Source organism: Hippocampus bargibanti, linkage group LG09 (assembly GCF_051943395.1).
Source record: "Hippocampus bargibanti isolate YZ-2025 linkage group LG09, ASM5194339v1, whole genome shotgun sequence".
NCBI classification, from domain to species: domain Eukaryota; kingdom Metazoa; phylum Chordata; class Actinopteri; order Syngnathiformes; family Syngnathidae; genus Hippocampus; species Hippocampus bargibanti.
In genome coordinates, this window is record NC_142742.1 from 20,384,466 (window position 1) to 20,490,000 (window position 105,535).

Genomic DNA, 105,535 nt, shown 5'->3' on the forward strand with positions numbered 1-105,535 from the left:
GCTTCACCAGCCCCCGTCCTATAGTGTAGCCCAGGTAGTTGGTTTCGCCAAATACCAACCTGCACTTTTTCGGGTTTGCTGTGAGACCTTCTTTTCTGAGTGAGTCAATCACAGCTTGCACTCGGGGTAAGTGACTCTCCCAGTCAGGACTCTGTATGACAACATCATCCAAGTATGCTGCTGCGTACCTCTTGTGTGGGGTGAGAATCCGATCCATTAGGCGCTGAAATGTGGCGGGTGCTCCATGGAGACCAAACGGGAGCCTAGTGTATTGGTAGAGTCCCTCAGGTGTGGCGAAGGCTATCTTCTCTTTTGATGTCGGATTCAGGGGCACCTGCCAATATCCATTTGTGAGGTCGAGAGTGGTGATGAAGCGTGCCTGTCCCAGGGAGTCAATGAGATCGTCAACACGAGGCATTGGATAAGCATCAAATTCGGACACCTCATTCAACTTCCGATAGACATTACAGAATCGTATTGACCCGTCTGGCTTGGGGACCAACACGATCGGACTCGCCCACGCACTTTGGGACTCCTCGATTACTCCAAGTTCCAGCATCTTCCTGATCTCCTCCTGTATAGCTGTACACACGGTATGGACGCTGGTGTACTGTTTTTCCAGGCATGGTGCGTATCTCGTGTTGCACCACGTCTGTGTGTCCAGGTATGGAGGAGAATACGTCTTGGTTACGCTCAACCAATTCGAGGGTCATCTGGCGTTGGTGTGGGGAAAAAATTGGGCCCATCTGGATGTCTTCTCTGGCCGGTTCCTTCGCCTCGCTGGGGGGTAGGCAACTAAACAGCGCCTCTCTGGCATGCCACTTCTTTAGGAGGTTAACGTGATAAATCTGCTCAGGTTTCCTCTTACCAGGTTGCCTCACCTTGTAGTTTACCTCCCCCACGCGTTCGATGACCTCAAAGGGCCCCTGCCAGGATGCCAGGAACTTGCACTCCACGGTTGGCACCAAGACCAGCACTCTGTCCCCTGGCTTGAACTCTCGAGGCTGGGCAGGTCTATTGTAGGAGGCTTGCTGCTGTCGTTGGGCCGCTTCCATGTGTTCTTGCACTATCGGGTAAATGGCCCTCATCCTTTCCCGCATGTCCCCCACATGCTCGATGAGGGTACGTTGTCGGCACGGCTGCTCTTCCCAAGCCTCTTTGGCGATATCCAGCAGTCCCCGGGGTCTGTAAGAGTACAACAACTCAAAGGGTGAGAAACCGGTAGAAGACTGTGGTACCTCCCTCACGGCAAACAGTAAGTACGGGAGCAGTTGATCCCAGTTTCGGCCATCTTCTTTGATAACTTTCCTCATCATGGCCTTGAGTGTCTTGTTGAATCGTTCTACCAATCCATCTGTCTGTGGGTGGTAGATGGAGGTTCTCAGTTGCTTGACCTTGAGCAGGGCACACAGGTCCTTCATGACCTTGGACATAAAGGGGCTTCCCTGGTCGGTCAGTATCTCCTTTGGGATCCTTACCCGGCTGGCGAGAGCAAACAGTTCCTTTGCGATCTGCTTTGTGGTAGCCTTTCTGAGGGGAACAGCTTCTGGGAACCGAGTGGCATAATCCATCATAACCAAAATATACTGGTGTCCCCTAGCACTTTTTGGTAGAGGTCCGACTATGTCCAGCCCAAGCCTCTGAAAATGGGTCTCAATGATGGGTAAGGGAATGAGCGGGTTTCTGTATGTGGGCTTGGGCGCCACCTGTTGGCACTCGGGGCAAGAACGACAATAGTTCTCCACATCCTTGTGCACCCCTGGCCAGAAGAACCATTGCAAGATTCTCTCTTTTGTCTTTTCGACCCCTAGGTGTCCCCCTAGCAGGTGTGTGTGTGCCAAGTCCAGTACTGTAGCTCGGTGTGATTGTGGTACAAGAAGTTCTTCACGTACTTCATCATTTTGCTTCGTCACCTGGTATAATAGCCCCCGATCAACCGCAAAATGGGGGTATGTGGGGCTTGTCCTTTCCCCCAGTACTACACCCTCTAAAACCTGCACATTCTTCATGGCGTTGGCAAGGGTAGGATCCTGTAACTGGGCTGTACCATACCGGCCTGTTAGAGGAGGCAGCTTCTGAGTCCCTGGGTTCTCATCACTACTGGAAGCCGGGAGATTTTCTGGGGCTGGAGTTTCCTCGGCGGTCTCTGGGCCAGACTCCGTCTACGGTGGTGCATCTGCTGTCCCTAGGAGAGCACAGGCTGGGGAGAGTGAATCAGAGGGGTAGGCTTGGGTATTCACTACACGCGTCTTACCTCTCCCCTTCCGAGGTAGTCGGGCCAGTCTTTCCTGTGTTTCTCTCCACAGTGGGTGAAAGGCCAGGGAGTCGCGTCCAATCAGGAGGGGGACAGGGAGAGAGTCAACCACACCGGCTACCGTGCGGATGATTCCCTTGGTTGTGGTCATGGTGAGTTCAGTAGTGTGGTACTCTCTGGTGTCTCCATGGACGCAGGAGACTGGAAGGGTTTTCTCTGGAAACAACCTGGTTGGATCGACCAGCGTTTGGCGCACCAAGGTGACCAGGCTTCCGGAGTCCAGCAGGGCTTCAACATCCTGTTGATTCACTGTCACCCGACAGGTGGGGGGCCTTGTTAGTGAGCTGTCACTCCCCCCCAGGAGGGAGGCATAATGAGCAGGGTGGGCACTGGAAGAGTCAACGGACGGCATGGACTCTTCCGTTGGTTTTCCACACTGCCATGAGATGTGTCCCGTCTCTCCGCATCTGTAGCATCGTCTGGTTTCGGTGCCACTGGGCATCCGCCACTGCCTGGGTGGACCTCTGACACCACCTGGAGCAATCTTGGCTGTGTTGGCGGGCTTGGGCAACTTTGGGCGGGCCATTTCAGTCCGGGGTGGGGATGTGTTGCTGGTTTCCCTCTTGGTCGTTCGCAGCATCTCCGCTGTCGCCTGGTACTGCTCCACCGCTGCCACTGTTTGACACGCAGTAGTCAGCGACTGCTGACTGATTATCCTTTTCGCCTCATAGGGCAGGGCTCGTAAGTAGCGATCCACGACAATGGCCTTGACCACCTCAGCTGCCGTGCTCCTATCCGGTTCCAGCCACTTCCGTGCGATGCGGGCCAATTCGTGCATCTGTGCCCGTGGAGGTTGGTCTGGCTGGAAAGTCCAGGTGTGGAAGCGCTGTACCATCCCGAACTTGGTGAGCCCATGTCTGCTGAGAATTTCAGCTTTTAAATAGTCGTCGTCTTCTGCTCTGTCTGCGGTCAAGCCCAGGACAGCATTCAGCGATTCCCCTGTCAGGAAGGGTGCAAGCAATCCCACCCACTGCTGCTCTGGCAACTTTTCTCGAGTGGCTGTTGCTTCAAAGGAATGCAGGTACGCCTCAATATCATCCGTCACCCCCATATTGGCTAAAAAATCCCCCGCCTTCACCCGGGGCATGTTCTTGGAGGCCATTTGTTTTTGCAAGAGCAATTCCTCTGCCTTCAGTTCATTGGCTCTCCTTTGCTCCTCCAGGAGAGCCAAATTGGCCTGATATTGGGCTTCCTGACTTGCAAGCAGGGTTTTCAAAATGTCCTCCATTTATTTATTTTTTTGTAATTGAGGATATTTTCAATTTAGAAAAAACATAACACAAACCATCAATGTCCATGCACTTACTAACACTTGACCAGTACCCGCATCCTCCACCATATGTGATATCATGAGAGGCTAGCTCTCAGCGGGACAGGACAAGAAGTGTAATGGACGACAGGTTTGGATACAAACAAAGGTTTTAATCAAGGGTTTCAGGGGGAACTCACACGCAACAAAGGTTTGAATAGTGTCTCTTCCAATACTTGAATCAAAATAAAGTCTCTTCCGAGGTAAAACTGAAGACGGAGTTCTTTTCCAAGAGTCTCTAGGTCTCACCCCTCTTGACGTCCTCCTCATGTAGCCTAGCCACCTTAGCAAGGTCCAAATCCAGTGTCCTGTCGTGTGGTCCCGACTGGCAATGAGTTCCACGCAGCAATCAACTTCTTCACAGAGCACAGCAATCGAGCTTGTCTTTCCCCAAACTCCACACTCAGAGGCTTTCTGCCTTAAGAGCCTTGCCTGCCAATCCCGCCCTGATCAGCTGCAGGTGTGTGGTTTTAATTGCTGCCTTCCACCAGATGAGGCCAAGACTCTCTCTGGGTGGAGCCATCTTAGGGGGATGTATTTACCCTCCAGGACACAGCCTCTCGTGACATCACAATATATATATATATATATATATATTATATATATATTATATATATATATATATATATATATATATATATATATATATATACATTGAAAACAGCTACAAGTACCTTGGTATACCACAGGCCAATGGCAACCTCGAACTAGCAACAAGGAAAGCGGCTACAACCTAATACCTCCAGCGGGTGAGGCAAGTCCTCAGAAGCCAGCTCAATGGCAAGAACAAGACCCGGGCAATAAACAGCTATGCCCTGCCAGTGATCAGATACCCTGCAGGAATAATAAGGTGGCCAAAGGAAGAGATTCAGACCACGGATGTTAAGACCCGAAAACTCCTCACCATGCATGGAGGGTTCCATCCCAAGTCCAGCACCCTGAGACTGTACACAAGCCGTAAGGAAGGAGGCCGGGGACTAGTGAGTGTGAGAGCCACTGTCCAGGATGAAACATCCAAGCTCCATGAATACATCAAAGAGAAGGCTCCAACGCATGATGTACTCAAAGAATGTCTCAGACAATGGGGAACAGAGGATGAGGTGCTGGAAGAGGGACAATCATGGGAGGAAAAGCCCCTACACGGGATGTACCACCGAACAATAGCAGAAGTGGCTGATCTCAAGAAGTCCTATCAGTGGCTAGAGAGGGCTTGCCTAAAGGACAGCACAGAGGCACTCATTCTGGCTGCTCAAGAGCAGGCCCTGAACACCAGAGCCATCGAGGCAGGGATATACCACACCAGACAAGACCCAAGGTGTAGGTTGTGCAAAGAGGCACCTGAAACAATCCAACACATAACTGCAGGGTGTAAGATGCTGGCAGGGAAAGCCTACATGGAGCGCCATAACCAGGTGGCTGGCAAAGTCTACCGAAACATCTGTGCGGAGTATGGACTGGAAACCCCAAGGTCAAAATGGGAAACACCTCCCAAGGTAGTAGAGAATGACCGAGCAAAGATCCTGTGGGACTTCCAGATACAGACTGACAAGATGGTAATGGCCAACCAACCAGATATCGTGGTCATAGATAAAGGGGAAAGGAAAGCCGTTGTCGTGGATGTAGCGGTCCCGAGTGATGGAAACATCAGAAAGAAGGAACATGAGAAAATCGAGAAATACCAAGGGCTCAGAAAGGAGCTGGAGAGAGCCTGGAAGGTAAAGGTGACAGTCGTGCCTGTGGTGGTCGGAGCACTCGGGGCAGTGACCCCCAACCTCGACCAGTGGTTGCAACAGATCCCGGGAACAACATCGGATATCTCGGTCCAGAAAAGCGCAGTGTTGGGAACAGCACGGTTACTGCGCAGAACCCTCAAGCTTCCTGGCCTCTGGTAGAGGACCCGAGCTAAAATGGGGGACAGACACCACCCATGAGGGGTGAGACGAGGATTTTTTTATATACATACATACATACATACATACATACAGACACAGATAGATAGATAGATAGATAGATAGATAGATAGATAGATAGATAGATAGATAGATAGATAGATAGATAGACCACCCACATAGTGTGCAAAAAGCAATACGTTCAATTAAAAAAAGGAATATACGAATAAATAAACAATCAGAAATAATTAAAGAAACTCTCAATGAAAAAAATACATGTAGAACTTACAAATCAAGTTCATTTTTAATTAATCATGAAACCAACAACACGCATAACATGAAAATCGCAATGATGCAACCACCCAGTACAAATATATTGACCCGTTGATTCACACAGAATAAAAAATTAAAATCTTCTTTTCCTTTCGACTTTTCCCGTTAGGGGTCACCACAGCGAATCAGTGTCCTCCATCTTCCGAGGTTTGCGATGCATGTTTGTTTTAGACAAGCTTTTACGTTGGATGCCCTTCCTGACACAACCCTCTGTATATATCCAGGCCTGGGACAGGCACAATATGACACTGGTTTGTGGCTCCTTGTGCCGACAGAACAAGCAACTTATGAACTTAATAAAGATGACGATGCTCGATAAAAGGCATTGTCATCAAATGGTGAGTATAGTTTTGCTTTTTTGATTGTTGCTGTGCTGATGACCATTTTGTCTTTGGGAGCCTTTTACTGAGCAAGTTGCTTGTTCTGTAGCCACAAAGAGACATAAGTCTTCTTGTGCCGGTCCCAAGCCCGGATAAATACAGAGGGTTGTGTCAGGAAGGGCATCCGACGTAAAAGCTGGGCCAAAACAAACATGCGTATCATACCTCTGAAGATGGAGGTTACTGATTCGATGTGGCGACCCCTTGAAGGGGAAAGCCGAAAGGAAAAGAAGAAGAAGAAGATGCTCGATAAAAGGCAATGACAGCAAAGATAATAAAATATGTCTATAGGACTGGCGATCGAGGAATGTCTTCCCATGAAATGTGCATCTCTTTCCTTTTGCGCTTCCCATATTCCATACGGACGGGAGGAAGAAGGGTGAGCCTATCTTTCATAGGCTTATGCCCAGGGACAAACTTCTCTTCCTGTGTAATCAAAGTCCGGTTAGGCATTTTTTTCCAAAAAAGGCCGGTCTCATCAGCATAAAATACTTGATGAGGAACGTAGCCTTCTTCTTCCACCATCTTGAGGAATGATTCCCTGTAACCTTTGGCAGCTTTATCGTCAGAACTGGCTGCCTCACCATGACGAATGACACTATGTAGGTCTGTGTAAGCTCTCAGTCGTACAGGAGTGGTCCATCGATGAGAAGGTTTCTTCAGCTGTCATCTGTACAATTTTGAAGGTTTCGGACGTTTCGCCTCCTATCCAAGAGGCTTCGCCAGCGAACTAAAGTGTGACTGGTCGTATCGGCCTTATTTATATATTATATGATATATATTCGATGAGAAGGTTTCTTCAGCCGTCATCTGTACAAAAGTGAAGGTTTTGGACGTTTCGCCTCCTATCCAAGAGGCTTCGTCAGCGAACTAAAGTCTGACTGGTCGTATCGGCCCCATTTATATATCCCTAATGTCCAGACATGGTGGCGCCGGACACCGCTATGATAGGTCCCTACTCTCAGGTTGGAGGGGCAGAGGACCCCTCCCTGTGGCCCCACTGATTGTTCCTACATTCCTGACTAACGACTGGCCTATTACCCCCACTCCCACCGGTATCACCTCATCAGCATAACGACCCTCATCAGCATTACGAAAGTTGCCTAACCTGTTTTGCCTAAGCAGGCTATTGTATGAACGATCCAAATTGAACCTCACCCCACCAGACCGGTTTAATGAAGGATTTTGTTGTTTTATAAGAATCGCTTCTTTTACCCCCCTTTCAAACCATCTATGTTCTTTCGCTAAGATTTTAACCTCATTGTCATCAAATGAGTGGTTGCTAGCTTTTAGGTGCAAATGTACTGCCGATTGAGGTCCACTTATATTATCCCTGCGATGTTGATAAAGTCTTTTTTTGAGAATTTGTTGAGTCTCCCCAATGTACTGCTCTTTACAATTTTCATTCTTACAATGTATGGAATAAACTACATTACTTTGTTTTTCATTTGGTAGCCTATCTTTTGGATGCACTAATTTTTGCCTTAACGTGTTTATCGGTTTGAAATAAGTAGGAATTTTATGTTGCCAAAGGACTCTTTGTAATTTTTCAGAAACTCCTGCAATGTACGGTACTGCTACTCCTCTCCTTTTTGTATCTTGAGAATTATTGGTTTCATTCCCTATTCTTTCTTTCTGACATTTGTTGAATGACCACTGAGGGTACCCACAGTTAGTGAGTGCTCTCCTGATATGTTTAGACTCCTTTTCTCTACCTTCAGTGCTAGTCGGTATTAGTTTAGCCCTATGCTGGAGGGTTCTGATAACTCCTAGTTTATGTTGTAAAGGGTGGTTAGAGTCAAAAAGTAAGTATTGGTCAGTGTGCGTGGCCTTCCTAAAGACTTCTGTTTTTAGCGCTCTGTCCTCTTTTATAATTACTTTACAATCCAAGAAGGCTAGTTGGTTCTCTTGAATGTCCTCACGAGTAAATTTAATGTTGAAGTCTACAGAGTTGAGGTGATCTGTGAAGGATTGAATTTCTTGTTTCTTAATTATGACAAAAGTATCGTCCACATATCTAAACCAGTGTCTAGGTTTTGTCCCTGGGAAGGATGTGAGGGCCTGTTTCTCCATCTCTTCCATGTAAAGATTAGCCACTATGGGTGAAACTGGTGAGCCCATAGCACAACCATGAATTTGTTTATAAATTTTTTCCCGAATTTGAAAATACGTAGTATTAAGGCAGATTTCTAATAATTGGCAGATGTGATCCGGTTTAAGTTTGGTTCTTTCATGCAGAGAAACATCCACCAGTAGTCTCGTCCTCACCACTGAGACTGCTGCTGGGGTTGGGACAGATGTAAAGAGAGAAGTCACATCGTATGATGCCAAAGTTTCCTCAGGTTCCAATATGAGGTCTTTGATCCTCTCTACAAACCCTGTGGTGTTCTCTACGTGATATTCTGTGTTACCAACCAGTTCATTGGCTCTCCTTTGCTCCTCCAGGAGAGCCAAATTGGCCTGATATTGGGCTTCCTGACTTGCAAGCAGGGTTTTCAAAATGTCCTCCATTTATTTATTTTTTTGTAATTGAGGATATTTTCAATTTAGAAAAAACATAACACAAACCATCAATGTCCATGCACTTACTAACACTTGACCAGTACCCGCATCCTCCACCATATGTGATATCATGAGAGGCTAGCTCTCAGCGGGACAGGACAAGAAGTGTAATGGACGACAGGTTTGGATACAAACAAAGGTTTTAATCAAGGGTTTCAGGGGGAACTCACACGCAACAAAGGTTTGAATAGTGTCTCTTCCAATACTTGAATCAAAATAAAGTCTCTTCCGAGGTAAAACTGAAGACGGAGTTCTTTTCCAAGAGTCTCTAGGTCTCACCCCTCTTGACGTCCTCCTCATGTAGCCTAGCCACCTTAGCAAGGTCCAAATCCAGTGTCCTGTCGTGTGGTCCCGACTGGCAATGAGTTCCACGCAGCAATCAACTTCTTCACAGAGCACAGCAATCGAGCTTGTCTTTCCCCAAACTCCACACTCAGAGGCTTTCTGCCTGAAGAGCCTTGCCTGCCAATCCCGCCCTGATCAGCTGCAGGTGTGTGGTTTTAATTGCTGCCTTCCACCAGATGAGGCCAAGACTCTCTCTGGGTGGAGCCATCTTAGGGAGATGTATTTACCCTCCAGGACACAGCCTCTCGTGACATCACAATATATATATATATATATATATATATATATATATATATATATATATATATATATATATATATATATATATATATATATATATACATTGAAAACAGCTACAAGTACCTTGGTATACCACAGGCCAATGGCAACCTCGAACTAGCAACAAGGAAAGCGGCTACAACCTAATACCTCCAGCGGGTGAGGCAAGTCCTCAGAAGCCAGCTCAATGGCAAGAACAAGACCCGGGCAATAAACAGCTATGCCCTGCCAGTGATCAGATACCCTGCAGGAATAATAAGGTGGCCAAAGGAAGAGATTCAGACCACGGATGTTAAGACCCGAAAACTCCTCACCATGCATGGAGGGTTCCATCCCAAGTCCAGCACCCTGAGACTGTACACAAGCCGTAAGGAAGGAGGCCGGGGACTAGTGAGTGTGAGAGCCACTGTCCAGGATGAAACATCCAAGCTCCATGAATACATCAAAGAGAAGGCTCCAACGCATGATGTACTCAAAGAATGTCTCAGACAATGGGGAACAGAGGATGAGGTGCTGGAAGAGGGACAATCATGGGAGGAAAAGCCCCTACACGGGATGTACCACCGAACAATAGCAGAAGTGGCTGATCTCAAGAAGTCCTATCAGTGGCTAGAGAGGGCTTGCCTAAAGGACAGCACAGAGGCACTCATTCTGGCTGCTCAAGAGCAGGCCCTGAACACCAGAGCCATCGAGGCAGGGATATACCACACCAGACAAGACCCAAGGTGTAGGTTGTGCAAAGAGGCACCTGAAACAATCCAACACATAACTGCAGGGTGTAAGATGCTGGCAGGGAAAGCCTACATGGAGCGCCATAACCAGGTGGCTGGCAAAGTCTACCGAAACATCTGTGCGGAGTATGGACTGGAAACCCCAAGGTCAAAATGGGAAACACCTCCCAAGGTAGTAGAGAATGACCGAGCAAAGATCCTGTGGGACTTCCAGATACAGACTGACAAGATGGTAATGGCCAACCAACCAGATATCGTGGTCATAGATAAAGGGGAAAGGAAAGCCGTTGTCGTGGATGTAGCGGTCCCGAGTGATGGAAACATCAGAAAGAAGGAACATGAGAAAATCGAGAAATACCAAGGGCTCAGAAAGGAGCTGGAGAGAGCCTGGAAGGTAAAGGTGACAGTCGTGCCTGTGGTGGTCGGAGCACTCGGGGCAGTGACCCCCAACCTCGACCAGTGGTTGCAACAGATCCCGGGAACAACATCGGATATCTCGGTCCAGAAAAGCGCAGTGTTGGGAACAGCACGGTTACTGCGCAGAACCCTCAAGCTTCCTGGCCTCTGGTAGAGGACCCGAGCTAAAATGGGGGACAGACACCACCCATGAGGGGTGAGACGAGGATTTTTTTATATACATACATACATACATACATACAGACACAGATAGATAGATAGATAGATAGATAGATAGATAGATAGATAGATAGATAGATAGATAGATAGATAGATAGATAGATAGACCACCCACATAGTGTGCAAAAAGCAATACGTTCAATTAAAAAAAGGAATATACGAATAAATAAACAATCAGAAATAATTAAAGAAACTCTCAATGAAAAAAATACATGTAGAACTTACAAATCAAGTTCATTTTTAATTAATCATGAAACCAACAACACGCATAACATGAAAATCGCAATGATGCAACCACCCAGTACAAATATATTGACCCGTTGATTCACACAGAATAAAAAATTAAAATCTTCTTTTCCTTTCGACTTTTCCCGTTAGGGGTCACCACAGCGAATCAGTGTCCTCCATCTTCCGAGGTTTGCGATGCATGTTTGTTTTAGACAAGCTTTTACGTTGGATGCCCTTCCTGACACAACCCTCTGTATATATCCAGGCCTGGGACAGGCACAATATGACACTGGTTTGTGGCTCCTTGTGCCGACAGAACAAGCAACTTATGAACTTAATAAAGATGACGATGCTCGATAAAAGGCATTGTCATCAAATGGTGAGTATAGTTTTGCTTTTTTGATTGTTGCTGTGCTGATGACCATTTTGTCTTTGGGAGCCTTTTACTGAGCAAGTTGCTTGTTCTGTAGCCACAAAGAGACATAAGTCTTCTTGTGCCGGTCCCAAGCCCGGATAAATACAGAGGGTTGTGTCAGGAAGGGCATCCGACGTAAAAGCTGGGCCAAAACAAACATGCGTATCATACCTCTGAAGATGGAGGTTACTGATTCGATGTGGCGACCCCTTGAAGGGGAAAGCCGAAAGGAAAAGAAGAAGAAGAAGATGCTCGATAAAAGGCAATGACAGCAAAGATAATAAAATATGTCTATAGGACTGGCGATCGAGGAATGTCTTCCCATGAAATGTGCATCTCTTTCCTTTTGCGCTTCCCATATTCCATACGGACGGGAGGAAGAAGGGTGAGCCTATCTTTCATAGGCTTATGCCCAGGGACAAACTTCTCTTCCTGTGTAATCAAAGTCCGGTTAGGCATTTTTTTCCAAAAAAGGCCGGTCTCATCAGCATAAAATACTTGATGAGGAACGTAGCCTTCTTCTTCCACCATCTTGAGGAATGATTCCCTGTAACCTTTGGCAGCTTTATCGTCAGAACTGGCTGCCTCACCATGACGAATGACACTATGTAGGTCTGTGTAAGCTCTCAGTCGTACAGGAGTGGTCCATCGATGAGAAGGTTTCTTCAGCCGTCATCTGTACAATTTTGAAGGTTTCGGACGTTTCGCCTCCTATCCAAGAGGCTTCGCCAGCGAACTAAAGTGTGACTGGTCGTATCGGCCTTATTTATATATTATATGATATATATTCGATGAGAAGGTTTCTTCAGCCGTCATCTGTACAAAAGTGAAGGTTTCGGACGTTTCGCCTCCTATCCAAGAGGCTTCGTCAGCGAACTAAAGTCTGACTGGTCGTATCGGCCCCATTTATATATCCCTAATGTCCAGACATGGTGGCGCCGGACACCGCTATGATAGGTCCCTACTCTCAGGTTTTTTTTTTTTTTTTTTTTTTTTTTTTTTTTTTTTTTTTTTTTTTTTTTTCCCCCCCCCCCCCCCCCCCCCCCCCCCCCCCCCCCCCCCCCCCCCCCCAAATGTACTGCCGGGGAAAATTTTTGGGTTGATAAAGTCTTTTTTTGAGAATTTGTTGAGTCTCCCCAATGTACTGCTCTTTACAATTTTCATTCTTACAATGTATGGAATAAACTACATTACTTTGTTTTTCATTTGGTAGCCTATCTTTTGGATGCACTAATTTTTGCCTTAACGTGTTTATCGGTTTGAAATAAGTAGGAATTTTATGTTGCCAAAGGACTCTTTGTAATTTTTCAGAAACTCCTGCAATGTACGGTACTGCTACTCCTCTCCTTTTTGTATCTTGAGAATTATTGGTTTCATTCCCTATTCTTTCTTTCTGACATTTGTTGAATGACCACTGAGGGTACCCACAGTTAGTGAGTGCTCTCCTGATATGTTTAGACTCCTTTTCTCTACCTTCAGTGCTAGTCGGTATTAGTTTAGCCCTATGCTGGAGGGTTCTGATAACTCCTAGTTTATGTTGTAAAGGGTGGTTAGAGTCAAAAAGTAAGTATTGGTCAGTGTGCGTGGCCTTCCTAAAGACTTCTGTTTTTAGCGCTCTGTCCTCTTTTATAATTACTTTACAATCCAAGAAGGCTAGTTGGTTCTCTTGAATGTCCTCACGAGTAAATTTAATGTTGAAGTCTACAGAGTTGAGGTGATCTGTGAAGGATTGAATTTCTTGTTTCTTAATTATGACAAAAGTATCGTCCACATATCTAAACCAGTGTCTAGGTTTTGTCCCTGGGAAGGATGTGAGGGCCTGTTTCTCCATCTCTTCCATGTAAAGATTAGCCACTATGGGTGAAACTGGTGAGCCCATAGCACAACCATGAATTTGTTTATAAATTTTTTCCCGAATTTGAAAATACGTAGTATTAAGGCAGATTTCTAATAATTGGCAGATGTGATCCGGTTTAAGTTTGGTTCTTTCATGCAGAGAAACATCCACCAGTAGTCTCGTCCTCACCACTGAGACTGCTGCTGGGGTTGGGACAGATGTAAAGAGAGAAGTCACATCGTATGATGCCAAAGTTTCCTCAGGTTCCAATATGAGGTCTTTGATCCTCTCTACAAACCCTGTGGTGTTCTCTACGTGATATTCTGTGTTACCAACCAACGGAGCTAAAATAGTTTTTAAATATTTGGCTACATTGTATGTAGAGGAGTCAATGCTACAAACAATGGGTCTGAGGGGGAACCCATCTTTATGTATTTTTGGCAGGCCATAGATACATGGCGTGGCCTCTCCCGGGTATAATCTAAAATACATCTGTTTGTCTATATGTTTTCCTTTCTCTACCTTTTGGAGACAGTCAATCATTTCTTTCTTGTATCTATTGGAAGGGTCCCTTTTTAGTTGCTCATACGTGTTAGAATCACTGATTAACCTATTTATTTTGTCTTCATAATCCAATGTGTTGAGAAGCACTGTGCATCTGCCTTTGTCTGCTGGCAAAAATTTTTTTTGTAGAGTAGTTGTCAGAGATATGACAGTCAGACACCGTGGACAGAGACTCAGAACCAGAAAGATTGTCCCCACTGCCGGCAGGAGACGCAGTCATCAGATGACATACGTCTGAATTCTGCGCCCCTCTGCCGAGCTATTTATTGAGAGTATATGTAAATTAAAGTGATATATTAGTAAACATAGTTTTCTTGATTATAATGCCACGCCTCTGGGCGTTCTGAGCACCGGCTCTGTCTACATCTAAGATTGAATCTGAGGTGGTTCTTTAAGTCAGCTAATTTAATTTTTAGACAGAGCCGGTTAATTCCTAAATGCTTGAAGCAAGCACCCCTGGAACCCGGATACTTAGCCGATAAAATGCAACAAAATGATACTAGGAAAATTCTAAATTTGCGAATTAGGAGACTTAACATAGAGATAAAAAACAAACAGTCAGAAATAGAAACTTATTATCAGCGATTACAAACTAAACTTACCCACAAAATATATCAGGAAGTGTGTGAATTTACTAAATCCGGTTATATGAGGCACCACAGCAAAACCAAAGAGAGACAAAAGGGTAAATTTCAAAAATTACTTTTACTGAAACAATCTCAGCTACTGGTAAACACGCGAAAAATTAGGAATGAACAGTTTGCAAGGGAGAATTGGATCAAAAATTTGTCAGACAGAGATCTCTCAGAGACAGAAAAGGCGGTACTTACCAAAGGTTTAAATTTCTCAGTGACTCCTAAAACTATACCTACAATAGATTACATCACAGCTACTGAATCGGCTATTAAAAATAACAAACTTTCGTATGCAGAGGCAGATGATCTACGCATTAAAATATCAGCTCTTCTCAGTAGTGCCAAACTTCCTCCGTCCAACATAACATTAGAAGAGAGAAAGGTGTTAACTACTCTACAAAAAGACAAAAATATTACTATTTTGCCAGCAGACAAAGGCAGATGCACAGTGCTTCTCAACACATTGGATTATGAAGACAAAATAAATAGGTTAATCAGTGATTCTAACACGTATGAGCAACTAAAAAGGGACCCTTCCAATAGATACAAGAAATAAATGATTGACTGTCTCCAAAAGTTAGAGAAAGGAAAACATATAGACAAACAGATGTATTTTAGATTATACCCGGGAGAGGCCACGCCATGTATCTATGGCCTGCCAAAAATACATAAAGAAGGGTTCCCCCTCAGACCCATTGTTTGTAGCATTGACTCCTCTACATACAATGTAGCCAAATATTTACAAACTATTTTAGCTCCGTTGGTTGGTAACACAGAATATCACGTAGAGAACACCACAGGGTTTGTAGAGAGGATCAAAGACCTCATATTGGAACCTGAGGAAACTTTGGCATCATACGATGTGACTTCTCTCTTTACATCTGTCCCAACCGCAGCAGCAGTCTCAGTGGTGAGGACAAGACTACTGGTGGATGTTTCTCTGCATGAAAGAACCAAACTTAAACCGGATCACATCTGCCAATTATTAGAAATCTGCCTTAATACTACGTATTTTCAATTTCGGGAAAAAATTTATGAACAAATTCATGGTTGTGCTATGGGCTCACCAGTTTCACCCATAGTGGCTAATCTTTACATGGAAGAGATGGAGAAACAGGCCCTCACATCCTTCCCAGGGACAAAACCTAGACACTGGTTTAGATATGTGGACGATACTTTTGTCATAATTAAGAAACAAGAAATTCAATCCTTCACAGATCACCTCAACTCTGTAGACTTCAACATTAAATTTACTCGTGAGGACATTCAAGAGAACCAACTAGCCTTCTTGGATTGTAAAGTAATTATAAAAGAGGACAGAGCGCTAAAAACAGAAATCTTTAGGAAGGCCACGCACACTGACCAATACTTACTTTTTGACTCTAACCACCCTTTACAACATAAACTAGGAGTTATCAGAACCCTCCAGCATAGGGCTGCTAATACCATTAATATATATGATGCACGGTTACTGCGCAGAACCCTCAAGCTTCCTGGCCTCTGGTAGAGGACCCGAGCTAAAATGGGGGACAGACACCACCCATGAGGGGTGAGACGAGGATTTTTTTATATACATACATACATACATACATACAGACACAGATAGATAGATAGATAGATAGATAGATAGATAGATAGATAGATAGATAGATAGATAGATAGATAGATAGATAGATAGACCACCCACATAGTGTGCAAAAAGCAATACGTTCAATTAAAAAAAGGAATATACGAATAAATAAACAATCAGAAATAATTAAAGAAACTCTCAATGAAAAAAATACATGTAGAACTTACAAATCAAGTTCATTTTTAATTAATCATGAAACCAACAACACGCATAACATGAAAATCGCAATGATGCAACCACCCAGTACAAATATATTGACCCGTTGATTCACACAGAATAAAAAATTAAAATCTTCTTTTCCTTTCGACTTTTCCCGTTAGGGGTCACCACAGCGAATCAGTGTCCTCCATCTTCCGAGGTTTGCGATGCATGTTTGTTTTAGACAAGCTTTTACGTTGGATGCCCTTCCTGACACAACCCTCTGTATATATCCAGGCCTGGGACAGGCACAATATGACACTGGTTTGTGGCTCCTTGTGCCGACAGAACAAGCAACTTATGAACTTAATAAAGATGACGATGCTCGATAAAAGGCATTGTCATCAAATGGTGAGTATAGTTTTGCTTTTTTGATTGTTGCTGTGCTGATGACCATTTTGTCTTTGGGAGCCTTTTACTGAGCAAGTTGCTTGTTCTGTAGCCACAAAGAGACATAAGTCTTCTTGTGCCGGTCCCAAGCCCGGATAAATACAGAGGGTTGTGTCAGGAAGGGCATCCGACGTAAAAGCTGGGCCAAAACAAACATGCGTATCATACCTCTGAAGATGGAGGTTACTGATTCGATGTGGCGACCCCTTGAAGGGGAAAGCCGAAAGGAAAAGAAGAAGAAGAAGATGCTCGATAAAAGGCAATGACAGCAAAGATAATAAAATATGTCTATAGGACTGGCGATCGAGGAATGTCTTCCCATGAAATGTGCATCTCTTTCCTTTTGCGCTTCCCATATTCCATACGGACGGGAGGAAGAAGGGTGAGCCTATCTTTCATAGGCTTATGCCCAGGGACAAACTTCTCTTCCTGTGTAATCAAAGTCCGGTTAGGCATTTTTTTCCAAAAAAGGCCGGTCTCATCAGCATAAAATACTTGATGAGGAACGTAGCCTTCTTCTTCCACCATCTTGAGGAATGATTCCCTGTAACCTTTGGCAGCTTTATCGTCAGAACTGGCTGCCTCACCATGACGAATGACACTATGTAGGTCTGTGTAAGCTCTCAGTCGTACAGGAGTGGTCCATCGATGAGAAGGTTTCTTCAGCCGTCATCTGTACAATTTTGAAGGTTTCGGACGTTTCGCCTCCTATCCAAGAGGCTTCGCCAGCGAACTAAAGTGTGACTGGTCGTATCGGCCTTATTTATATATTATATGATATATATTCGATGAGAAATTCATGGTTGTGCTATGGGCTCACCAGTTTCACCCATAGTGGCTAATCTTTACATGGAAGAGATGGAGAAACAGGCCCTCACATCCTTCCCAGGGACAAAACCTAGACACTGGTTTAGATATGTGGACGATACTTTTGTCATAATTAAGAAACAAGAAATTCAATCCTTCACAGATCACCTCAACTCTGTAGACTTCAACATTAAATTTACTCGTGAGGACATTCAAGAGAACCAACTAGCCTTCTTGGATTGTAAAGTAATTATAAAAGAGGACAGAGCGCTAAAAACAGAAATCTTTAGGAAGGCCACGCACACTGACCAATACTTACTTTTTGACTCTAACCACCCTTTACAACATAAACTAGGAGTTATCAGAACCCTCCAGCATAGGGCTAAACTAATACCAACTAGCACTGAAGGTAGAGAAAAGGAGTCTAAACATATCAGGAGAGCACTCACTAACTGTGGGTACCCTCAGTGGTCATTCAACAAATGTCAGAAAGAAAGAATAGGGAATGAAACCAATAATTCTCAAGATACAAAAAGGAGAGGAGTAGCAGTACCGTACATTGCAGGAGTTTCTGAAAAATTACAAAGAGTCCTTTGGCAACATAAAATTCCTACTTATTTCAAACCGATAAACACGTTAAGGCAAAAATTAGTGCATCCAAAAGATAGGCTACCAAATGAAAAACAAAGTAATGTAGTTTATTCCATACATTGTAAGAATGAAAATTGTAAAGAGCAGTACATTGGGGAGACTCAACAAATTCTCAAAAAAAGACTTTATCAACATCTCAGGGATAATATAAGTGGACCTCAATCGGCAGTACATTTGCACCTAAAAGCTAGCAACCACTCATTTGACGACAATGAGGTTAAAATCTTAGCGAAAGAACATAGATGGTTTGAAAGGGGGGTAAAAGAAGCGATTCTTATAAAACAACAAAATCCTTCATTAAACCGGTCTGGTGGGGTGAGGTTCAATTTGGATCGTTCATACAATAGCCTGCTTAGGCAAAACAGGTTAGGCAACTTTCGTAATGCTGATGAGGGTCGTTATGCTGATGAGGTGATACCGGTGGGAGTGGGGGTAATAGGCCAGTCGTTAGTCAGGAATGTAGGAACAATCAGTGGTGCCACAGGGAGGGGTCCTCTGCCCCCCCAACCTGAGAGTAGGGACCTATCATAGCGGTGTCAGGCGCCACCATGTCTGGACATTAGGGATATATAAATGGGGCCGATACGACCAGTCAGACTTTAGTTCGCTGACGAAGCCTCTTGGATAGGAGGCGAAACGTCCGAAACCTTCACTTTTGTACAGATGACGGCTGAAGAAACCTTCTCATCGATGGACCACTCCTGTACGACTGAGAGCTTACACAGACGTATGATATATATTGTATGAACGTTCATACAATAGCGTGCTTAGGCAAAACATGTTAGGCAACATTCGTAATGCTGATGAGGTGATACCGATGGGAGTGGGGGAAATAGGCCAGTCCTTAGTCAGGAATGTAGGAACAATCAGTGGGGCCACAGGGAGGGGTTCTCTGCTCCCCCCCACCTGAGAGTAGGGACCTATCATAGCTGTGTCCGGCGCCGCCATGCCTGGACATTAGGGATATATAAATAGGGCCGATACGACCAGTCAGACTTTAGCTCGCTGACGAAGCTTCTTGGATAGGAGGCGAAACGTCCGAAACCTTCAAAATTGTACAGATGACGGCTGAAGAAACCTTCTCATCGAGAGACACTATGTAGGGAAATTTTTCAATAATAATTCATCACACATTTTCTAATACCATATTAAAGTGCATCTAAATAGCTTTCAAATGATGTATAGTTTATTGTTCTACGACAAATAATAAGGAAATAATGGAATTTTTAATTTTCGAAATATGAGGGGATTTTCTGCTTGTAATTACACAGTTAAAACAATGAAAATCTGTGACCGAGTTCTTTATTACAGTTTAAACTATCATAACTTTCTTAATTTTTAGCAGATCTTAACGAGTAATGTACCATTGGAAAGCTTTTGAAATTCTAAACAAGAACAGTAAACACAAGAAAAGATTCAAAATATAAATTAGGAAACATCAACGATCGAATGCAGGCAGATTTTCGTCAGAAATCAAAAATGACCTCGGTTTACGAACGCCTCGGTTTACGAACGCCTCGGTTTACGAATGCCTCGGTTTACGAACGCCTTGCCTTACAAACCTTGCGGTTTACGAACGTAAAATTTATGAAAATTAAACCTTGGATTACGCACTACTTTTCGCGATACATACCCCCGCCACGGCTGGCGGAGTAATCTTCTGCGGAAGAACACCAAAGCACATGAACGAAAAGCGCCCCAGCCGGCCTGCCTTTCCACACCCCCTTTCTCTGAATGCACACGTCGCGAGCAAGCGAGAGAGAGAGAGAGAGAGAGAGAGAGAGAGAGAGAGAGAGAGAGAGAGAGAGAGAGAGAGAGAGAGAGAGAGAGAGAGAGAGAGAGAGAGAGAGAGAGAGAGGGAGAGAGAGAATGAGACACACACACACACACACGTCGATCGCCTCAAAGGACTTTTTTTACAGATACGTTTGCTTTTTTGGGACCGAAAAAGACACCATAGGCTCGTGTTCAGCCGAAGAAGACACAAAAGAAAATTACAGTGGAGGAGAAGAAGGAGATCATTGAGAAACACGAACGAGGTATGCGTTTGTCTGATTTAGCCGCTTAGCGGATATGCTAAGTCCATTTCAATGTGTATCATTGTGTTCAGCTGATAGAAAAGGCCTGGCATGATGTTACCCTTCGATCCTTGAAAGCAGCATGGAAGAATGTGTGGCCCGCATGCATCCTTGAGAGGGACTTTGAAGGATTTGATCCTCATGACTCTGTTGTTTTGTTCTGTTTCCATTGGACAGAACATGGGACGCAAAGTGGATGCAGATGATATCGAGGAGCTTGTTGCTGACCATAATGAGGTCCTCAGCACACAGGATTCTATTTGCTAAGTGGAATGATGTGCAGGCTTTTATTGAACAGTTCCATCCAGAAAAGACTGTGGCTATGAGAATCATCGACATGATGAATAATGTGATGCCTCAGTTTCGTAAGACCTTACAAGTCTGAAAGCAACAGGTGTCAATTAAGAGCCATCAACAACCATCACAAATGTGAATAAAGTGACTTTATTATACAGTGCAGTGTATTTCTTTTATTACAATACAATAGCACATTTATTATACATCGAATAAGGTATGTTGTGTGCAGTTGTAAGGCTTATTTAGTTGAAAATTATATTTTATGGAGACCTGGGAACGGATTATTCTCGTTTTAATTGTTTCCTATGGGAAAAAAAAATTGGGATACACACTTTTCGCCTTTCACACTGTCTGGGAACCAATTAAGTTCGTAAGCCAAGGTCTCACTGTACTAGGAAAGAAAATTGCGAGGTCTAGAAATACATATGCTAACTCTTCCTTTTGCTTGAAATTTGGCAGTTATGGCGAAAAAAATATAGTGTAACGTTCAGTGCTTTTGCTGTGCATGCTGTTATGCATGTGTAACGGAGTTGTGCACTTAGATTATTAAATTATGAATGAAGTGACGCAACTGCGCACAGTGTGGCACTATGTCCCGCCCATAGTTTCCAGAACAATCTCGAGGAGATTCAGGGTGAGTCGCAATTTTCTGTTGGTCTTGATTAACGCGCATTTTCATGACAATATCTTATTTTGTTTCCCCTTTTGTACTGTCTAGTGTTATCTAATTAGTTCCCTTATTCATTTCGAGTCCAGATTACTTTTTGTGTCATTATTTACTTCACGTTTTGTCAAGTGGAACTTTGGAGCACATGTGCTTTTCTATTGCGCAGTTAATCACAAGACGAAACACATGCGACTTCACCCATCCCTTCTGCCATACTGTGTTGCAGGTAATAATTGTTTCATTTCGTTTTTATTGAACAATATTTAGTTTCTTGTGTCGTGTTTCATTTGCCCGTGAGTGTCAGTGGCGGGTTGAACTGTGCGCCAGCCATTACAAGCGCACCGCGTGTTCTGCCGAGTCTCCGCCCATGATGCGTTCAGGGACATCTTGTAAATAACAGTGAACTTGTGTTGTATTCTCTTTTTCTGTAAATAACCACTATACGATCACGCGTTGTTAATTCTGTTTTGTTATCTACAATGTTTTGCATTTGAGAACAATCTCGAGGAGATTCAGGTTAATCACAAGACGAAACCCATGCGACTTCACCCATCCCTTCTGCCATACTGTGTTGCAGAAATAAAAGAAATAAAAAGACACATCCACGCGTCTCGTCTTCATTAATGCGGCAGCATCGTGGAGATGAAGACAGTCACTGTTGTGACACCCGTCACATTGGTGCCGTGACCCGGATCACAAGTGACTCTCCACTTCGGACCGGGACCGCGATGCTGCACAATGAAGACGCTGGGCAGTCCCATCACTCGGTGGACGGTGTGTCGACCCCCGTTTTGGAAATACATGTAGTGTGTTAATTGTCTACCTGCTGTTTTGCAATTAGTGTTTTTTTTTCATGTACGTGTTTTTGTGTGTTAAGTCTAAGAATGAGCTCCTTACAAGTAACAAGTAGCACACCTTTGAATGAGTGTGTTGGTAGAGGTAGAGGCTTCCCAACCGTGGTACAGTTGTGTAGTGCAATCCAGAGTGGTGTAGTTTGTACAGAGGGGAATGGGCAGGTTCAAGCTGAGGCCACTTATGTTAGTGGGGACAGAGTTCCTTCCCAGACCCAGTGCAGTGCATCTACGACGAGCGCACAGACCACTGATACACCAGCAACAGATACCTTTCTCCAGTCTGTCACAGTTATGTAGTGCTATGCAGGGTGATGTAGTTTGTACAGAGGGGAATGGGCAGGTGCGAGCTGAGGCCACTTATGTTAGTGGGGACAGAGTTCCTTCCCAGACCCAGTGCAGTGCATCTCCGACGAGCGCACAGACCCTGACACACCGGCGACAGATCCCTTACTCCAGTCACCTGACGTAGTTGGTCAGATGACTGACATAATTCGACAGCATTCTTGTACATCCTTGCCCGATAACCTTGTCTATTTTGCCTGTTGGTCTTTCTGTTGTCTTCCGTGTGTATGTTGCCTCACTTCTGCATAATTTAAGGGGGGTGTATGTAACGGAGTTGTGCACTTAGATTATTAAATTATGAAGGAAGTGACGCAACGGCGCACAGTGTGGCACTATGTCCCGCCCATAGTTTCCAGAACAATCTCGAAGAGATTCAGGGTGAGTCGCAATTTTCTGTTGGTCTTGATTAACGCGCATTTTCATGACAATATCTTATTTTGTTTCCCCTTTTGTACTGTCTAGTGTTATCTAATTAGTTCCCTTATTCATTTTGAGTCCAGATTACTTTTTGTGTCATTATTTACTTCACGTTTTGTCGAGTGGAACTTTGGAGCACATGTGCTTTTCTATTGCGCAGTTAATCACAAGACGAAACCCATGCGACTACACCCATCCCTTCTGCCATACTGTGTTGCAGGTAATAATTGTTTCATTTCGTTTTTATTGAACAATATTTAGTTTCTTGTGTCGTGTTTCATTTGCCCGTGAGTGTCCGTGGCGGGTTGAACTGTGCGCCAGCCATTACAAGCGCACAGCGTGTTCTGCCGAGTCTCCGCCCATGATGCGTTCAGGGACATCTTGTAAATAACAGTGAACTTGTGTTGTATTCTCTTTTTCTGTAAATAACCACTATACGATCACACGTTGTTAATTCTGTTTTGTTATCTACAATGTTTTGCATTTGAGAACAATCTCGAGGAGATTCAGGTTAATCACAAGACGAAACCCATGCGACTTCACCCATCCCTTCTGCCATACTGTGTTGCAGAAATAAAAGAAATAAAAAGACACGTCCACGCGTCTCGTCTTCATTAATACGGCAGCATCGTGGAGATGAAGACAGTCACTGTTGTGACACCCGTCACACATGTTTGGGGGCTGGGCTTGTTGGAGTCACGTGACGACACACACGGAGAGAAGGGAGGACCCGAGAACGGGGGTTGGACAGTATGACTGAGGGATTGTCTGCGCGTGAGTTGTGGCGTAACAACAGCTCCTGTTTGTGTGTTAAAACTGCTAAATTTGTTAATAAAAGACCGACTCGCTATACCAGCGACTCTGCGCATCATTTGTCACGCTGAGGGGCATTACATTGGTGTCAGAAGCTCCGGATTTTCCGTCGTACTGCCCAACTGCTAAAAAAAAAAAAAATGTTCGGCAACTTTGCTACGGTAAAGGAGGAGGCCATTCAGCAGGGCGACCCGGCTACTATAAAGGTAAAGAAAGAAGCAGCGCCATGCGTGATAGACATGCCAATCTCAAGTGGCACACAGCGAGGTCATGTTTATGATAATTATGTTGACAATCCGTGCCGAAATGAGCGCGAGCCCGCCATTACGGCGCCACGCCGGGATGTGGCGGCCACGAGGGTTGACGAAAGCATTGATGGCGGCGCCCTGGGGTTGGCTTGGCCCCGGATGAACTGCGCCTGCACGTCAAGCTTGCCCACCCAGCGGCGCTCGGAGAAGCACTCGCTCTTGCTACGGAGAGGGAGATCGCAGCCAGAGGAGGACTACCGACGGCGGCTTGCCCCGTTTTGGCGACCTCGCTGTCAGAAGGTGAGGAGCGCCGGCCAGCGTGGGTGGATGAGCTGGTGTGTGCGAGAAATACCCGCCGAGCACAACGGGAGGAAGGAAGTGGTCGACGTGCTCGCCCTGCTGTCTGCTGGGGGTGTGGCCAGCCAGGTCATCTGCTACGACACTGCCCAAAGATGTTGAACCACCAGGGAAACGGGAAAGGGTCTGCGTAGCCCGGTTAACGCGGACCCCTCCAGTGAGTAGACGGAAATTACAATCTGCACGTGGAGAGAAAGCGATCATGGTGGGGTGGACAGGCGTGGGGGACCCCAGTCATGTTCGCGTGCAATTGGGGACATTTCCTGTACAGCCTTGGTGGACACTGGGTCGTCAGCCACAATTGTGAGGCCTGACGTTGTTCCAGCGGGAACCGTCTTAAAATCGACCCTCACTAAACTGAGGACCGTGACCGGTGAAACGGCCAAGATGCAAGGTGAAGGGAACTTTGTTTTCACTCTGGGGGGTTTGTCGACAACCCACTCAGCTTGGGTAGCTGACGTGAGTGACCCCTGTATCTTGGGACGGGACTTTTTAAAAGCCGCAAAATGTGTGGTGGACTTGGGAGCTGGAGTACTCATCCTGCCGAGCGGTCAGCATGTGGAGCTGATCAGGGCGTCTCGACAGAGTGCACCAGAGGTGGCCATTAACACGGCGGAACCGTCAGCAGAGAGCACGGATGCACCGATGACCCAAACCGGCCTGACCAAGACAGCAGCAGTGCTGACTCCTCAGCTTTCGACGGTAGATTGGGTAGAGTTCGCTCGCCCTGTGATGGTCTGCCCACCGGGGGCGCCAACTGGATCCAACCCAGCCATGCCAGTCAATTTGACCCAGGGTCAATCAGTAGAGAGCCGGACTGGGGCTATCCGGTCCATTTGGGAGAAGAACTGTGATGGCTTAAGTGTCGAGCAGCAGGGGCAGTTATGGCAGGTACTGTGGGAATTTAATGACATTTTTGCTCTCAGTGAGAATGAGGTGGGCCTCACTCACTTGGTCGAGCACCACATCGACACGGGTGACGCGCGACCAGTGAAGGTTCGCCCTCGACGCCTGCCTCTAGACCAGCAGGAAGCCGCAGATCAAGAGATCCGTGCCATGCTCGAGGCAGGGATTATCGAGCCCTCCGACAGTCCGTGGGCGTCTGGCGTGGTCATGGTCCCTAAGAAAAAGAGCACCAAATCACGGTTTTGTGTGGACTACAGACCGCTCAATAAGGTGACAAAGAAAGACTGCTACCCACTACCACACGTAGACGAGACCTTGAATCTGGTCTCGGTTCTGCGTGGTTCTCGTCACTTGCCCTGCGGAGTGGCTACTGGCAAGTCCCTCTCACCACAGAGTCCAAGCCCAAGACGGCATTCTGCACCACACGAGGACACTGGCAGTTTAAGGTCATGAGTTTTGGCCTATGCAATGCACCAGGGACATTTGAGCGTTTGATGGACACAATACTCACAAACATTCCGAGGCAAAAGTGCCTGGTGTATTTGGATGATGTCCTCGTCCATGGTCATTCTTTTCAAGTGGCACTGGAATCTCTGAGACTGGTGCTGGGGAAGATTGCGGCAGCTGGGCTGAAGCTGCACCCAGATAAGTGCGCCTTCATGCAGCAAAAAGTGGAATTCTTGGGCCATCTAGTGGACAGTAAGGGCATCAGCACGCTGGAGATGAAAGTCAGCACAATCAAAGACTGGCCAGTACCAAGGGACCAGAAGCAGTTAAAAAGTTTTTTTGGGACTAGCCTCATACTACAGGCGGTTTGTGAAAGGATTTTCTTCTATTGGAGCACCCTTGTTCCGCCTCCTGAAAGATAATGAACCCTTCGTGTGGCTGCCGGATTGTCAGGAGGCATTCTCCAGCCTAAAAAGAGCCCTCATGAACGCTCCCGTCCTCACCACTCCTGATTCATCCCTGCCTTTTTTGCCGGACACGGACGCGAGCAATTTATAAAATGTAGTGTTAGCAAAAAGAGGGTAACTTCAATCAATTTTTTCCCTGTTTCTTGTTGTCGTATTCGGAAATTTCAAGAACCAACATGTGTAACGGAGTTCATGGAGTTCAATACAGTCACTGTTGTGACACCCGTCACACATGGAGGGAAACGTGTAATATGTCATCATTAACTGCATAGCTTGGAAAAATCCCACGAAAAACTATTACGTACTTCACAAAAATGCAATGATATACAACTGCGAGTACAGAGTGCGCTCGGTTCACTGGGCAGAAACAATCACGGTGGAATATAGGTCACTCTAGCGTACCTACACTATGTCTCCCTGTGTGACGCTTAAAGTTCTCGAACCATCCGTGGCTAGCCTTGAAATCATCAATGGATGACGAACTTCCAGGTTGCCTCTTGATGATATCCGAGTGAAGTTGCCGTGCTTTCTCACCAAAAATACCCTCGCTTTTCTTTAATCCAAATTAACAGAAGTTTTTCAACGAATTCTATTGCCTGAGAATGCTGCTTAGACCAGTGATTTTCAACCACTGTGCCGTGGCCCCCAATGCTCCTTTTTCATTGTAAAATTTTACAAACATTTATTAATCATTTTCAGGCATTATTATGTCATTGTCCTGTGTCCGTGCTGAAAAGACTGGGGGGGTAATTTAATATTCGTCCGTGTGGCAACACGTCACTGATTGCCTCTTTCCTGTGCGATGGTTCTGTCACGTGCGAGTTGACAGCGGGGGGCGGGGCTGCCTCTCCCTGCCGCCATCCACCTGCTGTCAATTCTCTAATCACAGACACGGGGCATTTATAAGGGTCGCGTTCACCTCGCTAGTGCTTGATTATTGACTGACCTCGTATCCTGGACTATTTCTACGGTGCGTGAGTTTGCCGGTCCGAGGTGTTTGCCCGCTCCCGTAAATTATCTTCCGGGATTGCGAACTTTTTGCACCCCCGTGTGCCATTTGCTTTTTTTAGCGCAGTAGGTGGGTCGGATCACCCCCTACCTCCCTACTCGCTGTGTTTTTAGATTTCTTTCATTTGTTATATTCCTGATCCGCGTGTTTATCGGACCAGCACCTTTTGTTCGAGAATAAAACATCCTGCAAGATCGTCCGTCTCTGTCGTCTGCATTCGGATCCCACATTCCCCTACGGTCCATCATCCTCGCTCGGAGCGTGACAGAATAATTCGGCCAATATGGGTAGCGTCGACAGAGACAGGATCTTGTCTGCCTTGGCGCAACAGGCGGAGCGGTTGAGTCAATTGGGTCAGGCCGTCATGTTGGCTCACCGGGTGGAGCAGATTGAGATCAGCAGTGCTTCTGCCCCAGCGGCTCCGCCTTGCCTGGCGATGAGCCGGGAGCCCAATCTCCCGCACCTGTCGCGTTACGGAGGAGAGCCCGGACGCTGCTCCCAGTTTTTGATGCAGTGCTCTATTATTTTTGACTAACAACCCTCCATTTACACAACTGAAGCGGCGAAGGTGGCCTACATCACCAGCTTGCTGTCCGGCGAGGCGGCGTCTCGGGCGTTGTCAATCTGGCAGTCTAAGCCCGAAATGCAATAACCCTTCCCGGTGTTTGTCACCGAGCTGTGCCAGGTATTTTGCCACCCAGTGAGTGGGAGGGAGGCAGAAGGGCAATTATGGGACTGCCGCCAGGGCACCCGATCGGTGGCGGAGCTCTCCGTTGCCTTCCGTATCCTGGCCGCCTCCAGCGGGTACGGCGACCGAGCCCTTCGGAGAATGTTTCGGCGCGGGCTAAACTCGACACTCAAGGATGAGTTAGCCACCCGCGACGAATGCCCCAGCCTGAATGGCCTCAAGCTCACAATGCAGCTCGACAACCGCCTGCGGCAGAGGACCCGGGAGCGTGGAGCCCGGAGGAGCCCCGATCCGCCGGCGGGAGGCCGAGGGGGTGGCTACCGGACCACCCCGCGGGGAAGGCACGCAGCAGCAGAGCCCATGGAGATGGGGAGCGAATGTTTCTCGTTGATCTCCTTCTGCTCAACCATAATTTTATTTTGTGTACTCTCCGGCTGAACACTCGCTTGTGGTGGCGTATTTTTCTGATCCATAATAGCACATGTATCCTTGATTACAAACCAAGTATGCCGCGTCTGCACTCAGAGAAGGGGTAGTCCGGCAGCGACAGTGGCGCTGTTCGGCCGTGTGGTTTGTTCTTCCTCCCAAAACTAGTCCGCCAGACACCGTGGCGCTCCGTGTGTTTCCTGACAACTACTGTCGTTTGTATGCCAAGATTATATTCTTGCAAATTTAATGTTCCCAAAGTGCAATTGTTCGTTAGCTGAAGCATTCGTAAGCCGGGGTATCACTGTACCTTTTTTTGTGCGTGTGTTCCGTTTTTTTAACCACGGATTTTGACCAATCACGTGTGGTTTTAGGCGGGCGGAAGTCAACTCCTCAAGCGGCTCCCTCTCAATGTTCACTTCAAAGACCCGCATCTAACAGCCAGTTCTTTCGCGAACGACACATCACTATCAGCGACACATCATCGAAATATTTATTGCAATATTAGCATCAGTGTTTTTCTAAAAAAACGTTGCCTCCACCGTAAATTTGCGCACTTGGTGGGCATTTACGAATCAAAACTTTCCATGTAGGGAGTTTCGACTCAGAAAAAAAATGATTATAAATTGAAGCACGTTACAGTGATTGACCGTTTTTACCTTGACTAGAAAATATTTCACATCTCACCCAAGTCTTAAATAGATTACGGCAGTGAATGAGTTCAGAACCAACGTAAATTGTGTCCTGCGTCAATTTTTTTCATAAGATTTAAAGCCATCGTCACAAATACGAAAATGACGCCTTTATGGACAAAGTTTTTTTTTTTTTGTATAAAGCCAACGCCGACTACACGACGTCCTTAAACGCTCGCTCGCGTGCCGAGCTGACACGTTTATGAAGAGTTCGTAAAGTTGACGTTGGGGTTATATAGGTTGGAACACACGCATTCTATTGTGTTTTTAAACATTCAGCAGGATAACTCCTTTCTGTCCAGACTTTTTTTTTATATCTCCGAAAACTGAGCAGCAACTGGTTTATTACACCTAGCTGGATCTGTGGGGAGTGAAGACGGAAACATGTCAGACACTGTTGAAAATGTGTAAGTCAGACGCAAGGAAATGTCCACTAATTATTCACTTGTAAAGTGAGATTGTTTGATCGGGACATTGAGTTTATATTAACCTCTTCAACCCTACTCTGTGGTATCTTCGTTTTCATCTTTTTTTCCTTGACTATAAAACATTTCACGTCACCCAGGTTTTAAATAGATTGCTGTTACAACAATTCCTACCAGAGATTAATTACCGAATCAGTGCAGTTGCTCCAGACCAGAACGACAAATATAAAACGTCTCACCCAATAGGGGAGAAATAACAGGATTATGCATTACTGCTTTCAGCTTTTATGTCTTCCCACCCTTAAGACTGTCAGACAGTCAAAATAGTGTGAATTACTGCAATGTTGTTGCAAATTACAACCCGAAACTCATCAAACACAAAACAACGTGTCACATTAAATAGAAAATATGTTGTCAAAGAGGACATGAAGGTAGCTGGTGTGAGAGAACAGGATGCACACCGGGTTAGATGGAGGATACTGATTCGCTGTGGCGAAAGAAAAGACATTAAATAGAAAATAACAGTACATGGGATGAATGTGACGAATTGTCTTTCAATGCATGCGAGCAGTTAAATTGAGCTTAATCCAATTTTATAAACTCAGATCCTGCTCTTGTTTTGTATTTGTCTAGCTCTGATGAAATGGCCAACCTCCAGCTGGGGGAGCTTTCAGTGCAGGACGACTTCCCAAATCTGAGTCAGCACAATAACCACATGTCCAAGTTTTTAACGATGGACATGTACAAAAAAATGAGGGAGAAGTGTACCAGCAGTGGCTTCACCATCGATGATGTTATTCAGACAGGAGTGGATAATCCAGGTACAATTTGATAAATTACAGTGAGCCGTGTGAAACGTTTCCATTGTCATTGACTCTGATTAATGCAGGTCACCCCTTTATCATGACTGTGGGCTGCGTGGCTGGAGATGAGGAGTCGTATGAAGTCTTCAAAGACTTGTTGGACCTTGTAATTCAGGAAAGACATGGAGGTTACAGACCATCAGACATTCACAAGACTGACCTTGACCCCGAAAACCTGAAGGTACAATGAATATTACCTGGTCCTCAACTGAATGTATTTTTTTACATTGGTATATTTTTCTGACTTAGGGGGGTGATGACCTTGACCCCAACTATGTCTTGAGCTCGCGAGTGCGAACAGGACGAAGCATTCGCGGTTATTGCCTTCCGTCACATTGCAGTCGGGGAGAGAGGCGTGCTGTCGAGAGGATCTCAGTTGAAGGTAATGAACAGATGTCACAGTCCTTCGATTCTTGAACATTTGGCCTGTTCATTACTTTGGTCTGAGTACATGTTTATCTCTTAAATAACCTTGTCAATTTATTTTATTGTCATGACTTAAAGGACAACAGACACCTCCTGACAAGTTGCGTCCATAATTTGTAAAATCACTTCAAATGACTTCTACTGGGCGCATTTTACAAAGATCCCACCGCATTTAGCTATATTTTACGTTTTAAGACTTGCGCTGAATATTCAGAAAGTCGTGTTTGGGAGTTGATGACGATGCCTGATGTGACGTCACATTCGGAACGCCCTTGACTGACAAAGCGACACCCAGTACATTTTGGGCACTGAAAACACCATGTTGATCGTGAAATTTTAAGGAAAACGACATAAATAACGCGATGGTGAATTGTTGTATGTCGCACCAAGACTAATAATTGCGGTAAAATGCATAAAGAAGGTGTTAAATTGACACAAATTCCCAGCTGACAAATCAGCTCATTTCCAATGGAGCTTGTGCGCCATCTTGCGCATTTTCTGGGATGCTACATTGGAGTCCAGCCGGCTCGAGTTGATACGGAAGGACTTCTTTAATTGATTGCAAACATTTATGCTTTCCTCTTCAGAACTATTTGAATCATATTCATAACAATGGATGAGAAACAAAAACGCATCTTCTCCGAATCTGAACTCTCCGAAGCCATTGTTTTGATTCTGGAGCAAGGCAGTTTGTGACTGTATCCTGGCGTGACGTCATGAACAAGGGAGCGGGACTTTCCGAATCTCGCAATTTCTGACCACATTTTGTGACAGTTTTGGGACACTAAGTAATTTTTATTGATGTTTTGCATTTGACTAAAAATATCAGCCTGTGTGTTTTGGGTATTTTAGATGCTATAAAACGTTTTTCTAATATCAGGAAACGAAAAAAATGTGTTGGTTGTCCTTCAACTAATACAAATAGATAGGTAAAATTCAAGCACTGTTATTTTTATCAGTTTATGTAATACATAATATCACCCTTTCCAACATTTTCCTCCCATGAAAAATGGGTCCAGGGTGCTATCGTAACATGTATAATACGGTAGCTGTAAATACAATTCCAACTGTTAATCAAATGGACATCACTTCAGTACTTCAGCAAGGCAAGTGTACAGAGCAGATACAGGTGGTGGAATCATAACAGGCTGAGTGTTACCTTTTTTTGTCAGCCCTGGATTCCCTAAGTGGAGAACTGCAAGGGAAATATTATGCCTTAAAGACAATGACTGATGAGGAGCAGCAGCAGCTGATTGATGACCACATGCTGTTTGACAAGCCTGTCTCCCCTCTGCTGCTGGCCTCCGGGATGGCCCGTGACTGGCCTGACGGCAGAGGAATCTGGTGAGTTGGGTAATATATTTCAAGAGCTGTGTTGAACTGTCAAATGGTTATGCTGTCTGGTCCCTCGAAGGCACAATGATGACAAGACATTCCTGGTTTGGGTGAACGAAGAGGACCACCTACGGGTTATTTCCATGCAGAAAGGTGGAAACATGAGGGAAGTATTCACTCGCTTCTGCACCGGACTCAAAGAGGTTGGTTGGGACCAGTTTATCTTTTTTAAATGGATTTAGTGGTTAATAAAAAATGAAAACCACCACTGGATATTCTTGTTACTTAATTGGCTTGTTTTTTTGAAGATTGAGTCCTTGTTCAAAGAAAAAGGAGAGGAATTCATGTGGAATGAACACCTTGGCTACATTTTGACCTGCCCATCCAATCTGGGCACTGGCCTACGTGCTGGCGTGCATGTAAAGCTTCCAAACATGAGCCAACACCCTGAGTTTGGGGAAGTTCTTAAGCGGCTGAGGCTACAGAAACGTGGAACTGGTATATTAAAAGCATTTCATTAAAGTAGGGGAAAAGCTTGATTAATAATGCAGTGAAATAACAGGAAATTTTCATTTGTCAAAACAGGTGGTGTGGACACTGATGCTGTGGATGGAGTCTTTGACATCTCTAATTCTGACAGACTGGGCTTCTCTGAAGTGGAGCTGGTGCAGATGGTGATTGATGGGGTCAAAGTGCTGGTAGAAATGGAGAAGAGACTGGAGATACAAGAGCCCATCGACAGCCTCATGCCAACTGTCCCCATGTAATACGAAATTATGAAATTACCTTTCAAGTCCATTGTTGGCCTCTGTCTCACAACTCCTTCTGTTTAGTGTCAAAAAAGAACCAGAGGAAAAGCCTCAGCCTGAGCGAAAGAGACTGTCTGCTGAGGAGGAGTTCCCAGATTTCAGTCAGCACAACAACTACATGGCCAAGCACCTAACCCTGGAAATGTACCAAAAACTGAGGGAGCGAACTACATCCAATGACTTCACCATAGACAGTGTCATCCAGACAGGGGTGGACAATATTGGTAGCCACCGTACCATCGTCTTGTTCGTCAAATGATTACAATCGTTAATCTGCGTGTAACTTTACATTGTCAATGGTGACATGTGCAGGTGATCCTTTTATCATGACTGTGGGATGTGTGGCTGGAGATGAGGAGTCATACGAGCTCTACAAAGACATGATGGATCTTGTGATTCAGGACAGACATGAGGGTTACAAACCAACCGACAAGCACAAGACTGACCTCAACCCAGAAAAACTAAAGGTAAGGAGCATTGATTAGATGATGTACAGCAGGTGTCCCCAACCACTGGTCTGTGGATATGTACTGGGCCTCGGCCCATTTGTAACTGGGTTGCACAGACTGACTTATGAGCTGTGCACAAATTCACTCCATCAGACATGGCACAAATTTGTGTGACACTCACCAGCTAATCAGCTGTCCCCCTTATCACAGTGATTTGCAAGTGTAAATAGAATACTTCAATAAATGAAAGAAGCCCGAAACAGTAATAATCACAAATATACCACACCTATAGCAAGCTATGATTTCTGAAGACAAAACTACTTTGACTAGAAATGCTCTTCCCCTCAAGGTAACTCCATAGCGGCATAGAGGATGAAGCTGTTGTCAGTGCTAAATTGTGATAAACTAGACACGTGGAAGGCATGAAATTTGCGAGCAGAGTTGGCACAATCCACCAGAACCCACTGAATAAAAGTAATTGTGATGTCTTTTGATTAGTCCAATTTGCATATAGCAATGTTGCAAATGCTAATGTATGCAGGATCATAACTTGAAAATTATTTGTCGTAATTATTCAAAATAGGTCTCTTTCATAGTAGTTCCCTGCTACTACCATTTATGGCATTTGTTTTACAGTAGGATAACCCTACTTGAAATGAAAGAAATTTGTAATTAAAATGTTTAGTTATGGTGTCAGAGCTGTCAAAAGCAAATAAAAAGGTTTCCTGTCCGTAAGTACCAAGTATTTGTCTGAATTGGTCTGTCACAAAAACTGTACTGGCATTGTTCCCCAGTACTGACACTTTGTCATGATTCCAAAGGGGGGTGAGGACCTCGACCCCAACTATGTTCTGAGCTCCCGTGTCCGTACTGGGCGCAGCATACGTGGCTTCTGCCTTCCACCACATTGCAGCCGAGGAGAGAGACGTACAGTGGAGAAGATCTCCGTTCAAGGTAATAATAGCGCATCATAAGATCCCAACTGTTGACTCGCTATTGGAATGAAATGTGAAAATTATCCTCTGGTGATCTTGAAGTGCTTGAGTCACTGACCGGAGACCTACAGGGGAAGTACTATGCTCTCAAGGACATGATGGAAGCTGAACAGCAGCAGATGGTTTATGACCACTTCTTGTTTGAAAAGCCAGTGTCCCCTCTGCTACTGGCATCGGGGATGGCCCGTGACTGGCCTGATGGCAGAGGCATCTGGTGAGAGAATCTAACCTGCAATAGGACATTTGGAAAGTCATTAATTTTTGTGATTAAAAAATAAAATTCAAAGGCGTGCTAGCTAATACTGGTGATATTTTCATTCAAAGGTATAATGAATACAAGACATTCCTGGTGTGGGTAAACGAAAAGGACCATCTCAGGGTGATCTCAATGCAGAAAGGAGGCAACATGAAGGAAGTTTTCACTCGCTTCTGTGATGGACTGGCAGAGGTTTATAGTTCATCTATTAAAATAATCCCATGTGGGTCATTTTAGACACGCTTACTTGATTCTGTTGATAGATGGAGTCCTTGTTCAAGAAGAAAGGATATGTGTTCATGTGGAACGAGCACCTTGGCTACATCCCAACTTGTCCATCCAACCTGGGAACCGGTCTGCGTGCTAGTGTTCATGTGAAATTGCCAAACCTGAGCAAGCATCCAGAGTTCGATGAGGTTCTTCAGAGACTGAGGCTGCAGAAACGTGCAACGAGCACAGGTGAATAGTAAATCTTTGTGCCAAACTGATGCTTAACTTTACTCCAAAACAGAGTTCTCTCATTTGATCATCAGGTGGCGGGGACACTGCTGTGGATGGAGTTTTTGACATTGCCAACATTGACAGACTGGGTTACTCTGAGGTGAAGCTAGTCCAGATGGTAGTTGATGGAATTAGGGTGCTGGTAGAGATGGAAAAGAGGCTGGCAATGGATGAGGCCATTGATGACCTCATGCCCAGCAAAATTAAACTGAAGGGACTGACTGCTAAGGATGAGTTTCCAGATCTTAGTAAGCACAACAACCACATGGCCAAAATACTAACTTTGGACATGTATAGGAAGCTGAAAGATCGTACGACCCCCAATGGGTTCACCATTGATGATGTCATCCAGACGGGCGTGGATAATCCAGGTACAGTATTTGAACACAATGTGAGAACTGGGAAGCATTTAATTTTGATTTTGGGGTTGATTTTTTTCAGGTCATCCTTTCATCATGACGGTTGGCTGTGTGGCTGGAGATGAGGAGTCATATGAGGTTTTCAGAGAATTGCTGGACCTTGTGATTGAAGACAGACATCGAGGTTACAAAGCCAAAGACAATCACAAGACTGATCTCAATCCAGACAATCTTAAGGTCGAGCAATTTTTCACACTGACACCGATGTACCATTTGTACCTGAGAGAATCAATTGACTTGTTTTATGCTTCAGGGGGGTGATGATTTGGACCCAGATTATGTTTTGAGCGCGCGGGTCCGAACAGGTCGTAGCATCCGTGGTTTCTGCTTGCCGCCACTGTGTAGCCGTGGGGAGAGACGTGCTATTGAGAAGCTTTCTGTTGAAGGTAAGGAGCTGAATTGAACGATACCAGCCATGCTGCTGTTTGCAAGAGAGTTCCCAAGTGTTACAGATGGGCATATCCTATCACTGAACATTAATCTTTTTTTTTTACACTCAGCGTTGGACACTCTAAGCGGAGACCTACAGGGAAAATACTACGCCTTGAAGAACATGACTGAGGAGGAGCAGCAGCAGCTGATTGATGATCATTTGCTGTTTGACAAGCCGGTGTCCCCTCTACTCCTAGCATCAGGGATGGCACGTGACTGGCCTGATGGCAGAGGCATGTGGTAAGTAAAATGCAGCGGCTGAACCTCGACGCCGCATTTCGAGTGAGAATATGCTCACATTTGTGCTTTCTTTCAAGGCACAATGAAGATAAGTCATTCTTGGTGTGGGTGAATGAGGAAGATCATTTGCGAGTGATCTCCATGCAGAAAGACAGTAACATGAAGGAAGTCTTCACTCGCTTCTGCAAAGGACTTACAGAGGTTTTTTATTTTATTTTTCAAGCAATCCAGTTTTATTTTATTAAGCAATCCAGGAGTCACAAGTTTCAATATTTTGACTTGTAATGATTTGATGTGTTTTAGATTGAGTCCTCGATTAAGCAGAAAGGTGAAGCCTTCATGTGGAATGAACACCTTGGCTACATCTTGACATGTCCATCCAACCTGGGCACTGGCCTCCGTGCTGGTGTGCATGTAAAGTTGCCACACATGAGCAAGCATCCCGAGTTTGAGGAAGTTCTACGAAGGTTGAGGCTCCAAAAACGTGGAACTGGTACATAGGAACTTTTTCTTCAAAGTCATATGTTTTGAGTATATTTTGAGGTTGAATACCTCCGTTAATCAGGTGGCGTGGATACAGATGCCGTCGACGGGGTCTTTGACATCTCCAATGCAGACAGGCTTGGTTTCTCTGAGGTGCAGCTGGTTCAGATGGTGGTCGATGGAATCAAGCTGCTTGTGGAAATGGAGAAAACGCTCGAGAAGGAAGAGTCCATCGATGCCCTCATGCCAGCCGACCTTCAACTCAATGTGCTTAGTGCCGAGGAAGAGTTTCCAGATTTCAGTCAGCACAACAACCATGTTGCCAAGTTTTTAAACCTAGAAATGTACAAGACGCTGAGGCAGCGTTGCACCCCCAATGGCTTCACCATAGATGATGTTATTCAGACAGGAGTGGACAATCCAGGTACAGAAACTCAATTTTAACCTCTGTCCATGTACACTGGTCTCCCATTTTACTCTTAACATTTGCCTAGGTCACCCCTTTATCATGACTGTGGGCTGTGTGGCTGGAGATGAGGAGTCCTATTGCGTCTTCAAAGACTTGATGGACCGTGTGATTCAGGACAGGCATGGAGGATACAAACCGGGAGATATGCACAAAACTGACCTCAACCCTGAGCACCTGAGGGTAAAACCAGCATTTTACCAGGACCCTCTGCATTGCAGGAAACCTCATCTCTGCTTTTTCAGGGGGGCCATGACCTTGACTCAAAATACGTTCTGAGTTGCCGAGTCCGAACAGGCCGCAGCATCCGTGGCTTCTGCCTGCCGCCGCTCTGCACCCGTGGAGAAAGGCGTGCTTTGGAGAAGCTTTTCATTGGAGGTAAGTAAGGCTCTTATTTCGAAACACTGTAAACATGGCTGCCATTTATTAGTGGCAGAGGACTTAACAAAACCTTGCTGTTTTTTTTCCAGCTCTAGATACACTAACCGGAGACCTTCAAGGGAAATATTATGCCCTAAAGAACATGACTGAGCAAGAGCAGCAGGAGCTAATCAATGACCACTTCCTCTTTGACAAGCCAGTATCCCCTCTGCTGATTGCCTCAGGGATGGCCCGTGACTGGCCCGATGGCAGAGGTATTTGGTAAGTATCATCCTCAAATTCCATATTTCCCCAAATTTGAGGATTCAGAAAGATGCACTGAATGTTTCCTTCAAAAGGCATAATGACAACAAAACCTTCCTGGTGTGGGTGAATGAGGAAGACCATCTGCGAGTAATTTCTATGGAGAAAGGTGGCAACATGAAAGATGTATTCACTCGCTTTTGCAACGGACTCAAAGAGGTTTGTCTACAGATGAACATCAATGATTAATGGAGCCTGGATGGAATGATGCATATCTTCAATGACGTGATCAATCTCGTCCGTTCTAGCTTGAGGCTGTGATTAAGGAGAAAGGTGAGGCATTCATGTGGAACGAACATCTAGGCTATATTCTGACTTGCCCATCCAACCTGGGCACTGGTCTGCGTGCTGGTGTACATGTCAAACTTCCGAACATGAGCAAGCACCCGAAATTTGACGAGGTTCTCAAGAAGCTGAGGCTCCAAAAACGTGGAACAGGTACATAAAGCTTTGGTTGAAAACTTTCTTTGGTTGTTTGCTTCTCCACATTATGCGGTGCAACTTGCTTGCTAGGTGGTGTGGACACAGCTGCTGTGGATGGAATCTTTGACATCTCAAATGCAGACAGACTGGGATTCTCTGAAGTTCAGCTGGTCCAGATTGTAGTGGATGGTGTTAAATTGCTGGTGGACATGGAGAAGAAGTTGGAAAAAGGTGCCTCCATCAATAACCTGATGCCTAGTAAACTTAAGTTGAAGAAGCTTTCACCCGAGAAGGACTTTCCGGATCTCACAATGCACAACAACTACATGGCCAAGTACTTAACACTGGACCTGTACAAAACTCTAAGTGAGCGGAAAACCCCTTATGGCTTTACCATTGATGGTGTCATCCAGTCGGGCGTGGATAATCCAGGTACCATTGTTAATTCTGAGAACGAGAGTTACATTTTGTTCCGACATGGTGGAAGTTCTCATTCGTCTGCGTGTGCAGGTAACCCGTTTTCAATGACTATGGGCTGTGTGGCTGGTGATGAGGAGTCCTATGAGGTCTTCAAAGAACTGCTGGACCTTGTCATTGAGGATAAACACGGAGGTTATAAGCCAACAGATGTGCACAAGAGTGACTTCAACCCCGACAGCCTTGGGGTACACCAGCGTTCTTTCTCACTCATAGACACATTGCACAACAAATTGACCTGTGAGCAATTCACATTTTGCCTCCCAGGGGGGTGATGACCTTGACCCTAATTACGTTCTGATTTCACGTATCCGAGCGGGTCGCAACATTCGGACCTTCTGCTTGCCGCCATATTGCACTCGTGGAGAGAGGCGTTTTCTCGAGCAGCTCGTCATCGAAGGTAATATAAATATTGCAGAAATATCAATCTTGTGCATATGTGTGGATCAAAGTTGTTTTTGTTCTGCAGTTCTAGGGTCACTATCCGGAGAACTGAATGGTAGATACTTACCTTTGAAGAGCCTTTCGGAAGATGAGCAGCAGCAGATGATCAAGGACCACTTGCTTTTTGAGAAGCCAGAGTGTCCTCTACTTCTTTGCACCGGGATGGCTCGTGACTGGCCTGATGGCAGAGGCGTCTGGTGAGAGACAGCCACTCAACTCTGTCCCGTTACAGGAAATTTAAATTCAAATTCACATCTTTTGAAAGGAACAATGATGACAATACATTCTTGGTGTGGGTGAATGAAGAGGAGCATCTAAAAGTGATCTCCATTGAGAAAGGTGGCAACATGAAGGCAGCGTTTACTCGCTTCTGCAGTGGAATTCAAGAGGTTTGATCACTCGATTAGTCACCCTGAATACAGATGATTGATTTTATCCACTCTTCCCTTTTTAGGTTGAGTCTAAACTCAAGGAGAAAGAACTTGAATTCATGTGGAAAGAGCATCTGGGCTACATCCTGACTTGCCCATCCAATCTGGGGACTGGTCTGCGCGCTAGTGTGCATGTGAAGCTGCCCAACCTAAGTAAACTGCCAGAGTTTGAGGAAATTCTTAAAAGGCTGAGGCTTGAGAAACGCGCAACTGGTATAGCGCCTACTTCAGTTGAAACGATGCAGATTGCAGTAAGGACATAATACTCAAAATGTCATTTGTCCGACCAGGTGGGATGGACACCGAGGCAGAGAGTGAAGTCTTGGACATCTCCAACACTGACAGACTCGGCTTCACTGAGGTGCAGCTCGTGCAGGTGGTAGTTGATGGTGTAAAGGTATTGGTGGAGATGGAGAAGAGGCTCGAGATGGAAGAGGGAATTGATGACCTGATGCCTGTCCAAAAGTAGAACCACTGATAACCCTCCTACACTCCTCAATTACTTTTCTCTGCAGCAAAGCGTTGTGTGGCTGTTTTGTGTTCTATTCAGCTGACTGAAATAAATTGATGATGAAAGTTATTCACTCTCGACATCGTTTGTAAAAGCACACTTTTTGTTTCCAAATCATGTTGCAGGGTTTGAATTGCTCTGTCGGCCTATGAAGGTTTTCAGATTGCCCATGTGCATACTTTTCCCCTGATCATTCTTGAGATGTAAAACCTTGACTGGAAAGGCTGTATATATCACTATAGTGCCATGAAACATTTGTTGAGAAAGAATGGAGTTCAACAAGGCAAGGCAGTGAGTCAGCTGAGTTGGCAGTTTATGGTCTCAAAACATGAAGACCATATGACGAATACTTGCTGCCGTATGCGCTGCATTCTGCAAGCTGAGTCGTACAGGAGTGGTCCATCGATGAAAAGGTCAGCCGTCATCGACGTCTTTGAAGGTGTCGGATGTTTTGCTTCTTATCCAAGAAACTTCGTCAGCAAACAAGTCACTGGTAGTTTAGGCCCTATATATATATATATATATATATACCTATATCCATATATGGCAGTATATATGCTATATAGGTCCCTGCTCTCAGGTTGGGGGGAGCAGAGGACTACTCCCTGCAGCTGCTCCACTGATAGTTCCTGTCGTTCTGACTAACGACTGGCCTGATTGCCCCACTCCGACCGGTATCACCTCATCAGTATTACTAATCGTATGTTGCCTAAGCAGGCTATTATACGAACAATCCAAATTGAACCTCACCCCACCAAACCAGTTTAATGAAGGATTTAGTTTTATGAAAAATCGCTTCTTTTACTCCCTTTTCAAACCACCTATTTTCTTTCGCTAAGATTTTAACCTCATTTTCGTCAAATGAGTGTTGCTAGCTTTTAGGTGCATATGTACTGCCGATTAAGGCCCACTAGTTTATCCTTGCGATGTTGATAGTCTTTTTGAGAATTTGTTGTCTCCCCAATGTACCTTTTACAGCGAAACGTCCGACACCTTCAAAGAAGTACAGATGACGGCTGAAGAAACCTTTTCATCGACAGTAACGAAATATGTCATGTCACTTAACTGGTTCTTTTGGCAACGTAAACTGCAATAAACAAGGAATTATGGTAGTTGGGATTATGGAAAAGGTAAAACTGGTAGTAACCTGTTAATGACTGCTTTGTTAAAGGAGCTGAAGACTTAAAATGTCTTCAGAATTTAAAATGTAGAGTACAGTACTGCCACAATGTTATACCAATTTGGACAACCACTAATGTTACATCTACAATTTAGTGTTTTTTGCTGACCTCAAGAACTATTTTGCATGGACCAACAGTAATTTAATGTTCATGTTCATTGTATGTTAGAACAAGAACTATTATTGAGTGCATTTTTTTTAATTCTGAACAAACATGATTGGTCATTTGACAATGCGCAGAATAATGAGTGTTCATTTTTGTTAATTTTTGACAGACCTTAAAAAAACTTTGTTGTTTATTGTCTGACAATTTAAAATCTGTTTTAAACCTTACAGACCATGATACAAACACTTTAAAAATTCTCTTTTAATACTAGTGCAAAGCCACACAAAAATGAAAAAAAGGTTTTCACTCCCATGAAAGAAAAATAATGGCACTGTTAACGGGGAGCACATGAATGTGGATACAGGAATGAATGGCTATATACAGGAAACAAGCCGTAGGAAAGAGAACCGCATGAAAAACAGGCAGGATCCAAGGATATAAAAAAGCATTAAATGGGGTGATTTGACACAAAGACCACAACAGGGACAGAACAATGATTTGGGCTGGATGTTGGGTGAGAGGCACTCTTGAGTTTCCTCTTGTGTCATACTACCTCATTTAACATGTAGCTGGTGACCTAACAGTACTTTAATTTTCTTCTTGTCAAAAACTTTGACAGAAAAAAAACAAGTCAGTGAACAATTTTGGATAGCATTCATCTCAAGGAACTGATTCAAAACCACATCATGTTTCTCAATGCTGGCAAGCATGCTACTAAAATTTTAGAGTGCACGAGCTTGAAAAAAACGGCACGATTTGGCGATTTTACAAAATAATCAAATAAAATCACGATTTCAAAAAGAATTCAAGCAATGATGAAGTTATGAAATGTACTTTTTTGTTTTTGGTCTTTAATTAAGTTTGGTTGACAATATGGGGAAAGAAAAAACAGATTTTTTTTTTTGGGGGGGGATGATGTAATCCATCGCCAATGTCAGCTATCCGTGTTGCTTGATGCCCCCCAAGAATGCCGAAAACTTGTGGGAGAGGGGAGAGCGGGTGCAGGATGGGGGAATTTTTCAATTGAAGCATCGGTACAGCTGCAGTCGCAGCAGTGTAGCACAATTGTGCATGCATGTCCAATGCATAGAACATCCCACTGCACAATGTTAGGAGAGGGATGTAAAAAACAAGGAGATGAACCACTATTGAAACTTATGTTTAAATTTGGGACTGTGATAAGAAAAGGAGAAATCAAACAGACCGGAACGCTCCTTTTTTTAAATTATAGTCGCAGATGCCTGAAACCAGGTAAGCTCAACAGAGTCCAAGCGTCCACTGTGTGTCTTTCGAAGGCATGACGGCCTGCTTCTTCATATCCAGTCGAGAGCTGGCGTGAGTCCACTTGACCATTCTTTGCTTGGGAACCCGTTCCCGTTCCAAAAATTCTTGTCACTGTAAACTGAGACTCGAGAGTAGGGCGCCTCCTGTTACCGCTGAACTTCTTTGACAGCCAAGATACGAGTGAGCATGCTCTGCAGAATTGTATGATGTAACGTGTGACAGGTATACCAGTAGGAACTGTGGGCAAAGAGCAGAAGGCACGGCGAGAGAAATAATTACATGAGAGGTCAGTGGGCATCTCAGAGCTGCAAAGGCACATGAATTTCAAAGTGAATAATGCATCACACTTTGTGGATGGGAGTGTTCGGGGAGAATTTCAGAATTATTCCATCAACATAGAAAATCTGGTGCAAATAAATACTGAAGCTTTTTTTTGTCCAACCTAAAGGACTACCAACACCTACATACAAGTTGCGTCCATAACTTGTAAAATCACTTCAAATGACTTCTACTGAGCGCATTTTACAAAGATTCCACCGCATATAGCTATATTTTACATTTTCAGACTCGTGCTGAACATTCAGGAAGTGTTGTTTTCGAGTCGAAGACGATGCCTGAAGTGACGTCACTTAAGGAACGCCCCTGAACGACAAATAACACACAATGCATTTAGGGTACTTTTTTTCGTCTGAAAACGCTGTGTTGATTGCGAAATTAGAAGGAAAACTTCATAAATAACGCGATGGTGAATCGTTGTGTGTTGCACCAAGACTACTATTTGATACTAGTTGACACAAATTCCCAGCAGACAAATGAACCCATTTCCAACGGAGCGTGTGCGCCGTCTTGTGCATTTTCTGGGACGCTACATTGGAGTCCAGATGCCTCAAAATGACACGTAAGGACTTCTTTAATCGATTGCAAACATTTATGCTTTGCTCTTCAGAAATATTTGCGTCATGTTCACAACTGGATGAGTAACAAGAAAGCATCTTCTCCAAATCAGAATTCTCTGAAGCCATTGTTTTGTGTGTGGAGTATCCTGGCGTGACGTCACAAACAAGGGGGCGGGACTTTCTGAATCTCGTCATTTCTGAGCTCATTTTGTGGCAGTTTTGGGACACTTCAAGTCATTTTTATCGGTGTTTTGCATTTGACTAAAAACATCAGCCTGTGTGTTTTGGGTATTTCAGATGCTATAAAACATTTTTCTGCTGTCAGGAAACAAAAAAATCAGAATCAGAATCATCTTTATTGCCAAGTATGTAGAACACACAAGGAATTTGTTTCCGGTCGAACACGCTGCACTAGTATCATCAGCAAAAAAAATTGGTGTCGGTTATCCTTTAAGGCAATAGAGAAGCGATTCTGATTTGTAATGCCAAAGCAAACCAAAAGCAAAATAAGTATTTTTAAAAATTTTGAGAACTGTATTTGACTTTGAAATGAGTTTTCTGCCTTCATATACAGCCAATCTGATCATTCTACACTGCAAAAATAAAGATGACAAACTGTGATAGTTAAAATCTTATGAAAAGCACTTGGTAAACTAAATTGTTAAAATCCTCATTGTTATTTATCTTAACTCATTCACTGCCAGACAATGTGCAAAAATGTGTTTGGGGTTTTGTCCTTTTCACTCAGACTGCAGGACCCACAGAATATTGAGTTTTAACACTACATAAACATAAAATTCAGCTTCAGAACTCTCTTCGTTAATCAGAAAAAAAGTTCATTGCTAAATTATATGGGTCTTGAGGTATCTGAGCTTAAAATGGGGGTGGCTGTACAAAAGGCAGGGAGGGAAAAACATTGCCAGAGGTCTGACCAGCGCTTTATCGGCACCCCCTGCAAGAAAAACCAAAACCCGAACAAATTTGGGACTGGGGCTCCATGTCATGCTTTTCAATTCCCAAATAAATTGGGTCTGGAGTTATGAGCTTGAAATGGGGGCGGCTGTACAAAATACAATAAAATACATACATATTTATATAGCTCTTTAACAATAGCTGAAGCTGTAAAAAAAGCGCAAACATGGACAAAAGGCAAATGCTGTCCCTTTGTGGAAGGGAAAACATTGACAGAGGTTTGACCAGTGCTTTATCTGCATCCCCCCCAAGGAAAAACAAAAACCCCAACAAATTCCGGAATGGCGCTCCACGTCATGCTTTTCAATTCCAGAATAAATTCGGGAATGGCAGTGAATGAGTTAACTAGCTGGAATTGTACAAGTCTAGCTTTGTTTACATTTGTTTAAGCTTGTATGTCGGATGCCCTTCCTGACACAACCCTCTGTATTTATCTGGGCTTGGGACAGGCACAAGAAGAATCAGAATACTCAGCATAATAAAGCACAGTAGTGTATTTTCTATTCACACTTTTCATCATAATATGTCAATAGAAAACACTGTACAGATTACGTGAGTTAGATGACGTTTGTGTCTTTGGGAGGGAAGGCCTCATAAAGTGGCAGGTGATGTCAGCGAGTCTCTGTACAGCTCTGGCCAAGAGTTGTGTCTGACAGCAGTTTCTGTGCCTTCCTGTATGTGCTTTATTGTTATATAATGGATGAAAAGTGGATTGATTGTGGCTCTCCTTTACCATAAGCAAGGATATTTTTAAATTAGTAAATAAAGCGTAAACTCTTTTCTTATTCTACAGTGAGGGCCACGGTGCTTTGCTACTTTAAAGGACAACCGACACAATTTTTTCGTTTCCTAACTGACATCAGAAAAACGTTTTATAGCATCTAAAATACCCAAAACACGCAGGCTGATATTTTTAGTCAAATGCAAAACACCCATAAAAATGACATAAAGTGCCCCAAAACTGCCACAAAATGAGCTCGGAACTGGGGGGGAATTCATAAAATCCCGCTCCCTTGTTCGTGACGTCACGCAAGTATCAAAACAATGGCTTCAGAGTTCAGATTCGGAGAAGATGCTTTCTTGTTACTCATCCAGTTATGAATATGATTCAAATAGTTGTGAAGAGGAAAACATAAATGTTTGCAATCAATTAAAGAAGTCCTTCCGTATCAATACGAGCCGTTTGAACTCCAATGTACCTGTGGCGTTACCGGTGTGTACCGCGTCCTTGATGTATTTCAAGCCCTGTGATCTCCTTGATGTGCGTCTCAGCCTGACGCATTTCCCACGCATGAAAATGGGTATAAAAGTAGCCGACGTGGGACAGAGAGAATCAGAATCATCTCGGACTCAGACCCAGACAGACACGCAGCCCGCAGAGACCCGCTCAGCATTGGACGGAGTTTCACAGTACGACTTACTCGACTCCACGCCACGATCAAGCTCTGCGTTTCACCTGCCTGGGAGATCTGACAACGAACCTACTTACAAATTAAAGAGAAACATCGAACTCTTTAGAAAGCATAAATGTTTGCAATCAATTAAAGCAGTCCTTCCGTATCAATTTGAGCCGTCTGGACTCCAATGTAGCGCAGAGAAAAATGCACAAGATGGCGCACAAGCTCCGTTGGTAATGGGCTGATTTGTCCGCTGGGAATTTGTGTTAACTTACACCTTCTTTATGCGTGTTACCGCAATTGGCTGCGACACACAACAATTTACCATCGCATTATTTATGTAGTTTTCCTTCTAATTTCGGGATCAACACAGTGTTTTCAGACGAAAAAAAGTACCCAAAATGCATTGTGTGTCACTTTCTCGGTCAGATGCATTCCCTCCGTGACGTCACTTAGGGCATCGTCATCAACTCGAAAACAAGACTTCCTGAATATTCAGCGCAAGTCTTAAAATATAAAATATATATAAAATATGCGGTGGAATCTTTGTAAAATGCGCACAGTTGAAGTCATTTGAAGTGATTTTACAAATTATGGACGCAACTTGTCCGCAGGTGTTGGTTGTCCTTTAAATAGTACACAAATTGAGGTTTCTGACCTTTGTGTGTGGACATTGCGTTCAGGCTGGAGGTAAAACATGTCAGTCCTCTTCAATGCTGTGGGCGGGCTTATGGGGGAGGAAGAAAGAGGAAGAGATCAAGTTAGTGCCGCACAAATTACATTTTCACTGTTAGACTATAAGGGCTCGATGCTTTGATCAATTTTCTCACAGTTCCCCAATATTTCTCATTGTTGTTTACTAGTGCCCACCCCACCAAAAATAGGCGGAAGGGGGTTATTTCATTGTAGCATTTCATATCGATTTCTGTGGTATAAAGTACAGTGAGACCTCAACTTACGAACTTAATTGGTTCCCAGACAGAGTGTGTAAGGCGAAAAGTGTGTATCTAAAAAAAAAATTCCCATAGGAACCCCTTAAAATGGGAATAATCCGTTCCCGGGTTTCCATAAAATATAGTTTTAAACTAAATAAGCCTTAAAACACATGCTACCATCCTGAAACACAACATACCTTATTCTATGTATAATAAATGTGCTATTGTATTGTAATGAAAGAAATACACTGCATTGTATCATAAAGTCACAAAGAGAGGCACATTACATGAGGACTGTAATTAAAGAAATAAACTGTGCTGTAAAGTTTTTTTCAACTTCTTCGATTGCCCGAGACCGTCGCTTAGAAAGCACGGAAGCACCTTTTGCAACAGACGCACCTTTGATGGCTTCTGTGTTCCGGAGAATGGGAGCAATCGTTGACTTAGCATAGCCGTGCTCGGCCACTAAATCACACAAACGCACACCTCGTTCGTGTTTTTCAATTATCTCCTTCTTCTCAGCGACGGTGATTTTATTTTGTGCCTTCCTGGGCTGAACACGAGCCTGTGGTGGTTTTTTTTTTTTTCGGTCCCATCATAGTAAAATTATCAGCAAAAAGCTCCAAGTAGGCGATCGACGTGTGCATTCAATGAGAGGGGGTGTGCAAAGTAGCGCCGGCTGGAGCGCTGTTCGGTCGTGTGCTTCCGCCGAAGATCACTCCGCCAGCCGCGGTGAGTGTGTATTATGAAAATAGAGCTTATTATAAGGTTTAATTTTCATAAATTAGCGGTTCTTAAGACAAAAAGTTTGTAAGAGAAGGTGTTTGTAAATTGAGGTCTCACTGTACCACGATTACAAATAATGCTCGAGTGTGCTACATCATGAGTTAGGAGGAAAAATTGTTCATGCTGTCTGTAGCGGAAAACAGCCTACATGATGAAGTCAAATGTCCAAATACAGTAAAACCTCTGCTGACAAACGCTTCAGCTCACGAACATTCCGCCTCAAGAACATTAAATTCGTGAGCATATAGTCTCTGTTGACGAACTAGGTTTTGGCGGACGAACCAAACTACGGCATCCCAGTTTGTCACCCCCTTTTTTTGGAGTGCGGACGTGGTTTGTGTTCGATCGACATTTTAGACCACATCGAGTATATTGAAAAACATGAATAAGGTGTGCGTTTGTGTGACTTAGCGTCCCAGTACCAGTACGCTAAGTCTCCCATTGCTACCATCCTGAAGAACAAGGAAACTGTTAAGGGTGCGTGTGTGGCTAAGGGTGTTTCTGTGTTGTCTAAGCAACGGTCTCAGGTAATAGAAGAGGTTGGGAAAACTCCTGTTGATTTGGGTTAACGAAAAGCAGATAGCAGGGGACAGAGTGAGGGTATTATTGCCGAGAAAGCACGGCAACTTCACTCGGACGGTTATCATCAAGAGGCTACCTGGAAGTTCGTCATTAATTCCATCAAGCCATCAACTATCATCACAATGGTAAATAAAATAACTTTATTATGCAGTACAGTTTATTTCTTTAATTACAATACAATATCACATTTATTATACATAAGATAAGGTATATTTTGTGTAGTTTTAAGGCTTATTTAGTAGAAAACTATGTTTTATGGGGACTTGGGAACGGATTATTCTCATTTTAATGGTTTCTTATGGGTAATAAATGTTCGGAAGACGAACTATTCGCCTCATGATACACACACTCTGGGAACCAATTATGTTGGTGAGTTATCTCAGTACAGGCGAAAACAGATGGCACCGTCGCCACATAAGATGTGATTAAATGGCTAACAAAACTGAATTGTGGCTGTGCTATTTTTCATGGGTGAACGGGTTCAACCCAAAACACTCTTCTTTTCCTTTCGGCTTTTCCCTTCAGGGGTCGCCAGAGTGAATCAGTGAATCAGAGGTATGATTAATAAATTAAAATGACATTGTTTTATAAGGCGACTTTTGACAGCAATGGTGTTGGGGGTTCTAAAATGTCACATTGACAAACGTAAATCTAACACAGATTTTTATGTAGATTTAGTAGCAGCACCAACACCAGAACGCAAGTAACAAAGCATGCAACCAACGTTTCACTTTTCAAAATGAAACATTTTTAGACTATCAATAAAACCAGAAGAACTGTACAATTTTCACTCTAGGAATATAAATTAGCTGTATGCTAACGCATTTACATAGCTATGTCCATTTTACTTCTTAAATACACATATTCAGATGTTTGTGCGTGTTTTACCATCTCGAGAGATAGAACTCGTAGAGTCTCACAGGACAGTGGAGAGGGTTGGTCACATTTTCCACCATCTCCATCTCAGCCGCCTCCTTTTCCGGCCTTTTTTTCATTCGCTCTAAAAAAAGACAACAAAAATTACTCACAGTAAGTTCATGTCTTCTCAACAACAAAGATTGTTTCACATTCTCAGCGGGGAATGAGATCATTGAAGAGCTTATTAATCAATCTCAAGTACGATAAGTGTCATGGTGGTGCAGATGCAGAGATGTTCCACACACCCGTCTCTCCACGGCTGGAATTAGCAGTACTGCTTCGCTGGTATTTGAGGTAGAGGACTTTGCCCGCATGACTGCAGGGTTTTGTGTGCAAACTAAAGTTGGAAAAGGAGAGGCTTTGGTGCTGTGCCACGGTGGTGAAGTGGAAATTCTTAGTGTAGAAGAAAAGAAGCGTGTTGAGCAACACGATGGGAGAGTAAGCGCCCAGTTGCTTACACTCCCAAAGGAAGGACTCTTCAACTCGAGAGGACACGGAGTTACCTGGAGGGCGAGAGTGGATTGGAAAATTGTTGTTTGCTATTCAGCAACTGCAGATTTTAAACACACTCACTGTGTCCAATGCAAAACAAAACAATACAATACAACACAATACATCCAAATTCATACAGCCCTTTCACAACAGATGCAGCTGTAACAAAGTGCTTTACATAATAGTCAACACAAAGCAAAATAATAAACACAGTGGATCAGAGACGTCATGGTTTCCAGTGAAATATTTACACTTTGACATTTGCCAAGCTCCCTGAGCCTCCCGGCCTTTAATCAAACACCAACTGCAGTGTTAGCATGCTATATTGTGGTTCATTATCTGCAGCAATGCCATATTGAAGATTTTTAAGCAAACACATAATAAACAGTAGGTTTTTATAGTGGACAGGAAAACCAAACTTTAGCTATAAAGTGCACCAGCTGCACATTTGTAAGCTTATGCTGATATTGTTTATTCTGTTTGGTGGTTGGCCAATATGCTCCGTACCCATTTTTGTTCACATTATGGATCGGATCTGATCAAGTGCAATAAAATAGTGCAGTACAGCTGGTCCCATTAAAGGACAACCAACGCCTCCTGACAAGTTGTGTCCATAATTTGTAAAATCACTTCAAATGACTTCGACTGAGCGTATTTTACAAAGATTCCACGGCATATAAGTATATTTTACATTTTAAGACTCACGCTGAATATTCAGGAAGTCTCCTACGTGACGTCACGGAGGGACCGCCTGTGACCGAGAAAGCGACACACAATGCATTTTGGGTACTTTGTCTGGTCTGAAAACATCGTGTTGATGGCGAAATTAGAAGGAAATACACAAATAACGCGATGGTGAATCGTTGTGTGTCGCAGCCAATTGTGGTTACACGCATGAAGAATGTGTAAGTTCACACAAATTCCCAGTGGACAAATCAGCCATTTCCAATGGAGCTTGTGCGCCATCTTGTGCATTTTATGGTTGCTAAATTGGAGTCCAGACGGCTCGAATTGATACGGAAGGACTTCTTCAATCGATTGCAAACATTTATGCTTTCCTCTTCAGAACTATTTGAATCATATTCATAACTGGATGAGTAACAAGAAAGCATCTTCTCCAAATCTGAACTTTCTGAAGCCATTGTTTTGATTTTGGAGCAAGGCAGTGTTTGACCAATAGTGACGTCACGAACAAGGGGGCGGGACTTTCTGAATCTGCCCAGTTCCGAGCTTATTTTGTGGAAGTTTTGCAACACTTGAAGTAATTTTTATTGGTGTTTTGCATTTGGCTAAAAATATCAACATGCGTGTTTTGGGTATTTTAGATGCTATAAAACGTTTTTCTGAAAATGGTGTCGGTAGTCCTTTAAAGTACAACCGTCCCGCCCCCAGTTCGTGATGTCACGCCAAGACGTTTGCATTGCTGGAGAATCAAAACAATGGCTTCAGATTCGGAATATGCTTTCTTGTTACACATCCAGTTATGAATATGATTCAAATAGTTCTGAAGAGGAAAGCATACATGTTTGCAATCGATTAAAGAATGTATTCTGTGCCAATATGAGGCAACATTGAGGGGAAATGTCTCAACGAAAAAGAGGCACAAAATGGCGACCTCCTTTGGCCACCTCCGTTTCCACAGGCTGATAAATACAGTAAAGTCTCGTTATATCGATATCGGATATATCGATAGTCCCGGTTATATCGATACTATTTCTATGCACGCACGGAGAAAATTACATGCAAACAGGGTGGGATATATCGATAGTCCCGGTTATATCGATATTTTTTCGGACACCCTTGAATATCGATATAACGAGACTTTACTGTACCTTATATGGAGCTTGGACGCCCTCTTCTGGCGGCTTTTGGGTGCAACACGAGGTCCACAGACCAAACAAGTACAGCAAAATACATTGACGTGATGGAAGGACCGCTACAATGCGTCTTTTTTCGGTCAGGGGCATTCCTTTAGTGATGTCACGTACGGACTCGTCACAAACTCAAAAACAAGACTTCCTGAATATTCAGCTCCAGTCTTAAAACGTAAAATATAGCAATATGCGGTGGAATCTTATTAAAATACGCTCAGTAAAAGTCATTTGAAGCCATTTTACAAATTATAGACACAACTTGTCCGAAGACGTCGGTAGTCCTTTGAGGGTGGCTTTATCATTCGCGAACATACCATTGGGCAGCTGTTTAGGTTTCCAGAGTCGCAGCATGCCAGAAATCTCCATTGCAAACTGACTGTACAGCTCATCGGTGAAAATATTCTCGATGCGGCCCTTCATGAAGATATACTGTCCATATACAGGGAATCGGAAGCAAACGAGACAAAGGGTGAGGATGAAGGGAGACGCAATCATAGTCAAGAAGCGCACAATTAATGCGTGTACCTGTTGTATCCCCAGGCAGAGGTAGAAAATGCTGTCAGGGCTATAGGACTCGCCGTTCGGCCGACGCACTTCTTTGATAAAGCAAGACAGAGCGTAACTCAGCTCAGCAGAATCACACTGAAGAATCTCCTCTTTGACGATGACTGGATTGGCTGGAAGTGGAAGAACCCAAAAATGATCAAATATAGGTCCGATAAAAGCAACTGAATCATCGAAGGACTCTTGCTCACATCTTCTAGAATGTGTGTTGTGGAGCTGCACCCAACGCTTCCATGCTTTAACGCCATACATGTAGTTCAAACTGAAGCTGCCCGGAGTCACGACAGCGCTGCGACCTTTTGAGGCGGTTCGCCTTCGACCCTGCGTCAACAGAAATGTGGAGGAAAAAATGACTAAGTGGAGCACATGAATGAAACAGGCACACTTCTGCTCACCGATCTGTAGTAAGTAATCTGGCAACATGTTTTGTTGGTGTTGGGCAAAATCCTATTCCCAGACCCCCCTCCCCCCCCAAAAAAAAGGTCTGTTCAACCGTCAGCATTCATCAAGTAGGAGACTCTGCTGAGCAATTGCGCCTTTTCTGCAGCATGAATATGCCAGAACTGTTTTGGATTTGGGAGGAATGTCGTGCCATTTGACTGTCATTGCTGGACAGCTCTGAGGTTATTGTGCTTTTTTAGCACCTGCAGTAGGCAGCATTTTCTCAGCCCCGCTTCTTCAGCGGAAAGGTCGATGCTGTTGGTCAATCTGAGGCTGGATGGGTACATAGCTTGAGGCGCCCGCGATGACAAGAAAGGAGCGTCAGCGCAGAGTGCCGATGCGTATGTGGAACTGTCGCGGCTTGGAATTGAAGCGGATTTACGTGGGACAGAAGATGTGAGACAATCTCTTTTCAGAATCAGAATCAGAATCAGAATCATCTTTATTGCCAAGTATGTAGGACACACAAGGAATTTGTTTCCGGTAGAACACGCTGCACTAGTATCGTTGTCAAAAAAACTGCTAAGTGGCACTATACAGTTCCATTTTGGCTAGTGTTGAAAGAGTTCAAAGAGTTAATGGCTTGGGGGAAGAAGCTGTTTAAATGTCTGCTGGATTTGGTGCGCATGGATCGGTAGCGCCTGCCTGAGGGGAGTAGCTGGAAAAGGTGGTGGGCAGGGTGCGGAGGGTCCAGTAGGATTTTCCGCGCCCTAGTTTGGATTCTTGCAGTGTGCAAGTCCTCGAGAGTGGGTAGGGCGGTGCCAATGATTTTTTCCGCCGTCCTAACTGTCCGTTGAAGTCGGATTTTGTCCATTTTTGTGGCGGCCCCGAACCAAACGGTGATGGAAGAACACAGGATGGATTCGATGACAGCCGTGTAGAAATGTTGCAGCACCTCCTGTGGCAGGCCATGCTTCTTTAGCAGCCTCAGGAAGTACATTCTCTGTTGGGCCTTTTTCAGGATAGAGTTGGTGTTGACCTCCCACTTCATGTCCTGGGAGACTGTGATTCCCAGGAACTTGAAGGTCTCAACGGTTGACACCAGGCAGTTGGATAGTGTGAGGGGTAGCTGTGGTGATGGATGTTTCCTGAAGTCCACCATCATCTCAACTGTCTTGAGCGTGTTCAGCTCCAGGTTGTAACGGCTGCACCAGAGCTCCAGCTGCTCCACTTGTTGTCGGTACGCAGACTCGTCGCCGTCTTTGATGAGACCGATGACCGTGGTGTCGTCTGCGAACTTTATGAATTTGACAGCTGGGTGCGTTGAGGTGCAGTCGTTCGTGTAGAGAGAGAAGAGCAATGGAGAGAGGACGCATCCCTGCGGGGCTCCAGTGCCCGTGGTTCGTGTTGTGGATGATATATTTCCCAGTCTGACCTGTTGTGTCCGTCCTGTCAGGAAGCTGAGGGTCCACTGGCAGATCGTGGGGGACACACCAAGCTGGAGAAGTTTGGGGATGAGGAGTTCTGGGATGATGGTATTGAACGCAGAGCTGTAGTCCACAAACAGGATCCTTGCGTAGGTTCCTGTGTTGTCAAGGTGGTCGAGGATGTGGTGCAGTCCGATGTTGACTGCATCCTCCACAGACCTGTTTGCCCGGTAGGCAAACTGAAGAGGATCTAGCAGAGGTCCGGTGATGTTCTTTAGGTGGTTCAGCACGAGGCGTTCAAAGGACTTCATGACCACAGACGTCAGAGCGACAGGTCTATAGTCGTTCAATCCCGAGGGTGCTGGTTTCTTTGGAACTGGGACGATAGTAGACTGTTTGAAGCAGGATGGGATTTCACACTGCTCATCAATGGATGCTACAACTTTGTGTTTGCTTTCAAAACGTAGCTTGTAGCTCTTTCATCTAGAACTGCCTCATACAACAAAGAAGGTGCAGAAAGTGCTTAAGATTGAATGACCATCTGTCTTTTGTGTTGCGTCACATTATTTAGTTTTTTTGTGGTTGTTTTGACTTCAATATGGTGCCGCGAGAGTGTCTGCCTTTACAGCAGGTCCTGTATTTTTTTTCTACTGCTTCCTTTCCTCTTACTTTCATCACTTTGCTCCTGTGAAATGTATATTTCTCCACTGGGAGACTAATATAGGCTAATCCAATCCAATCCATTGCTTTATCAAAGAAAGCTGGCTATTTTCAACACTTTAGGCTGGTCAATAGTGTGTACAAATAGCGCACACATGTGGACTGACCAATTGTGGTTGGGAAGATGGAACTTACCAAATTTTGACATTGGAGTTTTTGACCTGATGGGAGCAATTTATTGTATGTACTTTTGATATCTTCTTTTTACTACCGATAAGAGTAGTTCAAAGTAAAAACAATTTGAAAACCAACTTCTAAAGCTGCTATCAGCACTGAACTTTTTCTAAGTTTAGAAGACCATACATGAATGATCACCCTAAAATAATTTCCGACAGCCCCCCCCACACTGACAAAAGAAAAAACTTTTGATGACAAAACGACATTTAGATTTATAACATTAGATTCAGAACCAGAAACACAGAACAAAAAGAATCTATTTACAGATGTGTGCATGTGTTTGAACTATTTACAAGTGTGCGCATGACCAAAACACAGGAGTGTGCATGTTCAATACTCTAGTAGTTTTTAGTGTATCTGATGCTTCTCCAGCTCCCTTTTTGCACTCTGTGTAGAAGTCGGGGGGATACTCCACTCGGACAAGGCTCTGTAGAAATATTTACCAACATCATCATACTGTATCAACAATGCGCTTGAGACATAACAGAAATTCACCTCGCAAACAAAGTGAAACTAACGCACGTGTATGTGCACCTGGACTTTGGAGTGGGTGGTCTCTCCTGCCTCTGCTGGTTCATCGCAAATCGGGTGAAGTATCCCTGTTGCCACTCATCGGAGGAATCCGGCTCCGGCTCAGAGTCACCCAACAGATCACCCTCACTTAGTGTTGCAGCAACGCTACCAGTCGAATTCAGCGTAAACTGATTATAATGGTGACGAACATGCTTTGCCATGATCGCCGCTCTCTCCTCCATTAAAATACTGAAAGTGAGGGCCACCTTCTCCGTTTTCTTCACGGGCGATTGTAGGCTGAATTTTTTTAGCAATGTGCAACTGTTGTCCCCTTGTGAGAGGGAAATACATTACCCACAGTTCTGAAATTCACACATAAAATAGACAGGGACTTGCTCTTCACCCTCGCGCAAAAAAAAAGCATATCCCGAATAAACTCTGGAATGTCGTTCTACGGCAGATTTTCAATTCCTGAGTAAATTCGTGAATGGCAGCGAATGAGTTATGAGAGGAAACCTGTCAGTGCAGTAATCTTACCCGTTTTCGACCAGAAAAATCTTCTCGAGGCCTCTTCACTCCCCGTTGAGGTGTTGCTGATTTCAAATCAAACACATCTTAAAAACAACAGCAACAACAACCAAAAATCAATTACATGACTTGGCTAAGGGCAAAATCAAAACATTGTTAGTCAACTGCAATTCCCATTTGGGAATTTAAATAGCAATTGACGAGAAAAGCAAAATTCTAAACAAGGATTTCGAGCCATTTCCTGGTCGAGTCAAAAACTGGTTTCCCAGAGTCTGATTTTTTTAGACTTAAAAACGGCCTTTCGCAAACACTGATCACGACAAAGGGATGATACTAATACTAATAATGTCATTTACATTGTCTCACAGATGACATTTAATCGTCAATGTAAACAGTTTGTGTAAGCTCTCAGTCGTACAGGAGTGGTCCATCGATGAGGTTTCTTCAGCCGTCATCTGTACGAATGTGAAGGTTTCGGACGTTTCGCCTCCTATCCAAGAGGCTTCGTCAGCAAACTAAAGTCTGACTGGTCGTATCGGCCCTAGTTATATATCCCTAATGTCCAGAGATGGTGGCGCCGGACACAGCTATGATAGGTCCCTACTCTCAGGTTGGGGGGGCAGAGGACCCCTCCCTGTGGCCCCACTGATTGTTCCTACATTCCTGACTAACGACTGGCCTATTAACCCCACTCCCACCGGTATCACCTCATCAGCATAACGACCCTGATCAGCATTACGAAAGTTGCCTAACCTGTTTTGCCTAAGCAGGCTATTGTATGAACGATCCAAATTGAACCTCACCCCACCAGACCGGTTTAATGAAGGATTTTGTTGTTTTATAAGAATCGCTTCTTTTACCCCCCTTTCAAACCATCTATGTTCTTTCGCTAAGATTTTAATCTCATTGTTGTCAAATGAATGGTTGCTAGCTTTTAGGTGCAAATGTACTGCTGATTGAGGTCCACTTATATTATCCCTGCGATGTTGATAAAGTCTTTTTTTGAGAATTTGTTGAGTCTCCCCAATGTACTGCTCTTTACAATTTTCATTCTTACAATGTATGGAATAAACTACATTACTTTGTTTTTCATTTGGTAGCCTATCTCTTGGATGCACTAATTTTTGCCTTAACGTGTTTATCGGTTTGAAATAAGTAGGAATTTTATGTTGCCAAAGGACTCTTTGTAATTTTTCAGAAACTCCTGCAATGTACGGTACTGCTACTCCTCTCCTTTTTGTATCTTGAGAATTATTCGTTTTATTCCCTATTCTTTCTTTCTGACATTTGTTGAATGACCACTGAGGGTACCCACAGTTAGTGAGTGCTCTCCTGATATGTTTTGACTCCTTTTCTATACCTTCAGTGCTAGTTGGTATTAGTTTAGCCCTATGCTGGAGGGTTCTGATAACTCCTAGTTTGTGTTGTAAAGGGTGGTTAGAGTCAAAAAGTAAGTATTGGTCAGTGTGCGTAGCCTTCCTAAAGACTTCTGTTTTTAGCGCTCTGTCCTCTTTTATAATTACTTTACAATCCAAGAAGGCTAGTTGGTTCTCTTGAATGTCCTCACGAGTAAATTTAATGTTGAAGTTTACAGAGTTGAGGTGACCTGTGAAGGATTGAATTTCTTGTTTCTATATTATGACAAAAAGTATCGTCCACATATCTAAACCAGTGTCTAGGTTTTGTCCCTGGGAAGGATGTGAGGGCCTGTTTCTCCATCTATTCCATGTAAAGATGGAAGCAAGCACCCCTGGAACCCGGATACTTAGCCGATAAAATGCAACAAAATTATACTAGGAAAATTCTAAATTTGCGAATTAGGAGACTTAACATAGAGATAAAAAACAAACAGTCAGAAATAGAAACTTATTATCAGCGATTACAAACTAAACTTACCCACAAAATCTATCAGGAAGTGTGTGAATTTACTAAATCCGGTTATATGAGGCACCATAGCAAAACCAAAGAGAGACAAAAGGGTAAATTTCAAAAATTACTTTTACTGAAACAATCTCAGCTACTATATAAATAAACACGCGAAAAATTAGGAATGAACAGTTTGCAAGGGAGAATTGGATCAAAAATTTGTCAGACAGAGATCTCTCAGAGACAGTAAAGATTAGCCACTATGGGTGAAACTGGTGAGCCCATAGCACAACCATGAATTTGTTTATAAAATTTTTCCAGAAATTGAAAATACGTAGTATTAAGGCAGATTTCTAATAATTGGCAGATGTGATCCGGTTTAAGTTTGGTTCTTTCATGCAGAGAAACATCCGCCAGTAGTCTCGTCCTCACCACTGAGACTGCTGCTGGGGTTGGGACAGATGTAAAGAGAGAAGTCACATCGTATGATGCCAAAGTTTCCTCAGGTTCCAAATATGAGGTCTTTGATCCTCTCTACAAACCCTGTGGTGTTCTCTACGTGATATTCTGTGTTACCAACCAACGGAGCTAAAATAGTTTTTAAATATTTGGCTACATTGTATGTAGAGGAGTCAATGCTACAAACAATGGGTCTGAGGGGGAACCCTTCTTTATGTATTTTTGGCAGGCCATAGATACATGGCGTGGTATAATCTAAAATACATCTGTTTGTCTATATGTTTTCCTTTCTCTAACTTTTGGAGACAGTCAATCATTTCTTTCTTGTATCTATTGGAAGGGTCCCTTTTTAGTTGCTCATACGTGTTAGAATCACTGATTAACCTATTTATTTTGTCTTCATAATCCAATGTGTTGAGAAGCACTGTGCATCTGCCCTTGTCTGCTGGCAAAATTGTAATATTTTTGTCTTTTTGTAGAGTAGTTAACGCCTTTCTCTCTTCTAATGTTATGTTGGATGGAGGAAGTTTGGCACTACTGAGAAGAGCTGATATTTTAATGCGTAGATCATCTGCCTCTGCATACGAAAGTTTGTTATTTTTAATAGCCGATTCTGTAGCTGTGATGTAATCTATTGTAGGTATAGTTTTAGGAGTCACTGAGAAATTTAAACCTTTGGTAAGTACCGCCTTTTCTGTCTCTGAGAGATCTCTGTCTGACAAATTTTTGATCCAATTCTCCCTTGCAAACTGTTCATTCCTAATTTTTCGCGTGTTTACCAGTAGCTGAGATTGTTTCAGTAAAAGTAATTTTTGAAATTTACCCTTTTGTCTCTCTTTGGTTTTGCTGTGGTGCCTCATATAACCGGATTTAGTAAATTCATACACTTCCTGATATATTTTGTGGTTAAGTTTAGTTTGTAATCGCTGATAATAAGTTTCTATTTCTGACTGTTTGTTTTTTATCTCTATGTTAAGTCTCCTAATTCGCAAATTTAGAATTTTCCTAGTATCATTTTGTTGCATTTTATCGGCTAAGTATCCGGGTTCCAGGGGTGCTTGCTTCAAGCATTTAGGAATTAACCGGCTCTGTCTAAAAATTAAATTAGCTGACTTAAAGAACCACCTCAGATTCAATCTTAGATGCTGAAACAATCTCAGCTACAGTTTGCAAGGGAGAATTGGATCAAAAATTTGTCAGACAGAGATCTCTCAGAGACAGAAAAGGCGGTACTTACCAAAGGTTTAAATTTCTCAGTGACTCCTAAAACTATACCTACAATAGATTACATCACAGCTACTGAATCGGCTATTAAAAATAACAAACTTTCGTATGCAGAGGCAGATGATCTACGCATTAAAATATCAGCTGTTCTCAGTAGTGCCAAACTTCCTCCGTCCAACATAACATTAGAAGAGAGAAAGGCGTTAACTACTGATGGAGAATAATAATTTATCATGTTTAAAAGTGCCGTGCTTTGCTGACCAACTAAACAATGGGCCTACAGTCAAAGCGCAGATGGCCACAGTAAATCTGAGTGAAACAGACACGGCAAGGTGAACTGTCGTCTCCATCTAGATTCTAGAAGGTCCGGCCTTGCACAGAATTTAGGGCTTTAGATACTCCTTTTTCACCAAAGTTATTTACGGCTTAAACATCCTGCACAAGCGCCAGATTACAAATTTATCAGTTCTTGGAAAAGACAACCAATTAAAATGTCTTATGTTTTACTGCTTGCAGCTGTTGGTGCTCAGAACGCCCAGAGGCGTGGCATTATAATCAAGAAAACTATGTTTACTAATATATCACTTTAATTTACATATACTCTCAATAAATAGCTTGGCAGAGGGGCGCAGAATTCAGACGTATGTCATCTGATGACTGCATCTCCTGCCGGCAGTGGGGACAATCTTTCTGGTTCTGAGTCTCTGTCCACAGTGTCTGACTGTCATATCTCTGACATTTTTGGGGCTCGTCCGGGATGGCAACGCGTCTCCTGCGGTGAGCGGTCTACAGAGACTGTCAAGAAGCGGTGCACCGGCAAGGCCATCAAGATTTCGAGAGGACCTCCTTTTCTTGGGGGCAGAAGCCAGGCCTGCTCGCCGGGTGAGACGCAAACGCCATCCCAACGAACCTGGGCGGGCTCGGGACCGGAAGGATCGTCTCCAAAAATTGAGGTCAGTCTGATAAACGATAGTACAAGCCTATTTGTTTAGGTCTTGGAAGATTTTGGACAGTACAAGCCTATTTGTTTGGGTCTTGGAAGATAGAGAACGTTCTAAAGGGCCAGTGCGCCATGGAAAAGTACGTACAGAAAGTCAGTCGGATACTGATTTAAGGAAAATGAGAACGTTCTAAAGGGCCATTGCGCCATGGAAAAAACCGTACGGAAAGTCAGTCGGATACTGATTTTAGGACAAGCCTATTTGTTTGGGTCTTGAAGATTGGATAGTACAGCCTTTTGAAGGTCTGGAAGAATGAAAAGCCTCGAAAAAAATTAAGCTAGTTCATGTGGTAGTGAGAGTACTGAACTGAGCTTGGTTTTTGGGTACACAAGGACTGATCATCCTTGTGGTTGTGTGACTGTGTCTGTGTGCCTCTTTGAGTCAATGTGTGAGCATGCGGGTCTGTGTGTCAAGCTTGCGAGCTTGACTATGTCGCGGGGTTGTTTCGGGGGCATATAATATACAGTGGGATTCAAACAGCAGACTTTTGTGGATGCAATATGCAAGTTCTCCTCACCTGATCGGGGGTTGAAGAAGGAGAAACCACAAATGTAAATTTGAATTGCTGTCCTACTGAACGAACCCAGTTATAGAGTCCGCCCTATGCGGTGAAGAACTGGACCAAATTCATAGAAGCAATAAAAAAAAGAGAGAGAGAGCAGGGGGATGTGGCGAAAATTGAACGCTAATAATTCGCTCTGCTTCGATAGTATTAATAAAAATTTAATTAGGCGCCGGCACCTAAATATTTTATTTCGAAAGAACACGCCGGAACGAGATTGCGATTTCATGTAATTTACAGTGAAGTCGAGGCAGTAACATGGCTCCGCGAAAGTCTTCCCGTTTGTGGCAACGAGTTAAATCAAATTACATTTATTTACAATTATTACCTGTAGTTGCCAGTCTGCCTCGACGAAGAAGAATTTGTTGATATAGACGTTGAAGGATCGACACTGTTTGTTCAAGTAAATATTTACGACGCCGAAAGAAAAAAAAATAGATGGAAGACCACACAAGAAAAAGTTGGAAAAAGGTAGCGCGATGCGTGTTCCGGCCCGCAGATCTCAGGCAGTATTTAGGGGCGCCCCGAATGTATAAAAAGTTGACAACACACTTGTTTCTGCTTTGGACGGACGAAGTGTTGGAATGTGGTCAGTCCTACTCGGACATTCGAAATCAAACTGCCTTCGATCTGAGGTGCCGAAATAAGGTTGATGAATTAATGCTCGTCGATGGCAAACACCAAATCGATAATGCGATATAATTATTATAAGACAACCAATTAAAATGTCTTATGTTTTACTGCTTGCAGCTGTTGGTGCTCAGAACGCCCAGAGGCGTGGCATTATAACCAAGAAAACTATGTTTACTAATATATCACTTTAATTTACATATACTCTCAATAAATAGCTCGGCAGAGGGGCGCAGAATTCAGACGTATGTCATCTGATGACTGCGTCTCCTGCCGGCAGTGGGGACAATCTTTCTGGTTCTGAGTCTCTGCCCACGGTGTCTGACTGGCATATCTCTGACAACTACTCTACAAAAAGACAAAAATTTTGCCAGCAGACAAAGGCAGATGCACAGTGCTTCTCAACACATTGGATTATGAAGACAAAATAAATAGGTTAATCAGTGATTCTAACACGTATGAGCAACTAAAAAGGGACCCTTCCAATAGATACAAGAAAGAAATGATTGACTGTCTCCAAAAGTTAGAGAAAGGAAAACATATAGACAAACAGATGTATTTTAGATTATACCTGGGAGAGGCCACGCCATGTATCTATGGCCTGCCAAAAATACATAAAGAAGGGTTCCCCCTCAGACCCATTGTTTGTAGCATTGACTCCTCTACATACAATGTAGCCAAATATTTAAAAACTATTTTAGCTCCGTTGGTTGGTAACACAGAATATCACGTAGAGAACACCACAGGGTTTGTAGAGAGGATCAAAGACCTCATATTGGAACCTGAGGAAAGTTTGGCATCATACGATGTGACTTCTCTCTTTACATCTGTCCCAACCCCAGCAGCAGTCTCAGTGGTGAGGACGAGGCTGCTGGCGGATGTTTCTCTGCATGAAAGAACCAAACTTAAACCGGATCACATCTGCCAATTATTAGAAATCTGCCTTAAGACTACATATTTTCAATTTCTGTAAAAAATTTATAAACAAATTCATGGTTGTGCTATGGGCTCACCAGTTTCACCCATAGTGGCTAATCTTTACATCGAAGAGATGGAGAAACAGGCCCTCACATCCTTCCCAGGGACAAAACCTAGACACTGGTTTAGATATGTGGACGATACTTTTGTCATAATTAAGAAACAAGAAATTCAATCCTTCACAGATCACCTCAACTCTGTAGACTTCAACATTAAATTTACTCGTGAGGACATTCAAGAGAACCAACTAGCCTTCTTGGATTGTAAAGTAATTATAAAAGAGGACAGAGCGCTAAAAACCGAAGTCTTTAGGAAGGCTACGCACACTGACCAATACTTACTTTTTGACTCTAACCACCCTTTACAACACATACTAGGAGTTATCAGAACCCTCCAGCATAGGGCTAAACTAATACCAACTAGCACTGAAGGTAGAGAAAAGGAGTCAAAACATATCAGGAGAGCACTCACTAACTGTGGGTACCCTCAGTGGTCATTCAACAAATGTCAGAAAGAAAGAATAGGGAATGAAACCAATAATTCTCAAGATACAAAAAGGAGAGGAGTAGCAGTACCGTACATTGCAGGAGTTTCGGAAAAATTACAAAGAGTCCTTTGGCAACATAAAATTCCTACTTATTTCAAACCGATAAACACGTTAAGGCAAAAATTAGTGCATCCAAAAGATAGACTACCAAATGAAAAACAAAGTAATGTAGTTTATTCCATACATTGTAAGAATGAAAATTGTAAAGAGCAGTACATTGGGGAGACTCAACAAATTCTCAAAAAAAGACTTTATCAACATCGCAGGGATAATATAAGTGGACCTCAATCGGCAGTACATTTGCACCTAAAAGCTAGCAACCATTCATTTGACAACAATGAGGTTAAAATCTCAGCGAAAGAACATAGATGGTTTGAAAGGGGGGGTAAAAGAAGCGATTCTTATAAAACAACAAAATCCTTCATTAAACCGGTCTGGTGGGGTGAGGTTCAATTTAGATCGTTCATACAATAGCCAGCTTAGGCAAAACAGGTTAGGCAACTTTCGTAATGCTGATGAGGGTCGTTATGCTGATGAGGTGATACCGGTGGGAGTGGGGGTAATAGGCCAGTCGTTAGGAATGTAGGAACAATCAGTGGGGCCACAGGGAGGGATCCTCTGCCCCCCCAACCTGAGAGTAGGGACCTATCATATCTGTGTCCGGCGCCACCATGTCTGGACATTAGGGATATATAAATAGGGCCGATACGACCAGTCAGACTTTAGTTCGCTGACGAAGCCTCTTGGATAGGAGGCGAAACGTCCGAAACCTTCACATTTGTACAGATGACGGCTGAAGAAACCTTCTCATCAATGTAAACAGTTATTTAAAGTGTAAAAAGAAGAACAAATGAATAAACTAAAATACCTGACCGATGATGTTTTATCAAGAGTGGGCATGGTCACCATGGGCCCATATTTCAGAGAATCTAAAGCAGGGATGTCAAAGTCATTTTTTGCTGCGGGTCACGTAGGTACGGTTTCCTCTCGAGGGCCATTAAGAGTTTGGGGAAGCCATTAGAATGTTTAATCCCCTCCACATATTACATATAGAGCGTATAATAATAAAATAACCAGTTTTCAAATCTGAAGTAAAAAATAATGACTGTTATTGTGGTTTACATAGGACAATTTTAAATTTTGGTTCGGACTTTAGCAAGCATCATGGAATTTCACAGGTTTGATTTGCTTTCGCGGGCCAAATAAAATGATGTGCGGGCCAGATTTGGCCCCCGGGCCTTGACTTTGACACCTGTGATCTAAGTCATCCTACTTCACTTCCATTGTAGTTTTGTTCTTTAGCCACGTATTGTGTCCCTTTACTACACCACCATGAAAGTCCAATGATAGGTCGTAAATGATCAAATATATGCCATGGGATCGGATATTCGCAAATGCTTTTAAAACTCAATGACATTAATCTTCAATGTTGTTTTTAGCAAAACATCCGGTCTTATTGAGGTTGTACTAAAACTGAACGACTGAAAAAAAAAAAGTTGACAACTACACTGCTATCACTGGTTTCATAACTTTGCTGCAGTGAAATGTACATTTTAGGACCTTCATTACTATATAGTGCCATGGCTATGGATTGGCTGTATTTATGGTGTACTAAAATTAGAAAATATTTTTTTTAAAGCCAGGATAACGAAGGAGACAATTATTTTCAATGTTGAGATTGTTAGCAGAAACCAAATGTAACCTACCTCACACTAATTTATATATTCATTCACCAACACATACATACTACTTTGCAAGCTCTACGCAGCCATTATGATACAAAGATAATATCACAAGAGAGTTACAGTAAGTACCAACTAAAACAAAGGAAGATGGACGGGGACATGGAATTTCTAAGGACATGTTTAGCCCAGAAGGTTTGTGTGCCTTTTTGTTGAATCGTTTGTTTTCAGAAGTTTTATATTTCATTTATTATTTTGTAATGCAAATTGCAATAATTGGTACATCTTTAATGTATGTGTTTGGGACCACTTCTGATTGTGAAAGCTCTATAGTAATAATGCTGTAGTGTACTGTATTTCCTTTAGCATAGCTCCATCTAGATGCATAGTGCAACCACAGCCACTATTGTGCCTTCTATTCTATTGTATGGGTGTTTGTTATAAAACAGTGCATAGTAAATATGAAAAATGTTTTTAAATCGGCCTTTCATTAAAGGCGTGCTTTATACAAGAATGCAAAGTGCCTGAAAGTGCACAAAGTATGGTACCCTAATGAGATATGAGCATATATTTCATACAGCAATACCCTTTTGTTTTTCAAATGTCTCAACGGATAACTGGAATTTTGATCATGAGTGGGTGAACAGGCTCAATGTTAAGGTTGTGACATATTTTTGGATAAGTACAAAAATAGGTATCAAATTAAAATAAAAAACAAAAAGAAAAAAACCCGACACAATTTGATCCAGGGCATGTCAACTTTGAGTGTGACAATCACTGTTAAAATCATTCATATCTTACCCATTGGGAAGTCATACTCCAGATCAGTCATTGGAGAGGAGGGAGGCTGGTGTTCAGCAATAATGGTGTCTTGGTTCTCGCTCGTTGTCGGTTTAGCTTTCGGCTGGCTCCTACGTAGGATTTGCCTTGCCAGTTTTTTCCTCAGTGAAGTTACTGGCGGAGGAATTTTGCTTTGTGCTGTGTTAGGAATATCCTTAACTTGGTGGATTGCTGCGGAAACCACTTCTGACATTGTGCTTTTACCCTGGCCTGTAAAAAAATGGAAAGAATATGAAATGGTAAGTGGACGTAAAAAATAAAGCCGATCAATATCTAAAATCAACTCTACTTCTACACTGTGGGGGAATTTTTTTTTGAAATACTCCCAACAATATCTTGCATACAATGCCTCAAGTAGCACAATACTGCAAATTGAGATACAACAGTTGGGTGTTAAAAATAGGTGGAGATAATCATTCAGGCATCACCTGTGCTAGCATCATCCAAATCCATCTTTTTTCCAGTCTCTACATTCCCAAGATCTGATTGGACAGTGGCAGGTGTCTTCATATCCAAAGAATCTATTTGGACCAGGGCAACAGTGTCGTGACCCAAACGATCTAATTGGAAATTGGCACCAGTCTCCAAATCCAAACAATCCGATCGGACCGGTGCAGCAGTCTGTGTAGCCAAACGATCCGATTGGACAGTGGCATCTGTCTCCACATCACAAGAGTCCGACTGGAAAGTGCCACCTGTCTCCACAACTGAAGAATCTGACTGGAGCGTTGCAGAGGTTTGTGCAGCCAAACGATCAGATTGGACGGCGGTAGCAGTACCCAGTTCCAAAACATCTGATCGGACAGCAGTGGTTATTGCTGTTTTGCTTGGTGGTGCGATAAAAATGGGTGTTATGATCTTGGATGTGAGTTGATATTCTTTGGAGTCAGTGAAATCTGTTTGCTTTTCCAAATTCAAAGTCTCCGATTGGACAGCCACATCTTTTACATCTTTACACTCTGGCACCACAATAGATAAGGGAACCTGTAAAGCTTCCACCAGCTCTGACTGGACAGCGACATCTTTCACATCTTTAATTTGGGATGGTTTCTTAGCCTGATTCTGCTCTTCGTTCAATTGTTCCAAAGGATCTGGCTGGACAGCTATATCTTTCATATCTTTTCTTTGTGACGGAACAATAGCAGGCAGTGGATCCGGGGGTATGACCTCCCGTTCCATGGACTCCTCAACATTATCCCGCTTCTCAGGCTCTTCGTTCCAAGGTTCCAACTGGATGGCTGCGTCTGTCACTTCTTTACTCTGAGGTGGTATAACAATCGGCACTGGAACCTGGCGGGGAAAAACATGTTTAGCGTACAGTGCTTCTCATCATTTAAATGTGATATAACAGGTAAATAAGATTATGGAACGCACAGTTATAGGCATTGCCATTGGAACGGGCGTGTGCTGGGAGTACATGTTCATAGGCACTGGGATAAAGACTGGCACAGGAATTGGCACCATGAGCATCTTCACTTGTTCCTCTTCTGTGGAGCAATTTGATGAAGTTGGGGATGGAGCTGGATGAGAGTGAAAGCACTATTTCATCATGAACTGAAAAGGAACGCAGACTGATACACATCTGATGCTGGAAGTTCAATTGCAGAAGAAATGTACAGTAGACAGTTTATTCAATCAACAATATATTTGTACAGTCACGGCTGAGAAACATCAGAGGAACTCACTCACCCATTTCCTGGTCTGTCTTCATCTTTTTAGCAGCGTTTTCTGAGTCTTCTGATGTGATCTCATCTGGTTGGAGAGAGGGACCTGGGATTACCTTGGTGTACTACAGCATCCGTTACACTCTCATTATTCAGAGGCAACATTTGACGCTTGGTTATCGCTTTAAAAAATACAAATGTTAAAAAAAATGCAAGACGAAGAAGGACATAATCGCAAGATAATGCTCTTTTAATTTATTGATTAATGTTATTGACACAATTAACTTCACTTGTTGTGAACGATTCTGCATCAAAGTGACATTCGAAATATTCAAAAGAGCAAAAGAAAAATACAGTGAGAACTTAATTGGTTCCCAGACAGAGTGTGTAAGGCGAAAAGTGTGTATCCCAATTCAAACCATTAAAATCAGAATAATCCGTTCCCAGGTATACATAAAATATAATTTTCAACTAAATAAGCCTTAAAACTACACACAACATACCTTATTCTATGTATAATAAATACGCTATTGTATTGTAATGAATGAAATACACTGCACAGTATAATAAAGTCACTTTATTTACATTTGTGATGGTCGTTGATGGCTCTTAATTGACACCTGTTGCTTTCTGACTTGTAAGGTCTTACGAAATGAGGCATCACATTATCATTCATCATGTTGATGATTCTCATAGCCACAGTCTTTTCTGGATGGAACTGTTCAATAAAAGCCGGCACATCATTCCACTTAGCAAATCAAATCCTGTGTGTTGAGGACCTCATTATGGTCAGCAACAAGTTCCTCGATGTCATCTGCATCCACTTCGTGTGTATGTGTGTATATATATATATATATATATATATATATATATATATATATATATATATATATATATATATATATATATATATATATATATATATATATATATATATAAATTTATATTATATTATTTATTTTTATATGTAAATTTCTCCACTGTGTGACTAATAAAGGCATATCCAATCCAATATATATATATATATATATATATATATATATATATATATATATATATATATATATATATATATATATATATATATATACACACACACATATATGTATATACATACACACACATTATAGGCAGGCAGGCAGGCAGGCAGGCAGGCAGGCATACAGACAGACAGACAGACAGACAGACAGACAGACAGACAGACAGACAGACAGACAGACAGATAGATAGATAGATAGATAGATAGATAGATAGATAGATAGATAGATAGATAGATAGATAGATAGATAGATAGATAGATCCATCCTGTGTTCTTCCATCACCGTTTGGTTCGGGGCCACCACAAAAATGGACAAAATCCGACTTCAACGGACAGTGAGGACGGCGGAAAAAAATCATTGCCACCGCCCTACCCACTCTCGAGGACTTGTACACTGCAAGAATCCAAACGAGGGGGCGGAAAATCCTACTGGACCCTCCGCACCCTGCCCACCACCTTTTCCATTTACTCCCCTCAGGCAGGCGCTACCGATCCATGCGCACCAAATCCAGCAGACATTTAAACAGCTTTAATTCTTTGAACTCTTAGAACTCTTTCAACCGTAGCCAAAATGGAACTGTATAGTGCCACTTAGCAGTTTTTTTTGATGACGATACTAGTGCAGCGTGTTCTACCGGAAACAAATTCCTTGTGTGTTCTACATACTTGGCAATAAAGATGATTCTGATTCTGAATAGATAGATACGTTCGAACACCAATACGACGCGTGAGTGCGTGCGAACACCCATTGATGTTCGAACGCCGAAGCAAGAATATCTCGAATATTTTGTTCGAACACTGATTTGTTCGAACAGTGAGGCGTTCGAGAACCGAGGTACCACTGTATGTGTGTGTGTGTGTATATATATATATATATATATATATATATATATATATATATATATATATATATATATATATATATATATATATATATATATATATATATACGAAGTGGATGCAGATGATATCGAGGAGCTTGTTGCTGACCATAATGAGGTCCTCAACACACAGGATTTGATTTGCTAAGTGGAATGATGTGCCGGCTTTTATTGAACAGTTCCATCCAGAAAAGACTGTGGCTATGAAAATCATCAACATGATGAATGATAATGTGATGCCTCAATTTCGTAAGACCTAACAAGTCAGAAAGCAACAGGTGTCAATTAAGAGCCATTAACGACCATCACAAATTTAAATAAAGTGACTTTATTACACAGCGCAGTGTATTTCTTTCATTACAATACAATAGCACATTTATTATACATAGAATAAGGTATGTTGTGTGTAGTTTTAAGGCTTATTTAGTTGAAAATTATATTTTATGGATACCTGGGAACGGATTATATATATATATATATATATATATATATATATATATATATATATATATATATATATATATATATATATATATATATATACACACACACACACACACACACACACACACACACACACACACATTCTTTGTTGTGGTAAATTGTGGTTTGTCCGTCTCGAGCAGGGGTGTCAAAGTCATTTTTTGCCGCGGGCCACATTGTAGTTATGGTTTCCTCTCGAGGGCCGTTATGAATTTGGGGAACCCATTAGAATGTTTAAATCCCTTCAAATATTACATATAGAGCACACAGCAAATTAATGAATAACTCGTTTTCAAATGTGAAGTCAAGAATAATGACTTTTATTGTGGTTGACATCCAAAAATATGAAATTTTGGCTCAGATTTTAGCAATCATCATGGAATTTAACAAGTTTGATTTGCTTTCGCGGGCCGAAAAAAATGATGTGGCGGGCCGCATCTGGCTTGACTTTGACACCTGTGGTCTAGAGCTTTTGTGCGGTGCATTTGGAAATTAACTCTGATGAGCACTCCTCTCCCATTAATTTCAAACACAGCCTGTGTTGTACTTTGGAAACCAGTGTTTTCCAACCCAGGGTTATGTGTGCCAACACGTTATTTTTTAAATTTGGGTCAGTGTGACTTTTTTTTAACATGTCTGGGCTCATACACGTGTAATTGGGGCAAGCCATCTTAAACAGTCTTATTCTGAATTTACCTGAAGAATTTGTTGATGACTGGAGAAGCAGACATATGCTCTCTTGATCCATTGTGAATGGCCGGCAAAGAACGGATTTGTTCTTCATTTGACGTCGGTACGGTGATGTCACGCGCATAGTATCCGTTTGAGTACTGGCCTGCACATTTTGGCAGCAAAAACAAAGATTTAAAGTGCTGGCCTTGTATCCTTTGCAACAAGTTCTCATTTCAATAGGAAAGACGATACATACATGATCAAGAATTTTGCCATCAACACTTGAGTTTGCAAGTCCTCCTGTATTGGGAAAAAAAAAGAAGAAACATGTGACAGTACAGTATAGTAGGGCACAGTATATTAGCCAGCATACAAAGTCAATTCATTCTGACAGTGGCATGTCTACAATACAACCTGTTTTTTTGAAAGCTACCATTTGACAATAATGGTATGACTGAAAGCAGGACACAGGCTTGCAAAAGGGGTATGACATTTTCTGCCAGGACTTGGGCTTTTTTACACCCAAAAAAAAAACTGCATGTATTCTTCAAAGGAAGTAGCGCTTTGTTTTTGGAAACATTTTTTGCTCATGTTGTTCATCACTTAGCAATAATGAATAAATTCCTAGTCATGTTTTTTTTAACATAGCCAGTAAATATTGTTACAAACACAAATCGACTCAACTGTTTTACTAACTGAATCGATAAGGCAATATGAATGAGATCTACTGCTTGGTACTCAGTGGCTCAGTGAGAAATATCACTGCATAAAGCAGCTCACCAGTCATTGCAACATCCGACGGCACGCTGGGCTGAGTTGCAGAGCCATTTGCCAGTGACACAACATCAGCAATAACAGGATTAGATATTGGGAAATGGTGAGGTTGAGCTGGAGCTGGAATAGGAGAAAGAAAAATGTTCCATTTTAAATCACAATCTGATTTTCGACTCGATTGCCACTGCCACTATAAGGCACATTCACAACTAAGATTTTATTTTAAAAGTATAGAAAAACAAAAATATATAGATATGACATCCCCTCTGAGCTGCTTGAATAAAGTGATGCTAAGGTTGTATGGACAACCTTAGCTTTGTGTCACTGTATCCTCTCTGCGTACTACAACTACAAATACTGTAGCAAATGAATATTCAGAATAAGGGCGGAATCGGACAATTTTATCGGTCCACTGTGAGATGTTGGTCGATGAGAAGGTTTCTTCAGTCGTCATCTGTACTTCTTGGAATGTGTCGGCCGTTGCACTATTTATCCAAGAGGCTTCGTCAGCGAACACATTTTTTATGCTGGTAGTTTTGACCCTATATATATATATATATATATCCCTACTCTCCAGATGTGGCGGTGCCAGACTCTGCTATGATAGGTCCCTGCTCCCAGGTTGGGGGGAGCAGAGGACTATTCCCTGAGGCTACACTGATTACTTCTATTGTCATGACTGATTACTTTTATTGTCCTGCCTAATAATGGGGTTTACGACTGGCCTGAATTTTAGTTCCTGACGAAGCCTCTTGGATACGAAGCGAAACGTCCGACTCCTTCAAAGAAGTACAGATGACGACTGAAGAAACCTTCTCATCGATGGACCACTCCTGTACGACTGACAGTTTACACATACGATGTGAGATGCCGGGTAATTTCATTGGTCAAATGTGACAAGAACTATTCGGGTGACATCTGCGGATCTGTTGACTCTGCAAGAACTGCTGCGAGTTTAGGAGGGGGGGGGTGACTTGAGGTGGGAAAGAACCGGGAGCTCACTTAACTTTATAACTACATCATGCAACACAACAATTTCTCACCAAGCCAGAGTCAATTTTGACGTTATACATCACCAAATCTTACCATGAGGTGGCTCTGGTTCAGTCCCATTGCTGGGAGTGTGCTGGGTGGATTGAAAATTCTGGGAGCAGTACCCGAGTAAGCAGGTCAGGTTGCAGAAGTTCCGCACTGACCCCATGTACTGTAGCTTCTCATTTAAGTAGCCCTGCTTCCTACAACTGTCACAGCGGCCCATCTGTACAACAGACAGTGATTAATTCACATTGTCACGAGACTCGTTGTGAAATTAATAGAAATGTTCAATTATACAAAATAATGCGTTCGGTTTTGATTCTTCATCAATGTCAGGGCCAATTACCAGGTTACCAGTGTCTTTTGATAACAAATGCAGGTCGAACTCCTTACCCCATAATAGAGTACAGTGTACTGGGACATGCAGAGGGGCTTGCAGAACTCTTCCAGCTTGCCTCCATAGTGACTATGCAACATTCTTTGGCTAATGCTATAGCAATAGCTACAGGGACTGCTGGGTGGATCCTTACCACGGGGCGATGTGCATATTTTGAAGTTTTGTTTACAGTCTGAAACACAATAGTGAAGGGAAAATCATCAGCCATATATGTTCAGAACAAGTGGAAACTCAACCCCAATTAGCATCATGGAAAATGTCAAGAACTGATGGTGACTCACGTTTGCTGCAAAAGAAAATGTCTTTCCCATTGTAATGCATTGTGTCAAATGGCATCATGTCCTTCCTACAAACTTCACACATTGCCAAAATATTCTTAACTCTTTTATACATGTCACAGCATATCATGGAGCAGAACACAGAAATCTGATCCTGCAAAGAAACAAAAATAAAGGTACAATAATACAACAGTTCTGGAGTTCAAATGGTGAATAAGGTGAGGGAAGAGTCTTACTTTGTGGCCAAAAAGCAGGGGCTTGGTGATGAACTGATTCGAACACTGATGGCAGGTCACTTTGGGGCCATCATTGGTTCCACCCTCTGCTGGTTTCACAGAAAGGGCTGTGGGTGTACGAGGCTGGCCTTGCCCTGGCGCAGAAGTTGTTGTCAAGGCTAACGACGGAGGAACCAAAGGGGGCACTGAGCTGTTACTTCCATGGTTGGTGGGGTAGGGGGCTGAAGATGGGTAGTCCTGAGGAATGGGAGGGACAGAGCTTGCGATGGAGGAGAGCCCTAGTCGTGAGGCATCCTTTGGAGAAGGCTTTCCATTGATCAACTCTGACCCAGCATATCCTGATTTCTATTCAAATATATCAAAAAATAAACAAATACAAATTTAGGCCTCGGAAATGAAATCCATTTTGAGATAACTGTGCCCAACGAAGCAAGACTAATATAGAGTCAGATAAATGAAAGATTAAAAAAAAGAATGAAAGGGAACATTTTTGGCAAAGAAATAATCATTTAAAAAAAAAACAATATAATTTAAAAAATAAAAACATTGAAAATTGGTGTCTGGAAAAATCTCTAATGTGTAGTAAACAGATTTTTCCAGACACCGATTTTCAGGATCAAAATATTCAAACAATTGGGGAAAATGGACTAAATAAATGTCTCATTCTGATTCGCCAGATGCTGCAATTAATTTTTCATTCGTACGCCGATGGGATTTTGCTCTGACTTTACCATTAGCACTAGTTTTTTTCTAAAAATCAAAGTTTAGTTTCACAGCTAACTGTAACTGCAGCATAATTCGTTTAAAGGACAACAAGTGATGACACCCCCACATACATGTCACAGATTTGCTGGTATATTGGTGCGGTTTTGCAACCTCAGAACTCATACAGGACCATTCGACACGTTTTTATGATCTTGGGAAGTGACAATCTAAGTTACACTTAAATTTTGCTCAACTTTCTAGGACTATTGACAACATGACATTCTAAATTTCTAGATGGTTGATATTATCAGACTCTGTAGTTTATCCCATACAATTGTGAAAATCTGAAGAAACCTCATCGATATTATTATTATAACATGCAATTAATAATGAATTAAACTGAACCAAAAGAAGCCCGCGTAATTTTAATTACGATTATGCAGTTGTTGCACCACCCTTACCCTGAAAGTAGAAACGCATTCAAGGGAGCAAAAATTCCTGATGGTGCCATCCACCATTGCTAGGTGGTACTGAGGAACAGCTATGTTCTTGCACAGACAGCATGGGAATATAGCCCCTGTGGAATGGTCATGAACATCTCACATGAATGCTCTAAAAAACATTATACATTTTTCTGGGACTGCGTGCCAGCCTACCGGTTAGTGTGTGTGGAGGTGGTCGACTCATTTGCACACAAACAGGTGAACAATAGAGTTGAACTTTTCCTTTCTCGTCACGCTCCATAATGGTCGCTGATACTATTGCAGACTTTTGACATTTCGCACACTCAACCGTCTTTCGGCAGGACTGTTTGGATGGGAAGAAACGAAAGACAACTTTTTATGTTAGAATATTTAGTGTGTCATGTGTTTCCTCCTGAAAAAAAGAAACATTCAAATACCTGTTTGTAAGTACGAATGCACGTAGGACCACAAAAGTTGAGCTCTGATTTTTCAATCGTGAGTGCATGGTAGGACTCTGAACTACTACTACAGTACAGTCCACAGCCTTCACAGCAGTTCATGGCTAACTGTCGCATCTTGCGCCATGTTACAAAACAAGCATCACTGCAGAGTGTGTGCAGACGACCTTGGTGGCTGACCTCATGCTCGATCTGGTGCATATGAACAAGATCATAAAAGAAAAGTAAGTATTAATCTTATGAAGGATACATTTCATTAACGAGAATCTGTCTGACATTTGGAGTTCACAGTTTGTTTGCAATCCAATCTCATGTCATTATGATTACCCTGTTGGTGATTCTGCACACACTACAAATAACATTTTCTCCCGGTCGCTCAGCGGGCTTCTCTGGCGGCTTATCAATCTTCTTCTCTGGCCGCTTTTCAACAACTTTTTCCGGGGCCTTTTCGGGGTTTTTTGTCCTGTGTCTAAAGATTGACAAACAGTGCTGGCCGCAAAAGTGCAAGTAGGTGTTGTCATCAGCTGGGATTGTTATTGTGTCCCGAACTCGAAGAATCTCACTGCAAAAAGACAAGAAAGGCAAAGACAGAGTGCTCTCTGAATATCAGTTTAGACTGGAGGTAACGTCAAAACTAATCTTCAGAATGTTCTTGGTTGTCTCACTAGTTTAAACATGGCATTTTGCTGAAGCAGAGGTGAGCACTCTCTCAATACCGACAGAAGATTCCAGTGTTATGGACTCACGTTTTTTTGATGACTGAAAGAAACGTGCTTTGTGCGTCACATGCGTTTGTCAGCAAAACGCAGGGCACACAGAAACGAACAACCATTCCAGTTCAAAATCACACCTGGGGACAATTTAGAGTTTACAATCAGCCTGCCAGGTGTGTTTTTGGAACGTGAGTAGAAAACCGGAAGACTCAGAGAAAAGCCATGTAGGCCCGAGGAGAACATTCAAACTCCACACAGGGTGGCCGGAGCGGGGATTGAACCCACAACCACAGCGGTAGGAGGTTGACGCGCTAACCACTATACGACGGGGCGCCTTATAAATACCCATTATACCGTTTTCTAGTTCTAACTCAGTCGGAAGGGTCACCAAGATGTACCTGTTGCATAGGGAACATAATTGGTTCTTGGTGTTTGGGGGCAAATGTCCTGTCAGACAAACAGTAGAGCAGAAGAGCTGAGTGGAACCTTTTCTTTGGAATGCTGTTTGACCTTTTAGAAGAACCTAAACACAATAATCCAATAAACAGAAACAAAATTATTTGGACATTGTCACAAACCACATTGTCCTTGATATTCTTGGTTTTGTCTCTTTTGTGCGAGTAGCCAGAAGAGGAGCGAGTATCTAATCTTACCTTTAAACAGCCACTGCAGCGAACACTACCAGGAATGGCAGGCATCGGGGGGCGAAGGGATAGTGGAGGCAAGGTCGGAAGCGAAGTCTGAATTGCAGCTGAAGGTCGGACAGAAAGCGGGGTCACTGCTTGGAGAACAGCACCTCTTCCCGGAATAAAAAAGGCTGTTTGTGGAGGAGCAGGTGCTGCCACTTGGTGGGCTGGAAGAAAGATAGATGGCAAAGTTTGATGAGACAGGAACTAGTGAGCTATAGAACTAAAATATTTATCAAATTTCATATTTGCCCAAATCATTTTAGTCATAAGATAAATGAATTAAAAAATATCAATGCATTTGCAACATTTTTTTCTATTTTCTTTATGTCAGTCATCCAGTACCGATGTGAGAAGGTGTCACCATCTTGGTAGAATTTCCTAAAAACAAAACAAACAAGAAATAAAAACCACAAATTAGCGATTTCAAACCCCTTCTGTATTTGATATATTCTACTGCATACCCCCTCTTCTCACACGCATTGAATTTATGCTATTTGAGTACATTTTTAGGGCAAGTAATGAGACTACAGTAATAGATTACAACTTTGCCGAACACCACGGAATTTCAGACCATATGGTCTTTGTAGATTTTTTTAAATTGAAACTTGGAAGGTAACAAAGAAAGTGTTCCCCGAGCAGCAGACAAAATGAAAGGACCCATTGTAGCTGTGGAGATGTGAGACAATCTCTTTTCGTCAATGGATGCTACAGCTGCGTGTTTGCTTTCAACATTTAGCTTGTAGTAGAGGTGCACATTCCACCATTATGTCACTGATCCACTGCTGAAAAGGACGTTTTGATCCTCTCCTCGTTCATCTAGAACTGCTTTATGTCACAAAGAGGGTACAGCAAGTGCTGAAGAATGAATCTGTGTCTTTGTGTTGTCATATTTGTTATTTTGTTTTTTTTTTACTTCAAGATGGTGCCTTTCCAGCAGCTCCTGTATTTTGTTTTTCTACTTCTTTCTTTCCTTAAATAACTTTGCTGCTGTGAAATGTAAATTTCTCCACTGTGAGACATATAAAGGTACATCCAATCCATTCCGAATATTGGTGCCACAATGCCGAAAATGCACCAGCAAATCTCTGGAATATATTTTTGGTATTAAATGTTCTCAAAATCCGAAAGTGCGCCTTGTAATTACATTTATAGTTGCATTGCTTCCCTGTTAGTGTCCCTCTTCCTTCCAGTGGTGATTATTACATATCTGCCAACTTCTGAAACCAGAAAACCTAGTAATATCCCCGGCATATTATTCCATGGGTCGCAGCTACTTGAGGCTAAAACACCATACAAATCACACATTGATCAATGTCAATGATATACTTGTGAAAAAATACCTATATTTCAACTTGTCAATCATGAAAATATCATGTTTGCTACTATTTTAAGAAAACAAAACAAATATTTTACAATCAACTAAACATTTAATAATAAATCTTGTTTGAAAAGTACGATGAATTGGAAGACATTGTTAGTAACTTCAAATATGCAGTTCTAACCTACATTCCTATAAGTTGACAAAAATAGCTACCAACAAACTCAAATTTGAAAGACATCCACATTAACATTCAATACTTTACATCAATGAATCATAAACATATTGAATTTTCATATGTACATTAAGTTAACAGGAAACACTCTTCTGTACAAAAAAAGATATGAGGTTATACTCTTCTAAGTTAAAAAAAAGATAGAATCATCATAAAGTGCACAATGACTAGTCTCCCACCCCTGAAAGCAAACATACAGCTCAGTGTAATAATTTACATATAAGGTACCAAGGATTGTTAAAATAAAGGACTAACAATTGATATTCATCATATCAAATCACATCTTTGACCACTATAAATTATTTTTGATACCAGCTGAGATCCACAAAACAAAGCTATCTAATGATACCAAGGACAAATGATACAGTAGATACGGTGCAATATAATGGATATGTTGAAGGAATGATTTTGATCAAATTTTACGCAGTATATAGTGAACCTGAGTCCTTATTAAACCACATTCACTCATTAAATAAAATACCTCACGGTGTAATAAATAAAGTATGTCGATGATCCCTCCATGTTCGATACAAAAATCTTGTGACATACCCTGCAGTTTGCGCACTTTACATCTTTTCTCCACCGAAGTATAACTCCTGGAAATGCTTGGGAGTATTCCTCACGAAATGACTGTAGTTTTCTTTTAGATTTCACACATTTTGTTGCTTTTTCTCCAGCAGATGCCATTACATGACAATGATAAAAACGATGCTAACTCTTGACTCTCGATTCCAGGAATCACCCGTAGCACGCCATCGCGCAATTCATCTAAAGGATTCTAACACCTGGCACTGTGCCGATCGCCTGTTCTAAATTTAAAAACGGTAATTTTCATTAATAAACCACAACCCCGAATGGGATAATGAAAACCGTAGTCATTACGGCAAAACCGGAGTAGTTGGCGGGTATGTCGTTAGCAGGAACCAATTGTAACCTAAAGGGTTATTTCTCTATGTTCAATATAATCCAGTGCACCTGAAACATGAAATCAGTTTTGAAATAGGCTATTCATTGAAGGTACCCCTTATAATGTGAAACGCTTTATAACACAGGAAATACGGTAAGGTTCATCAGTATTGGCAGATCAGAAATAGCTTCAGCTATATCCTCCAGCCCCAAGAAATGTCTGAGTGTCAAGCTGAACAGTAAACGGGTTATTTTGCCTTCGATTTATCCTGAACAAAGACATATTTTTATGATTTTCTGTAGACATTAAAATTGACATAAGTAATTATGCTACTAGGGTTGCGACAGTGACTGAGTACAGTGAGACCTCAACATACGAACTTAATTGGTTCCCAGACAGTGTGTAAGGCGAAAAGTGTGTATCTAAAAAAGGTAGGTATCTAAAAAAAATGTATATCTAAAAAAAATGTATCTAAAAATAAAACTGTATCTAAAAAAATCCCATAGGAAACCATTAAAATGGGAATAATTCGTTCCCGGGTTTCCATAAAATATACTTTTCAACTAAATAAGCCTTAAAACTACACAACATACCTTATTCTATGTATAATAAATGTGCTATTGTATTGTAATGAAAGAAATACACAGCATTGTATCATAAAGTCACTTTATTTGCATTTGTGATGGTCGTTGATGGCTCTTAATTGACACCTGTTGCTTTCTGACTTGTAAGGTCTTACGAAATGAGGCATCACATTATCATTCATCATGTTGATGATTCTCATAGCCACAGTCTTTTCTGAATGGAACTGTTCAGTAAAAGCTTGCACATCATTCCACTTTGCCAACATTGCCTGTATGAGCTCACTTGATGATGCAGCCATCTCCTCCTCAGATGTTCTCGAACCATCCGTTACTGGCTTTAAAATCCTCAATAAGCGCCGAACGTCCAGGTTGGCGCATGGCGATATCGGCGTGAATTAACCGTGCTTTCTCGCATAAAATAGCTTTACTCACTGTCAAATAATCCAAATTAACAGAAGTTTTTCGACTTCTTCGATTGCCCGAGAACGTCGCTTTGAGAGCACGGAAACACCTTTTGCAACAGACGCACCTTTGATGGCTTTTCTGTACCGGAGAATGGTAGCAATGGTTGACTTAGCATAGCAGTGCTCGGCCACTAAATCACACAAACGCACACCTCATTCGTGTTTTTCAATTATCTCCTTCTTCTCAGCGACGGTGATTTTATTTTGTGTCAGCAAAAAGCTCCAAATAGGCGATCAACGTGTGCATTCAATGAGAGGGGGTGTGGAAAGTAGCGCCGGCTGGAGCGCTGTTCGGTCGTGTGCTTCCGCTGAAGATCACGCCGCCAGATCCAAAGGTCGTGTGGTTGATGGACCAGCCGTGGTGGATGTGTATTATGAAAATAGTGCTTATAAGGTTTAATTTTCATAAATTTGACATTCGTAAGATGAAAAGTTCGTAAGATAAGGTGTTCGTAAGTTGAGGTCTCACTGTATGTGGAATTTTGAATCAGATTTTACAACACTGTTGCAAAAGAAAGCATTAGACCTACACATACTAAAAACAACATGGCAATGTTATGTGCTACGCATAATACTGTAGAAAAGGTTCGGTATATACTTTGAGACCAGTCAAACCCAGAAATATATACATATATTTTGTAGTTAATAGTTGTGATGATAAATGTACACACTCACCCATGGGGGGCACAATTGTGTCACCTCTGCCAACAGAGTAAACGGAGCTAATTCTAAGCTCTTCCTGGAAAACACAAATAGAATTAAGGTGAGCGGTTATAGTAGCCAAATGTAAATATCAACAGTGCAAAACAAATGTGTCATAAAAAATACAATGTGACCAAACAGCATAATGAAGTACTTTAATGTGTATTCTTAATTTTACCATTTTCTGCAGAAATGAGAAATTTAAAACTAATTTCATCATTTGACCCATATTTGAGCTTGCTCATTTGGGCTTCTCTGAGAAACATGAAGCATGCTAAAGTCGGGAACATGTAGGCCTGCCGTGCATGCACCTATAAATCATAGAGCAAAAGCTATCAGTAGGCCAAAATCTGAGACATCGGAGATTGATTCTAAAAGAGTGCAGACTAGTTGAAAAAAGGAACTTATAAAAAGTTAGAGTGGAAAGCAATATGTGTCAATTTTTAAATACTGCTGGACTATTTCATTCATGATTTAATGTTGTATTGTATACTTTATGGCTACTTAAAAGAAGATTATTTCCTGAAGTGAACAGTGTTGATATTAAAGGACAACCTCCGCCTCCGGACAAGTTGCGTCCATAATTTGTAAGATCACTTCAAATGACTTCTACTGAGTGTATTTACATTTATAAAGATTACACCGCATAAAGCTATATTTTACTTTTTAAGACAAGCGCTGAATATTCAGGAAGTCTTGTTTTCGAGTTGGTGACGATTCCTGATGTGACGTCACATCAGGAACACCCCTGACCAAGAAAGCGACACACAATGCATTTTGGGTACTTTGTTTGGTCTAAAAACATTGTGTCGATCCGTGTTGATCGCGAGATTAAAAGTAAAACACATACATAATGCGATGGTGAATCGTTGTGTGTTGCACCAAGACTACCATTTGATACTAGTTGACACAAATTCCCAGCAGACAAATCAGCCCATTTCCAACGGAGCTTGTCCGCCATCTTGTGCATTTTCTGGGAGCTACATTGGAGTCCAGGTGCCTCAAAATGATACGTAAGGACTTCTTTAATCGATTGCAAACATTTATGCTTTCCTCTTCAGAAATATTTGAATCATAGTCATAACTGGATGAGTAACAAGAAAGCATCTTCTCCGAATCTGAAGCCATTGTTTTGATTCTAGAGCAAGGCAAGACGTTCTGGCGTGACGTCACGAAAGAGGGGGCGGGACCTTCTCAAACTCGTCATTTCCTAGGTCATTTTGAAGTAGTTTTGGGACACTAAGTCATTTTTATTGGTGTTTTGCATTTGACTAAAAATATCAGCCTGCGTGTTTTGGGTATTTTAGATGCTATAAAACGTTTTTTTTCTGATGTTAGTTAGGAAACAAAAAAATGGTGTCGGTTGTCCTTTAAGCTGTTTTGGGTGAAGCTGCTGTCCTCTTTATAGTGTGTGTGTGTGTGGGGGGGGGGGTGCGCGCACGTGTGTGCGTGTTAGGAAGGGGGACGCTAATATTTTTAGTAGTGCTGTCAGGCAGGTGATCAAAAAAATTGTTGTATCAATTAATTAGGTGAGCAATTAATTGATCTAACGTTACTGAGAAACCCCCTAATTTCTTTACATTATTGAGAAAATGTGGCATGTACTGTATTTCATTTTTTCAGTACACTTGGAACAGATGCAGTCCCAGTCATCGACTTTCTTTGAAAGCCACTCAGTCTGTGGATGGGCTCGATGTGACACACAGGGTGTATTTTGCTTAAATGTGCAAGTCTGAGTTCATCAGTCAGGTTGATGGGAAAATCTGGGCATTAAACAACCACCTCTTGTGCTTCTCTGAGAGCCACACTAAATATGTGACGTGAACACCTGACCCGCAAAAATCCAAGGACACGGTGGAACAAGCGTTGTGTGCTTTTGTAAGGACTACATTTACCTCCTGGTGTTCTAGTTCTTCTTTGATTTGTCTGGCGGTGGTCTGTGGCAGCAAAGCAGCATTGTATCCCTCATCAATGGGCTCATCTTTAATGGTGATATTGGGAGACATTGGGGGGTTGCTGTCCTCCATAGGAGCAGCATCGGACCGCTGACATAGAATGAGAAAGGATGTTTTCAAAAAATGTAACACATGACAATGATTTACGGAAAAATAAGCTTTTCTGAAAAAGATCTATCAAATTTGGTCCTTTCCCAGAGTGCTTAGTGAAATTATAAATGTGATTTGTACTTAATATGAAAGACATGTTCATTCAAGGTTAATTAGTTTACAAAGTAAAAAGAAAACACATTGCCAACAATGAAAACTGCAATGCGAAATAAAACTACAAATGCATATAATATAAAGAGGAGTAGCACAGGGAATGAAATGTTAAGAAATAATTTCCGTCCTTATTCAACTGAACCTACCTCTCGTTGCTGACTGTCTTCTGTTTGCGCCACCAGATTCAGAATTCCTGCATTTGATGAGAGGTTTAAAAAGTGATATTTGTCATAGCCAATGTTTGTTTGTTTGCATGAGAACATACAGTTGGTTGGCCTGAATGGACTTCAGAGTCATACCTTGGTTTTCGACCATAACCCGTTCCAGTAGGCTGTTCGAAAGTGATTTGTTCGAAATCTGAAACTATTCTATTAGCATTGTATCTCAATGTTTAGGGGCTAATACACTACAAAAAACCCTGCCAGATTTTCATAAGTCACAACAAACACATCCGCTCTCAATGAAAATTACACAAGGAAGCATCACTCAGGAAGCAGAGAGGAGTCAAGCGTTTTTTTTCAGCTAACATTCGTAACATCGATTCTCTTCCCATCTTCAAGTCCCATCTCAAAAGCCACCTATTTAAAATTGCATTTTCTGTGTAACTCTCTCACTTGTTTCTATTTATAATTGTATGTTATTTATTGCATTCTATTTGTGATTGTATTTTATTTATTATAGTACCTATGCTTGTCTGTGACTGTAAAGTGTCATTGAGAGCTTTGAAAGGCGCTTAAAATGTAATGTATTATTATTATTATATGTTTTTATCATGTTTATGAATGATGAAACCTCTGGCATGAGCCACTCTCCCATGGCGTCATGCACGGACACCCTTTTTTTTTTTTAATCAGACTGATGAAATCTATGCAGTGAGTACTGGTGATGAGGACTTGTTTTGCACTGCCTCGTCGTGGTTTTGAAAATGATAGATGGATCAATTGGTTAATTAAAGGTGCACAATGCAAATACCTCGGCTGTTCTCAGGTGTGTTGACCTTGGATGAGTGAGAAGTGTTGGCAGAGCAACTCATCACTTCCCTCTCTAGCTCTTTCACGACTTCCTCCCTGGGCTCTTGAGGAGAACAATCGTCTTGATTTTTTTTATCCTCCTCTCTCGATTGATTATTTTTACATTTTGATTTGCCACAGTCATCATCCTGCAGTGTCTCCAGTGGCAGAGCAAAGTGCCAGTCCTCATCCTCCTCCTCTTCTTCCTCAGGACCAAATGAAGGAAGGCCATCCAAGGCATTATCAAATCCTTCCTCGCCACTACCGCCTCCTTCGCTGGGTCCTATGGTAAACGAGGAGCGCTGGTCAGTGGCAGGGGAAGCAATGCGAGGACATGACGACTCCTCCACCCCCTCACCAATCTTTTCCTGTTGCCTGCTGCTGCTGTTGCTGTTACTGCTGCACTCATCTGCAGGATGTGGTGCCTCGAATCCTGAAATTTCAGCCACAACCTTTGTACCCTCCAGACCGCCGCTCTGAGAGGAGGTGTTTGAGCCTTGGGAGGTGTCAGCAAAGTCTCCCAACCCCATCACCTGATCAAAGACTCTGGATTGCTGTTGCTCGTGCTGAGGAGAACAGAAAAGACTGAGTTAACAGATGCATCATGTTGCATGAATCGTGTGCAGGTGTGTCAAACCCATTTAAATCACAGGCCACTTTTGAGTGGCGTCTTCCCTCGGAGGGCCATTATGACAGTGAAACCACAAACATATTTAATCGCATTATTATTGCAAGTATAACAATATTACTGCAGAATCACAACGTCATTTACTCACATAACAAATTGACATTTGAGTACATTTTTAACAAGGACCATGCTAGCTGCCAAACATGATTTTCTTTCGTGGGGGGCCACATAATATGATGTGGCGGGCCGGATCTGGCCTTGCGTTTGACCCGCGGCATAGAGGTATACGCTTGTGATCTCCTCTACACAGGGAGGCGAGGGGGGCTGGGCACACGCACATATCTTCTTCTTCTTTTCCTTTCGACTTTTCCCTTCAGGGGTCGCCACCGTGAATCAATGTCCTCCATCTATCCCGGTTTCTCTCACACCAGCTACCTTCATGTCCTCTTTGACCACACCCATAAACCCCCTCTTCGGTCTTCCTCTCGGTCTCCTGCCTGGCAGTTCAAGACTCAGCATCCTTCTCCCGATATAGTCACTCTCTCTCCTCTGGACATGTCCAAACCATCTCAGTCAGGCCTCTCTGACTTTCTCTCCAAAGCCTCTAATATGAGTTGTCCCTCTAATGTACTCATTCCTGATCCTATCCAACCTGGTCGCTCCCAAAGAAAACCTCAACATCTTCAGCTCTGCTTCCTGTCTTTTCTTCAGTGGCACTGTCTCCAGTCCAAACATCATGGCTGGTCTCACCACTGTTTTATACACTTTTCCTTTCATCCTACCTGAAACCCCCCTATCACACATCACACCTGACATTTTTCTCCAGCCGCTCCGGCCTGCTTGGACACGCTTTGTCACCTCTTTTCCACACTCTCCATTGCTCTGGACAATTGACCCCAAGTACTTAAAATCCTCCACCTTCTTTATATCTTCTCCCTGTAGCATCACTCTTGCACTTTGATCTCTCTCATTCACACACATATATTCCGTCTTGCTGCGACTGATCTTCATTCCTCTCCTTTCCAGGGCATATCTCCACATCTCTAGTTTCTCCGCCACCTGCTCCCCGTTCTCGCTACAGATCACAATGTCATCTGCAAACATCATGGTCCAAGGAGATTCCTCCATAGCAGACCATAGCAAACAAGAAGGGGCTCAGAGCTGCCCCCTGGTGGAGTCACACCTTCACCTTGAATTCCTCAGTCACACCTCACAACTGTCTTACAGTCATGATACATGTCTTGCACCGCTCTGACATACTTTTCTGTCACTCCAGACTTCCTCATGCAATACCACAGCTCTTCTCTGGGCACCCTGTCATACGCTTTCTCCAGATCTACAAAGACACCATCCAATTCCTTCTGACCTTCTCGATCAGCATTCTTTAAGCAAACACTGCATCTGTCATACTCTTTTTTTTTGACATGAAGCTATACTGCTGCTCACAAATGTTCACTTCTGCTCTTAGTCTAGCTTCAACTACTCTTTCCCAGAGTTTACACATATACATACATAATATACACACACACGTATATATATATATGATTTCAACAAAATGTCAGAATGTATTATTTAAAATACCTTTGTGATAATACTCAACATTAATATGAATGGTTTTCTGCTCCTTGGTAAAAATCCAGCCAAACTATCGGAATAAAAAGTCAATTTGCCAGGTACATATGTAATTTTACTTCTCGCTGGCATGCACACTGCTCATTAGCTTGCACACTTGCTTTCTGCTGCCAGTAGTATATCGATGCTCACGTTAGCATGCGGCTTGTCATAGTGCCACTGATATTCGACTGCTTCATCGATTCTATAGTTTCATTGCAAATTAGAATCTATCAAATTAGAACCTTTTCTCTCCACAAAGGCGAATCAGCCTGATTTGTTTTTACTCGTCCGCTTATTCAAAAGGGGGCGTTTACCTGTTTCAACATCAACGGCACCAAAGTTAAGATCATCTAATTAAAATGGTGCTTTCCGCCAACCGGCGTCAGTATCATCCAATCAAAACTGCGATTTCTGCCAACACAAGCCGAAACAAGAAATGAACAGCGAAAAAGCGAGAATACATATTTATTTTTATCTGGTCATTCGGTCTGAAAAAGTTGGAAATCCGCCGATCGGCGGAAAATTCTCATCCCTGTCTTCATCATGCAAGTAATCGGCAAGCTAGTATCTTCCCGCTCCATTCACAAAGTGAACACAAAGGCAAAAGCATGTTTACTGCCATACAGCAGTGCACAGTAGCAGCCAATGGGGTAGATTTGTATTTATTTTACCAAACGGAATGTCATTTCTGTGTGACTCAGTTTCTTTGTGTTGTCGTATTATTTGTTATTTAGTTTTTTGTTGTTGTTTTGACTTCAGGATGGCGAGAGAGTGGCTGCCTTTCCAGCAGCTCATGTATTTTGTTTTTTTACTTCTTTAATTCCTTTCATCTTCCTTTCATAACGTTGCTGCTCTGTAATGTAAATTTCTCCACTGCGAGACTAGTAAAGGTAAATCCAATTTCGTATTTATTTATTTTTTACTTCTCCTGTCTCATTGCTAACTCTTGTAATATACTGTTTAAATAAGTATTCACAATTGGAGGAGAGCTAATCCCTATTTTTGTTCTAAGCAGGTGGCGTTACGTCACTGAATTTTATGTATTTCATATTAGTAACCTTCTTTATTTGCGTGCTCGAGAATATGCCTACAAATAGTGCCCGAAGACAGCTGGATAGGCTGTAGCACCCCTCGTGACCTGAATGAGGATAAAGCGGTCTGGGAAATGGATGGGTGGATGGATGAAATATGAATAGGTAGACACGATACGGCCCTTCTAGCTGCGTTCCTATGGCAAAGTTAAGCTAGGAAGGGCAAAGGCATCATTGCATTCCATCTGTGTAGATGGCAATACATCCAAATGGCCAAAGATTCAGCTTGTGCTTCATATGAGTGCTTACTACTACATGCAAGTTTTACTTGGTGTATTTTGTCAGGTAACTGTTTGGACAACTAAGGGGTCCTCAGGAAGCTGTGTTGCCTTTGTGTATTATGTCAGGTACCTTGTTGGGCACGTAAAGGGCCTAGAAAATGTGTGTTGAGTTGGCAGCAGTTATTCGCAGTTATTCTCTTTTATGATGGACTGTGTTTTACGATAAAGATATGGGCCAGAAATATACCAACCAGCACAATGTGGATAAAGTGAGTCATTCAGATCAATATTTTTTCGAGCGTGGGTGGGCAAACTTATTGGCTTTACGTCTTTACGTCCATATCAAACATCAACTGAACAAAACCATTAAGGGATTAACATACTTTTATTAATGAGAACAGTGAAACAATTATGGTATCGTATATGTCCTGTATGAACGTCCGAGTGTGTGAACAACATACATGTGTATACAAGCAACAATGCTACTTCTTTCATTCATCTTCCTTTCATAACTTTGCTGCTGTGAAATGTAAATTTGGCCACTGCAAGACTAATAAAGGTAAATCCAATCAGATCCAATGTTGCCCAAAAACTGCAGAATATAGTACAAGTGTATACAAAAATTAAAAATATGTAAAAAATATAACAGAGTTCGGACTATTTGCTACAAAACGAGATGAGGAAGTGTAATCTAGTGGGTTTCTTTCAACTCACTTGTCTCAAACTTTAGATCCCCGCAATCACCACACATGTCAGCAACATTGCTCAACTGATGTCGTCCACAAACATATGAAGCCAGCAACGGAACACTTTTCTATGCTCCGAGTTAGGGCCATAGAGATTTTGGGTGCTTTGGGTGTGAATGAAGGGTATTACTCGAATTTTAAAAGAAAGAGGACCGTTTAAATTATATTATATACAAGTTAATAGGGCAGTTTGGGAACAGAATAGAAATAGAAAAAACCGAGACACTGTAGGTGAAATAACTACAATGAAAACGACACACTGCAGGCCCCACGTTGTTTCTCGTTTACAGTGGGAGTTTTTAACCATTAGATTTTTGGGGGTTTGAATGAACTGGTAATATAAAGTATAGTCAATTGCCAGACTTAAACGAGGATATTTGAATATATACAGTATAGAACGCCGTTTTCGTCGTCCATGCAAGCCCCCTTGTGAAAGGTTTGTGGGGCGGGGGGAACACCGTGCAAAACGTTACATTTCTGGACAACTACATTTTATGACTCACAATGGCACCGTGGACTGTTTGTTTGATGTATTGATATGATAGGTGGAAAGTGTGCGTCCAGCGATGTTGCAGCTACATTTCGTAGCACGGCAAAACAACAGCGTGCTCTCGTCACATAGTTGCTAGCGAACTAGCTTTAGCCTAAGCAGCCAAATGAACGCTGTGAGAAAACCAACAATGAGCACTGAGAACGCTTTGTAGCCGGGTGCAATATATAAATTGACCTGCTGGTTAATGCCCAGAAGTAATCGAACACCTGGAGCAATTTGCTTACCATTAACCGCTTGAGTCTAAATTCATCCGAGTCCGCCATCTTTAATTATGCTGCAGTCATTGGCTTCCAAACAGCAAACCGGCACCACCACAACCACCTCCCCTTCCTCCTCCTCCTCTTCTTCTTCTTCCTCCTCCTCCTCCTCCTCCTCCCCCTCCTCATCGTCGTCGTCCACCTCCTCTTCCCTCTCTGGCCCTGCCGCTTCTACCACAACGACAAGCAACTCAAAGAATTGTGTAGTTTAGGACTTATAAAACACAATGAGGATGTTTGTGGACTTTTTGCACATTGTTATTATTCAAAATTTTTGAAAAATTAAATATGTTGTGTTTCTTACAACCAAACTGCTCCTGCCATGGAGAACATGTGGCGTCACACGTGTGTATGATTTTGAAGTGCGCCTTTCAACCCTTTCATGTCTTTCAATTCCTTGATCTTCTTGATGTGCGTCTCACCCTGACGCATAGCACACGCTTGAAAATTGTATAGAAGGAGCTGACGCGGGACAGAGAGATTGGGCGAACCACGGGGCAGAATCATCTCAGACTCATCTCGGACTCAGACCCGGACAGACACACCGCTCGCAGAGACCTGCTCAGCATCGCACGGAGTTTCACAGCACGACTTGCTCGACTCCACGCCGCGATCAAGCTCTGCGCGTCACCTGCCTGGGAGATCTGACAACGAACCTACTTACAAATAAAGAGAACCATCAAACTCTATTGGCGAGCTAGCCAGGAGGATTTTTTTCCCTCCTCCTCAGCCCAATCAACTCTCTAAATGGAAACACCCAGATTTCCCAGCCGCCCGTAAGCCCGGCATATTCACAGCAAGACCCCTCGAGCCGAGCTCCCGATGGGCCGCCACCACCCGTGGGCGCCCCGACCCCACCGTGAAACCTGCCGCACCCTGATGGCCAACATCGTTCAATTCGCCTGGCGACTCTGCAACTAGCTGCATCGTATATGTCCACTATCGCACATCGTCGGACATCGCTTATGTCCACGATCGGACATCGTATATGTCCACGATCGGACATCGTCGGACATCACTTATGTCCACGATCGGACTTCGGGAAGACGCTTCATGGCCGACACGGCCGCCGACGTCAGTGTGCTTCCTCAGCGTCCTGCAGAGCGCCATGGCAGCGCGATCATCGCCACCGTCGCCGATGACCAGCCTGTCCGTGCCCGGCAGCATGGCCAACCCCACGCACCTTCGTCCTCACAATCCCTCATCGATTCTCCGACTTGACTGATCCCAGCCGAACAATTCACGGTGAGAAGACCTTCCGGCATTGACTCGACGGCCGCGAGGAAAGTTTCCATCGATTGACTCAAACTGGCAGTCTTAGAGCACTCTCTGCCGTGCTCCCGTACAACGACTTCAGGCACCACGAAACCTCCTCGGCAACCTCCCCACCGACGCCTGCCATGCCCGGTGACCGTCATCTTGCCTGGCCTCACCGTGTCGCAGAATGACTTTTGTTTTTATTTCTTTTTCCTTCATCGCTTTCACCGACTTCGGATCCAGGAGGGGAGCCCTGTGGCGTCACACGTGTGTATGATTTTGAAGTGCGCCTTTCAACCCTTTCATGTCTTTCAATTCCTTGATCTTCTTGATGTGCGTCTCACCCTGACGCATAGCACACGCTTGAAAATTTTATAAAAGGAGCTGACGCGGGACAGAGAGAATGGGCGAATCACGGGGCAGAATCATCTCAGACTCATCTCGGACTCAGACCCGGACAGACACACCGCTCGCAGAGACCTGCTCAGCATCGCACGGAGTTTCACAGCACGACTTGCTCGACTCCACGCCGCGATCAAGCTCTGCGCGTCACCTGCCTGGGAGATCTGACAACGAACCTACTTACAAATAAAGAGAACCATCAAACTCTTTAAAAACATGGAGAGAACACATGACACGAACGATGCTGGCTTACTCAATAACTTAGCTATACGGAACATGTTGAGATAGACTCTCTGCTTTTTTGTCCGATATGCAACGAGTTATTGAGTCCATATCAGTGGTGGACCGCCAAGGCCTGCAAAGCCTTCTTTGCCGGCCTAAAAATATCTGAATCACCACTGATCTTGTGCTTTTCCTTTCGGCTTTTCCCTTCAGGGGTCGCCACAGCGAATCACTGTCCACCATCTAACCCTGTTTTGTCTTCAATAAACCTCACGTTTGGTCTTCCTCTCTGTCTCCTGCCTGGCAGTTCAAGGCTCAGCATCATTCTCTTAATACCGAAATATGACTGGCGCGACTTACGACCACCCGTACTTACGACCACGACTACCACATCCTATTTTTTTTTATATTTTAATTCAATGCCTGGCACTGCAATGCGCTAGCAGTCCGGCAACGCGTACGACAATTTTGGCCGGCCGGCCAGCACCTCACTCTCGCACAGCAATCGACCATGTGATGCATTGACGTGCAGTCAGGGGAGGCAGGTGAGGCCATGCCTCACCTGTCATCATAGAAATATCAAATGAGAAAATAAATTAAACAGTTATATTTATTAAGCGATTTGTACTTTAAAGTTCTTTTCCATTTAACTTCACAATGTTTGGATTTGTTTTCAAAATCGCTGAATTTTCGTATTTACCGTTCAAATACTAAGTAGAGACGAGCGGTGAGGCAGCAGCCGGCTGAGCCTCACCATGGATTGCGCAATGACGATGCTAACTGTGCTGGCTTGCTCTGCAGTGAGACTGCATTGCTGTCCCTTTGCATATCGCTGTTAAAGTGTTCAAACACTTAGTATATGAACTAAATTTCTACAGTTTAGCTGGTGTATATAATGTAGAGTCACTTTACATTATAAACACTGTACTATAGTGTTTATTTTATTTTATTTTTATCAAAACTTGTGCATAGGGGAAGCACACAGTTCTCCTGCCTCATGACAGGGGGCGCTGGTGATTACAGATTCTTCCTGCGACTCCTCTGCTGCAGAATAATAGAATTAGTGAGAGCAAGCTACAGTAAACAGTTAGCAAGTTAAGTGCAACCATCCAGTCATTTTTTCGTGTTGCTTGGCCTTATTTTCAGAATGGAGGATTACATATCTAAATTGAAAGAAACAGAGAGACTTTTAAAACTGAAGAAAGATAAGGAAGGCTTCTACAAAGAAGTTATCGTTGCCTTTCTTCAGATGGAGCGGCGCATGGACTTCATTTACAAGTAAAGGTTACACAATAATAACGTTTTTTTTTCTTTTTTCTATGCTACAGTCTATATAAAGAATGCTGACATGACATTTTAAACAAAACACGTTAACTGTTGCCAATCAAATGGTGAATAAGCGACTCTGTAGAGTTTATATGTTTGTAAATCTGACTGTGATGATGTCAGTACCTCACCAGCCATGAACCTCACCGCACGTCACTGATGTGATGGCACCGGAGTGGGGAGCGTCTATGACACTGGCCGTGGTGCAGTCAAGACTAGAGCCGAGGCGGGTGGCCGTCGGCGCTCAGGCACACGGGACCGCCCCGACGAGAATGGGGAGGGTCCTCCGACGCCGGCCGCGGCCCAGCTAGGACTAGAGCCGAGGCGTGTCGGCGCTCTGGCGTCGGCGCGCGGGGCGGGAACGCACAGCAATCCGTGTGATGGCACCGGAGGGGGGAGTGCCCGCCGCGATGCCGCCGCGGCGAGATCGGCGCGACGAGAAAGACGAGAACGCAAAAGCGGGCCGGCGGCCGGCGTTGCCGCCTGTTTGAGACAGTTCGTTCTGATTCAAGGCGAGGTGGCAGGTCGGTGGCGTCGGTGCCGCAGATGGCCGCGGGGTCGGGCCTCACGTTGGTGCGGAGAAAGGGATAAGGCCGGGGAGAGGGCCAATGGTAGAATACCGGTGACCCAGGCCACCGGCCAACAGCCCCCGTGGCATCCGAATCAGGTCGTTTGCAAGTCATTTAGCACCGAGTCTCTATTCAACATTTTGAATGGATTTCGACTTATGATCCTTTTGACTTAATGACCGTTTGGTCCAGGGGTGTCAAACTCATTTTGCATCGCGGGCCACATACAGCCTAGGCCTAGGGAGATGTTAAGTGGGCCGGACCATTAAAATTATACCATACTCTGCTAAAAATAGCACAAATATCATGTATTTCCTTTGTTTTGGTGTAAAGAAGCACACGAACATTAGGAAAATATTGACATTTAATGAACTATCCTTTTACAAAACATTTCATGAAACACCTCATATTTCCTTAGACAAATGTGCAATTTACTTTTATCATTCACAAATATGCATTGCAACTGATCCCACTGATTGTACAAAGGCACAAAACTTTAATTGGTACTGAAAAATATAGTAATGCACTTTAAGATTAAATGAGTCTTTTAAAGAAAGGGAATTTTTAAACCACTTACACATACACATATAAAATCTAAATTTAATCCCTGCGTACACCTTACAAACAAAGGAGAGTGATTTTAAATGTGTAATGAAGAAAGTGTTCACCTGTCCTGTAAATCTGTAAACTTCGTACATGAAACATACATACACATACAATCTTCTTTTCCTTTCGGCTTTTCCCTTCAGTGGTCGCCACAATGTCCTCCAACTATCGAATGTCGAATCAATGTCCTCCATCTATCCCGGTTTTGTGCATCCTCTTCTCTCACACCAGCTACCTTCATGTCCTCTTTGACCACATCCATAAACCTCCTCTTCGGTCTTCCTCTCGGTCTCCTGCCTGGCAGTTCAAGGCTCAGCATCCTTCTCCCGATATAGTCACTCTCTCTCCTCTGGACATGTCCAAACCATCTCAGTCTGGCCTCTGTGACTTTCTCTTCAAAGCCTCTAATATGAGTTGTCCCTCTAATGTATTCATTCCTGATTCTATCCAACCTGGTCACTCCCAAAGAAAACCTCAACATCTTCCGCTCTGCTACCTCCAGCTCTGCTCCCTGTCTTTTCTTCAGTGGCACTGTCTCCAGTCCAAACATCATGGCTGGTCTCACCACTGTTTTATACACTATTCCTTTAATCCTAGCTGAAACCCTTCTATCACACATCACACCTGACATTTTTCTCCAGCCGCTCCGGCCTGCCTGGACACGCTTCTTCACCTCTTTTCCACACTCTCCATTGCTCTGGACAGTTGACCCCAAGTACTTAAAATCATCCACCTTCTTTATATCTTCTCCCTGTAGCATCACTCTTGCACTTGTCTCCCTCTCATTCACACACATATATTCCGTCTTGCTGCGACTGATCTTCATTCCTCTCCTTTCCAGGGCATATCTCCACATCTCTAGTTTCTCCACCACCTGTCACATCTCGTCGCCGTCCTGGGCGCGCCCCGCCCCTCCTGTCACCTCCTCCGCTGCTCCCTGGGGACGGCCCCTCCCATCATCAGGCACCTGGGTTCCCACAGCTGTTTGTCATTCCCTTGATTGTGCCTTCTGACTATATCTACCGATCGCGCAATACAGTCTCCGTCGGAGTATTCTGAAAGCCACCCTGTTACTTCCGTGCCGTCAGGTCTGCTGTCACCGATTTCTCTCACTCACCTCATCCTGCTGTCATTTTTGCATGCGTGCCTCAGTAAAGACTTTTGTTCACGAGTATCTGTCTCGCCGTGTATTTTGGATCCAACCTCCCCGCTTTCCTTTCGTCACTCGAGCCCTGCCCTCAAGCCTCAAGTGACGTGACATAATACTCCGACCACCTATGGATCCCACCGGCGAAGACAGATTCCTCGCCGCCCTGACCGTGCAAGCGGAGTGTTCGAGCCAGCTGGCCCGAGCCATCAGCCAAATTACCACCATGCTGGCTCAACGCTTCGAGGCAGCTGAGGCACGCATCTCCACCCTCACAGCCAAGTCTTCCCCACCTGTGAGTAGGCACGCTCTTTAACTACCTCTTCCCTCACGCTACGCAGGCGAAACCGGGCGCTGCGCTCAGTTTTTAATGCAGTGCACGCTCGTGTTTGAGCAACATCCATACACCTGCGTTAGCGATGAGGCGAAGGTAGCCTTCATCACCAGCCTGCTCACGGGAGAAGCCGAGACGTGGATGCTGGCCATCCGAGAGTCCCGACCGGAGCTGCGCACCTCGTACCCGGACTTCGTCGCCGAGTTACGCCGGGTTTTCCATCATCCGGTGACGGAGTCCGAAGCTGAGGGGAGACTACTGGACTGCGTCCAAGGGGCCCGTTCAGCCGCGGAATACTCCGTCGACTTCCGCATTCGGGCCGCTGGCAGTGGCTACGGCGACCGAGCGTTGAGGGGGGTGTTTTGTCGCGAATTGAACACCGATCTCAAGGTCGAGTTGGCTACCCTTCGACGACCTGGTCGCCATAGTCATCGGCCTGGATCACCGTCTTCGTGAGCGACAGAGGGAGCAGTGCGGGCGACGGCTCGACAAGCCCCGAAGCCGGTCCAGATCTACCACACCCGGCAGTGAGCGCGTGCGGCGCCTGGAGGAATCCCCCGAACCCATGATCATAGGGGGAGGGAACGACCGCACTATCCCCGGGGCTCATCGCACCCAAGGCCCCCAGCCAAAGACCTCAGGTCCACGCAAGTCCCCGTCGAAACGGCGACCACAGCGACCTCTGGAGGTGAAAGCCACGACCCCCGTTACGCGGTTGGAGCTGGACAGCGAATTAATCGGCCCGTCCAGCTCCCAAACCGTGCGGGCCCTCGTGGACTCGGCCGACGGGTGCATCATTGACCCCCAGCTGGCGGACTCGTTGGGCTGCCAGCTGATCGATCTCCATCCCCCGAAGGAGATCGTCGACCTGGACGGCAGACTGTTAGCCCGAGTCACCCATCTCACTGCCCCGCTAAAACTCCGGGTAGCGGGGAACCACGTCGAGCACCGCCAATTTTTAGTTATGCCCTCCCGGAATGCGCCGTTGGTATTGGGTCTCCCCTGGCTCAATACCCACAACCCATCCATCTCCTGGGAGAGTCCCACCATTCAGGGCTGGAGCCCCTACTGCTACGCCAACTGCCTGCGGTCGGCTACGGCAGGGCGAGACCCCTCCCGCGTTGGCCCGCCTGAGGCCATCTGCCTCAAGGGTGTGCCACAATGCTACCATGACCTGCGGGAGGTGTTCAGCAAAGACAACGCCCAATCCCTTCCACCCCACCGACCGTATGACTGTGCCATCGACTTGCAGCCAGGGGCTCCATTACCGGACTCCAGACTTTTTCACATTTCACAACCTGAACGGGAAGCCCTGAGCACTTACATAGACTCCTCCCTTGCGGCGGGACTCATCCGGCCGTCACGGTCTCCGTTGGGCGCAGGGTTCTTCTTTATTGACAAGAAGGACGGAACCCTGCGTCCGTGTTGTAGCATATGTCACACTGCTACAGAATGTTGCGACAGGTCGTAAAGCAGCGGTGACGTCACGACCGCAGGTAGATTAAGATGGTGGCACAATAAACACGTTGACAAAGCAACTCTCCTCTCTCATTCCTCCGGACACAACATTGGCGACGAAGATGGACTTCTACACAGCTCCCCTCCCCTCGTTCCTTGCGCTCCCCGGTGAGCCACCAGTCCCGTGGTCCCGCTGGAATGACTCGTTTACGACGTATCTGACGGCGACCGGACTAAACGAGGCAAGCGAAGCACGCCGAACGGCTATGCTAATACACAGTTTAGGTAGTGAGGGGCAGCGCATTTTTCGCTCTCTTGGACCCGCGAAGACATACGGGGATCGTGTCACTTTCTTGGCCCGACATTTCGCCCCACCTCAGGGCGTGATTGTCCGGCGGATTGCCTTCCGTCAACGACGGCAACGAACAGGCGAGTCGGTACACCACTACGTTGCCGACTTGCGGTGTTTAGCGGGCCTCTGTAAATTCGGCCGCTTGGAGGAGGAAATGATTAGGGATCAACTCGCCGAGCACACGATTGATCCCAAACTGCGGGAGAAACTGTTATTGTCCCCTGACGACCTCCCACTATCGAAGGCTGTGGAGATGGCGTTCCAATTGGAGAACGCAGCACAACTAACGGCTCGGCTTGTGAACCCACCCACACCTTCACACTCTCCCGCATTGGCACAGATTGTTGCTCCAACCTCGCCACTCCCAGAAGCCACCGCCACCTACGACTCCACCTCTACATACGACGGTGCAGAGATAAATGTGGCCAGACGTCAAGGGGCCGATGCACGCACGCCTTGTGCCAACTGTGGGTCAGCCTCGCACCCCACACGTGCGCCCACTTGCAGAGCCACCGGACAACGATGCCAACGCTGCGGGAAGATGAATCATTTCGCAAGGATGTGCCGCTCTGCTCCCACCTTCACCTACGACCGTACTGAGATAAATGTCGTCAGACATCAACGGGCCAACACACGCAGACCTTGTGCCAACTGTGGGTCTGCCTGGCACCCCACACGCGCGCCAACTTGCAAAGCCATTGGACAGAGATGCCAGCACTGCGGAAGGAGGAACCACTTCGCCAGGATGTGCCGCTCTGCTCCCACGTCAACATACCCGCCACGCCGCTCACCAGACCAGCCGAGGCGAACCACCATCCACTGCGTGGGCTCGCGCGCCAAGCCATTCAAGTGGTGCACAGTGGAACTGGATGGAGTGAGCTTACCACTCCTGCTCGACACGGCAGCCTGCAGGTCACTGTTGAACGTGTCCACAGTTCGACGGCTATTTCCTCATCTCCAGATCGAGGCCAACGCTGAGGACTTGTTTGGCTATGGCCAAACTAAGATTGGTATGGTGGGCACTGCCACCTTCACAGTGCGCTATGGCTCGAGGACTCTCCCCCCCTTCACCTTCCAAATATCCCGTCATGGCGCCAACCTCTTGGGCTTGGACTTGTTTTGTGCACTCGGCTTTTCTATCTCTGACAATGCGCGTGCCACAATTCACCCCCAGGCCAACGGCGGTGGAGAAAGCTCCAACCAAGCAGACGGCCTGCCCTACTCTTCCTCAGCCAGCAGAGGGCCCAACGAGAAGCGCCGGACGAAGCAACGCATACTTACTGTGTCGGACTGGGTCCGCATTCGCCGGCCGTGCTGCTCTCACAAATTGGACTCATTCTGGACAGCACCAGTCCAGATTACCGCCCAACTCGGACCGACCACCTTCTGTCTGGCTGACGGGTCCCATTGGCATGCCAGCCGCCTAAGGAGAGTGGCGGCACCGACCCCCTCGAACGACTTCTCAGGCAAAGACTACTAACGTCCTGTCACACATCAGAGAACACCGATGGGACGCCTCGAAGAGCGTGGTGAACCAGCCGTGCCTGTGGGGCCAGAGCCTCGGCCAGCTCGCGTTCGCCTTTGCCCTCGGTATTTGGACAATTATCACCGATTTTGAATGTTCAGACCCTAGCCAGTGCTTAGCCTATCGCGTGGCAGAATAACCCACACGGCTAAGCAGGGAAAATGGCAGTCTACCCGGTTTCCCTTGTTACAGAGTGTTTTTGGTTCCTTCAGGGAGGGGGGTAAATGTAGCATTTGTCACACTGCTACAGAATGTTGCGACAGGTCGTAAAGCAGCGGTGACGTCACGACCGCAGGTAGATTAAGATGGTGGCACAATAAACACGTTGACAAAGCAACTCTCCTCTCTCATTCCTCCGGACACAACACGTGTGTCGACTCCCGGAGTCTGAACGACATCACCATCCGAAACAAATACCCCCTCCCCCTCATGGACTCAGCCTTCACGCCCCTTCAGTCCGCAACCATTTTTTCCAAATTAGACCTCCGCAGTGCGTACCACTTGGTCCGCATCCGGGAGGGGGATGAATGGAAAACTGCATTTAAAACACCGTTAGGACATTTTGAGTATCTGGTGATGCCGTTCGGACTCATGAACGCGCCCGCCGTCTTCCAGAACTTGATCAATGATGTGCTCAGGGACTTCCTCAATGTTTTTGTTTTCGTTTATCTGGATAATATTTTTATTTTTTCTCGTTCTGCAGAGGAGCACCGGCAACACGTCCGACGGGTCCTGGCGCGGCTCCTGCAAAACCGGCTCTACGTGAAGGCAGAGAAGTGCGAGTTCCATGTCCGCTCTCTGTCCTTCCTAGGGTTCGTCGTGGAGCAGGGGCAGCTCAGGGCCGACCCCACTAAGACTAAAGCGGTGGTGGAATGGCCGATCCCGAAGACGCGCAAACAGCTCCAGCGGTTTTTGGGGTTTGCCAACTTCTACCGCCGCTTCATTCGCGGGTATAATCAGAAGGCACTCCCCCTCACTAACCTCACGTCCTCCAAGATTCCCTTCAGGTGGACGCTCGACGCTGAGGGGGCATTCAACCGCCTCTGTCTTGCCTTCACCAACCCCCCTGTTCTGCGTCATCCCGACCCGGATCTCCCGTTCACGGTCGAGGTTGACGCATCCGAGTCCGGAGTAGGGGCTGTCCTGTCCCAGCGCTCTCCCACGGACCAGAAGCTACGCCCATGCGCCTTCTTCTCCCGCCGGCTCAGCCCCGCCGAGGCCAACTACGACGTCGGCAACCGGGAACTGCTGGCGGTCGTCCTGGCCCTGCAGGAATGGAGACACTGGCTTGAAGGAGCGAAACACCCCTTCACCGTCGACACGGACCATAAAAACCTGGCAGCCATCCGGTCGGCCAAGAGACTAAACTCTAGACAGGCCCGATGGTCACTCTTCCTCACCCGGTTTAACTTTTCTCTCACCTACTGCCCGGGGTCACAGAACACCAAGCCCGATGCCCTATCCCGCATCCATCAGCCGGCAGAAAGGGTGGCGACCACCACCAACATCTGCCGGCCCAACGCATCCTGGGTGCCCTGAGGTGGGAGGTTGAGAGAAAAGTTCAGCAAACCCAGGGGACGACCCCCATCTCCAGGGGCTGTCCTAAGGATCGCCTGTTCGTCCCCCCCCTCTTCGCACGGAGGTGCTCGTCTGGGGGCACACCTCCAAGATAGCTTGTCACCCGGGGGTCAACAGGACGACCCAACTCATCGCCCAACGGTTCTGGGGGCCGGGGTTCCGGAGGGACATCACCCTCTTCGTGAAGGCCTGCCCGACCTGTGCCTGTGGGAAAGCCTCCCATCAGCCCCCGGCAGGACTCCTCCAGCCGCTACTGGTGCCGTCCAGACCCTGGTCTCACATCTCCGTCGACTTCGTGACAGGCCTCCCCCCCTCCCGTGGCAAGACGGTCGTCCTCACCGTTGTGGACCGATTCTCCAAGTCGGCCCACTTCGTCCCGTTAACCAGGTTGCCGTCCGCCATCGAGACGGCTCAACCCCTGGTTAACCACGTCGTCCGTCTCCACGGGATTCCGACGGACATCGTGTCGGACCGGGGACCGCAGTTCGTGTCCAAGGTATGGAAACGTTTCTGTCGATCCCTAGGGGCGTCGGCGAGCCTGTCGTCTGGATACCATCCCCAGACCAACGGACAGACGGAGAGGAAGAACCAGGACCTGGAGGCGGCCCTCCGGTGCGTGTGCCTCCACAACCCGGCGTCGTGGGCCCTGCACCTAACCTGGGTGGAGTACGCCCACAACTCCCTGGTCTCCGCAGCCACAGGTCGGTCCCCATTCATGCCTGCCTGTGGCTATCAGCCACCCTTGTTTCCCACACAGGAGGGCCAGGTGGAGGTCCCGTCTATTGAACATCACCTCAGATGGGCCCACCGAGTCTGGAAGGAGACCAGGGACGCCCTGACACGCACCGCATCCCGGAACCAGCGGGTGGCGGACCGTCATCGGAGACAGGCACCCAACTACCAGGTCGGGCAGGAGGTGTGGCTGTCCACGAGGGACCTTCGGCTGGCAGGGTCTTCAGCCAAGCTGGGCCCACGCTTCACGGGTCCCTTCCCCATCGAGGCCATCCTCAGCCCGGTCTCGGTGAGGCTCCGGCTGCCACCCACCATGAGGATCCACCCCGTATTCCACATCTCCCTCCTCACTTAGTGGAAACCAGCTCCTTAGCAGCCACGCCCACCCCCCCACCTCCCCCCCGGATGTTGGCCGACGGACCGGTCTACACCGTGCGGGAGATACTGGACTCCAGGCGCATGGGCAGAGGAGTACAGTACCTGGTCGACTGGGAGGGATATGGACCGGAGGAACGACAGTGGGTCCCACGTGCCTGGATCCTCGACCCATCTCTCATCCGGGCGTTCCATGCGGCTAACCCTTCCAAACCTGGTGGGCCGCCAAGAGGCGTCCGTTGAGGGGGGGCACTGTCACATCTCGTCGCCGTCCTGGGCGCGCCCCGCCCCTCCTGTCACCTCCTCCGCTGCTCCCTGGAGACGGCCCCTCCCATCATCACGCACCTGGGTTCCCACAGCTGTTTGTCATTCCCTTGATTGTGCCTTCTGACTATATTTGCCAATCGCACTACACCGTCTCCGTCGGAGTATTCTGAAAGCCACCCTTGCTACTTCCGTGCCGTCAGGTCTGCCGTCACCGATCTCTCTCACTCACCTCATCCTGCTGTCATTTTTTCATGCGTGTCTCAGTAAAGACTTTTGTTCACGAGTATTGTCACGCCGTGTATTTTCCCCGCTTTCCTTTCGTCACTCTAGCCCTGCCCTCAAGCCTCAAGTAACGTGACACTTTCCTTTTATCCTAGCTGAAACTGAAGTTACGAACTTATGTATGAATGGCATTCCTGTATGAATGGAGTTCCTGTGACTGTAAAGTGTCCTTGAGAGTTTTGAAAGACACTTAGAAATAAAATGTATTATTATTATTATTATTATTATTATTATTATTATTATTATTATTATTATTATTATTATTACAGTGAGACCTTGGCTTACAAACTTAATTGGTTCCCAGACAGAGTCTGTAAGGCGAAAAATGTGTATCCCCCCAAAAAAATCCCGTAGGAAACCATTAAAATGAGAATAATCCGTTCCCAGGTCTCCATAAAATATAATTTTCAACTAAATAAGCCTTAAAACTACACACAACATAACTTATTCTATGTATAATAAATGTGCTATTGTATTGTAATGAAAGAAATACACTGCACTGTATAATAAAGTCACTTTATTTACATTTGTGATAGTCGTTGATGGCTCTTAATTGACACCTGTTGCTTTCTGACTTGTAAATCTTACGAAACTGAGTCATCACATTATCATTCATCATGTTGATGATTCTCATAGCCTTTTCTGGATGGAACTGTTCAGTAAAAGCCTGCACATCAACTCCTGAATGGCCTGCTTCTGCTTGTCCCCTTGAAGGCAAATTCTCTGTGTTGAGGACCTCATTATGGTCAGCAACAAGCTCCTCGATGTCATCTGCATCCACTTGGAGTTCCGTAGGTGCTGGAAGAGATTTTATTACAACAACAGGTGCGAGTCCGATGATTCCACGGACGTGGAATAAAACGCGACAAAAGAAGGCGGGCGGGGCGATCCGTCCAGCACATTCGCGATCTCGGAAAGCACCAAACGTACACGATCGCGGCTAACAATCACCTCCGGCAAAGCAAACTGTTGGACTTGCCAGCACAAGTCATAGCGAGGCGTGAGGCGCGAGGCGTCGTAATCATGTCACTGGTGAGGTGACAGCGACTCGTTGAAATGAAATGAAATTGAAGTGTCTTCTTCAGCTGGCGGAGGTCGCGAGCGGCGTCCCCGCCCCAGCTGTCAACTCGCACGTGACAATTTCGATGTCATTAGTCATGTGAAAGCATCGACTAAATAACGCCTTTATGTAACGGTTTTAGGCGATGGATGGTAGCAATGGTGGACGGTAACGGGCTCTTTATTTGTAGAATGGTGGTGGAAAGCTACTCTCAGGGAAGTGACACACAGTGTGAGCGATGTGTCAGGCTGAGATTCACATGACAGCCGCAGTGTGCACATGCAACGTCACAAACGCAAACCTCGTTCGTGTTTCTCAATGATCTCCTTCTTCTCCTCGACAATGATTATTAGGGGATCATCTTGCATTCATTTCCTAATAGTAAAATTATCTGCAAAAAGCTCCTCGGAGGCGATCGACGTGTGAATTCAGAGAGAGAGGGTGTGGAAATGTGCGCCGGCTGGAGCGCTATTCGGTCGTGTGCTTCCGCCGAAGATCCGAAGATCACTTCGACAGATCCGAAGATCACTCCTCCAGCCGTAGTGGGTGTGTATCGCGAAAAGTAGTGTGTATTCCAAGGTTTAATTGTCATAAATTTGACATTCGTAAACCGAAAAGTTTGTAAGGTAAGGTGTTCGTAAGCCGAGGTCTCACTGTATTATTATTATTATTATTAGAAATTTTTCGTGAATCGCAATTCAAATAAAGTCAAGAATTTAATCATGGTCTTCGAATCACGATTTTATTGAATAGGACATGCATGTAGCAGTGTCTCTCCCGTTTGGCAAACACTGTCCGGGGTCTTTTGGTTAGGGCGGCGCGCCTGTATGGTGCGCCTGTCCCTTCTATTGTTGAGAACACTTTCCTTTCAAATATTGTAGTGATTGCTCCTGCTTTAACCAGTTTTGAACCTAACATTCAGTCCAAACTCTCTCATATTGGCTTCATGTATTTCGAAACAGTCTCCTTCAAAATGAACACTTCAAACAAATGAATGCTTTGGCTATGGCCTTCCACCCTGCTCTGGTTCGTTGGACCTGTCTTTCCTATACCACCTAAATGGCTGGTTTGACCGCTGGGAATTTGTGTAAACTTACACCTTCTTTATGCGTGTTCCCGCAATCAGCTGCCACACAATGATTCACCATCACATTATTTATATAGTTTTCCTTCTAATTTCACACCCAACACAGTGTTTTCAGACGAAACAAAGTCCCAAAAATGCACTTGAAATCTCCTGTGTATCGATTTCTCGCTCAATCCACAATGTCAACAAAGTACAATGTGGGAGGCCTGCCTCAGGTGGTTCCTAAAGTTCCGGCATCTTCATCAACTCGAAGACAAGACCCCTTGAATATTCAGCGCGGATTTCAAAAAATAAAAATATAGCTATATGCGGTGGATGGAATCTTTGTAAAATGCGGTCAGTAGAAGTGATTTGAAGTGATTTTAAAAAATTATGAACGCAACTATGTCGGGAGGTGTCTGTTGTAATTGTGCATGAAAATAATGTCTAGACTTAGTTGTCTGCGGTTTAGGGAATTTTTGTTAGTATTTGTGCAACCACCATAATCCATATTTTTTAAACTGCAATCGCATTTAAAATGATTGAATTTGCCTGAATGTTGATATGAACCCAAAACGCCTCCTGTCCAGCAGATGACAGCACTACATTTGAAAATGTGCAAAAGTTGCATGAAGGAACTGCTCTAAAAATGTCTGTCCTTGACTTTGTGTTAAAAAAACGTTTGAGTTGTTAATTTTCTCACACCCACATACAACTTTCTTTCATTCAATGTTTTGATGTAATTCAGTCACTACGCTGCAATGTCCACCTGTATTATCTGTACATATTAAATTTGGACTGTCTGTCTTGGCTTGCCGTCTGCAAATGATTCCGTCATTCATTACCCGGAAGTAGTAGACAGACTGACAAGACAACGTTTGTTTTCGTTTGAATATACAGTATATGTATTTTTAAACATTTGTCCTCATTAATCGTTTATGCGCGTCAACAACTCGTGATTTTACACTTTCTTTTACACGGACACGTGTGGTGACCGGCGGGTGAATGGCGAGAGCAGTGGTGGCAGCGGCCGGCCCGTCGTCTCTGTCCCGGTTTCGGGGAGCACTGGTCGCGGCTGTGCTGGGCGACTGCGTCGGCGGAGAGTTCGAAGGAGTTGAGGAGGTTCCCATGGAGAATGTATTGCGGCACATTAGCAGTCTGGAAGACGAGACGAAAGGAAATGGTGAGTGCCACAACATTAGGCAAACCAACGCATGCTACTCAAAAGAAAAACAAAAATAAGCGCAGGTTTTCCATTCATTTAAGGTCTCCACAAATATGTCACAAAATAGAGTACATTTGTGAAATTGCATGAGCAGTTAACACATTCCCAGAAAGTTGACATCAATTACCGAGCATAAATGGGAAACTGGATTAGTTTTGTGTTTATTTATTTTATACAGTAAAGTCTCGTTATATCGATATTCAAGGGAGTCCGAAAAAATAGCGATATAACCGACCCCGTTTGCATGTAATTTTCTCCGTGCGTGCATAGAAATAGTATCGATATAACCGGGACTATCGATATATCCGATATAGATATAACGAGACTTTACTGTATTTATTTGTCATTTTCCCCGATCGGTTTCAACCTCACTAGCGGCCAATCTGTTTGGAGACTGCATGTTCTTCCCGTGCAAGGAACATAAATGCACAGGATAACCTTCTCAGGGTTTGACATGAACAGTGATCCTGGGCCACTCAGCCGAGTGCCATACCAGCAGCTACCATCACACGCCAGGCTGGAACGTGCCAGTACAAATTTCGAAATCCCTGAAAATCGGTCTCTGAAAACGATGCCGAAGTACAATTTATTTTTTTCGTTTTCAGAACGAAATATCTTTAACCTGGAAGACAACGGCCGAGACATTGTGATGATGCAAACAAGAAATGGACTGACCTGACATACATATGACTGAATACCACGGAACAGGGGAATGCTACATTCCAGAAAAGTGGAAAATCTAAAATAATCCTCAAATTGTCCGAATTGCAGTCTCAGTGTTTTGAAATAATGTCAACAAACCTCACAAAACTATGCTAAACTATTCAGTTCATTATTACTCAAAAGATTGCTAGCCATGTTTACTTCACAATTGGCCTTAAAAAACCTGTCATGCAAGAAAATGTTTCTCCATTTGGCAAACTTTGCCATTTTGAAACCAAAGTTTGTGACCTTTGTGAATCATGACGACCTAATGAGAAAATAATTGTTTAGGGCTTCGTTATAATGTTTTCCAAGACTTTGATTGGAACCGGGACCAATATTCTAATTCTTCTGGAATCGTTCACCTTTTAAAGGGCAACCGACGTCTCCGCACAAGTTGTGTCCATAATTTGTAAAATGGCTTCAAATGACTTCTACTGGGCGTATTTTAATAAGATTCCACCACATATAGCTATATTTTACATTTTAAGACTCACTCTGAATATTCAGGAAGTCTTGTTTTTGAGTTGGTGACGAGTCCATACGTGATGTCATGAAAGGACCGCCCCCTCACCGAAAAAA

General features: G+C 44.1%; 5 protein-coding genes across 9 annotated transcripts in view; 4 read left to right on the forward strand and 1 right to left on the reverse strand.

Moving 5' to 3' along the window:
* Nucleotides 1–21,025: 21,025 nt before the first annotated feature.
* On the forward strand, nt 21,026–27,218 carry LOC148893929 (uncharacterized). The gene is made up of 2 exons (XM_089003886.1): nt 21,026–21,142; nt 21,342–27,218. The coding sequence occupies exon 2, from the start codon at nt 24,594–24,596 to the stop codon at nt 25,563–25,565; it is 972 nt and encodes a 323-aa protein (XP_088860012.1). The 5' UTR covers nt 21,026–21,142; nt 21,342–24,593; the 3' UTR covers nt 25,566–27,218.
* A 1,905-nt stretch (nt 27,219–29,123) lies between these two features.
* On the forward strand, nt 29,124–32,657 carry LOC148893930 (creatine kinase, testis isozyme-like). Its single transcript, XM_089004945.1, has 8 exons — nt 29,124–29,248; nt 29,900–30,087; nt 30,156–30,310; nt 30,379–30,511; nt 31,728–31,899; nt 31,970–32,093; nt 32,199–32,388; nt 32,476–32,657. The coding sequence occupies exons 1-8, from the start codon at nt 29,226–29,228 to the stop codon at nt 32,655–32,657; spliced, it is 1,167 nt and encodes a 388-aa protein (XP_088861071.1). The 5' UTR covers nt 29,124–29,225.
* Nucleotides 32,658–32,729: 72 nt separating this feature from the next.
* LOC148893931 (creatine kinase, flagellar-like) lies at nt 32,730–39,964 on the forward strand. The gene is made up of 25 exons (XM_089003885.1): nt 32,730–32,923; nt 33,012–33,166; nt 33,970–34,102; nt 34,186–34,357; nt 34,468–34,591; nt 34,663–34,858; nt 34,933–35,271; nt 35,342–35,496; nt 35,573–35,705; nt 35,820–35,991; nt 36,069–36,192; nt 36,295–36,484; nt 36,557–36,898; nt 36,969–37,123; nt 37,186–37,318; nt 37,411–37,582; nt 37,660–37,783; nt 37,873–38,062; nt 38,138–38,479; nt 38,558–38,712; nt 38,792–38,924; nt 38,994–39,165; nt 39,234–39,357; nt 39,423–39,612; nt 39,690–39,964. Exons 1-25 carry the CDS (start codon nt 32,818–32,820, stop codon nt 39,866–39,868), a joined length of 4,410 nt encoding a protein of 1,469 aa, XP_088860011.1. The 5' UTR covers nt 32,730–32,817; the 3' UTR covers nt 39,869–39,964.
* Nucleotides 39,965–42,027: 2,063 nt separating this feature from the next.
* On the reverse strand, nt 42,028–88,551 carry LOC148893932 (zinc finger MYM-type protein 4-like). 5 transcript variants are annotated; one of them, XM_089004015.1, is made up of 32 exons: nt 88,436–88,551; nt 83,717–83,924; nt 83,321–83,641; nt 82,495–82,541; nt 82,025–82,174; nt 80,103–80,166; nt 76,262–76,297; nt 75,884–76,083; nt 75,629–75,753; nt 74,845–75,079; nt 74,497–74,709; nt 74,252–74,402; nt 74,057–74,172; nt 72,891–73,235; nt 72,658–72,808; nt 72,373–72,548; nt 72,031–72,202; nt 70,951–71,064; nt 70,427–70,470; nt 70,195–70,333; nt 67,121–67,183; nt 66,806–66,951; nt 65,860–66,721; nt 65,393–65,641; nt 55,652–55,728; nt 52,088–52,217; nt 51,858–52,009; nt 51,647–51,761; nt 49,212–49,469; nt 48,937–49,048; nt 46,404–46,472; nt 42,028–42,717 (listed from the first exon to the last, which is right to left on the reverse strand). In XM_089004015.1, exons 1-32 carry the CDS (start codon nt 88,472–88,474, stop codon nt 42,627–42,629), a joined length of 5,370 nt encoding a protein of 1,789 aa, XP_088860141.1. In that variant the 5' UTR covers nt 88,475–88,551; the 3' UTR covers nt 42,028–42,626. The 5 variants fall into 5 exon arrangements, 3 of the variants coding, with proteins under 3 accessions (XP_088860141.1, XP_088860140.1, XP_088860142.1); XM_089004014.1 differs by having other exon boundaries at nt 83,321–83,924; XR_016115941.1 differs by lacking the exons at nt 42,028–42,717; nt 46,404–46,472; nt 48,937–49,048; ... (2 more) ...; nt 51,858–52,009; nt 52,088–52,217 and adding exons at nt 54,886–55,028; nt 55,124–55,279 and having other exon boundaries at nt 83,321–83,924.
* A 15,326-nt stretch (nt 88,552–103,877) lies between these two features.
* The window catches only part of adprs (ADP-ribosylserine hydrolase), a 15,008-nt gene continuing 13,350 nt past the window's right edge, over nt 103,878–105,535 (forward strand). The window contains exon 1 of the mRNA XM_089004158.1: nt 103,878–104,209. Within this exon, the coding sequence (XP_088860284.1) occupies nt 104,032–104,209 (178 nt within the window). The 5' untranslated portion in view covers nt 103,878–104,031. The remainder of the gene's footprint in view (nt 104,210–105,535) is intronic.

Coding starts and splice junctions, on each gene's coding strand:
- LOC148893929 (XM_089003886.1), top strand. CDS start 24,594: ATGCAAGGTGAAGGGAACTTTGTTTTCACTCTGGGGGGTTTGTCGACA.
- LOC148893930 (XM_089004945.1), top strand. CDS start 29,226: ATGTCAGACACTGTTGAAAATGT. Junction 30,512..31,727: donor CGAGAGGATCTCAGTTGAAG/GTAATGAACAGA, acceptor TTTTTTTGTCAG/CCCTGGATTCCCTAAGTGGA. Junction 32,389..32,475: donor GCTACAGAAACGTGGAACTG/GTATATTAAAAG, acceptor TTGTCAAAACAG/GTGGTGTGGACACTGATGCT.
- LOC148893931 (XM_089003885.1), top strand. CDS start 32,818: ATGGCCAAGCACCTAACCCTGGAAATGTACCAAAAACTGAGGGAGCGA. Junction 35,272..35,341: donor GACGGGCGTGGATAATCCAG/GTACAGTATTTG, acceptor GATTTTTTTCAG/GTCATCCTTTCATCATGACG. Junction 35,992..36,068: donor CCTGATGGCAGAGGCATGTG/GTAAGTAAAATG, acceptor CTTTCTTTCAAG/GCACAATGAAGATAAGTCAT.
- LOC148893932 (XM_089004014.1), bottom strand. CDS start 88,474: ATGGCGGACTCGGATGAATTTAGACTCAAGCGGTTAATG. Junction 74,173..74,251: donor ACCTCCACACACACTAACCG/GTAGGCTGGCAC, acceptor ACCATTCCACAG/GGGCTATATTCCCATGCTGT. Junction 49,049..49,211: donor TTCCAGCCGTGGAGAGACGG/GTGTGTGGAACA, acceptor GTCTTTTTTTAG/AGCGAATGAAAAAAAGGCCG.